The 123850-nt window shown below is 32.5% G+C and overlaps 14 protein-coding genes, 2 non-coding genes and 4 pseudogenes across 31 annotated transcripts; 7 read left to right on the forward strand and 13 right to left on the reverse strand.

Moving 5' to 3' along the window:
- Positions 1-9118: 9118 nt before the first annotated feature.
- On the reverse strand, positions 9119-9604 carry LOC149517657 (uncharacterized). The gene has a single exon (XM_089765093.1). The coding sequence runs from the start codon at positions 9602-9604 to the stop codon at positions 9119-9121; it is 486 nt and encodes a 161-aa protein (XP_089621219.1).
- Positions 9605-32338: 22734 nt separating this feature from the next.
- Positions 32339-40334, forward strand: LOC111278454 (mannosyl-oligosaccharide 1,2-alpha-mannosidase MNS3-like; annotated as a pseudogene).
- On the reverse strand, positions 39861-45064 carry LOC111278094 (potassium channel KAT1-like). Of its 2 annotated transcripts, XM_089764842.1 has the most exons (12): positions 44640-45064; positions 44366-44573; positions 44069-44284; positions 43805-43960; positions 43643-43700; positions 43231-43548; positions 42566-42805; positions 42254-42352; positions 42126-42158; positions 41851-42036; positions 41101-41773; positions 39861-40872 (listed from the first exon to the last, which is right to left on the reverse strand). In XM_089764842.1, exons 2-12 carry the CDS (start codon positions 44542-44544, stop codon positions 40730-40732), a joined length of 2301 nt encoding a protein of 766 aa, XP_089620968.1. In that variant the 5' UTR covers positions 44545-44573; positions 44640-45064; the 3' UTR covers positions 39861-40729. The 2 variants fall into 2 exon arrangements, with proteins under 2 accessions (XP_089620968.1, XP_089620967.1); XM_089764841.1 differs by having other exon boundaries at positions 44366-45064.
- Positions 45065-50651: 5587 nt separating this feature from the next.
- Positions 50652-56335, forward strand: LOC111278597 (protein BIIDXI-like). The gene is made up of 3 exons (XM_022865205.2): positions 50652-50874; positions 53915-54415; positions 55512-56335. The coding sequence occupies exons 1-3, from the start codon at positions 50787-50789 to the stop codon at positions 56102-56104; spliced, it is 1182 nt and encodes a 393-aa protein (XP_022720940.2). The 5' UTR covers positions 50652-50786; the 3' UTR covers positions 56105-56335.
- Positions 56336-57866: 1531 nt separating this feature from the next.
- On the forward strand, positions 57867-59755 carry LOC111278598 (large ribosomal subunit protein eL20-like). Its single transcript, XM_022865206.2, has 4 exons — positions 57867-57949; positions 58137-58252; positions 58368-58431; positions 59169-59755. Exons 1-4 carry the CDS (start codon positions 57935-57937, stop codon positions 59508-59510), a joined length of 537 nt encoding a protein of 178 aa, XP_022720941.1. The 5' UTR covers positions 57867-57934; the 3' UTR covers positions 59511-59755.
- Positions 59756-60402: 647 nt separating this feature from the next.
- On the forward strand, positions 60403-62371 carry LOC111278095 (uncharacterized protein At4g18257-like). The gene is made up of 3 exons (XM_022864554.2): positions 60403-60901; positions 61004-61327; positions 62059-62371. The coding sequence occupies exons 1-3, from the start codon at positions 60627-60629 to the stop codon at positions 62216-62218; spliced, it is 759 nt and encodes a 252-aa protein (XP_022720289.2). The 5' UTR covers positions 60403-60626; the 3' UTR covers positions 62219-62371.
- Positions 62372-63102: 731 nt separating this feature from the next.
- Positions 63103-63175, reverse strand: TRNAR-ACG (transfer RNA arginine (anticodon ACG)). Its single transcript has one exon. It is a non-coding gene; the product is annotated as a tRNA-Arg (tRNA).
- A 2591-nt stretch (positions 63176-65766) lies between these two features.
- On the reverse strand, positions 65767-69139 carry LOC111278599 (NAD(P)-binding Rossmann-fold superfamily protein). Its single transcript, XM_022865207.2, has 5 exons — positions 68960-69139; positions 68651-68863; positions 68111-68230; positions 66165-66437; positions 65767-66069 (listed from the first exon to the last, which is right to left on the reverse strand). Exons 1-5 carry the CDS (start codon positions 69083-69085, stop codon positions 65905-65907), a joined length of 897 nt encoding a protein of 298 aa, XP_022720942.2. The 5' UTR covers positions 69086-69139; the 3' UTR covers positions 65767-65904.
- Positions 69140-69685: 546 nt separating this feature from the next.
- LOC111278096 (DNA replication licensing factor MCM3-like) lies at positions 69686-75372 on the reverse strand. Its single transcript, XM_022864556.2, has 17 exons — positions 75190-75372; positions 74981-75078; positions 74659-74867; positions 74261-74391; positions 73943-74181; positions 73607-73843; positions 73257-73411; positions 72964-73172; positions 72707-72872; positions 72433-72635; positions 72104-72163; positions 71932-72021; positions 71521-71657; positions 71245-71319; positions 70943-71084; positions 70629-70726; positions 69686-70026 (listed from the first exon to the last, which is right to left on the reverse strand). The coding sequence occupies exons 1-16, from the start codon at positions 75253-75255 to the stop codon at positions 70667-70669; spliced, it is 2277 nt and encodes a 758-aa protein (XP_022720291.1). The 5' UTR covers positions 75256-75372; the 3' UTR covers positions 69686-70026; positions 70629-70666.
- A 114-nt stretch (positions 75373-75486) lies between these two features.
- Positions 75487-75559, forward strand: TRNAR-ACG (transfer RNA arginine (anticodon ACG)). Its single transcript has one exon. It is a non-coding gene; the product is annotated as a tRNA-Arg (tRNA).
- A 399-nt stretch (positions 75560-75958) lies between these two features.
- On the reverse strand, positions 75959-78899 carry LOC111278600 (3-oxoacyl-[acyl-carrier-protein] synthase I, chloroplastic-like; annotated as a pseudogene). Its single transcript, XR_016344109.1, has 5 exons — positions 78344-78899; positions 77965-78263; positions 77168-77382; positions 76775-76866; positions 75959-76383 (listed from the first exon to the last, which is right to left on the reverse strand). The product of XR_016344109.1 is annotated as a 3-oxoacyl-[acyl-carrier-protein] synthase I, chloroplastic-like (transcript).
- A 2658-nt stretch (positions 78900-81557) lies between these two features.
- LOC111278097 (high mobility group B protein 14-like) lies at positions 81558-84052 on the forward strand. Of its 5 annotated transcripts, none has more exons than XR_016344107.1 (6): positions 81558-81838; positions 82001-82213; positions 82639-82696; positions 82795-82948; positions 83596-83676; positions 83760-83901. XR_016344107.1 is itself a non-coding variant. In XM_022864557.2 (6 exons), the coding sequence occupies exons 1-6, from the start codon at positions 81750-81752 to the stop codon at positions 83808-83810; spliced, it is 537 nt and encodes a 178-aa protein (XP_022720292.1). In that variant the 5' UTR covers positions 81563-81749; the 3' UTR covers positions 83811-84052. The 5 variants fall into 5 exon arrangements, 3 of the variants coding, with proteins under 3 accessions (XP_022720292.1, XP_022720294.1, XP_022720293.1); XR_016344108.1 differs by having other exon boundaries at positions 81559-81838; positions 82019-82213; positions 83760-84052; XM_022864557.2 differs by having other exon boundaries at positions 81563-81838; positions 82795-82839; positions 83760-84052.
- Positions 84053-87498: 3446 nt separating this feature from the next.
- Positions 87499-88288, reverse strand: LOC149517658 (uncharacterized). The gene has a single exon (XM_089764843.1). The coding sequence runs from the start codon at positions 88044-88046 to the stop codon at positions 87822-87824; it is 225 nt and encodes a 74-aa protein (XP_089620969.1). The 5' UTR covers positions 88047-88288; the 3' UTR covers positions 87499-87821.
- Positions 88289-91338: 3050 nt separating this feature from the next.
- LOC111278601 (agamous-like MADS-box protein AGL29 pseudogene) lies at positions 91339-92149 on the reverse strand (annotated as a pseudogene). Its single transcript, XR_016344110.1, has one exon. The product of XR_016344110.1 is annotated as an agamous-like MADS-box protein AGL29 pseudogene (transcript).
- Positions 92150-94629: 2480 nt separating this feature from the next.
- Positions 94630-95189, reverse strand: LOC111278456 (agamous-like MADS-box protein AGL61; annotated as a pseudogene).
- Positions 95190-99107: 3918 nt separating this feature from the next.
- On the forward strand, positions 99108-106146 carry LOC111278098 (tobamovirus multiplication protein 1-like). Of its 8 annotated transcripts, none has more exons than XM_089764848.1 (14): positions 99118-99332; positions 99451-99582; positions 100951-101001; positions 101807-101909; positions 102022-102108; positions 102202-102253; positions 102629-102806; positions 102946-103041; positions 103297-103357; positions 103674-103738; positions 103906-103980; positions 104061-104136; positions 104920-105086; positions 105713-106146. In XM_089764848.1, exons 2-14 carry the CDS (start codon positions 99475-99477, stop codon positions 105734-105736), a joined length of 1143 nt encoding a protein of 380 aa, XP_089620974.1. In that variant the 5' UTR covers positions 99118-99332; positions 99451-99474; the 3' UTR covers positions 105737-106146. The 8 variants fall into 8 exon arrangements, with proteins under 8 accessions (XP_089620975.1, XP_089620974.1, XP_089620973.1 ...); XM_089764847.1 differs by having other exon boundaries at positions 99454-99582; XM_089764849.1 differs by having other exon boundaries at positions 99108-99582; positions 104929-105086.
- Positions 106147-107321: 1175 nt separating this feature from the next.
- LOC111278099 (transcription factor bHLH144-like) lies at positions 107322-109538 on the reverse strand. 2 transcript variants are annotated; one of them, XM_022864572.2, is made up of 3 exons: positions 109380-109538; positions 107680-108729; positions 107322-107540 (listed from the first exon to the last, which is right to left on the reverse strand). In XM_022864572.2, exon 2 carries the CDS (start codon positions 108418-108420, stop codon positions 107692-107694), a length of 729 nt encoding a protein of 242 aa, XP_022720307.1. In that variant the 5' UTR covers positions 108421-108729; positions 109380-109538; the 3' UTR covers positions 107322-107540; positions 107680-107691. The 2 variants fall into 2 exon arrangements, with proteins under 2 accessions (XP_022720307.1, XP_022720306.1); XM_022864571.2 differs by having other exon boundaries at positions 107322-108729.
- Positions 109539-110960: 1422 nt separating this feature from the next.
- Positions 110961-112421, reverse strand: LOC111278752 (glucan endo-1,3-beta-glucosidase 4-like). Its single transcript, XM_089764853.1, has 6 exons — positions 112237-112421; positions 111905-112139; positions 111773-111799; positions 111638-111666; positions 111327-111561; positions 110961-111246 (listed from the first exon to the last, which is right to left on the reverse strand). The coding sequence occupies exons 1-6, from the start codon at positions 112249-112251 to the stop codon at positions 111209-111211; spliced, it is 579 nt and encodes a 192-aa protein (XP_089620979.1). The 5' UTR covers positions 112252-112421; the 3' UTR covers positions 110961-111208.
- Positions 112422-112501: 80 nt separating this feature from the next.
- On the reverse strand, positions 112502-115544 carry LOC111278603 (putative purine permease 10). Its single transcript, XM_022865210.2, has 2 exons — positions 115286-115544; positions 112502-114263 (listed from the first exon to the last, which is right to left on the reverse strand). Exons 1-2 carry the CDS (start codon positions 115542-115544, stop codon positions 113152-113154), a joined length of 1371 nt encoding a protein of 456 aa, XP_022720945.2. The 3' UTR covers positions 112502-113151.
- Positions 115545-115628: 84 nt separating this feature from the next.
- Positions 115629-117814, reverse strand: LOC111278602 (putative purine permease 8). The gene is made up of 2 exons (XM_089764844.1): positions 117665-117814; positions 115629-117009 (listed from the first exon to the last, which is right to left on the reverse strand). The coding sequence occupies exons 1-2, from the start codon at positions 117699-117701 to the stop codon at positions 115895-115897; spliced, it is 1152 nt and encodes a 383-aa protein (XP_089620970.1). The 5' UTR covers positions 117702-117814; the 3' UTR covers positions 115629-115894.
- Positions 117815-123850: the final 6036 nt, after the last annotated feature.

Consider the following 123850-nt stretch of genomic DNA (forward strand, 5'->3'; position numbering starts at 1 on the left):
ATTATTCAAGGTGTTTTTGTTCAGGAACGCTTTGAATAATCTAAAAAAAAAATTGGAGGGGATTTTTAAAGGTATTTTTGCCTAAAAATGCATTGAATAACCACATTTAATTTTTTGTATGGGATTATTCAAGGTATTTTTTGCCAAAAAACGCCTTGAATAATCCAAAGAAAAATGGAAGGGGATGTAGACACCAATTTTTTTTTGGATTTTAGTTGAATCTTGTTTTAACATTCTTTTGGTCCATTGGGTTCTTAAACCCAAGTTCAATTTTGATTCAACTGGGCTTTAAGTTTGATTTTGATTCCGTTAGGCTTTAGGCCCAATTTGATTCAATCAGGCTTAAAACCCATTTCCTTTTTAAGCCCAAGGCCTGAAATTTTTTATTTTATTACCTTTTTATATTAATTTATTAATTAAAAATTAATAATATTAAAGAATTAAAAATTAATTATTAAAAAAAAAAGAAAACTAAAAGTAAGGGTTGGTGTACGACGCCGCTGTCGCCCGTCCAGCCCCTTGCCTAGTCCTATCAGGTCAGCCACCCTACAACCCACTTTACTCCTACATCTAGCCACCCCCTATAGCCGTCATTTACTCTACACCTCATCACCACCCAACCTCTTGTAAAGAACCAAGCTCTCTTCTCGGATAGACTTTTTGGACACATCTTTCACAACCAAAAGAACTTAAGTACCCACACCCAGAAACCCCAGCTCGACCTTGCCTCGATCCCCAACCTTCACACAACTACCTTCCCCAAACATCCCACAAAACCCTCACCCAACAGAAAATAACAAAAAATTTTTTTTTAAAATAAAACAACACAGTCCTCGCTGATTAAACGAGGAACCAACAGCTCCAAGCTATTTGCAAAGAACAACGAAAATATATCAGCTTTAGTTTTTATAAAAACAAAGAGAGAAAAAAAATTTTGAGCCTCGATTTACACCGATCGGGCTTGTTTTTAACAAAAAGAAGGTTAGATACAGGAAGAACGCATTAAAAAGAGCTTATGAGAGTATTTTTGGTGTTTTCTGACCATCGACGGCAACCACCAACGAAGATCGACACAGGGGCAAACGTGGCGGCGTAGGTGATCGAAGTCGGATGGCGGCAAAGCCTTTGGGGCTTTCTTTGGAGCTCTAGATTTTTTTTGGCTGAAAGGTTTGAAATGAACTAAAAAAAAAAATTTTGACTTTATATAAAAAATTTAAGCCCAAAACAACGTGGTTTTAGTCAACGGAGGTCCGTGCATGGACCCAGATCTGACCTCGGATTCGTGCAACCCGACCCGTTGACTCGTTCCTTAAACAGTTGTTGATCGATCCAATTGAATTGATTCGAACTAGATCGAACCGTAGATCAATCGTCTGAACCGTTGACTGAATTGTCGATCCGATCAGACCAGCGTTGATCAGACTGTTGACTGGTTCGGTTCAGGTTTTTTTTTACTTTATTTTATTTATTTTTTAAATTTTTGAATTTTTTATATTACTATTTTTGTTATTTTATTTTTTATTTTTTTATTTATGCATGATAAATTTTAAATTTTGTTAGAATAATTATTTGATTATTTTTTAATGGTAATAAAATGAAAATAAAGTAGGATAATAACTAAAAAAGTATTAAAAATGCAAAAATAATAATAGTAATAATCTAAAAAATAATAAGAATTGAATTAATAATTTTTTTTATTATTTTTCTTACCTAGATGTTAGAGAGAATAAAAACATAATTCTAAAAATAATTTCACCTAGATGTTGAGGAATTATTTTAAAAAATTTTAAAATTAAAAAGTATAAAAAGATAATAAATAATAAATTATTAATATTATTAATAATAAATTTTCATTAAAAGGTTGTTTTAAATAGTTTTTTTGAAAATCATAAAAATTGAACTTGCTCCGAAAATCTGCCTAGATGTTGAAGATTTTTAGAGATGTTCGTGTTTTTAAAAAAATTTTAAAAAAAATGAAACCCCAAACTTCTAAACCCTAAAAACAAAACTCTAAACCCTCTAAACCTTAAAAACAAAACCTTAAACCCTCCAAACCCTAAAAACTAAACTCTAAACACTCCAAACCCTAAAAACAAAACATAAACCTCAAAACCCTAAAATTAAACCCTAAACCCTCCAAACCCTAAAATTAAACCCTAAACCTCCAAATCCTAAAAACGAAACCTTAGACCCTCAAAACGCTAAAATCAAAACCCTAAAATCAAAACCCTAAATCTTCTAAACCTTAAAACCAAAGCCTCAAACTTCAAACCCTAAAATCAAAACCTCAAACCCTAAAATAAAAAACCTGACCCAAAAATGTAAAACTCGAAATCCTAACCCTAAAATCCAAAATCCCAAACCTTAAAAATCTAATACCTTAAAATCCAAAATTCTAAAAACCCTAAATTTGGTATGCATTCTCAAATCATTATAAAAAAATCATTCAAATTTTAAAACCTCTAACCAAGACCATCTCAAAATCCTAAGGACACGTGTGAAAATCTCACTTGAAGTAATTTATTTTTTAATGCCGCCTAAATGATAGGGTATTTAAGAAACTTTATTTCATTAAGTTTTTCATGCCTATTATTAACTCGCCTTAACAATGGGATTAAAACTTTAATAAAAAGATAATAGTAAATTGAGATCTTAAATATAAACAATCGCACCTAAGCTCTACCTAGATGTTGGAGAGTCAAGGTGATTTCATTATATTTAAGAATCTATTTTTTAAAAATTGCATTTATCATCTGGCATAATATTCATGGGCATACATGCATCACTATATTATTGTTGACGTTCATTTTGTATTTCTCTATCTTTAATTTGTATTTGTTACCTAACAATAGCATTATTTACTTTCTCTTATAAAATGTTTTACAAGACAAAAATATATATATATATATTTGAAGTTGTGATATTATAAAATAAAACAAAAATAACATTCTGAAGAAAATAATTTTTGATATTCTATCTAGATGTTGGAGAGTCATCAACAATTATCTTTCATAAAGAGTGTTTTTTTTTATTTTAAAAAATATTGTGTTAAATCTTAAGCGAAAAAAGTTATTTTAAATTCTACCTAGATGTTGGAAAATTTTAAGATAATTCTTTAACTTAAAGATTTCTTCAATATTCCTAAAAAAGAATTTTAACCAAAATTTATTTTTTTAAAGTGAAGGGCAGTAGTGTTAAATTTCAAATTAAAACTATTTTTATCCAATATCGAAAATAGTGCATCATTAAATGGTACCAATTTATGGGCATTGTAGGGGTGCTAATCTCTCTTCACATGTAATCGACTCTTGAGCCTAACTTGATTTTTCGTATATCAAAATTTATTTTTTTGATAAACTTTAAACTAACTTTTATAGTTTTATTAAAAAGATAAATTTTTGGGTGATCAATCACATCCTAACAAAGATTGGTGGTGATTGCCCTTTTATTTTTCTCGATTTTAAAATACTTTACATCTAATGGTCTAAAAATCGTTACGACAGGGGATTATTCAAGGCGTTAAATGTCTTTAATAATCACACTTTCCCATTGCTAAATTTTTCTTAAATTTTAAACTCATGAGACCCCATTTTTGCTTTTTTTACCCTTACTTATTTCTTCCATTTTTGCTTATTTTGGGTTGCTTTCTTCTCATTTTTTGCCTAAGTTTCAGTCATTTGTGATCAATTTTCATTTTTTTTCTTTTCATTTTTGCAAATTTCAAGTTAGCTTTCTTATATTTTGAGTCAAATCTCTAAACTTCATGTTTGATTTTTTAGGTCAAATTCCTAAACTTTTTGTCTGATTTGTTGCATTTTTACTACCGTTCTAGCTCCATTGATAAATACTATTTCAACATTGATAATTTTCAATGCTTGGTCATTCTTTTTCTTTTTTTACCTATTTATTTCGTTATTGCAGTTCTTAGTTTAGTTTTGTTTGGTTGGTGAGAAAAATTCAAGATAGAATAGAAGATGAAAGAAATAAGATTTTTCTCTGAAAATCTTGAAATTGAATATTCAATTTAGTTAGAAACATGAATGAAAATTTTGATTTAGTTTTTTTTTCAACATAATATTTTTGAAATTACTGAAAAATTATCACTTGTTAACATGAATTTATTAATTTATTCAAGATATCCTTAGGAAATTATTCTAAATAGTCTATTATGTTTTTTTTTATCTCATATTGGCATTTGTTTTGTTTGTTTTTTTCGATTATGGTATTTGATAAAATGACTTAATCTTGCTAAAAAAAATTTATTGTGCATGAAAATCATTAATAACAGAAGACAAATAACTAAAAAAAGACATTTATAGTCATTTATGAATACTATAAGGTAAAGTATTTGTCACATACTTAATCTTCCTCTATTATATTGTAGGTTTCTAGATATATGAATATTCGATTAAAATTTGTATAAATTTTTTGTTTATGTTATCTCTGTTTCTTTTTTGCATTGTTTAAAAAATATGATATCATTACATAACACGTAATAAGTTCTTTTTTTTATATTGTAATAGGTTATCTCTGATATCATCTTGTTATTATTTTTTATTTAATACTTAGTGTAAACACCCACATTCTGAATCTCAGTGAGCTTCAGATAAAGTTAATAAAAATAAAAATAAAATAAAAATTAAGTTTTAGTCCTGATAAAACTCTAGGATTAGTAGGTCAAATTTTGAAACTTTGATAAAAAAAAAGGATTTCATTTTTAAAACAAGGATAAATAGATAAAAGGATTGGGGTTTTTTTTAAACAAAAAGAAGATTTTGATTTTTGAATCCTCATTTAATCTTGTGAACCAACCTTATATAAACTCTCTAGCAATCACAAGAAAGGGGATAGACAAAATAGGAGAGAATCAAAAAAATTTTTTTTTAAAGAAGATTATAGCTTTCTGAAGAAGGTTTCTCGGGATTTATTGTTTTGATTGGAGGATTAGGTTTTTTTTTGGAATTTTTTTGTATTTTTTTGAGAATTTTTTGGAAATTCCACAATCAAGTTGAATTATTTGGTGTAATTTAAAATTTTCAACGAGTTTTCCTATTGCATTCCTAGTTTTCGACAGACTATTTCCAAAATTCAAAGGTTAGCCCCAGATACTAATGAGTTTTTCAGCAATGTTCGACAAAAAATGATGATAAAAAATTACTTAGAATGAGAAATAATAGAGGTAGAGAGAGATAAAGGAAACGTCTGAAAAAAAATTCTTACCTTTTTATACAGGTGTGAAATGATGCTGTTTTAGACTTTAAAAATGGGAAGGATATGTGTGTGTGTTTTTTTTTAGGTCTGACCCAACCCACAGCGCCTCGACCCGCTTACTTGCTTCACTTAAACTTTGTTGAGCCACTGAGCTGAGTCACACACCAAGTCGCTCCAACCGTGTCCGTCTCTGAAGCCAAGCTCCATTCGAGCCTAGCCAAGCTGTGCCAAAGTTTCATTTTTTTTGCTTAATTATTCTATTTATCCATTTATTTATTTATTTACTTATTTATTTATCATTATTATTTTTTTGCTTATTTATTTGTTGGTCAAATTGATATAATTTATTTATTTAATTTGTGATTGAACATTCTTTAAATTTCCAATGATTTTTTAAAATGACAAAAAAAGTTTTTTTAAGGAAAAATTGAAAGTATCAATTTTCATTGAAAAAAAAATTTTCAAAAATGTTTTAAGAAAAAGTTGAAAATATTAATTTTTCCTAAAAATGAAATTTTCAAAAATGTTTTAAAGAAAAGTTGAAAGTATCAATTTCCCTTGAAAACGAAAATTTTAAAAATGTTTTAAGGAAAAATTAAAAGTATCAATTTTTCTTGAAAAGAAAATTTTCAAAAATGTTTTAAGGAAAAGTTGAAGATATCAACTTTATTTGAAAACAAAAATTTCAAAAAAGTTTTAAGGAAAAGTTGAAAATATCAATTTTCTTTGAAAATGAAAATTTCAAAAATATTTTAAGAAAAAGTTGAAACTATCAATTTTCCATAAAAACGAAAATTTCAAAAATGTTTTAAAGAAAAGTTGAAAATATCAATTTTTCTTGAAAATAAAATTTTCAAAAATTCTTTATGAAAAGTTGAAAGTATCAATTTTTCTTAAAAAATGAGAACTTAAAAAAAATGTCTTTTTAAGGAAAAGTTGAAAGTATCAAATTTTCTTAAAAATAAAAAACAAAAAAAAAAGTTTTTCTTTAGAAAAATTGAAAGTATCAATTTTTCTTGAACAAAGGCATTGATCTTTTAAAAATAAAATAGAAAAAGAAATCTCAAGAAAAGGTTGAAGTATTAATTTTTTTTAAATAATTCGACAACGGAGCCCTTACATGAAAAACAATAGTTTTCTTGTATACTCTTGACGTGAGAAATTTTTTTTATTTTTTTGTCAAAAGTATTGGAGTCAATTAAGAATAATTTCTAATAATTAATTAATTAATAAGATTTTTAAGGCTCAATGGAGAAAATAAAATTAAGCTGATACCATCTTTTGATGGGTGTTATTGGGGTGCTATAACCTTCCTCACACGTACTCGTACTCTCGAACTTATTTTTGATTTCGTAAATATTGAATTTATCTTTTAAAGATATCTAAGTCAAATTTAAGATTTCTCTTTAAAAAATGACAGAATTAGTTAGGTGACTAATCGCATCTAAATAAAAAAGATTGGTGGCGATTACTTAAATCAATGTCAACAATAAGTCAACGGATCTAGACATTATGACATTTAGTATAATTACGTATGTTACAGTTTGTTTTCATTTAATTTAATTATATAATTTTGGTCTAATAATGTAGCAAGTACAAAATAAATAAGAGTTGGATGCAAAGTCAATATTAAGTTAGTAGGTTTTTTAGCACACTAGTGATCAAGGTAGAAAAAAATCTTTCATTAAATGGTAGTGTTTCAAATCTATACAGTCATCAATTCGATACATTGTAGATTTTTTGTTAGTGTATTAAAATAATTTGAATGTTATTGCATGTATTAAACTTTATGTTCCATCTATATTAGAACAAATTATGTGTTTATAATATTCAGTTTATAAATTTAAAATCGTTTTTATTTTTGTAATATTTTTATTTAATGATAATAATCAATATTAAAAAAATAAATTTTTTAATTTAGCGGCATTTGTCTCCAAAAACACTGTTAAATACCAAAATATAGTGGCATTTTTTTTTATAAATATCTTTAAATTTAGTGACATTTTTTTACTATAAATGTCATTATTTTTTTCGATATAAATATAGACGATATTTTTAATGACGTTTTTGGCAAATGTCACTAATTTTTTAATAATATTTATAAACATTGTTAAATGTAAAAAAAATGTTATTAAAAATCTAATCCTCAGTGAATTAAACGTAATAAAGATAAAGAATTTGAAAATTTTTAAATTTCGATGGCAAAAACTTCTCTACATGGGTGAGGGAACTACAGTTTCCATGGGCCAAGAGACGTAGAAGTACTTAATAACAAGCTGAAGTTGTCCTTGGTTTAAATTTCCAAGGAATTGATAATTAGGTCAAGATGACCAAACCGCCTGCAAACGATGATTTCTAGGCTTTACCACCGAGTTAGGTTAAAGTAAAAGTTTGGCGACACAATATGTAGTTAATATATTTGTATTATATTTATTTTTTATTAGATATGTATAAAATATAAAAATTATTATTTTATGATTTATGTTGATATATTTAATATAAAATATTTATTTTTTATTTTTTATTTCTATCGTTATATATACAATTTTAATTAAAATTTTAAATTATATTTTTTCCTATTATTTTCACATCATTTCATCTTGTTGGATTTAAAATTATCATGTATACAAGAGACCTTTTGTTGGCATACACAAATAAATAGACAAAAGCAAGCGTAAACCAGCTCGTTGATTTGGATGAAGCTATTGGTTATTTCTCACAGTTATAGAAGAACAAATGACAACAGATCATTAAAAGAATAAACATTCTAGCTTCATAAACAAGTTGATTTGTTCCTTCAAAGAAAAACCTTTACTGGACAATTAGAAAAAAGAGGACCTGAAATATCAGTACTGCTATTCTATGGCATACAATTCTCTGGCTGGGTTGATTTATACGAGTTCAACCGCAATAGCTAGGAATAGAAACCCATATTTTCCACTTCATGCATGGAGTACACGCTACGATAAAGCTCCGTCCATGAGACATGAGCCCTGCAAACGATGCAAATTCACATGCCTTCTTCCAATTTTATTTCTCGGCTTATATATGAAAAAAAAAAAATACTTCCATATCAAAGCAACAAAACATGTTGGCCGTAGAATTGAGATATCTTGACCGCAGGTAGCCATTAATGATGGCTATTGTCTATAGGTTTTCTAGAGTTCAAGCTGAATTTGACAAATGAAACATTCAAAGTCAAAAGGGTAAATTTTTTTTTCTTTTTGCCCAAAAAAAGCACTCGAAAGTCGGATGTCTTCCTACAACTAGCATTTTGTTTTTCTATATTTGGATTTGTAGGCATTTGAACCCAACCCACATTTCTCAAGAGTTGAGTTCCAATATCAGTCATATAATTTTTACCAAAAGCCTTCTCACTTCCAAAATGTAAACAAAGCGAATTCATTACTACTGCTTTATGTCTTAAATCACACATTTTTTTTCAGAATAATAATATATTAAAGCAAAGATCCAAAAAGATGAAGCATATATTCTGATACTCATATCAAGAAAATAATCAACCAAGTAATGCAAACAAAAAGAATCCCTAGATATTATACAGTACAGTAACTGTATATAATCCCTGAAGGGAACAGAATAAATTCTGATCCACACCTTCGGCCTGCAACAGCATCATATAGCCTGTAAAAGGTTTTACAATGAATACAGAGTCAATATTAGGAATAGGATTTGCTTAAATCAGATATCTCTTTACTATTTCCACTCTTATTATATTGATCCCTCATTCCAAGATCGGTATATTGTTTTCATTGTTCAAGACTTCAAAGAAAAGGGAAAAAAGGGAAAAGAAGATGAAGAAAGATTCAAAAACAAAATCCACTTGGACTAACCATGCATTTTTAATATGTTGAGTTTCAGATTAAACATCTTGACCAGTTACCAAGCTTTAGGGTTTTGCAGCAGTAGTAAAGAGGCGGCAGAAAAGGGTATGCGCAACTGAAGAGTCGGGCTTGCCATTTTGGCATGGAGATGAACCCGAAGGAGGGACAAAACCCTTTGGAAGCATGACAGAGAAAGGCCTGGTTCCGAAGCTGTTCTTGTTGATCTTTCTTCGTTTCATCGTCTTCCCCTTTCCCTTCTTGTCGAATTCTGGCTTGTTCAAGAAGAAGGGTGTAGCGTTCTTGATGCGCAACATTTGGTACGCCGTAGCTGGTAGGTTGGCATTAGGTTCAGTATTAATCTTGGGTAGGATTTCATTGCACGAACCAGGGCAAGAAGAGGAGACAAGGAGGAAGGCGAAAAGGATGAGAAGAAAAGCGAAGAAATGCTTCAAGGTTTGATTATTGAAACCCATGAGAGCAGAGAGTTTGCCTTCTGATGCATTTGCATTTGATGACGGAAGGGAATTAGAGAGTTTTGAGGAAGGTTTCATGAATCATGATAAATAAATATTAGTAGGAGTCAAGGAGTGTAGCCTTTATATTTGGTAGTAAGTCCAATAAATAATAGAATCTGGGCTCCGATTTCTATTTGCCTAACCCGGATTAAAGCCATGATTAATTGATTATGGTATAATATAATAATATTTTGAAGTTGGACCTTGGTACTTAAGACCAATATTAATTATCGGTTAAAAACTTATAAAATATATAATGTTAATATAGAATTATTTAAGAGCTTAATTAAGTAAGCAGATCCATCTTCCGATTTTAGATTTTTTGAAAACTTTTTTAATTATCCTTATATTCATTAAAAAAAATCTAGATCCCACTTATAATTTCAACAATTTCATGATAATGATAAGCAATGGTAATAATCAAAGAAGTTATAGTGAATTCATAATTTAATTAAATTCATTCATATAATGACTTTACAAAATTATATTAAATAACTTTAAAATTCAAGATCTAGTATCTGCCATTTATTTCTTTATTGTTAACTTACAATTCTTTTATAAAAAAATATAGTGATTTTCTACAAACTAATATACAATATTGCTTTATATTTATATATATGAGTTAAATTGAATTTATGTGATCAACTGGATATACTGAATAATTTTTTTACAATGTAATACATCCCTATTCATATAAATAGTATAAATAGTAATTGTCCTGTTACAAAAAAAATTCATTGACCAATACATTTGGATAAACGTTATTTCTAAAAATGAAAAATACTATACTTAATTAATTACTTGTACTCATTACGCTAAATTCAAGTTCTATCTAAATTCTAATGAGAATTTTATTTTTTTTAGTGGTGCTAGCCGTTAAAAGACTTTGACATTGTAGTCAGCTGCTTCTAACGTTACTTTGTACGGACATCAAACGTGCCAACAGGTCGACAAACTCTCTCTCTCGGGAATAGGGTTGAGAATTCAATCCAAAATAGACTGATTCTAACTCGATCTAATATGATCGATTTTTTATTTTTGTTTTAAATTAAGTTTCGAATTGTTAGAAATTTTTTGAAAAGAGTTAAAGATTAAATTTTAGATAAATTTATTTCGATCATATATATAAAATATTTTTTATTATTTATTTAATTTTATATATTTAAAAATAATATTTTATTAATTTTGAATAAATTATAATTATATATACATACAACTTAAATAAAATCTAATATATCTAGTATAATATATATTATATAATAACATACATAAATAAGTTTGTCACATAAAAATTTATGTGGACAATTCATTTACATGACACATAAAATAATTTTTTTAAAAAATAAGATAATTTTTTAATTACAAATTAAATAATTTTAAATTTATTCAAATATCAAAATTATTCAAATTATAAATAAAAATCAAATTAATTTAGATATATATATTATAAAATTAAAAATATGAAATATGAAATTTATTTTTTAAAAAATAATTTTAGTTGCTTACCAAATAACTTTATTTAAAAAATTATTTAATTATAAAAATCTTTCAAATATTTTTAAAAATTATAAAGATTAAGTTTATCCAAATCTTTCAATAATATTTTTTATTTTGATTTAAAAAATTATCTTTTTAAAAAATTTACGTAAAACATTAAAAATTTAAGCAATTTTTTGTAAGATTTTAAAAATTCAAAAAACATTTATCTTAAATATTTAAATAATAAGATTATCAAAATGGTTATATTTATTTGAACTCTAATTATGAAATTTATATTTAAAATAAATGTAAAAAATTTAATATTATCTTTATAACTTATTATATCTATTTTAAAATTTAAAAATTATCTATTTAATCTTAATTGACACTAAAAAATTCTTCTATAAATTTAAGACTACAAATGTAATGTGTTATACATCAATTTTTTTTAGTAACTTTTTTTAAGGTATTATATTACTATTACAATTTTTTTTGTTCATAAATGTTTTTCAAGATATATTTTATTATTATTACAGTTTCATTCTTATGAAAAATAACTTTTTTCAATTTATTTTTTCTCTTTTCACATATTTTTTAACATTTTTTATATTTTATATAATAATTTAGTCAAAATTACTAAAGTAAAAATGTGTTAATACTTTTTTTATTTAAGACTACAAATGTAATATATTATACATCAATTTTTTTTTAGTAACTTTTTTAAGGTACATTCTATTACTATTACAATTTTTTTTTTTTATAAAATTTTTCTAAGATATATTTTATTATTATAGTTTAATTATTATGAAAAATAATTTTTTAATTTATTTTTTATTTTTTCACATATTTTCTAACATTTTCATATTTTATATAATAATTTAGTCAAAATTATTAAAGTGAAAGTGTGTTAATATTTTTTTATTTTTTAATATATCATTCAATAATATATATTTTTATCTTTTAAAAAAGATATAATTTATTTTTATTTGATATAATTTTGCAAGTATATAATTATTATTGTAAACAAAAATATCCAAAAGAAAGACTTAAATTTTTTTTATTTTCAAAAAATTTATTTTTTAACTATAAGTCAATATATATATAATTTATATATATTATGAATTTTAAATATAATTTTAAAAATAAACTAATTTATATATATTTATATTAAATAAATAAAATTATTCCGTATATCATATAAATTATAATTTAATTAAATATAAAAATATAATATTTTAATATTAAATCGAATCAAATTCAAATATTTAATATTTAAAATTAAATCATATTCGCGTCAAAGGCAAACTCATCCACACCTAACTGATTACCGTCTCCCTGTTGCCTTAAAACGCACGACGATCGTCCATGGACTTATATAAATATAATAAAATCCACCAACATTTTGCTTTCTCAGAAGTGCGAGGGGTTCCCCACGCTGAAAATAAAATTTCCCTCGCTTTCTCGCGCTGGCTCTTGCAGGTTTTTTGCCCGATGAATTCCCGATCTACTTGTCGGGAAAAGAACCCTGCGTGAACTGTTAAATTATTTAGAAAGGAATAAACAGATCATAGTTTTCGAGCATGTCGAAATCGCTTCCTTATTCCATGAAAGATGTTCACTACGATAACGCCAAGTTCCGTCACCGATCTTTTCTTCGAGGTATTAGATATTTAGATCTCCCTGCCTTTTTCCTCTTCAATTGTTTTCTACTTCCGTGGATTTGGCTCTTAATCCATCTTGTTCCTTTCGCTTTTGATTTTCCTGAATTTTAATTTTCGGTTTCTTTTTTTTTTTTTTGGGAGATGAATAGTAATGTATTCTTTTTAAATTGAAATTGCTTTACAGGAAGCTAATGACAAATTATTTCGTTATCATTGCAGATCTGTATTTTTATGTAATTTGAACGTGAACGAAAGCGATTAGTGTGAGTTCAGGAGGGAAATTAGAGAACAGAAAATCAAAGAAATTCTAAATCATTTGAGAAATCTTAAGGAGTCTGATTTAAGTCCTCTCAAGCTTGATACCGCACAAAGCGCCACGAGCTTTAAGATTTATCTTTTGGTTAGAGTAATGTAATTTAAAACTTCATTGTGTGGTGCGTGTCATGATATATAGATTTAAAAATACATAACTAAATTTAATAAATAGAGTCATCATCAATTTTTTTAATTAAGTATGATTGATCACCTAATGAATCTATCATTTTAAGGAACTCTTAAGCTTTACTAAGAGTTTTGAAAAAAATAAATTCTGATATACTAATCAGAACAAGGTTTGAAAGTTTAGTTACATATGAAAAATATTATAACACCCTTATATGTCCATCCAAATGATGGTATCATTTTAAATTATCCTAAAGTTTTGATTCTAATAGTTTTAAGTTTTAATGTTTAAATATTAAAAATAATTCTTAAAATTTTCCATCAATCAATAGAATTCTTAAAAATATTTCTTCATCTTAAGAGTATTTAAGAATCCTATTTGTTTTTTTAAATATGTTCCGTCGTCGAAAAAAATTTTAATCAATTTTTTTTATTTTTTTATTTTTTAAAAAATATATCTAATTATTTCACAATTTATGCTAAATTAGAAATATATTCTTTTTTTTAATTTTTAAAATTTTTACCATCTGGACCTATTTAGAATTTTTTTTAATTTATAAAATTTTCATTATTTGAGTTAATTTAGAAATTTTTTTTGTCTTTGAAAAAAAAATAATATGACAATTATTTTCTTGAAATTTCATTTAAACTCTTCCACTATTTGAAATAAATTTAAAAAAATTTCTCAGCTAGAGTTTTTTTTTAAGAATTTACTATTTGAAATTTCTAAGAATATTATTATTGGATAATTATCAAATATTTTTAACAAAAAATTTTTATTTTAACTTATTATTTTTCTCTTTTTTGTTTGAAAATAAATATTAATTATTGTTATTGAAATTTTATCTAAATTATTTCACCATTTGGGACAAATTTAGAAAAAAATTTCTCACATAAAAAATTTATAAAAATTTACCATTTGAAATTTTTAAAAATTTCATTATTGGATAATTAGTATTTATTCTCAAAAAATATTTTTTTTATTTTTTATTTTTTATTTTTCTTAAAATTTAATCATGCAAAAAATACTAATAAATAAATAAACAAAAACAAAAATAAAAAATACTAAACACGGCTTGGCTCAACAACTAAAAGGCTTAGCTGTAAACACAAAGAGTGGCTCGAAGATGCAGCTTGAATGCTCGACTTAGCTTGGCTCGGCTGAAGGTTTGGCTAGGACGTGGGTCGACAGAACGGGTTAGCGCTTAGTCAAGTTCCCTGAATGGAAACGTCCAGATTTTGGTGGGTGCTTAAGGCGAAAATGGTGTCGTTTTGGAAAGGTATAAATAAGCCAAAAATCTCTTTTTCTTTAGATTTTCTCTGCTCCTTATCTCTCTTCTTCCCTTTTCTCTCCCTCTTTCTCTAAACCCGAAGAACTTTGATTGAATTTTTGCTAGATTCTGAAAAATCTCATCGAAATCTAGGTTAATTCGTCTGAAGTTCGCTAAAACATTCAAACTTCATTGAAATCTTCAACTGGATTCTGAAAAATTTGTCAAAAAATTCAAACGTCATAAAAAAATTCATCGAAAATTGGAAAAAGTCGTTGGAATATGGGAATTTTCTAGAATTTTTTTTAAAAAAAATCTTCAAATTTTTTTTTTATTTTGCTGATCTTTCTGCCTTTTATCGTATATTTTTTCTACCTTGTTGTGTGTATTTTTCCCTTTGCTTTTCTATATCTGATTTATTATGTGTTAAGGCTTGATTAGGGTCTGTATTAATAGGGTTTTGATCTAAAGAACCCTATGTCAACAGAATTTTGATTTTCTTTTTTAATTCCTACTTCAATTCTGATAACAACCTCAGAGAAACAATCCTAAATAGATCCAACCTCTTTTAAAGTTTTCTTGATTTTTTATTTTTTTAATTAACAAAAATAAGTAGAACTCTAGACAGATTGGGTTGTCTATAGCTGCCCCTCTTTGCACATTTTTTATGAAATAAGAATTATGCAAAGACGTAGATAACCCAATCAAGAATCAACACATTTTTTTTTTTTTTAAGCAAATTCAAACTTCTTGAAAACTTTTTTAAACGGAGGCTCAATGACTTTGAAAAATTAAATAAAACTTCTCTAAACAAAGGCTCAACAACTTTGAAAAATAAATAAAGCTCATCTAAGTAGAGCCTTAACGACTTTGAAAAAATAAATAAAGCTCCTATAAACAGAGGCTTAATGACTTTGAAAAATAAATAAAGCTCTTTTAAGCAGAGACTCGATGACTTTGGAAAATAAATAGGGTTTTTCTAAACAAAGCTCAACAACTTTGAAAAATAAATAAAGCCTTTCCAAGCAGAGATTCGACAACTTTGGAAAAATAAATAGGGCTCATCTAAGTAAAGGCTCAATAACTTTAAAAAATAAATAAGGCTCCTCTAAGCAGAAGCTCAACAACTTTGAAAAATAAATAATGCTCTTCTAAATAGATGCTTAACGACTTTGAAAAGTAAACAAAGCTCCTCAACAAATATGTCCAAAGGTCTTATGGATCATCAGAAGAAATCATAAGAGACTATGCCCAAAGGTCTTACAAATCATTCCTAAAACTGAAAATTGCTCATTTAAGCAAAGGCTTCGCAACTTTTATAATTGTTTTTCTTGAAATGTCTTTTTTCAAGGATCAAGATCTTATCTCAGAGGTCTTTTTTTTTTCAAACGATAATCTAAAAATCTTTCATTGAAAAGTCTTCATATTTGTCTTCTCTATGGGGATTTTGAAATATCCCTGCTTCATGCACTAGGCATTTTCACATACAATGCATGCTATTTACTAAACATTTAGAAATACAATGCATGCTATGCCAATGTTGATTAATTAATTTCTCTTCAATTGTGGTATTCAAATTTCTCAAACTATTTTCTTGGGTCCCGAACCCTTTAATCTTCAGGTACTAAGACCAAATTGATGTAATTCTCAATCATCCATTTCATTTAACTTCCATCTTCTCTTTTTAAAGAAATCTTTTTCCAAATTCAATGTCCTCATCAAGAATTGAACATTTCATATTTGCCTTTATCATTCTCAACCTTTTCAAGGTAATATAGAAATCTTTCATGTTATTATTCATTTATCAATCATTATTTTAATTTCAAAAAGTAAAAATGTAATCACACATTTCTTCCATTGCAAGGTAGTAAAGAGAAAAGAGTTGGAATGGCTTAGAAATAATTAAAAAAAGAGAAACACAAAGAATGTAGTGAAATATCTCTTTTAAAAAAATGGTAGCACAACTCTGGCTATTAAATAGTGTGAAAAGGAAAGAGAGTTACAAAGATAAGTATAAGGTAACAATGCCCAAAATAAATAATCAGATAATCATGATAACATATCTTGAAATTTTTTTTGAAAAACTCAACCACCTGATGCACTTAGCAACTTAGAGCTCATCAGAACATGCTAGCCTCCATCCTAATGAATTTTTAAATTCAATGTTGTATTCTCCTTATCTAAGCCATTTTTTCATGTTTTTAACTTAGATAAATCTCCTTTGAGTCAAACCACCTTTTTAGGGTTTTCGATTTGGATTTTTTTATTTTTTTTCTTTTTTTTAAGCATAATATTTTTTCACAACATCAAAATTTATAGGATGGGGTAAATCATCTCTATCTATCTCAGCTAATATCAATGCTCTATCTGAGAAAACTTGTTTTATTACATATGGTCCTTCTCAATTTGGAGTCTACTTTCTTCTATTATTATGCTAGCTTAAGAGAATTTTTTTCAAAACCAACTCCCCTTTTTAGAAGCAACGAGACCAAACTTTTTTATCATGAGCCCTTATCATTATTCTCTGATATAGCTAATCATGGCATAGCGCTGTCCATCTTTTCTTTCGATGAAATTCAACTACTCATAACGTTCTAGAATCCATTTAGCCTCTTCTAATCTAATTGTTTTTTAGAACCTTTAAGGATGAGATTTTCACTTTTACTGGTAGTAAGCTTCCATCCTATAAACAAAAAAAAATGGGTTGCCCCAGTAGAGGTACGCATTGATATCCGATAAACATGCTACACAAATAGCAACTTCTTATGCTAGTCTTTATAGGCTCGGTCATCTTTTTAAAATTTTTTTTTATATTCTTATTTATCGCCTCGACTACCTTATTCATTTTTGAACGGTATGGTGTCAAATTATGATGTTTGATCTTATACTAAGCACATATTTCTTGTATCATCTTACTATTCAGATTATTTACATTATCTAAAATTATTCTTTTTGAAAGTTCATATTTATAAATGATCTTTTTTTTTTGAATTTGTAGGCTACAGATAATGTCATACTTCCAAATGAAACTATTTTCGCCCATTTTGTGAAATAATCTATCATCACAAAAATGAACCTATGCCCATTGAAGCCTTTTGGGTAATAAGACCAATGACATTCATGTCTCACATAGAAAATGGTCAAGGTAGTGACAAAACATGTAAAGCAGTCAAAGGAACATGGATTTTATCAATATAGATATAGCATTTGTGACATTTTGTAGCATAGTTAATGTAGTCACCCTCCATTGTTAAACAATAGTATCTTACTCTCATGATCTGTCTTGCCATCATATGCCTATTTATATGTGTCCCACATATTTCATCATGCACCTCCTTAATAATTTTTCTAGCTTCAGCTGCATTATGCATCTTAATAATACTTAATTATAGCTCATTTTATACAAGACATCTCCATTTAGAAAGAAAGTCATAGTTAATCTCCTGATAACACTTTTATCATTTTTACTTGTTTGATCCGAGTATTATTGATTCTTAATATACTACAAGATATCATAATATCACAGTTTTCCATCTTTTTCATCTTCTACATTAGAACAATAAACTGATATATCCTTAACATCTAGTCTGATGGGTTGAATGTCAGTGTTATCATTAATTCATACTATTACTACAAAGTAGCTAAGGCATCAACAATTAGATTCTTTTCACGAGGTAAATGCTCAAATTGAATATCTTCAAACTACTTAATCAACTTTAAGATATACTTATGATATGGAATGAGTTTCAAACCTCTCATCTCTTATTCTTTTTTCAACTAATATATAACTAGAGTTGAGTCTCCGAACAATTCTAACTTTTTTATCTATAACAGCTTGTAAATCCATGACACAAGCCTCATGTTCATCAATGTTATTTGTGTAATTGAAATTCAACCTCACCATTATAGAATAGTATTGTTATTCTTGAGAGATCAAAATTGCTCCAATTTCATGTCCCAAGACTTGGCCGCTCTATCAAAATATATTTTCTAATATTTCTCTTCATGCACTTCCTTCTCTAAGTGAAAAATAGCCAATAAATTTTCATCAAAAAATTCTAACCTCATTGGCTCATAGTCTTCAGCAACACAATCTATAAGAAATTCAGCTATAACACTTTCTTTAATGCCTTTTGGCTTATATATATGATATCATACTTTGAGAATATTGCTTACCGTCTAGCAATTCTGTCAAACAAAAAAAGCTTCTCGAAGATATATTTGATTGGATGTAATTTTACTATAAGCTAAATGGTATGATAGTGCATGTATTGTCTGAGTCTTTTGGTAGTCCAAGCTAATGCACAATATATTTTCTCTAAAGAAGAATGCTTGGACTCATATTTCATAAACTTCTTACTCAGATAGTAAATAGCTCTCTCTTTTAAGCTAGACTCATCTTGTTGTCCCAACACACATCTTACTGAATTTTCATATACTGTCAGGTATAAAATCAAAGATTTTCTTAGAACAAGTAGCACCAACATCGAAGGATTAGACAAATAATGCTTAATTTTATCAAAAGCTTCTTAGCACTCGTCATTCTATTCTTCAAGATTATTTTTGTGAAGAAGCTTAAAAATAGGATCACATTTGTAGGTAAACTAAAAAATGAATTGAGAAATATAGTTCAATCTACTTAGAAAACTTCAAACTTTTTTTAGTGTGCTTGAAGGCAACAAATTCTAAATAGCTCGTATTTTGTCAAGATCAACTTCAATCCCTCTTTTACTGACAACAAAGCTTAGCAACTTTCTTGACTTTACCCTAAAGGTACATTTTATCGAGTTCAACTTGAGTTAAAATTTTTTCAATCTTTCAAACAACTTTCTAAGGTTGGTGACATGATCTTTGTAATAACGTCTAGATCCGGAGATCTATCGCTAGACATTGACTTTAGGGAGTCGCCACCAATCTTTTTTGTCTAGGTGCGATTGGCCACCTAAGGAATCTGTCCTTCCAGGGAACACCTAAGTTTAAGGGTCCCTAGAAGAATAGGTTCAGGTCTGCTGACCAGAACAGGGTTCGAGAGTTCGGTTACATGTGAGGAAGGTTATAGCACCCTCACAACGCCCATCAAAAGATGGTACCAGCTTGAATTTGTGTTATCCAAAAGCCTTAAAATTTTACCAAGTAGTTAGTTGTTGAAAATTATTCTCAATTGACTCTAATACTTTTAGCAGAAAATTGAGAAAATTCCCTCACCTCAGGAGTATGCAAGAAAACTACTGTTTCACTTACAGAGGCTCCGTCGTCGGATTATTTAAAGAAAAAAACAAAATCAAAATTAAGATAGAAAGGAAAGAAAGAATGATTTTTTTTTGTAGGGAAAATTGATACTTTCAACTTTTCCCTAAAAATATTTTTTGGAAATTTCGATTTTCAAGGAAAATTGATACTTTCAACTTTTCCCCAAAAACCCTTTTTTTGAAAATTTATTTCTAAGGAAAATTGATACTTTCAACTTTTCCCCAAAAATATTTTTTTTTTTTGAAATTTTGATTTTTAAGGAAAATTGATACTTTCAACTTTTCCCCAAAAATATATTTTTTTTGGAAATTTATTTTTCTTTTAAGGAAAATTGATACTTTCAACTTTTCCCTAAAAATATTTTTTTTCGAAATTTATTTCTGAGGAAAATTGATAGTTTCAACTTTTCTCCAAAAATATTTTTTTTTTGAAATTTATTTCTGAGGAAAATTGATACTTTCAACTTTTCCCCAAAAATATTTTTTGAAAATTTATTTCTAAGGAAAATTGATACTTTCAACTTTTCCCTAAAAATATATTTTTTTTTGGAATTTTTTATTTTTATTTAAAGAAAATAAAATAATAAAAAATAAATAAAAAGAATATTACATAAACCTAATCTAATAAATAAAAATTAAAATAAACAAAGAAATAAATAAAATAAAAAAATTCAAAGAAAGAAAAAAAAAAAAAAAAAAAAACCTGGAGCGGCTCGGATCGCGGCTCGGCTCGGCTCGGCTCAAGGCAGGAAAACGGCTCGGGGGGGAGAGGCTTGGCGGCTTGGCTCGGCTCGGCTCGGCTCGGAGGGGGCTGGCACGAGCGGGTCAGAAAGCGGGTCGACGCCCGGGTCGGGTCGGGTTGCGGCAAAACGCGCGGATCCTCTGGGTTACTTAAGGCCAAAACGACGTCATTTTGGGAGGGTATAAAAGGCACCTTCCTCCGTTTTTCGGCAGAACGCTCCTCCCCCTCTCTCTCTCTTCTTCCTTTTTCTCTCCCTTCTCTCTAGAAATCGAAGAACACCGGTGCCGGATTCTGGAAATTTTCACCGGAATCTGGAAATTTCACCTGAAGTTGGCCGGAAAGTAGCCGGTTTCTGGGATTCTTCACCGAAAACTGGGCAGGTTGCCGAAAACTTCAATGTTGGCCGGAATTTTCGTCGGAAAATTCAAACTTCGCCGGAATTTTCGCCGGAATCTGGAAATTTCCCAGAAATTTCCAGAAAAAATTTTCGCCAAAAATTTCTAAAAAATTTTTCTCACTCCCAGAACACTCCTAAACTTTTTCTAACTTCCTATACGCCTCCTTTTCTCTCAAATCAGTAGCTTTGCTTACTGTTTTCTGTGTGTCTTGCATTCTGTTCCAGAGTCCCTTTTATAGGGATTGATCAGGAGTTCCTGATCAATCCCAATTCCTCCTTGGACGGGAATTCAATCTTTGAATCCCACTGGACTCTTCTGATTGAATTCTCATTTCCAATGGGATTCTTCAGCCTTCAATCTCAGCCTTCCAAAATCAAAATCAAATAAAATAAAAAACTAGATAATTAGAGAAGATAAATCAGCAGATATTATAAGATAAATAATAATAAAAAAATATATCAGATATATAATTAGATAAGTAAAAATACAAAAATGAATAAAATAAAAAAGATAAAAATATATATATATACATAAATAATAAAATACACATAAATACTAACAATAAATAAATAAATAAATATACATATATTAATACATAATAATAATAAATAATACAATACATAAAATACAAAAGAAGAAGAAAAGAAGAAAAAAAAATACAAGATAAAATTGAATTGGGTTTACCCATTTGGGCCAGGCCCAATTGATCTGGGCCGGACCCAATTGGGTGTCTACAGCTGCCCCTCTTTGCACATTTTCTGTGAAACAGAAATTGCGCAAAGACGTAGACACCCAATCAAGACTCAATTCAACATTTTTTGGTTTTTTTGTTTTTTTTTTTTTATTTTTTTGTTTTTTTGGTTTTTTTGTTTTTTTTGTTTTGTTTTTTTTTTTTTTTTTTACCAAAGCTCCTCTAAACAGAGGCACCACAACTTTTGAAAAGTAAATTGCTCCTCTAAACAGAGGCAACGAACTTGGAAAAGTAAATTGCTCCTCTAAACAGAGGTACCACGACTTTGGAAAAGTAAATTGCTCCTCTAAACAGAGGTACCACGACTTTGGAAAAGTAAATTGCTCCTCTAAACAGAGGCACCACGACTTTGAAAAGTAAATTGCTCCTCTAAACAGAGGCACCACGACTTTGGAAAGTAAATTGCTCCTCTAAACAGAGGCAACGAACTTTGAAAAAGTAAATTGCTCCTCTAAACAGAGGCACCACGACTTTGGAAAGTAAATTGCTCCTCTCAACAGAGGCACCACGACTTTGGGAAAAGTAAATTGCTCCTCTAAACAGAGGCAACAAACTTTGAAAAGTAAATTGCTCCTCTCAACAGAGGTACCACGACTTTGGAAAAGTAAATTGCTCCTCTCAACAGAGGTACAACGACTTTGGAAAAATAAATTGCTCCTCTAAACAGAGGCAACGAACTTTGAAAAGTAAATTGCTCCTCTAAACAGAGGCACCACGACTTTGGAAAGTAAATACTCCTAGACAATCATGTCCGAAGGAGTTGAAAGTTGTGTTTGAAGGGATTTCAGGAGATTATGCCCAAAGGTCTTATAAATCAACCCTGATACCAAGAGACATCCTATTTCAAGGATTAGGAACTTACCTGACAAGTTTCTTCTCAAACTTGCAAAGTCTTTTCATATCTGTCTTTTCCATGTGGGATGTTGGAACACCCCTGCTTCTTGAATTTGTACACTATACTTTCCTGAAAGTAGTGTATGCTATGTAAATGCATATGAATTTCAATGCATGCTATGCAAATGTTGGCCAATTAATTCCTGTTCAATGTATGGTACTCAAGTTTCTCAAGCTCTTTTCTTAGGCATCAAGCCCTTTGATTCCTCAAAGATTCAATGGCACTGTTCTTCTAAGATCGAACCAGTGTAGCTCTTAATTGTCTCTTTCGCTCAGATTCTTCCTTGTTCTGTTTTTCAATACTTTGGAATAAGCTTCATCAATCGATCATCACTTGACCATCATTCAATGAATTTCTCAGCAATAACAAATTTTCAAAACAAGTTTCATCCACCATCACTGGGTCATTACTCATAGGTGTCTCAGTATTAACCTTTCCAAAACAGATTTTGTCTTCATCATTCAATCACAACTTGTAAGTCATATCGACCAATTCATCCTCGTACTCATCACTTGATTGTATCACTGCCCCATTTCTTCATTTGATCACATCATATATCCTTCTAAATCATCTCCTCTAGGTTTCTACCATTTCTTCATTTTGTCTCCACCATCATCTTAGATTTCTTTTCAAATGAATGCAAGACTCTTTTAAGCACATATTCATTCATTCATTATCATTTCAAATCCTGACAAATACAATGCAATCAAGCATTTTCTCAATTCATTCTAGGGGTGAAACAATAAGAGAACACAAGGTGAATTATGGTGAAGATAATCAATGATCTGTTTTGGTACAAAGCAAATGGGAAAGGAAATGAATTGGATACATGTCATTGGGATGGATGGTATGTCCAAATGATGAATATTCAGACAATTCTCAACATTAGTCTAGGATTCTTTTTCAAAAACTCATTCCATTTACAGTTGAAGTCAACTTGAGCTTGGTGAACTTTGCCCCAGTCTTTGAGGGATCTTTAGAAGTCTTTGATCTTCCATTCATGCGAGCCATTTGACTTGGATATTTTTCTATCAAAATCACCCTTTCAGGTTTTCAATTTGAATCTTTTTTTTTTCATTTTCTCATTTTTTTCTTCTTTCTTTCTCTTTTTTTTCCTTTTTTTCTTTTTTTTTTTCCATCATTTTTCATCCAGTGTTGATATCTTTCATGTAGCATGATTTCATTGCTTCATCATGAGCATATCTTTGCTCAACCTATGATCATTCAAGTTGGGTATTCACACTTGATCTAAATGGACTTTTCAAGGCTGTAATGTAGGCCAAGGTGAAGGGTCAAAAAAATGGATATAATAGGCTCAAAACATATATTAAAAAGGTTCAAAACCAAAAGATCATTTGATACGACTTGGTATTTTGCCCCACATCATTTCACTGCTTTTTTCTCACACAAAAGATCTCATTACTTTGTCCCAAATCATGTGTGGCATTTATTTTTTTTTTGCTTTTCTTTCTTTTTTCATCTTTGAGACCTTTTGTGGTGTTTTTTTTTTTTTTTTTTTTTTCAAAATTTACCCTTCAGTGTAGAGGGTGATCCTTGGTTGGGGTTCTTCAAAAAAAAAAAAAATGATAAGCTCAAAGGGGTAACAATAAATGGTTTTTCAAATGGTAAAAAAAAGATGGCCCTTTTTCATCTCAATTGTGAATACCTTTCTTGAACATCATCTATTGAACAGAGCTCATGAACTTGTATAAAATATTGCACACCTTCAAGATATATCTCTTTCATCTCCGGTGATGGCTTACCCTCTTTATTTTCGCTCAAATCATCTCCTCTGTGAATGAGTTCTCAAAATTAAATTTCAGAATTATTGTTATCATTGTCTAAATATTCATCATCTGAAATTTAAGAATGGGAGTGTGAAGTTATGGAAGGTAACAAGGCATGGAATAATGGTAAAGTGAAAGAGAAAAATGTAATGAAATGCATTGACTTACTTTTATTAAAATGATAACAAGTGAAGTCATATTGCAAAAAAAAAAATCTAACATTTTTGAAAAGAAATCCCAAAATGACAGAAGAAACCTTCAACCAGCCTTATCTCCATTGACATCTTGCCCCTCAATTCATTGTGAATCTCCGGATCCTTTCTGTTCTTGACTTTCGCTCAGTACACTAACATTAGGTGCTGTTGCTTTTCCTTGATCAAAACTTACCATTCCATCATTGATCAACCGTTGCACCTTATACTTTAAAGCAGTGCAATTTTCAGTAGAATGGCCAGTAATTCCATAATGATAGTCACAACGGGCTGTAGGATCATACCACTTTGGATAGGGTGGTTTAAGTGGTTCCACATGGCAGGGGGCAATCAAATGGCTATTATAGAGTTCTCGATATAACTCTGTATAAGTCATAGGGATTGGATCAAATACAGGTTTTTCTCGAGTAGTCCGTTGTTCTCGTGAGCCACTTGTTGGGTTAGTAGGACGAATTTGGGTTCTTGCAGGAGCTTGAATGTTGAGGCGGTAAGTGGATGAATAAGATGGTTGTGAAGCTAGCTGGTATGGGTAGGATGATGTATTATTCACAGCAGGATAGTATGGAGAGTAACCTTGGGATGGATAGGGTTGATAACCCCTGAATTGTTGTCTATCAAAGCTCACAGCTTGAGCTTCAGCTTCTTTCTTTTCTGATGTCTTCTTGGTTTCTCTTCCTCTCAACTTGCCATTTTTTATGGCACTTTCAATAATTTCTCCAGAGATTACCATGTCAGCAAAATTCTTTGTTGCATTTCCTATCATCTTTTCATAATAGGGAGGCTTTAAAGTGCTAACAAACAGCACTGTGGTTTCTTTCTCTGTCAGTGGAGGTTGTACCTGTGAAGCTATATCCCTACATCTCTGGGCGTATTCTTTAAAAGACTCATTTGACTTTTTTTCCATATTTTGTAAAGATAAACGATCAGGGGCCAAATCGATGATGTGTCGATATTGGCTGATGAAGTCATGAGCCATATCGCTCCAGGAGTGAATGTGGGTTTTATCCAACTGAACATACCACCTGGCAGCAGAACCAGTAAGACTATCTTGGAAGACATGCATCAAGAGTTTTTCATCATGTGCATGAGCTGCCATCTTCCTGCAATACATGGTGATGTGGGTTTTGGGGCACTTTGTACCGTCATATTTTTCAAATTTTGGTACTTTGAACTTATAGGGAATAACCACATCAGGGACTAGGCAGAGCCCAGCAGCATCAACTGACCCATAAAAGCTAAATCCTTCCACAGCTCTTAGCATTTGCTCTAACATGCTAATCTTAGAACTTTCTTCAGCTTCCACCTTCATTTTTTCCTTTTCCTTCTCTTTTAAGTCATCTAGATCAGGAATTAGATCTGCTGCCTTTTCAGTGAAGACAGGATTTACATAACTGTTATACTACCCTGGGTTGAAAACTGATGGCATTCCAGGATATGGGGGAACCTCTTGAGCAGGCTGGGCCTGAGGTGGGCCAAAACCTGGAGGGTACAAAGGGTCAGCCACATCTTGCTGGCTTGTATTTCCTTCAACTCTTTTTCCTTTATTCATGTTATTAAGAGCCTCCAGAATCTTGCTTAGCTCACTTTCAATCTTCTCTTGTGATTTTTCTAGCTTTTCAAATCTATGAGAACTTTCCTCCTCCATTTGCCTTGCTCTGGATCTTGTGTTGTATGGATGAGCAGGGTTTTCGCTAGATGGAGCTATCCTCGGACCTTGAGTACCATACTTATGATTAGAAATGTTATGCTGTGCCTTATGTATAAAATGTACATTTTTCTGAATGAAATCTAGTATGAAATGGATGCAAATGATTGTGTTAAAACATGGTCATGAAAATAATACAGATGCATACAATCAGACAAACAACATAGTTAGTTCCATGGATGAAATGAAAGTGATGTTGATGCGTAATGTCATATATGATAAATATAATACACAAAGTTAAATAATCAAAATGATTAGACAAACACTTTTTTTGTGTCCTAATTTCAGGGTATATCTATCATTGGGTAGAAAGGGTTCTATCCTAGGTTTAGGCACTCTTAAGGTTCACTATATGTGGTTTAAGGTCAAAGTCTAAAGGTTTCCAAATTGTTCCTTACATCATTGTCCATCACAGACTAGTAAGGCACCCTAATCCTCACCCATTACAGGCTACAAGCGGAAAAAGTTCAATTTGAGTGGGAGTATTTCGCTAGCCACTGCGGAGGTATTAGACCTCACGAAAGCAATAGGTACTTTACTCCCTCCTAGAGGGACGGAGCTCGGGTGTAGAGCTCATGTTATGCACATGCACATGAATGACATAATTAACAAAGTAAATAAAATATGAATGAATAACAACACATATATACAGAATGGTTCAATTTTATTAGGCTTTTGGATAACACAAATTATTTGCTGGCCTGACTCTCAAAGTCCCCAGTGGAGTCGCCAAGCTGTAATAACGTCTAGATCCGGGGATCTATCGCTAGACATTGACTTTAGGGAGTCGCCACCAATCTTTTTTGTCTAGGTGCGATTGGCCACCTAAAGAATCTGTCCTTCCAGGGAACACCTAAGTTTAAGGGTCCCTAGAAGAATAGGTTCAGGTCTGCTGACCAGAACAGGGTTCGGGAGTTCGGTTACGTGTGAGGAAGGTTATAGCACCCTCACAACGCCCATCAAAAGATGGTACCAGCTTGAATTTGTGTTATCCAAAAGCCTTAAAATTTTACCAAGTAGTTAGTTGTTGAAAATTATTCTCAATTGACTCTAATACTTTTAGCAGAAAATTGAGAAAATTCCCTCACCTCAGGAGTATGCAAGAAAACTACTGTTTCACTTACAGAGGCTCCGTCGTCGGATTATTTAAAGAAAAAAACAAAATCAAAATTAAGATAGAAATGAAGGAAAGAATGATTTTTTTTTTGTAGGGAAAATTGATACTTTCAACTTTTCCCTAAAAATATTTGTTGGAAATTTTGATTTTCAAGGAAAACTGATACTTTCAACTTTTCCTCAAAAACCCTTTTTTTGAAAATTTATTTCTAAGGAAAATTGATACTTTCAACTTTTCCCCAAAAATATTTTTTTTTTTTGAAATTTTGATTTTTAAGGAAAATTGATACTTTCAACTTTTCCCCAAAAATATATTTTTTTTGGAAATTTATTTTTCTTTTAAGGAAAATTGATACTTTCAACTTTTCCCTAAAAATATTTTTTTTCGAAATTTATTTCTGAGGAAAATTGATAGTTTCAACTTTTCTCCAAAAATATTTTTTTTTTGAAATTTATTTCTGAGGAAAATTAATACTTTCAACTTTTCCCCAAAAATATTTTTTGAAAATTTATTTCTAAGGAAAATTGATACTTTCAACTTTTCCCTAAAAATATATTTTTTTTTGGAATTTTTTATTTTTATTTAAAGAAAATAAAATAATAAAAAATAAATAAAAAGAATATTACATAAACCTAATCTAATAAATAAAAATTAAAATAAACAAAGAAATAAATAAAATAAAAAAATTCAAAGAAAGAAAGAAAAAAAAAAAAAAAAAAAAACCTGGAGCGGCTTGGATCGCGGCTCGGCTCAAGGCAGGAAAACGGCTCGGGGGGGAGCGGCTTGGCGACTTGGCTCGGCTCGGCTCGGCTCGGAGGGGGCTGGCACGAGCGAGTCAGAAAGCGGGTCGACGCCCGGGTCGAGTCGGGTTGCGGCAAAACGCGCGGATCCTCTGGGTTACTTAAGGCCAAAACGACGTCGTTTTGGGAGGGTATAAAAGGCACCTTCCTCTGTTTTTCGGCAGAACGCTCCTCCCCCTCTCTCTCTCTTCTTCCTTTTTCTCTCCCTTCTCTCTAGAAACCGAAGAACACCGGTGCCGGATTCTGGAAATTTTCACCGGAATCTGGAAATTTCACCGGAAGTTGGCCGGAAAGTAGCCGGTTTCTGGGATTCTTCACCGGAAACTTCAATGTTGGCAGGAATTTTCACCGGAAAATTCAAACTTCGCCGGAATTTTCGTCGGAATCTGGAAATTTCCCAGAAATTTCCAGAAAAAATTTTCGCCAAAAATTTCTAAAAAATTTTTCTCACTCCCAGAACACTCCTAAACTTTTTCTAACTTCCTATACGCCTCCTTTTCTCTCAAATCAGTAGCTTTGCTTACTGTTTTCTGTGTGTCTTGCATTCTGTTCCAGAGTCCCTTTTATAGGGATTGATCAGGAGTTCCTGATCAATCCCAATTCCTCCTTGGACGGGAATTCAATCTTTGAATCCCACTGGACTCTTCTGATTGAATTCTCATTTCCAATGGGATTCTTCAGCCTTCAATCTCAGCCTTCCAAAATCAAAATCAAATAAAATAAAAAACTAGATAATTAGAGAAGATAAATCAGCAGATATTATAAGATAAATAATAATAAAAAAATATATCAGATATATAATTAGATAAGTAAAAATACAAAAATGAATAAAATAAAAAAGATAAAAATATATATATATATACATAAATAATAAAATACACATAAATACTAACAAAAAATAAATAAATAAATATACATATATTAATACATAATAATAATAAATAATACAATACATAAAATACAAAAGAAGAAGAAAAGAAGAAAAAAAAATACAAGATAAAATTGAATTGGGCTTACCCATTTGGGCCAGGCCCAATTGATCTGGGCCGGACCCAATTGGGTGTCTACAATCTTTATTTTTACAAGATTTAGCAATTATATCATCCACATACACCTCAATCTTTTTATGCATCATGTCATGAAAGAGTGTCATCATAGCTCTTTGATAGGTTGCTCCAACATTCTTTAAACTAAAAGGCATAACTTTGTCACAAAATGTCCCTCATATGATTATGAAAATAGTCTTTTTCATGTCATCTTAAGCTATTTTTATTTGGTTTTACCCTAAGAACCCATCCATAAAGGAAACTATAAAATGGTTGGCCGTATAGTCCACCAGTGTGTCAATATGAAGCAAAAAAAAAGTTATATTTTGGGCTAGCCCTATTCAAGTTACGGTAATCTACACATATTTGCACCTTTTCATCTTTCTTAGGGACTGGTACTATGTTGGCTACCCATTTTGGATACTTGACCACTTGCAAAAAACTTGCATCAAACTACTTCTTCACCTCTTTTTTAATCTTTAGTAACATTTTAGGCTTCATTCATTTTAGTTTTTGTTGAACTGATTTACATTTTAGCTTCAGGGGTAATTTATGTTTTATTATTTTCATGCTAAGCCTAGACATATCCTAATAAGACCAAGCCAATACATCCATGAATTCTCGAAGCAAATATTCCAATCTTTACTTATCTCTTGATGAAAGTGAAGTATCAATTCTAACATTTTTTTATTCTCCTCATCTCCTAAGTTCACCAATTTAGTTGTCTTTTGATGAAGCTCAATTGAGTTATTTTCTTGCTCAATTAATCTTATTAGGTCCGAAGTGATAACATATTCTTCATAATCATCTTCATTATCAAGTTCATCAGCGTTAATCGATTTTTAAAAATTAACCCTTTGATCGTTATCATGATTATCTTTCTATTCATTTAAGGACCTAAAATTGAATGAAATAGGATATGTTGACAATATGTGTTCAAAAAATAAAAAAAATAAAAGCACTAGAAGAAATGAATAAAAATGCATCTGTTCTAATTTTTATTAAAATAATAATAGATAAATGGCCCAGGCACAACAGATCATCCCAATGCTTTTGGGTATAAGCTATTGGGATATACAATTATATTGAATCGATCCTAATAATAGCAGGCATTTCGATGATGCTCTACTTGTTTAACTCATAATCTAGCGGATAAAGATGTACCCACATTTTTTGCTCATACCGATTTTCATTTCCAATTGCATAAATAGATAACTCAGCAAAGGCCTTCTCTATGCTCAGTCTAAAATCTTTTTCTGCATCTGGGAACATGAATCTTTTAGGCCTAAAGGTATCATAGAAGTGCGGGATGACCATTAATCTTGCCATCTTTTCTTCTCTCTTAGTTGCTTATCTTCTTTTTATCTTCTATTCTTTTGTTTGATAGCCTAAGTCTAGCCCCTAATTATTGTCGATTATCATTGGGAATTTTTTTATCCCTTGTAAATATTTTTTCTAGTCCTACTCTAGGATACTAACCCTTATTAATAATCTGACTCACCATTATCTTTAAAAATTATTGGCTTGTAGGTCCTTCACCCACAAAGTTAACCAGTTCAAAAAATTGATAAGAATATTCTAGCACATCTTTAACAACCCTCACATATGGGGTATTCAATGGCTGAGTCACCAACATATCTTCTTTTCTAAACACTATTACTAATCGACCTTTTACATTAAACTTGATCTTTTGGTGTAGGATAGAGGGAATAGCACCTACCATATGAATCAATGACCTTTCCAATAGGTAACTATAAGATGAAAAAATATCTATCACCTGAAATTTTACATTAAATATGCATGGCCCAATTTATAAGAGCATCTCTATATCTCTCATAACTTCACGTTTGGTCACATCGAAAGCTCGGATGACCATATGGCTACTCTTCATGTATGAGTAATCAACAAGTAGCCTTGTCAAAGTTGACATAGGCATGACATTAATAGCAAAACCATTGTCGATGAGGATCTTGGCTATAACATGGCTTTTACACTTAACAGTGATAGGCATAGCCTTGGTGCTACCTTTTTCTTCTGAAAGAATCTCATCATCACTGAATACAATATAATCCGACATTACCAAATTTTTAGCCAAGCAATTCACATACTCAACAGACATATTATGTGTCACATACACCTGGTTTAACACCTTTATTAAGGCATTTTGGTGTGGTTCAAATTTTAATAACAGTGATAACAATGAGATTCGTACTGATCTCTTATTTAATTATTCAATCACTGAGTATTTATTGTGCTTTATTAGCTTTAAGAATTCACATGCCTTTTTTTTTATACCACCTTTTGACATTATTCTTTATATACCACTTTCAGGTTATTTTATTCTTCTCTTACTTTGGCCTTTTTTTTTCTTAGCCTTCTTCAGCATTCTAGAGTATAGCATCTTTCACTTTGGGTGATGCCCCCTATACTAGTTATGTTAGCAGTTTTAGACTTAGGTGCATTCTCTTCTTATCATTGGACTACCATATCATAGCTATATTTTCATGACATAGCTTTATTATTCTTGTAAGGAAATGGAGTAGGGACCTTAAAAGTTACTGGCCTGAGGATGAACTTTTCTACAATCGACTTTGGTTTCTTCCCATAATAAATTGTTATCAATCTTGAAAATAATTCCGATGGCTTGTTGGTCATAAACACTTCAAAATTTTTTGAAACTTTTCTTTTTTTATAAAGCTCAATATAGTAAGAATCTATGAGCTTTTGAACTTTCTGATGAAATTATTCATAGATTTTGATAAAGTAGTCTGATGCCCTATTATGATATTTATAATTGCTATCTGACACATAGTTTTCATGATAATTGAGTAGACTCACTGGCTGTATCATGTCAACTTTATACAAAACATCAAATAGTTGACTAAGAGGTATCTTGATCTCTTTCACCTTTTTTTTATATGACGCTCTTGATCATCACTTAGAGCATTCACATTGCGATTAGACAAAGGATTACCACCAACATTAGGTGTAGTTACCCTTTATGTATTAAAGTTTATCATTTCATCTTTAATCAATTGCTGAACCTTATGTTTTAGAGTAATGTAATTTTTCATGGAATGACTAGCAATTTTATAATAGTAGTCACAATAAGCGATAGAATTATATCACTTGGGATAGGATGGCTTGAGTGGCTCCAGATGGTTAGAGGCAATCAAATGATTATTGTAAAACTCTCGATATAACTCCGTATAAGTTATGGAGACTAAATCAAATATGAGTTTTTCTCAAGTAATTCGTTATTCCTATGAACCACCTATTAGGCTAGCAAGGCAGGTCTGAAGTCTTGTATGAGGTTGAGTATTAGGATTGTATATAACAGTTTAAAGTTTGAAAGTCGACTGATAGGTCAGAGGGTAAGATGGCTATAGAGTATGTTGATATGGGTAGGATGAAGCATTATTCACTGCAGGGTAATATAGGGAGTAAGTTTGTGGTGGATAAGATTGATAACCCCCAAATTATTGTCTATCAAAGCTCAAAGCTTGAGCTTTAATCTATTTTTTCTTTAAGGCTTTCTTAATGGAAACTTTTCTTTTTTTTTAATTTACCATTCTTAATGGCATTCTCAATGATTTTTCTTGAGATCACCATGTCGGTGAAATTTTTTATTACATTCTCTATTATCTTTTCATAATAGAGAGATTTTAAAGTGCTGACAAATAACACTCTAGTCTCTTTCTTAGTTAGAAAAGGCTATACTTGAGTAGCTATGTCTCTCTACCTCTGAGCATACTCTTTGATTGATTCAGTTACCTTTTTTTCTATATTCTATAAGGAAAGACAATCAAAAGCTAAATCTATTATATGCCAGCATTGACTAATAAAGTCACAAGCCATAATACTCCAAGACTAGATGTGGGTTCTATCTAGTTGGACATACCACCTAGCAACATAGCTAGTAAAGCTATCTTGAAATACATGCATTAACAACTTCTCATTATTGGCATAAACAACCCTCTTTCAGCAATACATAGTGTTATGGGTCTTTGGGCACTTTGTACCATCATACTTCTCGAATTTTGAAACCTTGAACTTTAAAGGAATAACGGCATTTAGGACTAAATAAGGTCTAACAGCATCTACAAAATCATAAAAACCAATTATTTCCATTGTTAATAACCTTTCTTCTAATATATTCATCTTTCTATCAACTATTAAATTCTCTAATAACTCATCCCTTTTTGGATTTAATTTTTTCTTTTCTTTTGGATCATCCAAATTAGAGACCTAGATTGGTTTCACTACCTTCTCAATAAAGATAGAATTCATAACTCTGGTACTGCCCGAGATTTAAAGATGATGGTATTCTGGGATATGTATACCCTACACGATCTGTGAACTACTGTGGTGGTAGATCTTATGTGGATTGGGCTTAATGTGGCTCAAAACTAAGAGGGTATAAAAGGTTAGCCACATCTTGTATTGGATGGTCTTGCAAGCTAGTATTTTTTTTTTACACTTTTTCCCTTATTTAATTTATTCAAGGATTACAGAATCTTACTCAACTCCCCTTTAAGCTTTTTTCAGGCCTTCTCTATCCTCTCGAGATGATTAAAATTTTCTTATTCCATTTGCCTAGCTTGGGCTCTTGTATTGTATTGGTGAATTAATTGTGTTGGGTTCTTACTTGGTGTAATTATCCTTGAATCTTGAGTACTACTATTGTATTAAAAATGCTATGGTTTATGTTGTATGTATGTAATATACTTAGTATATTTCTATAGATGCATGTATGAGATCTGATATGTGACAAATATTTCCTATATAAAAATGATGCAAATGCATAATGTTAAATATGACAAAGAAAATGATGCATGACATGATAATACAAATACACAAAGTCAAACAAATAAAATGGTTAGATTACAAACTGTTCCTTCTTATGTCTTAACTTCGGGTTACATCTATCAATGAATAAAAAAGGCTCTATCTTAAGAATGGCCTATTCAGTGTAGATTATATATAGGGTTAGGTCATTTTGACCACTAAAAGTTTTCAAATTATTCCTTACATCATTGTCCATCACAAACTAGTAAGATATTTTAATCCTCACCCATCACAAGCTACCAACTTAAAGAATTCAATTTGAGTAAGAGTATTTTGCTAGCTATTATAGAGATTATCGTCTCATAAGAGTATAGGTACTTTACTCCCTTCTAAGAGAGACGAAGCCTAGATGTAGAGCTCATGTAATGTAAATGCATGTGATAGTGTGTTTGAAGGAACATATAGGTTTTCAAACTCCATAAATAATATAAAAGATAAAAAAAATTAGTAATCAAATGATTTAATCATTACACTTTAAAACCATTAACAGGATAAGATAAATTTAAAATTGTTATGGCCTGACTTTCTATAGTGGTCTCTAGTGGAGTCGTTAAATTGTCATAACATATAGATCTGAAAATCTATAGCTAGACTTAACAAATTGAGTTACCACCAATCTTTTTTAACTAAGTATGATTGGTCACGTAATGAATCTATTTTTTTAAAAAGCTTTTAAGCTTGACTAAAGGTACTTAAAAGAATATATTCTAATCTACTAATCAGAATAGGGTTCAAAAGTTTGGTTACATATGAGGAAGGTTATAGTACCCCCACATGCCCATTCTAAGGATGATACTATTTTAAATTATCCTAAAGTCTTGATTATAATGGTTATAAGTTTTAAAGTTTAAATATTGAAAATAATTCTTGAGATTCTCTATCAATCTGATAGAATTCTTTAAAATATTTTCTCACTTTAAGAGTATTCAAGAATCCAATTTGTTTTCTTAAAGAGGCACCGTCGTAAAAAAATGTTTAATTAAATTTTTATTTCTTTTGAAAATATATCTAATTATTTTATTATTTGGGCCAAATTATAAATATATTTTTCTTTTTTTAATTTTTAAAAATTTCACCATTTGGATGAATTTAGAAATTTTTTTAATTTCTAAATTTTTTATCATTTGGGTGAATTTAGATTTTTTTTTGTCTTTAGAAAAAAAATAATATGGCAATTATTTTCTTGAAATTTCATTTAAACTCTTCCACCATTTAGGATAAATTTAAATAAATTCCTCACCTATAGATTTCTTAAGAATTTACCATTTAAAACTTTTAAGAATTTAATCATTGAATAATTATCAAATATTTTCAACCAAAAATTTTTATTTTAACTTATTATTATTTTTTTCTTTTTTTATTGGAAAATAAATATTAATTACTGTTATTAAAATTTTATCTAAATTATTTCACAATTTGGGATAAATTTAGAAAAAATTTCTCACCTAGGAAATTTATAAAAATTTACCTTTTGAAATTTCTAAAAATTTCATTATTGGATAATTAGTATTTATTTTCAAAAAATATTTTATTTTTATTTTTTAAAATTTAATCATGCAAAAAATACTAATAAATAAATAAATAAACAAAAAAAAATAAAAAATGACTCGACTCAACGACTAAAAGGCTTTGCTATAGACATAGAAAGCGGCTTGAGACGAGGCTTGGAGGCTCAACTCGACAGAAAGATTTGGCTGGGACGCAATTTGATAAAATAGGTTGGTGCTCGGGTCAAGTTACTCGAATGGAAAGGTGTGGATCTTGAGGGATGCTTAAGGCGAAAACAGTGTTGTTTTGGTAAGGTATAAATAAGCCAAAAATCTCTTTTTCTTCAGATTTTCTCTACTCCGTCTCTCTTTTTCCCTTTTCTCTCTCTCTTTCTCTAAATCCGAAGAACTTCAGTTGACTTTTCGTCAAATTTTAGAAAATTTTGTCGGAATCTAGGTTGGTTCATCGGAAGTTTTTCAAAAATTCAAATTTTACAGGAATCTTCAACGGATTTTAAAAAACATGTTGAAAATTCAAACATCCCTGGAATCTTGGGATTTCCCAGATTTTTTGTAGAAAAAAATCTTCAAATTTTTTTTTTGATTTTGCTAATCTCCTTTCCTTCTGCCGTGTATTTTTTCTACTTTCTTGTGTGTATTTTTCTCTTTGCTTTTTTGTCTTTGATTTGTTGTGTGATGAGGCTTGATTAGGGTTTGTATTTATAGGGTTCTAATCCAAAGAACCCTATATCAACAGGATTTTGATTTCCCTTTTTAATTCCCACTTCAATTATGATAACAACCCCAAAGAAACAATCCTAAATAGATCCAACCTCCTTAAAGTTTTCTTAATTTTTTATTTTTATTATTTATTTTTTTAATTAATAGAAATAAGTAGAACCCTAGGCAGATTGGAGTGTCTACAATGCGTGCTGCATATTAAGTTTTACAAATTCATTTTTCACATCACTAATTAATTGCTTGATGTATGAAATCTCATTTTAATTTGGTGTTTGGAGCATAACTAATTGTTATACTTATTCCTAGTCAGTTTTAACAGTTAACCACTGACAGCCTATTTACTGAATTGCCTGATGTGCTCATGGTGGAAAAAAATGGCTAAAATTTCTAACTAGATTGCTAAATATTTGGCAGTCTTAGCTTATTTCTTTCATTTTCAAGTAGTCTGCATTAGCTTCCTCCTCGATTATCGCTGGATGAAAAAGTTACTTATGGTAATTTTACTGGTAAATCAAGCGAGCCTAATGTTGAAGAAAAATGGAATGCTAGGCAAGAAAATGTAAAGGAGTCTTTAACTCACGCATGGTCCGGCTATAAACAGTTCGCAATGGGTTAAGATGAGCTTATGCCACTGAGCCGGCATGAGTTGATGGACTTGGAGGTCTAGGTGCTACAGTTGTAGACGCTCTTGATACTGCCATGATAATAGTTCTAGATGAAGTTGTTTCTGAAGTAGCCTCGTGGATGGAATCGCACCTTTTAGAAAGGATTAGTCAGAAAGGGGAAGTTAATTTATTTGAAACCACAATGTGTTTTGGGTGGTCTATTGAGTGCATATCATTTAAGTTGGTGGGGGGGGGCGGGGGGCAAGGCCTGATCTCAGCACACAAGGGGCCAAAACCCACTATTTATCTAGCCATTGCAAGGAACTTGGCTGATCGTCTGCTATCTGCTTTTACTTCCTGTCCAACTGCCATTCCTTTCAGTGATGTCATGCTACGTGATTCCTCAACTTGTCCAGCTCCTGATCGACTGAGTAGTACTTTAGAAGTTTCCACTTTACAGCTTGAGTTCAATTACCTCAGTGCAATTTCTGGTGATCCAAAGTATAGTACAGAAGGGATGAAGGTTTTAGCGCATTTGAAAACTCTGCCGAAGGTGGAAAGACTAGTACCTATATACATCAGGTGTGTTTCTTTCACTTCAAATATGCCACACTAGCCATCATTATTACTTTAAATGGCCACGTATTTCTTTTTTTCATTTTAGGATTTTCTAGCCTGCCGAGTTTAGGTTGATGGAAATTTTCTTTTGCTTGGATAACTGACTTTAGTCATCAAACACAGTAGAAAACAATGTCATAACTAGGTTTTTCATTTATATCAATGGAATTTTTTTTCTTCTGTTACCTTTTTTGGATGGCCGAAACATGTGGATTTCTTTGTTTCTTGTTTCTTTCTCTGCCTTTATTGTTTTCTTTTTCCTGTTGCATTTTTTCTTCAATTGTTTTAAATTTTAGATTGACCATCAGCAAGCTAAGGTTATCTACAGATTTCCTGTTTGGCTAAAGCAGTGTGATGGCTTGCGCTCTTTTTGAATTTAGATATGCTTGTCATTTACTTGACCTAACCGGTAGATATGGAATAAAGTTTGAATACTTTGGTATTGTCGTTGGCTGGATGTGACATTAGACCCAGGGCAATGACAACGTGACATAGTAGATTGTTTGAAATAATTTTCATCTTTTAGTTATATGGTAGAAGTTCTTTTTGCTTATTGACTTAGTGTAGCTTAGTAACAATTTGTTTTACTGGGAGATCTTTTCCTAGTGATTGAATTGGTCTCATGTGTTCACAATCTACTCTGTGATGGAGACGAAACAGTTTTTTAGGCTACGTGTGCACAACTTATCATTGCACGGGTAGAAAGAAGAATTCTTTGTTAGCTGCAAATGATTTACAAGATCATGTAAGAAGAGGTGGCTTGATATTTTCCCTTTTTGTAATTGTGTTATTTCTTTTATGACTTCCAAAAATGTGATCAATGAGAATCTTTTAAGACTGTTCAATTATAAATCTTAACTTCCAAAATGATTGATTGATGTCAATATGCTTTATCTGCCATTTACATCGTTTTATACTTATCATCATTGTCATCATCATGATAATTATTTATTTATGATTATCTAGTCCTGATATCACCTTCCTACTAAGTTTAGCCCTCATTCTGGTGAGTATTTTTTTATTCTCTTTATCATCTTACCATGAAATGCAGCCCTTATTCTGGTGAATTTAGTGGAGAAAATATTAGACTGGGATCTAAAGGTGATAGCTATTATGAGTGCCTAATTAAAGTGTGGCTACAGCAATGAGCTATTCAGGGTGGTGATTTCACATGTCTATATGATATGAGGGGTGTTAGACGCTTGTTTGGAAATCAGCCAAATGAACTGGTTTTTGCGAGGGAATTGCCTTATGGATCCAGGGGAGCTTTTAGTGCAAAAATGGAGCGCCTGGCATGTGGTGCTCTCTTAATCCTTGAGTTTTAAGGAATACCCAGCTAAATGGAAATTTTTAATTCTTTATTTTAGGTGATAGATGTTAAATTTTCCCTCATCCTGCCTTCCTACTATTGATAGAGTTAGAATCTTTTTCAGGTTAAGCTACCACGTGCTGTGTTTCTAGGACATAAGGTCTAGGCTTGTAAACTTGAGAATATGGTGTCACTTTTTTCTTTTGTTCCTCATTTTCTTGAAAGAAGCGTGTATTATTGTGTTAAGCAAACCAGGACTTTAGTCTCCACACATCCAATATTATGAAATTCATACTAAATGTTCCTTAGATACCTAAATATGAAGCCCACTCTTTGAATTTTCTTTGGGTCTATCCTATGGGTTCAACAAGGGGTTTCCTTCTTCCTTCCGATAAACCTTCAATCGCCGGGGAAGGCGAAGTTTTATTCTCTTTCCTTGGCATCAAAACTTATTGGCTTTCCATCAAAACTACGCTATTAGCTCACACCTCCAAAGCAGTATACTGTAGATTGGAGGTTTTTTCTTTTCAAAACTATCGTGCTGACTAGTGCTAGGAAACAGTTAGTAAGTGGAAGAGTTCTTCCCACCACAGCGTTTCTAATATAATACAGCTGTAGTTGTTCATGTACATGAATGCGTAAGTTACATTTCTGTATTAATTATTGACTTTCGTGAAAACATCCTTCATTGATGTGAAAGTAATTTTACTGTACTTACCAGGTGTGTTTTTTTGCGTGGTACTCTTGCTCTTGGTGCTACTAAAGGTGTCATAAAGGAGAAAGCTATGAAGGACAACCTTCTTACATTTGAAGACCTGGAAAACTTGAAACTTGCAGAAGATTTAGCCAAGACATGTTTTGAGATGTATTCAGTAACTTTCACTGGTCTGGCTCCTGAAATTGCATACTTCCATACTAAAGATAGTTGTTTTCGGTTAACTAGTTTCTTGAAAACAGTATCGGATCGACTTAATTTTCGTGTGCACCGAAATGATTCATATTTGCTTATTCATTTATATAAGACCACTCTTTTTTTGCATATTGTATAATTATGATAGGTAATGATCTGCTGACTTGATTGGATTGAAACAGGAATATTTTGAAGGTGGTCTTGACGGTGGAAATAAGAGTTCAGAATATGTAAATGACATAATAATCAAACATGCTGACCGTCACAATTTGTTGCTTCATGAAACTGTTGAATCCTTGTTTGTATTGCATTGTATCGCATTACTTGAACCAAACTTATACTCTTTTAGTTCTTTTGTTTCTAGTCTCTCTTTCCTATTATTTAATTTCTATGTCTACCAATGCACATGTGTGGAACCCTTTTTTTTTTTTTCTAATACACTGCATTGCAGATATTGTGAATGGGGTTGGCACATCTTTGAGTCATTTGAGAAATACACAAAGGTGGATTCCGGCGGATACACTTCCTTAGATGATGTCACCTTCTCAAAGAAGAGACAACATGGAGACTTTTTTCCTTGGTGTAAACGTTGAAGTATTTATACTTGCTCTTTGGGGATAGCTCTGTTATACCACTGGATGTCTCTTGGCCTGGGCACATAGTACATTTGTCTTTAACATTGTTTGGTAGATAATCTTGTTCTGAGGGCAGTCCGTGCCTACTTGCCCAGGACCCCGGTTTACCAAAGGCGGTGGCTTAACTTTACATGTGTTCAACTCATCAATGGATTGATCTGCACTTAGACGCTTATGTTGGTATTTACTTGGCCCACCAAATCATGACAGGATTGTCACATGTATTTGTTCTGATAGACATTTTTTTAGGTTGTGTGGCTGGGGTTTTGCCCACCAAAATAGTGAGTGAGATATGACCATATGTGATGGACCACTCTGATTTAACAGTATAATTTCAATTTTGACTCCCAAATCAACTGATGCTGTTATATTTTTGTTATTATTTTATTATCGTTGGCATTCCCTAAAGGTTACAAACTGTCTGCATCTATTCATGACTGCCCTTTTAGTTTCATCAGGTCAGACTTATATCTACATTTTCACCTTCATCTTGAAGGAGAAACAGATCGTCACCATCTCGAATGACATGTATATCATCTATTTCTGCATTCTCAGCATTAACGACTTTTATGAATGGGTAGCCTCCAAACTTTTCCCCTGCAGTTTCACAAGGTTATAGAATGAGAAATGAATAGAGCAAAAGCAGGTAATCATACTAAAGTGGCTTTCTGGTTCCTGTTCTTGGTTTAAAAGTCCCTTTATCGTTTTTTTCTTTTTTCTTTGTTTTAATCTATTTGGATTCTAGTCACATTTGAAGTTGATTTATAATTGTTTTCCCCATATGTTCAGGTTTATTTTCAAGTGCTTTTTTCTGGTCAGACTTACCAGCCATTCTGAGCAGCTCTTGTATTGAATCAGGTAGGAGTATCAACTTTCCATGTTGTCTACTTGATGTACTGCTGCTGCACTGGAACTGCATGTGAATAGTAACTCTTTTCTTAGTCGGTAGTATTTCCTCTCTATAACTGAGTGAATTGAAGAAATTTTGGGCCCCACTTCTATGTTTGATCTGACTATTCTGCGGTTCATCTGCTGTTTCTGTCCCGATAATGTCTATCCTATGTTCATCTAATTTTCTTTTGTTTTCATAACTCAGTAAGAGCTCATGTATGCTCTCGTTTCCCCGCTGTTCTGCCAATGCTTTTGGCATTCTTCCTCTTACATCTGGCTTATTTACACTTCCTCCTCTTTCGAGCAAAACCTTGACCATTTCAATATGCCCCTTGCAAACAGCATCATGGAGAGCTGTTTGGCCATCCTCTGTTGTTGAATTTCCATTCATTGGAAATCTACCTGTTTGACTCTTCTCTATAGCCTCTGATCCCAACAAATCTACGTCTATTGCTTCTTTCGTAGATGTATTTCTCTGTGGTTGATCTTCAAATCCTGCATCCAAACAACTTCCTTTCATTGCTCCTCCCCCAAGCCATTTATTGCATGTCAAACCCGGATCTATATTGTGCTTGTTAAAGCTGTTGCTCTTAAGCCCGTTCAATTTCTGCAATAAAAAACCATCACTTCATGTTGTTTAATAAGTGTTCCATCACTACAGAAGTTGTCTAATATGATATTTACCATGTAAAGATTATGCATTATAACACATCCATCTTCCATATTTACTTGTATGGTGTTCATCAGTGAAGTTCCATTCAGTCGTAGTATTTGACAAAGCTCGGTGGTCCGAACCGTGTATGGCTGTGGCCTATAACATAGAACTGCAACCTCTCCAAACATATCCCCTGCAGCTACCTTTCCAATAACCTGTACATCACATACGGACATGTAAAATTTTTTGTACTGTTTTTACCATAAAGGAAAAATATTATAGATGTTAAAATAATATCTTATACCTGATCATGTCCATCTGCGTGGGAGATTAAGTTCTGCAATCAGGGATCAACCAGTCATCAAATTAATGTCAGAAATTGGTATTGTTTACTTTTTTTTGTTATGCAGACATCAAAATAAGCTTACTTACAACTTCTCCTGAGACAAGTATATAAAGATCTGTCGGGGCTTCATTCTGCAGGATGACATCTCCTTTGGGTGGGAAATACTCAGCATCCATTTCTGAAACCTTTAATGGAGTAGTAGTAAATTGCGTTAGCATCTTGTGAAAATGAAATTCGAAGAAAAAGTGATATATGTGTACCATTGCGCAATATACACCAAAATTTGTGGATCTCACCAGAGTTCTGGGCTTTTTATTTAAGATACTATTTTTGCCTTAAGGGAGAACAATGGATGAAGAATGATATGGAGAAATATAGTTAGACATGTGAAGTATTACCAACTGAAAGAGGAAGTCATGAGAAACTCCTTGGAAGAGATAGACTTTCTGCACAACGTGGAAGAAGAGATGCTGTGCAATGCTTGAGCGAATGGCTTTTGGCAAACTATTTAGGGTCTCTTGTTGCTTCAGTCCTTCTGTTTTGAATCTTAAGCATATGTGTGACAACATTTGATCTTGTATGCGGTGGGGCAACTGATTTCGTGTTGCAAAATCTGAAGTAGCTCTGACTATATCCCTCTGTAGCACCAAAAAGGTAAATGTTTCTTGTCATTAGCACTCCCAGGCTAGAGATGACATTCTTGTCAAATGAAAATACTGTTAAATCTGAAGAAGGGGCTGGAAGAATGTAATGCTCAAATCAGCTACTGCAAAAGACTGAGCATTCATATATGATTTTTGATGTCATACAATGGCAAGGAATCTTGACATTACCTTTAAGCTGGTTTTTACCTAGAAATTTTTCATACAAAATTGTCAAATTGTGGGGTAGATACAATGTCTTACAAAAATGAACTTTTTCTGCAACAATTGTGGGGTTATGCTAGAACTGTTGATTGTGATGGGTAATTCTTTTTGGTCCATGTAGAACTTATTTTCTATGTTTAGTTCTCCTGGCAGTTAATGATGATTTCAAACAGCTTGAAAGCCGCAAGGGAACTTACAAAATTACGGGTCCGGCTTGTCCAGTGAACTACCAGGTTTGTCATGTTCCCGATGAGGTAAGCTGTTAATCCCAAATTAAACAACATGTAAAAGATATCAAATAGCATCTCTCTTGGATTCTCAGCATGCAAGTCCCCATAACCAGTTGTAGTGAGTGTTGTAATGGACCAGTAAATTGAAGTTATATATCTATCCCAGACACTGTGCTCTTTGAAATTTGGGTATACTGCACCAATCCAGGTTCTTGAAGGATCAGGGTATCTATCTGCGATCAGATAGTTAAAGCATCCAGCACAATGTACTGCAAAAAGGGTCACCTGAAACCAATCCGAGAGGAAAATTATCCATTTTTCAAATACTGAGGCAGTATTTCTGATAGAAGTGAGACAAGAGGAAGTTTCAATGGCTTACAGAAATGAGCTTGGTGCATCGAGTCCAGAAGTAGTTGAACCGGATGTCTTTCTCTAGTCTGAAGGAAGGCAAACCTGTAAGTAAATATCGTGGTTCTCCCATTGTAACAGTCTAAGAATTTTGAAGAAAAGAAAAGGCATGGGTTTGAATCTGATTATAAACCTTGCAAACAGGGAGCTGACTCGTCTCAGGCGCCAGAGCCTGAGCATGTTGAGTAGCCTGAGCCCAAGTTCACTGCCATGATCTGTGAACATGGGGCTGAGGGACTGAAATGGAGCAGTGGAACAGACATCAAAGGCAAGCCAGGTAGATATGTACCTAGATGTTGGATGGATCATATGAAGAAAGCTCATTAACTGTTGCTCGAATAGTATATAAAATAGTTGAAAAGGCCTTTGTGATCAAATGCTGCAAAATCTTATTTACCTGATGGCAATCTTCTTGGGATCATCAACAAGGAGATAAGATTGGCTATCGAGATATGCAACAAAGAAGGTAAGAATGATGTCGATAGCAAAAAAGCCATTGACAATGTTGTCAACAATGAAAACTGCATCTTGCTTGTAAGTTAGGAATGCAAACTCGAATGGACAGATCCAGGCAGAGTAAATGACTAGAACAACCAGCCACATCTCCCAGGCCCTGTAATAAGGAATAGGACATAAGGAGAAGTTTTGATAAATTGAAAGAAGTATTTGAGTAAACCATTGCCATGGTCATCACCTATAATTAGGGTTGAAAGGGGAAATTATGTATCTATGTATCTTGGTCTCCTGGTTAATTCTGGCCCCAAGTGATGGAAGGAGATCACTTGAGAAGAAACTGCCATGAATGGCACTGACCATTTGAAATTTATCAATACAGAACCGTTGGAAGAAGTTTTTGGTACAGGAAAATGACATCTTAGTTGTTTGAATCCTGGAGGCTACACCTACAATAGAGGTTGTTAAACTTCCGGCTGGGTTAAGTGTCAAAGAAATGGTTATATATAGCGAACCTGTGAAGAGGGACACGGGTTTAGTTTCCTTTTTATAACCTTAATGTCAATTTGCTCCTGATATGTTTGAAATGAATGTACAAGCTTGAGCAACTGATACATCAATATGAGTGGAAGTGAAAGTGAGAAAAGGCTGAGGCAGATTTTGCATCTTGTTTGGACAAGAATAATAAACAAGGATCAAGAAAAGCATGTCAAGACGAAGGAGAATGACTGCAAAAATGGAAAGCACTGTAAGTGGGAGACATGGGAGTGCAGCAATGCAGTTGCCATTTGCAGCGATGAAAATTCGGAGGGAAAGAAAATGATAGGAGAGAAAGAGAGTGAGAGAGAGAGAGAGAGAGAGATGCGAATGAATGAAGGTAATGGCAACAGTAATGGTGCTTCTGCTGGTGAAATGGTGCAGCTGGCGGTAATGGGAGCTCAGCAAATAATGTGAAGGTGCGTATAATATATAGACAAGGCTTTTTTGCCAGGACGGATTTTAGTGAAAATTGTTTTGGTGTTCACTTTACAATCCAGAGAATGACCAGACTGCCGTAGAAGAATGGTGGAGGATGTTTTCATTTATGGATGCTACGTGTTCCAATCAAATCTTTGCTTACAGGTATGAAACTATTTTTGCTAAACATCTCCAAAAAAAATCCGATTTCAATACCATCCCCCACTTCTCCTTCCTAGTAAAAGCTGAAGTTTATTTTTTTCACGCAATCATAACCTTAAGCTTGAAAATGCATTCCCGCCTTATAATCCAACTTCCCCAACCCCTTCCTCTCTCTCTCTTATATGCTTTGACCCTTTTTTCTCTCCAGCTTCAGCCAACGCATTATCATTATCTAAATTTTTTTGCCGACCTCTTTTTTTTTTTTTTTCTGTGTTTGATCATTTGATGATAATTTGCATCTTTGCTTCTTCTATCTAAATTCTGATATTTATCAAATAGAAGAATTTTCTGCCTACTTCTCGGATTCATTTTTGCGTGATCGTCTTTAATGATTGCATTTGACGCCAGTCAACTGCGGAAGAAGTGTCAAAATTTTGTTAGGCTTAAAAGAAAAGCAGAGCCGAAAAGTGGTGAAAGAAAGATTCTCTAAGTGGTGAAAGAAAGATTCTCTCTTTATGGTCAAGGAACTGGCAGATCCAACCAACTCATTAAAGCCCACTTTCGCAGAATTGGAGAGGGAACTAAACCGACGTCGTTTGCACCTTCCTCTTCTTTTGGGTTTCCCAATAGAGGTTAGTGCTACTGACCCTCTTGCAAGTTTTACTGTTCTATTCTTTCTTCAATCCATTTACATTGCAAAAATAAAAATGCATGAACAATTCTCTTTACTGCGTGTTGGATGTTGGATAATAGATAATGTTTGATGAGTTCAAAATCAACCATGGATGACACATGGCTGACAAGGTCTGTCTCTAACTTAAGTGCATTTTGCTAAATAAATATCTTGGAGTGATTTAAGCAAAAGGCAAACTTATTAATATCTGAAAATCTATTAGAAATTGTGAGTGATAAAGGCGAATATAAATAAAGTAGAATTTTGCACTGTTTATGGCACGTGAGTTGGGGTTTAACGATTAATCAAAGCAATGGTCAATGGGATATTTTTTGTTAGTTCAACTGTTTTTCTCTTTTCTGTTTTTGAGTCCAGACTTTGCTTTCCATTTGCTTTTGCTTTGTTCCGCTATCTGCTCTCGAATCGAGTTGAGTTTGGTAGGGGCAACCCCATGAACCTCGTGAGAAAAATCCTATTACTCAGGGAGACTTGGATGACGTGGATGATTAAGCAGCCACTTGGAGAAAAGGTGTCGAGTCATGAAAAGGTAATAGTCTTTGTTTTTTTTTTTTTCTTTCATAAGAGGGGGAAAAACATATATAGGACAAAAAATGACAAGAGATTCGAAAAAGGATAGAAATTTATCTAGTTTCCCATCAAATACATATCACACGACATAGGACAAAACAAAGATTAGAGATTTGTGGTGGAAGTTAGGGTACAAATCAAAGTGTTAAAAACAACAAAAAAAAAATTCATGAAGACAGCTTATAGATAAACATCATTTACATTACAATTAAAATGTTTAAAAATAAATTAGAAAAAAGAATAAGTTGGTTATAAAGATAACAAATGGACAGTACAGTGTTCCTCTGTTTTGCTTAAAAGTATTTTGGCAGTAACAGGAAATTAATTAATTAATATCTTTTGAGAAAATCCCATAAAATTAAAAAAAAAAAAAAAACTACGAGAAAGGATCGTATTATTTCATATATATATTTTATTTAAATAATGTCATGTAATCACATTATTGAAAAAAATTAATTATTTATTACATATCACATGAATGATTCTATTGAAATAAAATATTTATAACACATTATTTAAAAAGGTTAATCATTTATGACACCTCATATTTGATGTCATTAAATATTTTTTTAATAAATTTATGCATTGAATGTGTAATAAATGATTATTTTTTTTAATAATGTGATTACGTGATATAATTTAAATTATATGAACTTATATTGATGTGGAGTAATGTATTATATAATTTTGTTTGGAAAATTAATGATAAAAAAATACCACCAAATCTGGTTCATGGACTCACGATATAAACCTAATTGCTTTCCAACAGCAACACCAAACTTCATGTGACTACTAAAAGTACCAATTTCAAACTGCTTTGTCACTTCATCTTTAAGTAGTTGTATGCCTCAATTACATGATTATTATTAGTCTTACAATCAATCTTACCTTTGAAAACAACTTAAAAACGAAAATTTTAAGTGAGAGTGAAAAGAAGGAAAGAAAGAAAGTTCTTGTGATCAAAGGAAGGCCACGGGGAAAGATTAAAGCAGTGGTCCTGTATTTAACAATGATCCAAGTATTAAATTATCCAAACCTTATAAAAATCTGTCTAACATGTGGCCCTTCATTAGAGGATAAAACTCACGTGAAATAAATTGATAGATTAATAGAGTTTAATATGAAAATTAGTAATATGTAAAAAAATTATTAAAAAAATATCTATAATTTAAATTTAATTAATATTTATTCAACAGTAAAAATTTTAGTAATATTTTTATTAAAAATATCTATTTAATAAATATATCAAAATTTATTAATTTTTTTTTAAAATTTTATACATTTGATCTATGTGATAAAATTTTTTAATTTATGGATTTTGATTTTCAATTTTAGTTTTTATTTATTCATTTTTAATAAAGAATTTTATGAATTTTACTTATAAAATTTCATGAAAGTTTTTCTCTTCATCAGGAGAGGGAAATTTGATATAAACTTTCTCTATGTGATTAAGGTCATATTTTAATCATCGTGTGGTGTGATATTTTCATTTGATCAATAAAATTGAATACTCTAAATTATTTTTTGTTGAATCATAAGCAAATTTGAATCCAAACAACAATAGATGGAATCGTGTTTCTCATTAGAATCTATAAGCGTTGTTGAATTCTAACAAATAACTCAAACAATGATGACCAGCTGGTTATAGACTTTGAAACGAAATCAAAGTACTGCTGACAATGGAAAGAAGAACATAGTCAGATTCTAGTCTTGGGAAATTAATGGTTTCATTGTTCGAGTCTGACTATGTTCTTTGGTTTTAGGGATAGATTAGTCGAATCAAGGACCATATGAAACTGACCCGAAAAGAATAAACTACACATTCCTTTGGTTTATCAAATTCTTTACGGCTTCAATATTAGAATATATTTCCACCAAGCAAAGACGATTACCGTCTAAAAATATGCTATTTAAAAGCACTAGAAGTACTAAGAGGGGTGATGTAACATATCTTGGTGTTGATGTAAATGAGAAGCAATTAATTAGATTTCTTTCTCGCTCTTTGTCAATTTGAATTTCTATTTCAAAGAATGTATAAAAATCCAACATATTAACAATTATCCATACATAAAAAGCTTATATCGAGTTTGAATTTAACTTAAATAGTTTGTTCATCTTTCTTGAAAAGTAAATTTTCTCAAGTTGTAATTAAATTTTTTAACACTTGCAAATTCTTTCTTATCAATTTTGATTTTCTTTGTAATATATATATATATATATATATGTATGTATGTATGTCATTTCCTCTTTACTGCATTTTAATTGATATGCTAAGATTTATGTAAATAAGCACACAAGTGGAGTTAACTATCAACCAACCCGAGGATAAAGATGTTATTTAAAAATTCAGGGAAAAAGATAAGAAAAAGAAAATGTCATCTAAAACACTTACTGATCGACCAACTTAATCAATCTTGAAAATCATTTGTTATTAGTTCATGCAATCATTAAAGTGCATTAATGCAAAATAGGCTCTATATATGAAAATTCTCCATTTCAATGACAATTGCTTTTACTTGCTAATCGCAATGTTAAAGGGATTGATCTTTGTTCAGCATTAGTTCTTCATAATTCTAGTAATGTTTGAAATTAAAAGTAATCGTAGCTCCTTCTCTCCTAGCTGGATAGTCTACTTCCTGACTTGATGGTTCTTAAAAAATACTACATAAGGAGAACTTTAGGGTTTCTCAATCGAAAATTTTGAATGCAAATAGTGAATAAATGAGACGCTAAACATGGGTTTGGTTGTGTTTGGCATGCCTTTTTGGAGTTTGCTAAGATCCTTAGCTTTGTTTTCGAGGCCTTTATTTTTTTTTAATTCAAAGGAGGAACGAAAAAAAAAAAGAAAAAACGAGATTAGAATTTACGCCTACATGGTTTTTTCAAAGCCTCTTAATTACTAAACCAAAAGTGGAAAGTGCTGCTAAGCTTTCATCTGCCCGGCTCTCTATGCCTGTGTAGTTATATTTTTTTTGAAAGGCCTGTTCTTTATAATTCCTTGGGCAAGACTTTGGATTAGGCAATTTAACGTCATGCGCCGAAAGCTTGAAGTGATTTGGTCTTCTGTAAACTTAATATGAACTCAAATACGAGCATATGTCAGACCTGTTCACCAGCTCCTTGCCAAACCCGACCTACGACTTTGACTTGTAAATTAGCCTATTCCTTTCCAAGGCCCCGCTTAAGATTTGGAGATGTCAAACGGGTCCCTACCCCCTTCACACTTCTATATATGGTACGCATTGAAGATATAATTACTTGATTAAAGCCTCAACGCTTCAGTTTCTGTGTCATGCATTTTCCCTTGATATTGCAATGCAAGAGTATCTGAAAACTAATACAAAACAAAAAAGCTAGATTGTATGCTAACAACGAAACATATAATTTATAATTATCATAATATAATTAATTATTTATAATTTAATATTATATAAAATTTATAAAAAATATATATAGAACTTATATTTTTAAGCAGTGAATTCTTATATAATATTTTATTATGATTAACTAATTATAAAATTATAATTAAAATACTCTGGCTACCAATATTAGCTTCTTCAAACAAAACTTTGATCCTACCTAACAAAAATAGTGTCCGTTGGATTTAAATCTTGAAATCAAACTTTTTTTTTTAATTTAATTCTTTTATTTTTATAGATTATTTTAATAAAATTTTTAATATATTTAAATAAATTTATACATAAAATAATTATTTTTATTTTATAAAAATTTAAAAAATATATAAATTAATAAAAATATAAAATTCAACTCGATTTTATTTTTTTAAAATTTTTTTACATTTTAATCCAAAATTTAATTTAAATTTAATATTTAAATCAAATAAAAAATTAATTCAAACGAAATCAAACATTAAAATTTCAATTTTATTTTAAATTTTTCAATATTTTTTTCATCCTTACTCGAACACACCGAGTTAAACTCTCTATTATTCGTGGTGGCTGGTGGGAAATAAGCAGCACACAAGGTGAACCTTTTTCTTTTATTCTTCAAATCAAAATATTAGAAAAAAAGTTCCCCTTTCTGTCAAGTTAATCACGCTCAAACACTGTAAGTGCTTAACTCGAAAAGATAGTACAAAAGACGATATAGTACTGGAATCTTAAGATAAAAGGACACTGCCTGGCCTGCCTCCCTGCCCTCACTCATCAAAACAGAGTAAGCAAATAAAAAAAAAAGAGGCAACTCCAAAAAGAGAGAGAGAGAGAGAGAGAGACTGCAAGCCTTTGTCAAAGAAGAGAAAGAAGGATACTAGGCCAAGAAGATGGCTGAGAGCTCCGCAAGAAGGAAATGGGTCTTCCTTGTTATGCTTATCTTTGCTCATTTCTCCACTATAACACTAGCTGAAGATGGTATGTACTATCTCTTTCCTCCATTCTCCATCTGCATATATTATTTTCTCTGTTCTTTCTTTGTCAAACTTAGCTACTTACAAAAACTTCATTTCTCTTTCTTCAATCTTTTCGAGTTCTTACATTGCTTCTGGATCATGGGTTTTTGTTATGTTCTGAGATCTGTTCATTACATTAGCTACATTTACTTTGGTAAAACTGTTATATGATGTAGGAGATTTGGATGGTTATTCCGCTTTTATGTTTTTGACATAACAGTTATTATTACAAGTAGCATTAGATTTTACTTAACTGGTTTTTTTTTTTTTTGAAGAAATGCTTAACATGTTTAGTTCTTCCATTCTTTGTCATTCCTCGAAATAGCGATTAAAAGGCTCACGATTTTTATACTACCAGACCACATTTTTAATGCCATATATTTCAGTGACGATTCCATTCAGTTTCCTGTAAATCTTCTTCTTCGATTACTTTTTATTTTCTTCGATAAAGCCATTAAATCACCGCCAGAACTTGTCTACTTTCAGTAAAGAGTGAGCTTTAGTTATGCTCCAATGGAGCCACTATAGGGGTTTTGTCCCTTAATAACTTTGCACAACTCAAGTTGATTTGATTTTTATTTTAGAAGTCTAAACGTGGGCCTTAAATGTGTCCAAAGGACTTAGATCTTTTCTTTCTTTTTCTTTTCTAAATTCAAAGTGTGTAATGATCAGTGAGTGACTGTTCATAATTTGAAACAGGCTTTTTGCCTCTGTCCCACAATAATTTGAGTGATTCCTGGAAACCGTTTCCCACTAAGCATGGAAGCATGCTACTACTCTAAAATGCTTATTATTTCTTAGAAGATTCCATCAATTTTTTAAAGTGAGGAAGCTTTAAATAGAAAGACAGCACCATAATTAATTCGATGGATTAGATGAATTCGTTTCCCAGTCATTGTCGCCTACATTATCGGTCGACCTTGTGGGGTTCTAACATTTTGCACGAGCCATAGGTGGTCAATTGGGCGAAAGCTATAGTATTTACCCATGCCAAAGTAGTGACTGCTACTAGCTAAAGTTTAAGCCCAAGCTGGATGGCTTGGAAGTTATTAGTGCCACCCAACCACATTAGAACTGATAGGTTCATTCGAACATTGGTATGAACTGTTAGGATCATATCAAACGTACATCTTATCGTTATTATTTTTTAAATTATTGAATATGATATATTTTATTTAATTCAAGAATCGAGCCACTTATTTATTTTTAGATTTTTTTAAAGATTGACAAGGGCATCAGAGGAAATTAAAGAAAGAGAAAAAGGAGCTTGGCAATGTCAAAAAGTGAGAGGTGTTGATGGGTATAAGACTGTAAGATAGTAGAATAGAAGAGAATAAGGAGTTTGACAAATGGGTCTTTAAGGTTTCTTTTTCCCCTTATTTTAAGGTGAGTGAAATGATCAAAAAGGGTCATATTCCCGCCAAATATCTATTCTTTTTTATCTTAATTTTAAAAAACGACAAGGGTTCTTTCCGCAAATCCTTGTCTTCGTAGTGCATCACCCAAATTTCCAGCTCATCCCATCAAAGATTCACAGTCACAGCGAAGACACACTTCACTTGGCCAAAACCCAAAAAAAAGGGCACACATTTCTACCATTTTTTATTAACTTTAGTTTGATTGATCAAAGTAGAGAGGAATAGAGGTGACAAAATGAAGGGCTGAAATGATGGGTAGGGCCCACACGGTTACCTCAGGCCTATAGTTCAAGTTGGGTGGGACCAGTCTCACGGCCTTCTCATATCAACACCTATTTTTTGTCCCTATTCGGAAACGATAGCTTTGATTTTGTTTGCAGCTTGTTCCTTGCGAGTTTGTTGGCAGCGGTATTACTCTCTTCATTTTTTTTTTTTTCGTGACGAAATTTCGTCGTTTTATCAGGGCATGAACTCTCCTCCCACTTTGAGACTGAGCAACAAAGATAAGCTTATCCAAGGACTTGTTCTCTTCCTATTAGCTTTTTGGTTGCCTTACATTGCGTAAATGTAGATTCAGCTACACGTTTTAAATAACCCTAGGATTTCATTTTTAATTGAGTACTAATATATTAGCAGTATATGTTATACCCACGTCTTCGTGTATCATACACAAATATATATATATATATGGGTGTGTAAATTAAAAATTCTATTATTGATGAATGACATAATTTTTTATATATGAAAGAAATTGAAGCTTAGAAATAAAAGAAATGGATATAAATATTAAGATTTAAAATTTAAATTTGTTTAATATTTTATTTTTGATAATTGTGTTATCAAAATTTGAATATTAATTATTGAAATTAAAAGTTTAATATTATACAAATAGATCATGTGTTAGGAGGTAGATTTGGTGATTGATGTATTTATGCTAGGTAAAATATTAAAAATCATTTATATGTTTTGTTTTTTATACTAAAATTATGTTTTATAATTTTTATTGATATAAAATATAAAATATTTTTTTATTGTATTAAATTCATTGATAATTATAATTAAAATTTTAAATCACATTATATTTATATTTTATATTCGTATCAAATTTATGATATATCATTATATTATATTTTAAATTATTAATTTTATCTATCAATAAATATATTAATTATTACTTTTAAGGATCATTATATACGTCAGTTAAATCAAATTTTAAAATACAATGAAATAATTTTTTTTGTATATTATTTTTTATTTTTCAATTTAGATATGGCAAGATCTTTATGGGCCAACAAGGGTCTACTAACCATCAAAACACTTTTGGTGACAATGAAGTGTATCTGCTAATGTGCTGTACTTATTTTCTGAATTTATTTTTGTTGTCAACCGAATGCGCACATGTACGGTTAGGCACGCTTGCCTTGGTAGTAATAATTCGTGGGAGCAAAATTTTTTCATATTTGTGCAATAAATACTAAAAACATGTGAAAAGAATTCAACTAATGTTAAACGAAAAAAAATGTTACATCTATTTTTGCCGGTACAATTAGATTTGAATTTCCCAATGTCGCAATTATTTTGTAGGACTGGTAGCAAATGGAGATTTCGAGACTCTACCGTCTAATGGCTTACCAAGCGAGGCAATATCGGATGGGCACGCCGAGGTCCCCAGCTGGAGAACCAACGGCAAGGTGGAGCTGGTATCGTCCGGGGAAAAAGTTAGCGGCGGGATGATCCTCATCGTGCCCCGAGGGAGGCACGCCGTTAGATTGGGCAACGACGCGGAGATCAGCCAGGAACTGACGGTTGAGAAAGGGTCCACGTACGCAGTTACTTTCAGTGCGGCCCGCACGTGCGCTCAGCTGGAATCATTGAACGTGTCCGTGCCACCTGCATCGCATATGGTAGACCTCCAGACATTGTACAATGTGCAAGGATGGGACCCCTACTCGATTTCTTTCGAGGCGGAGGAGGATAAAGTGCGGTTGATTTTTAGGAACCCGGGCATGGAAGATGACCCAGAATGTGGCCCCATTATTGATGATATTGCCATAAAAAATCTTGTTACTCCTGACAAACTCAAAGGTAAAAAAGAAAAAAAAAACCAACAAATTTCCTTTTCTTTTTTTTCTTTTTTCTTTTTAATCTTGACTTTTGTTTATTTTTCATTTCCATTCACGTTTTACCTCTGGGCATGCGTGATTTCTGTGGGTCCATTAGACATGTGAATCTTATACTTATCGTATGGAGGGGTTAGTCTCAAAATTGTCGGCTTGGGTTGGGGTCCATTGTTTGTCTAAGTGAGGTAACGAGAAATTCAAAGGTCATTGGACAATGAAAATGGTAGAAAAAAAGTAGGGGATATTAGCCTAAGTTCTCAGTTTGAAGGGAGATCTGGATCCCATTCCTGGACACGAAAATGGTGGATCCAACCCCGGAAAATTCTATCAGCTTGGAATTGTCCTGGTTTTCTTTCTTAGCTAGAAGTAGATGAGCCAAGGTATACAGCTCCCCTGAATAGGAATAGGAGCAAAATGCAAAACAAAAAAATGATGAATAGGGTTAGGTCAGGCCATTACATAGCAGTAGCATAGTAGTCCTTAGGAAACTTGGTTCTACCAGACAGCTGCATTGAAATAATAAGACTGCTGTCAACGCGGCTACCAACTTTTGTGCGAATAAGGGATCATCAATAAATTAAAGCTATACCCAATGGTAGACATTTGTGAAATTAAAGCCTATTTTCCTTTCGTCTTTGTCACGTGGTGGTTGCTAGAAAGTAGGTATACGTTGCTCATATTCGAGATGTCCAATTAAATGTGGTCACACTGTTCTACACGCATATGTTTAATCTTGTGTACTTTTTCTTACTGTACATTTGATGCATGTGTTGGGAAAAATGAAAGTTTGGAGATCCTTTTCATGATTGATTGTTCATTAAACACAATTCTTGCTTGGACTACATTGACAAATCCCAACAATGATATTTCAGCAATTTTTTCAAGGTAGCGGGGTTTGGGTTCAAGAACATATGTTAAATTTATAATCCTCGCACTAGTGTGCTATGGGAAACGCCATTTGCTTTGTATTTTCTATGTCTCGAAGAACCAGAATGAATGGTCTGAGGAATGTTTTTTTCATGTCGTTGATTGGGTTCTCTTTGCTGCTGTGTTTTCTTCAGACAATGCAGTAGTTAACAGTGGCTTTGAGTTTGGCCCTTGGATGTTCCAAAATGTATCTCTTGGTGTCCTGCTTCCAACCAACCTTGACGAAGAGACATCACCGGTACCAGGATGGATGGTCGAATCAATCAGGGCGGTTCGATACATTGACTCCAACCATTATGCAGTCCCAGAAGGCAAACGTGCCGTGGAGTTAGTCTCAGGCAAGGAAGGCATCATTTCTCAAATGGTCGAAACCACACCAGACAAACTATACAGCTTGACCTTTTCTTTGGGCCATGCTAGGGACAAATGCAAGGAACCACTAGCTGTTATGGCCTTGGCAGGAGATCAGGCTCAAAATTTTCACTACACGCCTGACTCTAACTCCACCTTCCAAGTTGCTAGTGTCAACTTCACAGCCAAGGCCGAGAGAACACGTATCGCCTTCTACAGTGTGTATTATAATACAAGAACCGATGACATGAGCTCACTGTGTGGTCCGGTGGTGGACGATGTTCGGGTGTGGTTTTCAGGGTCCAGTAGAAATGAGGTCCGGGCATTATTAGGGCTTGGACTTGCTTTTTGGGCGTACCTTCTGGTTTTGGTTTAGAGTTGGATAACTTTGTTATAATGGTCATGTTATGCGTTCTATATATGTGCAAGGTTTTCATTTTAAGGCATGGTAATTGCTATTAGAGGCAAAAATATCCCAAGTTTCTATTGTATGGTATCTTCTTTCTGATGAGATCGGTGCATTAGTGCTGTTACAATAGCATTTTTTTTCTTTCTTTCTTTGTGAGTTTTGCTTTGAGAAATGAGAATGGATTAAGTTGCATTTCCAGATTTTTCTTTGGATTAAAGCAAAGTTAACCCATAGATTTCCTAGAATCCGATGCTTTTATACCACAAGAAACGTAGAACTAGCAGTTCATCGTCCTCCCCCAATAAAAAGATCTCTGTCACTTTCATGATCCTACACCAGGATTAAATAATTTTATATCCTTAATTGTGGCTTCGAAATCAATGTAATGATTGAACAAATGCGATATTTGTGTCACGTTGCTTAAAACTCTTAAGTTCAATCAAATACTTAGGAAAGAAGGGATTTGCCTGTTATGGTACTGGCGTTCCACAAGTTGTTCATTGTCATCTATGAACACTGACATAGTACTAATATCTACACAGCTTTCCTTTTGGCTGCTTTGTTGTCTCGTCTAGACAAGACCCTTGTGCTTCAGTGTCTTGTTTGTCTCTTTTGTCTTTTTTTTTTTTGTCGAAAAGATTTTTCAACATCATGTTTTTTCATGGCTAATCGCTCAATGATGTAAATTTGTTGTTTCCGGGAATCTGTAGTTTTGTATGTTTCATAACATGTGTAAGAAGGTTTTCATCTGTTAAGCTTGGCTTTTCAAAAATTCAATTACCAGCAGTCCTACTGACGTACATAATGTTGTTTACACTTTTACTTGTTGAGGCAATGGAATCTATGATTGATGTGCTCACTACCCTTTGAAACCCAGTACTAATTTGGCAGATACCAGCACTTGGTGCACCTTGTTGCGTCGGACACCTCTTTAATAGATGCTGACACTTGGTACGGCATGTGCACCGTGACCCTCCCACCCAAACCACTTGTCTGCCCCTTGATGTGCTCACTACCCTTTGAAACCGAGTACTAATTTCTACATGTTAATATTTGATACATATTTTCACTGGTTTGTGCATGCATCACGAATCTCGACTGCTCATTTCTGTTTTATTCTTTTGGAAATATGATAGTAGATGCTTCTTCATTTTGCGAGAAGCGAGGATCAATGTCTTCATTGTTCCTTTCTGGTGCTCTCCAATCTAATTGTACAGTCCGATATCACTATGATTGCTGTTACCTTTGGTGTGAGTGACAAAGCGAGCTCATGCCTGGTACTGTAAGCATGGACTATATATGGAAGCTGTACCAGTATGTTCGTGAAAAATCCTAGAACTATTGCTTTTTGTAATTTGCAAAAATTTGTTAAGAACTCTTGCTTTATACATTAAAGCCAACTTAATGAATTATTGAATTCCGCTTGTAAAATTAAAAAATTTTATTTGGTAATGTATCAAAATGAATACCATTACATTATTGAGTTAAAATTATATTGATTTTGGGCCAAAAACTATCTATTATTAACTTGATTTTGGGCCAAAATGAAAAAATACAATTCACCATTGGGCTTACATCAATATAAGAACCAAAGCTTAATCATCTAATTTTGGGCTGAGATATAGAGTTTTCCTCGACCCGGGGTGCATATTAACCGAACCGCCCTAGGGTTTTGACCTGTAGAAAGAGCTAGTACTATATAAGCGAAAGAAAGCCCTACTTTACTCTTCTCCTACATTGAGCGGACGAGTGGGAGAGAGGGCCGAGAAAGTCTTCAGATATTCTCTTTCCTCAGAAATGGTTAATTTCAGGGTAAGTTGTCAACGTTTCTCTTTTCTCAGATCTCCCCAGCTACCCTCTCGATTTCCATTTTGTAACTTCAAAGTTCTACGATTTATGAATCGTCGTAGCAACCATAGGGAGCAGCAATGCTTTGAACTGTGATTGAACTAATATCAGAAAAAAAAAATTTTGATATTGGTTTTGTTTATGGTTGCAGTTTCACCAGTACCAGGTTGTTGGGAGGGCTCTCCCAACGGAGAACGATGAGCACCCCAAGATTTACAGGATGAAGCTTTGGGCCACCAATGAGGTTCGGGCCAAGTCCAAGTTCTGGTTAGTGATTATTTTCATTGCTATCTTTGAATTTTTGGGCCTTTAATTTAATTCCCTTTTGATTGAAGTTGTTGAGGGTTTCTGACTTTTGTGTTTGTCCTTGAATATTCATCAGGTACTTCTTGAGGAAGCTGAAGAAGGTTAAGAAGAGCAATGGTCAAGTCCTTGCCATCAATGAGGTATGTGCGCAGTGTTTTCCATATGATGGTTCACTCTGTATGAAGCAATTTATTATGGGATGATATGTTGAAATGTGAATAGGAGAAGTGTCCTTTTGGTTGTATGTTTAAATATTCTTGTTAGAGCTAGGCTTTTGTTGATTAGTGACTGAAACTATTTAGTTTAACTCGCCAAAGTTTAGATTTTGTCTGTGCAATTTGGATGGGAATTTGTGTTTTATCAGCTACAGTCTTTAAATTTGTCCTGAGGCTGAAATTAGATAGGAAAGAAACACCTAAATCTTAAAGCTTTCATGCCGGTTGTGTTTGCACTTCAAGGATTTCATACATCTTGAATATCAAATTTCTGGTCTTTGATAGAAAAGCAATTTTGATAGCATGTTCATCCCTGTTTTGTGATTGCTATTGCATTGAATAATTGATTTGGTCACATTTTTTTTTTTTTGGGACTACTTATTTAAGATTTTGAACTCAAAAGCAGTTCATGGACCCTAAATTGCTTTGAAATCTTTGATAACAATATGCTGTCAATTGTAACCTTGTTGTCATCTAGTGGCACTTTTCTTTGCTTGTTGATCACAATTCATTTACTATCTGTATGGTGGCTTCTACTTCTAAAAATAAAAATTTAATAGTGATTGCATATTGATTATATGATACACCAAAAGGAATTTGATTTCTGATATATTCTTTGATTTTCTTTTCAATTCACTTTGTCTAAATTAAATTCTCTGCAGATTTTTGAGAAGAATCCAACCAAGATCAAGAATTATGGTATTTGGCTTCGCTATCAAAGCCGTACTGGCTATCACAATATGTACAAGGAATACCGTGACACTACTCTGAATGGAGCTGTTGAACAGATGTACAACGAGATGGCTTCTCGCCACAGAGTCAGGTTCCCCTGCATTCAGATTATCAAGACTGCGACCATCCCAGCTAAGCTATGCAAGAGGGACAGCACCAAGCAGTTCCACAACTCCAAAATCAAGTTCCCATTGGTGTTCAAGAAGGTGAGGCCACCTACCAGGAAGCTGAAGACAACCTACAAGGCGTCAAGGCCCAACTTGTTTATGTAATTTCTCTAATTTAATAGAGGAGAGAGTTAAAGGTGGTTCTTGTTCTGAAATTTTTGTTACTGAACGTCTTATCAGTTTGCTGATCGGATATTGTTTTCATTTGAGACGCCTAGGCTATCAGACAGGTTGAACTTGGTTTGTTTGGGTTTCAACATCTTATTTTGTTTACATGTAAAAGTTGCTATGGTATGCGATTGTCATTTCACTCTCGTATAAATTACAGTTTAATGTTTCTTATAATCAAATAGCCCCACAATATTATTGCATATTAAAACAAATTGTTCTCATCTAATTATTCCTCTTGGAGTCATTTTTCAAATTATGCATAGTCTAATCAAGTTCTTTCTTTGTCACTGCAAACTTCCCAGTTCCCTGGTCTCCAAACTGAAAATCTTGGGGTTCTACTGTTTCACTGTTTTTATTCACGGAAGCACAAAATGAGTGCAATATCTATGATTTAATATTTGATATATTGTGAGTGTAAAATTTTGATTATACATGCGGTGTTAAAAGGGTGATTATGTATATTTTTAAAAAAATTTAAAAAATGTGATATATGTCGTTTTTTTAATTTTATTTGTGTAATTAAAATTTTACACTGAGCATATATTAAATATTAATTAAATATCTATTTGTTAAGTGAAATCTGATGCATATCTGAATATTATATACTGCATCTGCGGTATTTCATCCTTCCAAATTGAGTTAAATTTATGTTGCTTGTTCTTCACTTTGAAGAGGGTTACTTTAAAAAAAAAAGAAAAATGAAGGGTAGGAGAATAAATAGTTGGGGTCAAAATAGAATTTTAAAAATGTATAGGCAAGAAAAAAAATCTGGGAGGGATTCACCGCGTACGAATTCTATAAACCTGCGTGCCATTCACGCGTCGGTGTTTTCTACTGAAATTATAAACCACCCGACCCGGGATTATTCTTGGGTGGACAATTCGATTTCTTTACAGCTTTGGGGATTTTGATTTTTTGAAGGAGGCAACTTTACCAATTGCAGCAGAAATTTTCTTCCTTATACAAATCATTTGGTTTTGTAATCCAAAGAGATTTCAGGTAATAGCGTAGAACATAGAGACATAGGGATATCTGAATTGTAGAAAAAAAATGGGAGAGGAAGAGAGAAAGAAGAGGGTGGTGGTGGAGTCGCTAGGATGGCTGACGGAATCCTCCATCATGCCCAAGAAACACCGCAACATCGAAGGCGTCGGTGCCTCCTCCATCCTGGAACTCAAAGCCCAACTCTACAAATCCCAGGAAGAATCCAAGAAATCCAAGGAATTAAACGGTTCCGATATCGAGTACCACCGTGCCAAGAAAAAGATCGCCCGTCACGATGCCTTCTCCGTCAAGAATTCCGGCGTCGACGCTCGTGCCCTCAAGTATATTTATTTCCCCTTCTTTTTATTATCACTTTGTTAACCTAATTTCGAAAATTAGAGAATTTTCCTTTTAGGGTCTCTCAATTTGGTGTTTGATTATAGGGACAAGCTTGAGCTGAAAGCGGTTAATGATGGATCAGTCAGCTACGCGGCATTGGAGAAGAAGGCTGAGTTATACGATAAGTTAGTGAGAGGAGAGTTATCGGATGAGGAAGACAAGGAGAAGTATTGTGTTGACTTTTTCAGGAAGGGTGTTGACCAGGAGGAATCCCAGCGGCCGCAAGTTGATCATGCTTCGGACAATTTACAAGCTGGAGATGAAGACGGTGACAGTGATGATGGTCCTGCTTCGTTTAACATGAAATTTGTAGGGCCGGGAAGAACGGCTGGGATCATAGACAATGATGAGCATAAGCGTTTTGTAAGGTGAGTTTTCTAGTTTTTGGTTAATGTTATGACTTATGACACAGTTTAGGTGAAATGTTTGATGGATTTTACAATTTCAGACGTATTTTTCTCTTATGACAGTTTTGATATTTGCTTATGGCTTTGCTTTGTTCATTTGAGGTGCAACTGATAGGTTGGGCTTGAGATTTAACCACTTATGTGTAATGAAGCAATCTCCTAGTAGGAAGATGTTTTAGTTTCATCCCTTTTCATCATTAGCCTTCATTTCACTTATGGGATTCATTGTGGGGTGCTTATGGATTTGAGCTAAAAGACTGTATAAAAATAAAATAAGAATGATGTTCAAATTTACCGTAGGTATGATTGGCGAAATTTTGGAAAAGGTGCTATAAATTAGAGTTGATACCCTTTTTTTTAATTCATTGCTACAACCAATAGTTGGCTGGCTGTTTTCATCTTTTTTATTTTTGATGACTTAATTGCCTGATGAAGTGGCTTAATGTATATTCTAGTCACTAGACCATGGATTCCACAGTATAAATATGGTAATCTATGACATTATTTACTGAAGGTACTGAAGATTGAAAGTAGTTACTGGAAATTTGAACTTTAAAGTTAAAACTAAAAATGTTTTCTGATTGCCAGTTTATGCTTTCACAAGGTTATGTTTTGTAACATTTTGATATAGATGTTTTAGTCATGAAACTAAAACCAAAGGCCTTAATTATTTAATTGCTGGTTATTCACAGGGAAGTTCATGAAGAAGCAAATCAAGCAAGGGAAAAGGTGTCTGAGCTTAAATTAAGAAGGCAAGAGCAAGCAGTTGCTCGTCGGGAGAAACTTAGGCAGGCCTATCTTCGGAAACAACTTGAGAAGCTGAAGTCTGCATCAAAAACAGAACAGACTTGATTGGGGAGAGCTGGAAAGGGGATCAGTGCATTATTTTATTAGCAAGGGTCAGGCTCTAAGCATGAGTGGCTGCTTTATTTCTGAGCACAAGCATATGATAGACTTTGTCATTTCTTCTATATGCAATGAAAAAAGATGGAATTTGGTTGAGCACTCTTTCTGAAAGACCCTTTTTTATTGTTTACTAACTTCTATTGATTTCCTCTTTTGCACATAATAATTTTTAAGATACAAATCATCTCACTAGTTTGCTCATTAGAATAAGATTATTCGCTGGTTTTATCATCATTCTTCTCGAAGATATGACCATTGTAGTTGCACCATCCTTGTTTATCTTTCCAATTTGGTTGAGGTAGACTTCGCTGTCAAAATTCACTTCAAGCTTTTGCCTGTCTAGTTTTGCAGCATTGGCATGGAAAATCAGTACGAGTCCCTTTTGCTAGTATACGGAATATGTTTTTTGCCAATGAACATGCTTTAGGACTATCAATCTGAGGTTTTCATTCATCCTTAGACAGAAAATAGAAACAGATGCGACTCCTCAAGGGATCGAACTCAGAATCTCTGATTCCGGAGACCGGCGCCGTATCGCCTAGTAGCTATGAAGGGCTCAATGTATCTTCTCTTTTCTTTAAACCATTGTGCCTTGGAGCCATCTTTTTTCATTAAACCATTAGGCCATCGAGTCTTGGATGCCTTAGTAACCGTCAAGGGATCAAGGCATCTTCTCTTTTCATTAAAGTGTTAAAAAAGTATAGAAAATCCTCTTTTCATTAAATTGTTAAGAGAGTGCCTTTTCATTAAAGTGTTCAAAAAGTATAGAAAAAGCCTCTTTTCATTAAATTGTTAAAAAAGTATAGAAAAACTTAAGCTAATTTAATAAACGACTCCGCTGGGGATCGAACCCAGAATCTCTGGTTCCGTAGACCAGCGCCTTATCCATTGGGCCACGGAGTCATTTGTGGGACACTTTTTTATTGTTTATCATTACTAATTAAAATAAATTAATTCATACGAAAGCTAGCAAAAAGTAAAAAAAAAAAAAAAATTGCATTTTCCCCATGAAAAATTAAAATTAAAAAATATCACAATTGTATATAAAAATCTGATAATAAAAATTTTTGACGATGTAAAAAATGGCAAGCTATTTTTTGGGGGAAAAGAGAGAAAATCTAACTCCGTTTCTTTTACGGCCATTAAAAATGAAGTTACACATAGCAATGTCATATCTTATGTTCCATGATCCCAAAGCTCAACGTTAATGACACTAACTTTTAACTATTCATTATTCAACCTTTGAATATCTCCACAAACAGAAAGATAACTTTCAAGGAACTAATCTTTTTACTAGAAGGAAAAAACATAAAAGACAACTGTACTACTAAACAACAAGCCTAAACTTGACACACGTCTTCCATGCACCATCCATGACAAAAAACATCAACCACCGTCACTGCCACTACTCACCCTCGTTTCCGCCGCCCCCGGTCCCAAGCGCCAGTTCCATCTTTCTTTCAACCATCTCTTCCTCCTCCACCTCCTTCATGCTAAGCGACAAGGACTCCCTCCTCATCAAGAACCTCCCTGTCGGCGGAACCCATAAGTTAAGCAACCCTTGAGGCCTACCCGAACTCCTCCAGACCTGCACCGTCAAGCACTGGATGGGGTTATCAACTGGCTCCGAATTATCCCCTCCTTTCAAGACATCGCACAGCAAAACTCTTGCACTCCCTACAGGCTTCTCCCTCACGTGACCATGCGCGTATATGTCAACGTTCAGAGCCGCCAACACATCGTTCTCAGGCAGCTTTGCGTGGAACTTCACCTTCATCACTTCGTTCCATGTGGGGTTGGTCCCTCCATGCTCGTCCAGGTGGGTTTTCGCCACGTGGTCTTTCTCCACATAGACAACCGCGTATGCTTTCATTTTGGTCAAGTGCTTCACGTTCTTGAGGTCTTGAGCTGAGATTATGAGAACTTCGATCTCTCTTAGTTGATCTTCCGGACGTTGGAACTTTTTCCGGCAATCCGACCTGTTGTTCATCATGTAGAATGTAGATAGTTTCTTGGTAACAAGGTTTTGCTGAGCAAACAAACCTTCTAAACCAATTTATCCTAGTCATAGTTGGGCTCTCAATCCAGTTTTATGTCCCAAAAAACCCAAATTTTGTGGATTCTTTTGGTGAGATTTTATTTCAACCAGATCAAACTCTTGCCTTTCGCTTCATAATTTGGACCTCAAATGTTTCTAAAATTGATCTATTTGGACTTTGGCCCAATATAAAGTAGGCTTAGAAAATTTTATATGGTTCTCGATTAGAAAAAAATGACGGGAAAATTATCCAGCTGTTGCTTCTAACTGCTGAAGTGTATTCTGCTCCCAAAAGCTGGAAATTTTCATATAATACGAATTCAAGATTTAATTTAATTAATTTATATTTTTTCCGTCTCAAAATAATTGTTCTTTATTGATTTTTTTAGTCAAAGTAATTCAACTTTGATCTTATTTTTTGAAATATAATATCAAATTAAAATTTTAAAAAATATATGTTTTAAAAAATTTAAAATCAAAGTTTACAAATTTTATTTTTAAAACTTTTTTAAAGTTTATTATTTTATTAAAAATAATGATCAAATTTGAGTTAATTTGACCAAAAAAATCAATAAGGGACAATAATTTTGAGATAAAGAGAGTATTAACTTAACTTTAAAATATAATATTTAATAAGTTTGAGATTTAAATTTTATTATTTGTAATTTATTTTTTATTCAAATTATGGTTTCTTTTATAAAAAAATATTGATACAAGGAGATGGGAATTAGCAAAAACTTCCATGGAATTAATGACTAAATATTTAAATCAATTCCCTTTTCATGATTTTAAATAATGTGTAATGTGCCGTTATATAGTCAGTCCAGGCTGGTAATAGAGTTTAAAAGAGTGAGAGAGGAAAAAGAAAAAGAATTAGCTGACAACACACTGCCTTGAAATGATTTTGTTCGTGATTAAACCAACAAAACATAGCTGGCAAATACTTGATTATTAGCATAATCTTTCCCCATAAAAGCATTTGAAATCTATCCATTTCATTCAAGCTCAAAAGACTCACTTCAATTGCTTCCCTCACTTTGTTCCCAAGATCGTGCTTGTTTAGCTGAGTTGGTCATCAGAAATGGAGGGCAGCAAAATGACGATTTTGATTGCCTACATCACTGTTCTTGCTGTTTTTGCCACCGGCGCCACAGCTGCGAGGGAAGATCAAGGAGCGATTCCACCGTCCCCAATGGAAGGTGCTGGAGTAGCTTTGGGTGTTCCTGCTGTACTTGCTGCCGTAGCTTCCGTAGTTGGATGGTTCTTTTGAATAATTTAATTACTTCTTACCAACTGCGTTGTATTTGCTTTACTTTTATGTTACCAGATTTCTTGACATATTGCAAATCTGGAAATCTGCTGAAAATGGAATTGGTAAATCCCAGGATATAGCATTAGCACTGATCTTAGTGCTGCAAAGCTTGCTCCACTGTCAAAACTATAATACACAACAATATTTCCATGATAATGGTATATATTGATCTTTCAAATTATCTGAGGAAAAAGAAGGTAAATATACAAGGGTGACACAATGAAGACAATAAACAAGAGGCAATTCAGTTAAACAAATAACCGCAAAAGGCGAGCATCAATGTCATTTTTGCTCTATGGAACCAAAAAGATCCTTGTAAGAACGATTAGGAGCATCTGTGCGAGAAACAATCTCCACAACTTTGAAAGATGACTCCGGATGGAATAAGGACTCAACGGCAACTTCTGCAACTTGATCTCTGGATATGGTACCTTCATAAAGGGTATCCTAAAGAAAGAAAGTAAAGCCAATGTTACCCTACATGAGCAAAGATGAAAAACTATTGAAAACAAAAACAGAAATCGCTAGGGATTCATCATTACCTCTGGCTCCATGACAACATTTCCTGTCGGCGGCTCATTTCTCAACCCACCAGGCCTTATGATTGTGTAGTTAATACCAGATTTCCTGATGTATTGTTCAGCCTGAAGTTTTGCTATCAGGGTGAGTCCAAAAACATTGAGAAAAACATAAGCTGGATTAAAAAGCTGTCCCATTGCTGCTCCGTTGACTAAAATAGAGCTGATAAGAATGAATCTGTTCACGCCAAGTTTTCGGCATGCTTCAACAAGGTTTACTGTGCCAAAATTATCAACCTGCACGACATAATGAAACTTAGAGTTAATTACAATTTTGGCATCCGAAATTTGCGAAAATGTACAAATTGATACCTAAAGAAATAAAATATCCAATTTGCATCATAAACTTTCAAATAATATACAATTTGCACTTGGAACTTTCAAATTATGTACCATATTAACCTAAACTCTAATTCTATTAACCGTATTAGCTTATATATGCAGCATTTGACAAATATTATCAAACTATGTGTTCACCGCACACACTATCAATACCTTTTTTTCAATATAAATTAAAATATATATTTTTACCTTAACCGTAAAAATTATCTAGGATTGGTCAATAATTTTTTGTCACGTGACATCCACATGAAGATTTTTACAAAATTTAACACTTTTATTTAATAAATAACATTCATATAACAAAATTATATTGATTAAATACCATATAGACAAGTTAAGTTAATAATATTAGAATTTGGATTAAAATGATACATTATTTAAAAGTTCCGAGTGCAAATTATACATTTCATTTTTTTAGGTACCAATTTATACATTTCCCTAATGTTTAGATACTAAAAGTGTAATTAACTCTAAAACTTAAATAATCAAAACTGCTGAATGGTGACAGCACGAAATTTGCATTCATACAACTTTAAGACTATCAAGCAATAACAGCATATGAATTATTTATAGCCTTTCAATGAAAAAAAGAGGAAACACGAATTGCGCGACTAATGGGGACAATCAAACGGCAAAACATGATAGAATCATAACCAAGCACTGACTAAGTTTCTATATACATGAAATCAACTTAAAATGATCAACAGAATACAACATTACAAATAAATGATCCTTTGTCTTCTAAATGCATACAGCATACTCATGCTTAGACAAGATCATGCTAGCAGAATACAAATAAATGATCAACAACAAAGCATTTTCACACATTGTCTGACCATCATTAGGAAATAAGCATGAGCACCTGTTTTTCTAAGGTAGATAGCTATGTTACGATTCCACTGAGCCAGGTTAATCTATACCCTGGAAAATGGTATTGCAATTAAAAGTAAAATCAGGCATCTGCTGCTTAATTGCTGAAGAAAATCAGGCTAAGGGGTTAATTGGCATCAACATCTAAAGAGGTGAGTACTTCTGTACATTAAGTAAATCATATGAAAAATGTATATACAGTTATTATTCAAGTTGATCACAGATGTTATCAACATATGATTGTCTACCATAACAACCAACAAACAAAAAATTGACAACAAGGCCATTGTCGTCAGACAGAATCATTACGCAACTCCATTTTAAAGCTTAAAATTTGAAAAAGAAAACAGAAAGAAAGCACCAGGAAAGGGCAATGCCAAACCTATGCTATGCCTCTGCTGAACCTCTCGGAAAGCAGACAGCAAAATGTACTGACCATCGAGATGCACCACCACATTTGAAAACGACACACCACATCATATCATAAACCCAAAATAATCTCAAAAAAACAAGAATCCCATGACGAAAACATAATAGACATTGTTAATACATTGTTATTCTAGATTAGCAGAAATTAAATCAACATCGTGATAGAAAAAGTTGGAATATAAATGAAATGAAAAAACCTTATCCAAAAAAAAAAAAAAAGAGATAGAGAGAGAATAGCATATACTCTCACTAGAGTAGAAGGATCTGACCTTCCATGGAGCAAACAAGTCCCATCCAGGCCGAAATCCTGTAGCACATATCACAGCTTCTGAATCATCACCAATAGCTTCTGCTAGCTTTGCAGATCCCTCTGTGACATCTGCTTGCACCTGCAAAACCAGATACCCACATTTTGATAACCAAATAAAACCTAATACGCTAATATAATGCACAGAACCAACAGAAACCAATTAAACAATTAGAGTACACTTTCTCTTTGCAATTCTAACACACGCCACCAAAATAATCTTAAACATAGAATCTATAGACACCCAATTTCTCTCAGGCAACGAAGAACAAGCATGTTTTTCTTTGTCAGAACTGGAGACTTTTTGATTTCTAAGTAAATTTTAATTTACATTGTATATGCTTATACTTTCTGCACAGTCTTAGTTAGTTCTTGTACATTATTCTTTGTAGCAGGTTAAAACCCTGCGTTCTTGGATAATTAAAAATTTACCATTTATCCAAAAAAAAAAGTATAGACACCCAATTGAACTTTCAGTTTAAGACCAGGAAAAGGAACTAACAATTTGAAGAGCTGGGTTGTCCTTTGAAAGCAAAGTTTTGGCCTTGTCCAAATCACGAACCCCAGCCTTGACAGAAAAACCCTTTGCAAGAAGCTGCTCAACAACCCTTTTCCCAGTATTTCCCGAAGCTCCTGCCACAAATATTTTTTTCTTTTCATTCACATTTGTCTCTCTGCTTTCAGCAACCTCCTCTGTTATTTCACTTCCTTGCATCTAACAAAGCCACAGACAAAGAGCCAAAAGCAAATTCAGCATGAAAACACAAACCAAAAGAGAAAAAGAGGAATTTTGTCTTACTTTAACGGTTACCTTAGTGGAATTTAGAGGCCTGGTTCTGCTGGTAGAGAAGGGAAACGAAGGAAAATATTTGGGGATGGAGAGAGGGCAATGGTGGAGATGTGAAAAAGGAGAGTTTCGGAGAATAAGAGTGGCCATACATAGGTTTGGTGAGCAGAAAATTATACAACAGGCCACCCTTGCCACAAGTTTCCTTTCTTCTCTTGCTTAGTTGGAAGAAAGTTCTAGTTCTGCCATCTGGCACGCTATTTTGTTTCTCAAAAAAAAATTTTATATGAGTAATCTATTTTTTTTAATTTTTTTTTCATTATTTTTCTTTTTCTTCGCACCCTTACAATTCTATTTATTTATTTTAAAAAATAATAATTTAATTTTTTTAGTTGAGGCTGCTATGATTAAATTCTAATCCTAAAGTTAAATTTCCTACACACTATTAACATTTACACGATTATTTTACTCTTGTTACTCCAAGACTGTAATTTCTTTTTATGAGATACATACCGTATAAAAATTACAATTAAAAGTTTAAAACATATAATTTTTAATATACGTCAAATAATATATTCAAGAAAAAAAAAAAAAAAGGTGAATTGCAGAATATAAAACCACAATATAACTAATATTTGTAAAGCAAAAAAGCGTACAAAGTCACATTTCATATAAAAATAAAGCGTGAGAAAGACCATATCATTCAGCAATCGCTTATTAAAATAAGAGAATTTGAGGAAAAAAAATAGATTTTGATCAACTTAAGTTATAATTAACTCAAATTTTCATTGCAGCATTAGCTAATTATCAGATGTCGAGATGATTCTGAACTTTCTACATCTTCACTTGTAAAAGCGACAGGTGATGTCAAATTCTAATGCATATATAGTAAAAGCTAATTCAAAGCAATTCTCAGTTCACTTGTCAACAACAGTCATCGTTCTTTTAAGACTCAAGCTTAAAATAAATCAGAGTTCTTCAAATCAAGACTTCCATGCCAGATCATATTTCCTCTTTTCCACCAGAATACATTGTCCCTTCACCTTATATTCATTGCCTTAAGGTTGTTGCCATGTATGACTGCCTGCATTCTGTTAAAAGGAAAGCAAGTTTTACATATGTTAATATAATAAATTATAGATGAAAAGAAGTAAAAAAGTTTAAAAAAAAAAAAAAAAAACTTCAGAACAAAAATTTGATAATTATCTCAATTCTTATCGTTTTATTGCAATCAATTAAATACTCGAATATTTCATCAATTGAATCCTTATTATACGAAAATTGATTAACCATTAACATATATTTCCGTCAAATAGAAGACTCAATTGATATAAAAATAAATATTCAAAGATTCAACTGATCCAAAATAAAAAATTTGAGCTCAACTAAAAACTTAGATTCATTATCAATTTTTTATTCGAAGGCTTTTTTTATCCTTTTGTCAGAAAAAAAAAAAAGCTATCCTAGTAAGTTTACAGTCATCAGTAAACTGATCGAAGACGAGGGCTGGTCCAACGTCCAAGCATCACTCAACTTTGTATAAACACATGGGCAAATTCCACAAGAATTTGAAGAGATGAAGACACATCAAAACTTGCATATGCAAAGGAATTGATTGCGCTAGAGCATGGTGAACCAGATACATTCCCAGTCCCACAATGCTGAGATTGCATGAAAGAAAGTAGCTCCGTACCTGGTTAGTTTGGTCAAATCCAGGTCTTCTGTTAAATCTCATACTATCATATGCACTGTATCGCCAGCTATCATCAATATATTATCATCTTGCAGTTTCTGACATTTGTGAAAAAAGTGGTTGTTAATACATAGCCTTTCTATATTTTGGTTAGTTGGAATAAAAAACATGTAAACTGGTAGCGTGAACCACAAGTAGATATGAGTTTCAAAATGTTACACCAAATAAGATGGGAAAAATGAAGTGTCATCCATCACTTAGAATATAAAAAATTCATATCAATATTCCCATCCACAACCATATATCAACATTACCTCTAATATAGAGATGATCTCTGCCCTAGAGTAACGGACATCTGCTCTGCTGTTGACGACATCCTCTACTTCTGCAATTGATATAGTATCCTTGTGGTTCGCTCGCATATGCTGACCAAATATAGCTTTAAATGCTTCTATTCTGCAACCATGAACAAGGTGATACAAAAAAGAATTTAAAATGAAACTGAGAAGCAATAGAGTAGAGCTGATTTTGAGGGAAAAAAACGTGCTAACTCTGTAATTGAAGTGTTTATCAGATCTCGTCCCCCCAAAAATTAAGTATTTATTAGGACTCTGACCTTTCAAGAGAATCAGTGGCAGTGGGCTGCTGGGCTGTTGGAGGATCATCTACTTCCATAGCATCTGTAGTTGGGCTAGCAAAAGAAGAGAAGGTCAACCACATCAGGAAAAATTATGATCCTTAAACAATTTTCAGATAAAATTTATAAAGTGAAAAGCAAGTTATCTACATTATAAAGATAATTGAATTGCTTATGAGAAATATTTATTTGTAAAATTGTAAGGAACATGCATTTGTAAAATCTCATTCTTTTTAAGGCTTATCACATGCTCACCCTTGACGATCAGCTCTGCGTTTTCTCGCTTCTTCTCTGTGCCTTTCTTGTTCACGCTCCTCCATCTCTGTCAATTCTTTATGATAAATAGCAAAATTTAGAACTTTCAGAGCAGCTTCAACATCAATTTTGGTAACCTGCCATGATAAACATCATGCAATAGAATTATGAATAAAACGCATAAACCCAAATGCATATAAGAGGAAATATAAGCCATAAGCAAGGGCCGAACATGCAATTCAAAGACATACAAACATGAAATCACCAGATTAGTTTTGGTCACAGTTGACCCCAAAGATTAAAGATTGAATTTAAAGATTAATAAAAGCAAGTTTTGGGAAAAAAATCTATAATTAACATGGGAAACCCAAGTATTACAGGAAATGGCTTCTTTTTTGAGGAAAAGGTTACCTTTCTGCTTAACTTCAATTTTGCATGAGCAGTTGACAGTCGAATTATGGTTTCCAAGGTTCTAGCTGTGATTGGAAGGGTTCCGCCAGTCTACAAATACCAATCACAGTATTAGAATTATCAGTTGAGGTAAGTATATTTAGGTGCTTCTTGGCTGGTTAGAAGAGCAAACCTTTGCATTCGAACTGGCATTTCTGAGCTCTGCATAGGTTGTTGCAATGTGTTCTGAAGCCTGCAGGTGAGAACATTTTAGAGTACGCCCTGGGTGAGTAAGTTACATGTGTTTCCATTACAGGTAAGTTAAATATGGTAGTAGAGACATGTTAACAGGTAATGAATGTTTCTGTTAGAGAAGATATTGCAGAATTACCATGCATATTTTTTGTATTGATCAAAGCAGAGGAAAGAAACAGAAGAAAGCAATCAATTCAAATGACAGGATAATATAAATGGATTACTGAATAAATAAACACACACATATAGTAAAAGAATAATCACAACCTCATCAGTCAGCTCAGGCTGAATTCTGTGCTTCGCATAATGAATATACTTTTTGAGGAACTTTATGGTAAGAGTATCACGCTTCCGACCTCTTTCTGCTTTTCTCCCATGTAGCATTCGGTTATACTTGACAAAAACAGATGAGTCAGCATCAGCTTCATCTTCTCTTCCATATCTTGAACTTCCATCAAGAGCTACCTCGCCTACATTATAATTATCTTAGTAGGTACATGTGCCACCAGTCTTTAAGCACACAAGCAAACTCTTTGCCTACCTCCATCAATAGCAGAGCGAAACCGGTGCATTCTCAAAACATGCTCAGAGATTTGACGATCAATATCAGCATCCATTTGATCCAAGACAATAAACAGTAAATCAAAACGAGAAAGCAAAGAGTCTGGAAGTCCAATGTTCTTCGTTGGAGTCAATGAACGATCATACTGCATATTCAACCAACAACTGGTATAAACTCAAGACTTACAACCTTGCTAGTGGAGTGACAGTGCATCCTAGCAACCAATATACACTCACCGTTCCATATATGGGATTTGCAGCAGCGACTACACTGCATCGAGCATTCAATGATGCATGGATTCCAGCTTTGGCAATAGTTACAGTTTGCTGTTCCATGACTTCATGTATCGCAACACGATCTTGATCATTCATCTTGTCAAACTCATCAATGCAGACAACACCTCTATCACCAAGGACCATTGCACCTGCTTCCAGTCTTTTTTCTCCTGATCACAGAGATATTAATTACCTCAAAAACACCAAAAATAAGACCATAGGCTGAAATGCTAGAATCAATTGAAATGCTTTACCTGTTTCTTGGTCAGAGGTGACAGCAGCTGTCAAACCAACACCAGAAGAACCTCGACCAGTGGTTGAAATAGCCAAGGGAGCAATGTTCATGATTGCTCTTAAAAGTTGGGATTTTGCTACAGATGGATCTCCAACCATCATCATGTTAATGTCCCTAAAAAAGTGCAAGAATTTGCTTATGTTAAGACTTAAAACTCTACCTAATTCAAAGCATAGTTGTATAGACTGCATAAAGCATAAAATGAAAAGAAACAAGATGCAGCACAAAGAAAGGAATTACAATCAGTAGGGCCATGATCTATCAGATGCATAACTACAAAGACAATTAAATAATAAGGGTACAACTAACCCTCGTAAATGAGTTCCATTCTTCAAATTCTTTTCCACTCCACCAAGCATCAGTAAAACAACAGCTTTCTTTATCCATGAATGCCCATATATAGAAGGTGCAAGGGAGTTACCAAGCAGGTCAAACGTATCATCTCTCTCTGCTATCTTTTTAATATTTTTCAGGTCCTCAGGACTGTAGATTGGTGCATTGGCCTCTTTGTTGAGCAGAGAGACATTATTACCTATAAGAACGGTCCTACATTGCAAAATTGCTCATTCAGGATTGTAAATAGAAAAGACCAAACTACAAGGAGGATTAAGAATTACTTTCAATGATGCACTACATAAGAAATACCTGAATACACCATTCACACTACCCTTGCTTTTTCCTGGAAGAGCTTTATATATCCCTACAATAGCCACACGATCTCCAGGCTTGCATGAATCAACCAGGTCATCCTCAACTATGACATCCACAGTTCGTGGAAGCTGACCAGGTGCAGCATTTTCAGGTACTTCTTGAATTGATAAGGTCTGGTGATCTTTGTATTGGCACAACCCAAATTCAGTCACCAATAAGTTGCCATTTTCATCCTGAAAAAATATTCCCCACGAGACATGCTTAATCCAGTAGCCATATTGATACTATGAGATCTATAACAGTGGAAATTACCCTAGTAGGATACACAGACCCAGTCGGCAAACCATTGTTGGAGGTGATGTCCCTATATTCCCGAACGGTGAAGCTTTCAGTGGCAGGACAAAAGTGAACACTTTTAACAACCTTTGGTCTTACCAGAGAACCTAGATGGATATGGGTATACAAAGCAGATCACCACACAGTAAAAGCATTGATGGGGAAAATTCCAAACCATATAACTAGGGTCGCAAACATAATCTATATATAGCATATAAAAGTGCCCAAAAGCATTAGGGATTTTCAATTCCCAAAATAACAATTTTTCAAAGCAATGTGCCCTCTTTTACAAAACCCAAAATTCAATTTCTACAATGTTTCAATAATTTAATTATACTTAAAATTAGAAAGAAAATTTGAGGGAAAAGACGTACATTTGGTGACAATGCCCACGACGCAGACCATGGAGCCAATGAATTCGGAGAGGAGCTCTCTGGGTGTAACGCGACGAGAAACAAAAGGGCCTTCAAATCCCACATGAAGCATTTCTCCTTCTTTCAAATACTTTGGGTCAATACTTCGAGCAGCTTCCGTTACCGCATCGCAAAATGGCTGTATATATTCACCCGGATTCTTCAGAATCCTAAAACTCAGAACAATAAGAAACAAAAACCCTAATAAGTTTAATTCAACCAACGCTCAGAATGGAAAGAAAAAAATAAGGGAAGAGAAAAAGAGAGACGAGGGGGAGAGTACCTAGGAGCCAAGTTGTTAAAAGAGTGGAGATCGGAGATGTTGACGATGAGGCGGCGGCGTTTGTGATTTATCATAGCCTTGATTTCATCTTGGTAAATCTGAGCAATTAAACGAATAAAATTTAAAAATATGGATAAAATTATTGCTAGGAATAATTTTTTTTTAAAGAAAGGAAATGGATAAAGTTTGGATAGATGAAGGAAAATTACATCTTGAGACAGGAATTGGCTGATATCTTTCTTCCGATCTGAATAATCTTGAGCTCCCAACTCCATTTTTTTCTCTCCCTTTTCTTTTCTTCCCGATTCTACACTGCACTTTAAGAAGAAAACTAAACGCTTTTGCAGTCAGCCCCTGTTTTCCTTTAATTTCTTCAGCCCTACCAGGGAGCTCGTCGTTTTGGCGGGAGCAAGTGAGCGGATGAGTCCGTTTTGGCGGGAATTGAGCTAACATAGATTCACATTCACATATAGATAATAATATTTTGCAAAACATTGATATGAAATGACTCCATGGCCCAATGGATAAGGCGCTGGTCTACGGAACCAGAGATTCTGGGTTCGATCCCCAGTGGAGTCGGGTTATTTTTTTATAAAATTATCAAAATATTGATCCCAGTAGAGTTGTTCGGTCTTTTTTTTTTGCACTTTTCTTAATTTTTTTATAAAATTATCAGATTTTTTGAAAACTTATAAGATTGGACTTCCATGAAACCCACTTGAGATGATATTGACTTAAAACATCCCGAAATCGAGTCTTTTACCAGAGTTAATGGTTTGTGTATTTATATAAAATATATATATATATATTTTATATCATATTGTTATTATATTATATTTTAAATTATTAAATTTATCTTCCACCGATTAACAGTGACATAATTCAAAAAGTCAGAACTCAGACCAGAAAAAATCACACCTTGCTGATTAGCGTCGTAACAACAGTAGTTTAAAGGAAAAAGAAAATTTGAGTCCACAATTTTTAGGCTAGTAAGAATTCCACTCAAAATGGGTCAAGAAAAAGTTACGAGTTTGAAGCAGCCTATATAATGGATAAATGGCGGAATCTCATACGAGCTAAGATCTATCTTTCCCTAACAAAATGCAGAATAAGTGACGTGACTTTCATGGCTTGAAGGCAGAAAATGCCACAACAGCGTTGTGTCCACCAAATCTGAAAGAATTCGAAATTGCTGAATCATAAAGGGCTCAGTTAGAACTATGGCTTCTGGTCCAAACCAACTGAAATTAAGTAGAGAGGAGAAAGGCTTGAAGAAATTGCAATAGGAACTTGTCATGTCGCATGAGAGGGATAGGAGTCTTACCAACATTAACCTCATGCTGCTGCTTTTCATTGGCAACAGTGTCAAACGTAACTGAAAGCTTTGGATTCTGCATTTAGATCTACAGAGGTACATATAATAGAAAATTATCTATTTGATCCAGACCATGATTGTTGGGATTGGGAGGTTTTTGAAGATGAAGGAGAGGAAAAACAAAATGAATTTTAAAAAATCGCAAGAACCAAGATGTTCTATTTTGAAGGGGAATCTCAAAAGGAGGAATCATAAAAAGGTTTTTGTTAACCAAAAAGGAGTGAATGAATAAAACTAAAAATTTTAAAATGAAAATCAAATATGTGAGACTTGGGAGAAAGTTTGAAGAAAAAGTAGAGATGGGAAATTATTAAAAAGAAAATTAAAAACCATGCATGAACAAAACTCAACAATATCTTAAGTTAGTTTAATACATTTCACAGAGCAAACATGGTATTAAACAAGCAACTAGCACGTACAAATTGATTTATGGTGGGATGCAACCATCCTGTGGTAATGGCCTTCACAGTGGCAATGGCTTCTAAACCACCTGCTGCACCCAGGCAATGCCCTACCATAGACAGAAACAAGAAGCAAAGCAATCAGCCAATAGCAAGAGAGCAACATCACGGTATGGTCACCTCAAATTTTGCAAAATTTGAGGAAATGATTAGTTAACCAGATGCATATTTCGAGGAGACTCAACTCAAAGACTGCCGTTAAGTTCACCATAAAACAGAGAAGTCATTGGTGCTATTGAATATATTTAAAAAAAAAAATGCTTCCACAGGTGTCAGAAAACTTAGAAGGAAACAACATAACATGGGAAATGAGAAAGATCTAGAAACCAGAACAAACTGGATTACTCCTACCATATATAAAGGGAATTCGGTGAAAAAGCAGAAAGAATCACCCCCTCAGGGGACACAGCGGCATCTTCAAGGCTTCTCAAAATGCATGAAGACACCCCAAGACCATCAGATCTTGGATCAGTCATATGAGAAGCATCACAATCAACAGCTCCACCTAAGTACTCAGCAATAATTGGTGCACCTATTTTCATTGCATGTTCCAAGGTCTCCATTACCTGATAACCAAAAGAAATAATTCATCATAAAAGGCTAGTGCATTTCCCCCTTCATTAAGATCAGTCAGTTGAATATAACCATATAGCCAACTAAGTAACAATCAAACCGAGAATCTTTGTGCGAAAACACCAATCCGTTAACTCAAGACCGAGTCTCATTAACCAAGTTTTCAATGTGATAAAAGAGAGCAAAGTATGCAAGTATAACTGGAAATCTTTTCCTCAATTACCCGGTGAGCATTTATACTTCAACTCCGCCAAACGCCACAATAATATGTGACAAACTTCACATAAATAGTGAGTTAGGCTTCTGCATCAAACAACATACTCCAAGGACAAAGATTTTGATATTACAAAGGAACGGTTAGTATCTCATACACACACACACACATACACACACCATACCAGGTTCCCTCACAGTTATACCTCGAAGCTTGGGCAAAATGCCTACATTACTAACAACGGTATCAATATAACCAATGGAGACAAAACAAGACGCTGACCAGAAATAGACAAAATATCAACCAACAAGAAGCTAAATGACGCATATATAGGATTAGCATGTAATGAATGCTAACTTACCAATACTCCAACACCTTCACCCATTACAAAGCCATTTCGATCTTTGTTCCATGGCCTAGAAGCAGTTTGAGGATCATCATTTCTTTGAGACAATGCCCTACAGGCGACAAAACTCCTCAACCCAATAGGAATAATTGCAGCTTCAGTTCCACCAGTAATCATCAATTCAGCCTTACATCGATGGATGTCGTTGGCAGCAGCAGAGAAGCAAGTAGCACAAGTAGTTGAAATTGAATAATTGGGACCCATGAAACCAAGAGCAATAGCAAGCAGCAACGAGCAACAGGAAGCATCAGGGTCTGTAGAATTAAGCTACGTTAGCTAAGGTTCAAAAGATTCATGCAAATAAACAAACAACTCTTTCTTGTAAATATCGCGCATTGCCAAAGCCAGTAAAGGAATAATCTTCGGTTAAGCAAAACAGTTCAATTAACAAAACCCACCAACCAAAAACCATTAAAAAGAACCACCTTAGATAACTGATCACCCCCGAGATCAGCATCTTCCAGCGCCTTCTTGCCCGCGACAATGCAGTACGTCAAGCAATCGTCAAGTCGCCTATCGTTCTTTCCATCAGTGTACCCTTCAAAAGTGAACCCCCGGATCTGATCCGCGAACCAGGTTGGAAAGTTGGAAGCGTCGAACCTGTCGATGGGTCCGATCCCACTCTCCCCAGCCAACAATTTATCATAGTAAGCATCGACGTTATTCCCAAAAACGGAGACCAACCCCATACCCATGACAACAATCCATTTTTTGGGGTCCTTCTCGCGCTTGGGAGCAGAAACGATGGGAGATGAAGCGGTGATGGAAGAGAATCCCTTGAATGGCCTGGGCGGGAGTCTTGATACATTGGGAAAATGGGGATTGGGGTTGGGTTTTTGGAGAGGGTTTAGAGGGGAAGCTCGAAAGGATGGGGCTTGAAGAGCTTGCATGGTTGACATGGGAAGCTAAAGGCGATGATAATAAAACGATTAAAAAAAAAAAAGACCTTTACTAAAGTATGATTTTGATCAAAATACTGAAAAATATCAATTAAAAATGGGTGACAAACAAACAAGAATAGAATAAAAATAATATCAAAGAAAAAAATTCATCTTAGTAAAATAAACAACAAAATCACAAAAACAATATAAATATTAAAGGAAAATTGAATACTAAAAAAAAATATCACATATTATTAATAGACTTAAAATATATATATTTTTTAATTAAAAAAAAAAAACTAATCATAAGGTATTTGAATATTGAAAAAAAAAAAGATACGTGCAATTTTAAATTTAGATAAAATATTTGTTGTTTTTTTATATATTTATGGTAAAAAATCAATAACTTAATTTTTTTTGAATTTAACTATTTTAATTATAAATTAATTACTTGGTTAATGAATGTTTTGTCATATATTATTAGGATGTGTAATGCACAAGATAATGATATTATATAATAAGATAATATTATGAATAAAATTAAACTAAATAATGTATTTTATCTTGTGTTTAATATGTGTAAAAATTATAATATGATAATTTATTAATTGATCAAAATTATATTTTTTCAAAATTTTTGTAATTTAAATTATTAATATAATTTTTAAATGTATAATAAGACGTGTAAATTTAATATAATAAATTACAAATAACCCTCTTCACTTTGAGAGAATTTAATTTTTCTATACAGTGATGATTAATCCTCTTTATAAATTTATTTTTTTTTCTTTATATACAAATCAAATATAATAGAAAACGATTATTATCCTTTCATATTCATCATTCTATGCATTTATCTTCTTATTAAGGTGATGTGATCTAACCCCATACCAAAATTTCAATTCATTATCTATATAAAAATAGTTTTCCATCTATTTTATTCTAAATTATTTTCTTAAGAAATTTTACAAATAATTACCATTGGTCTATATACATTATAAGACATATGAAATGTTAAAAAAAATATTGTAATGCAAATAAAATATATCTATAAGTATTATATGTTATTATGGACATATGGTCTCATTTAACTTATTAAATAAAGTTTTTTATAACACTTTATTTAATTTTATACATTGGAAAATAATTTAAAGTTAAAGTGAGAGTTGATTATATATTTATTGTATATGCGAAATTATAACAATATACATATTTCTTGCATGCATTTTGTTTTATTAATTACTACACAAAAATCGATTGATTTAAGATGAAAATATTAAAAACATATATTACAAATCGAATAATATGAATGCAATATATCAACGATTTAATAACATATAGTAATAATAATAATAACAACAACAACAACAACAACAACAACAATAATAATAATAAAATATAATATAATATAATATAATTAATTAATTAATGAAGTCCATAATTTGAAAATTATTTTATAATGTATTTACATAGTTTAAATACAAGATAAAAAATATATACATATTTTATATAAAAGTGCTCAGGTTAATATTAAATAAGATTTTAATTTTTAATTTTTTTCAATAATTTTATCTCATTTAAATGAATATAAAGATTATAAATTATTTAACATAAAATATTTGGATAAATCTAATTTTTTAAAATTTAAAATATTTTAAAATTTTAAATAATAAAATCATTAAGTAGGCAACTACGATTAAAAAATTATTCAACATGTCAAAATTTTAAATTATCCATATAAGATTACAAGTATGTAACATCATCAGGTAATCATGTATCTTATAATATAATTATATATAATTATTTAAATATAATATTTAATAAATTTTAAATATAAATCTAAGTACTTATAATTTTTATTTTATTTTTAAATTACGACTTTTTTTTGTAAAAAAAAAAAAAACAAATTTGGTGATTAAATGTTAAAAACCAATATTGTACTCAAGATAACAACCATCATTGAAGATATTTATTGGATATACTAAAAAGAAAAATAAATTTTATATTGGTTATTGTACATAAACAAATATTTATATAACTTTCATCTAAATTCTCACATACCACCATATAAGAATCTAAATATCATTTAACCACTCATAAAGTCCAAATAACACATTTTTTTTACATGGCTTTTCACGAGGAAATTGCATCATGAAGTCGTAATGTTTTCACAATATTTAAATTTTATTCACAATCCTTTGATTTATTATAAGTTTATTCAACTATCAACAATAGAATATAAACGAAATCTATCATGTTTATATCCATTTAAGCGTTATATATGTCATTATGTGGTACATTTTGTCAATATTCTAACTTTATAAATTTAAAATATTATAAATGAAAATTTTAAATTTGTAAAATTTTAAAATTTTAAATTTATGAATGAAAATAAAATGTTATAAAATAATTTACTAACTAACAATGCAATTTATTCCATGATTTATATATGAAGCCTAAGCAAGTTTCATTTTTTTTCCTTTTCAAAAAAAAAAAAAAATCAAAATTTGAGAAAATCATGAGTAATTTGCTCAAATAAAGGAAAAAAAAGGCCGAAACCAATGGGCTTATGATGTAGTAATTGGGCCTGTTGTAGGGTTAAAAAAAGACCAAGTGTTACTATTAATGAAGCCCATAATTTAACTCTGAGGGCTCGTAATTTATTTTAACCACTCAGATTCACGCGACGAAGTCCAAATTCCAACTTGAGCCGACTGGAAACGGGTGAGTGGTGGTGCGAGAAGCGGCGTGAACTTAGCAAAGCAGAAGCTCTCGGTCCCGGTCTCCGTAGCGGTCGTGGTATCCTTCTTCCGCCTGCCTGAGCGCTACAGACTTAAAAACTAACCCAAAGAAAAAAAAATGGCAAAGAAAGCTACAAAGTCGAGAAAATCTCGCTCATCTTCAACCACCGCTGCCTCTGCCTATAATCCATCAACACCCTCCAATGAGTATTTCTCTCTTTGCTTCCTGCTTTATAGTATTTGTTCCTATTCATCTCAGTTTTCTTTGCTATGCTGAAAAAAAATAGAAATCTGCAAAACAAAATTAGCTTTTTTTGTTTGTTATTTTTGTATGCTTTGTTAGTGAGGACTTTTTGGGGTTAATGATAGATTCTGTTGCTTGGAAAGAAAACCTGATAGGAAAATGGTGTTAAGGGTAAAATCAAGTGAGAAAATGAAGAGGTCAGCTCAACAGAGTGTTGTTAGCGAGAGAGAAAAGAGACCCAAGTCGAAATCAAGACCCAAATCGAAGCAGAAGAAGAAGAAGACAAAAATTGATGCTAAAATGCCCAAGAAACCCCCAACTGCTTTCTTTTACTTCTTGTGAGTTTTTCTTATGTATCGTCTGTGTTCATAAATTTGGTTAACTTTTTTGTTGATAATAACATTTCTCTTATGCCTGCAGTTTCCTATGCTATGTATTTTTGTATTTGTTTCTTTATTCTTTTGGCCAAACTTGGAAGATTTTCGTTGTTGTGTTGAGTTAAAGTCGATTTTCATATTTCTTGGCTGTCTTCAAATGCAAAATCTAAGTTGGCTTTTTAGGCTTACCAATGGATTCTGAACTTAATACTTCATGGGGCCTTGGATGTCCTAGGTTCAATTGTATGTAGAAAAAACATATATTCTGAATGGTGAGCATGGGAGCTTTTATCAAAGGATCTTGCCTGCTAGTTTTATTGAAGAAAGTGACCGTCCTCTTGTGATGGACACAAATCTAACCGAGTTTTCATTATCTTATACTCAAGGGAGGATTTTCGTAAGGAATTTCAAGAGCAGAATCCAGATATCAAGTCAATGCGAGATGTATGTTATGGTTTGAAAACACAAATCTTAATTTAGCCAATGAATATCTCTCTCTTTCTAACATATATGTTAACGAATCCTGTGATAAATTGTTTCAGATTGGAAAGGCATGTGGTGAGAAGTGGAAGCTGATGACATATGAGGTTGTGCCTTGTAATCTTGAATTGGCTCTCTTTATTGCTCATGAATCCATATAATTGACATAAGCTATTTTTGGTTTGCCTGCAATATGAATTGTTCCACGCTCAGCATGTAAGTCAAATCTGGCTTTTCTCTATGACGTTGGAAAACAATAGCACTTGCAGTTATGATAACTTATATCAACCTTTTATGAATATGTTTGTAAGAGTTAATTGGTGGAGACATGTTTATTTGAGTCAGAGAATAAAGCAGTTTTAGTAATAATGTTTTGTCTTGTGCTAGTCGGAATCTTAGGCCATTAATCCATTATCATGGGTGGCGTTGGCTTGTCAAAGCATACTTAAGTTTACTTTAAACACAATGTGAACCACGTTCATGATCTGCTCATAGCATTATTTGCTTAAAGATGAAGAAATAGTTTTGATATCCTACTGCACCATACTTTTAAGATTTGCACATTGTTGCTTGGTGGTAAAATTGTTCCAATTTTTGTTGTTGCCGCTACTCTTGAAGAATTTCCTTAACCTAGCTAGGGGTGCATAAGTTAGTTAGAGCATGTATAGAGATAATGTCGCAATCAATATTAGTGCATGGCTAGGACGCCAATGATATTGAGGGTTGACAGTTCATATTCCCGATTTGAATTGGAAGAAAATAAAATATTACGTTTAAATAGAAAATAAAGGACTTTATAGATGAAATTGAGAAACAATTGTCAGGGTTGTCTAACTTTTAAATTTCAAATTTGCCTTTGATAGGAAAAAGTTAAATATTATGATATCGCAACCGAGAAACGAGCAGAGTTTGATAGAGCCATGGCAGAATATATTAGAAGAAAGGTAAACTTGATAGAGGTTTTCAGTTATATTTTATCTCTGCAATAGATAAGCAGTAATTATCTTGCTCAAAATTTTCATGGCAGGAAAGTGGTGAAGATCAAGAAACTGAAGATGACTCAGAGTTTGATGAATAATCCTTAGGATTGTGTTTTACCAGGATATTCATTGAATAATAGATGTAGTGGTTATGACTTACGAGATGTATATTATTGCATTGAGTACTTTCATCCCTGTGTCATTCTTGTGTAAATTACTGCTTGTGCGGGCTTCATAGTTCATCTGACTATTGCTTAAGTAAATATTCATGTATGTGTCTTGGACATGAAACTTGGTGTCTTATTATGGTGATATTTTTCATCAATCGATGCTTCATCCATTATGCTATTGTTCAAGTAAATATTCATGTATCTATTATTAAATGAAGTTAGAGTACTCGAAAATGTCTCGTGGCCTAGTTCTGTTGAACTCTACGTTGGTTTTTGCTTGATGTTTGGGTTTGCAATTGTTATGAATCCAGGGAAGAATGGCTTTGAAACAATGCACGTTTGTTGAATTGTTGCTTCTTTGTGTATTTTTTTTCTTAAGACACATTTATGTGTCATATGAACATACAATTAACTTCAAATATAACTGTAAGCTAACACGGTTCTAAATGCAGTCCTTTTTATGATCTTGGTTTTTATATTTGCTTTTCTATAATGCTATTGTTTTATCTGGTGATTTACCATAATTACATTTCCTTCTCTCATTTTTATAGTTGACATCTTTTTTAGATGATCACATCAGCATCTTCTGGTTATAATAAGGACATTATGGATGGCTGGATATGGGTTGCTTCTCTTGGGGCCATCACAGCATCTTTGGTTTAACTTATTGTCAAAATCTTTGCCCAAACGAGATATGCTGACGACCTTAAAGAAAATGTTCACGGGGGCAGACAGCTGAAGCCACGTTGTCTCTGTCAAAATTCTGTAACCCCGAGATAATCTGTGGAGGATATATAAAATTTTGAGTCAAATTACATATTATTAAACAACAAGACAGAAAAGAAATGCATAAAAAACAAGTTGTTCTTTGAATTACCTTGAGACTCTTCGTTCATGGAAGTCTTTCAGCACTGCTTCTCTATTACTTGATAGAAGTCCTTTTTTTAGTAGTTATACTTGTACTTCTTCTGAGAGATGCATAAGGTTTTGAAGGGAGAAAGTCACCAAGAAAACGGTTTCTGCTGTGTTTCAAAGCAGTGTTAGAAGATGGAGAAACTTTCACTCATATTGAAGAATGCACGTTTCACTCTTTTCCCATATCCAAGTAACTGGCAGCTTTGTAGTTTTTAAGCTGCTTCCAGCAGATATTTTTGGTTGCTGTACTTCCGGTTTTTGTGGGATATTCCACTATCTTTGACTCTGGTATAAATGGGGGGCTATTGGGCACAAAATCTGGGCCTAAAATGCCCAACCCATGTGAGGCAATGTTCGGAAGATACGATTCGAATTGCGTAACAGGGAAGAGTAAATCTACCTTCAGGTATTCTACCAAATTCAACCATATCTAACACACGGAGTCAGAGATACAACCAAAAAAATAAAATAAAATAAAATCCAACCAAACCATCCAGTAAAAACCAGACAAGAGGAAAGTATTCTTACACTTCCTTGTTGTTAGAACCTACTGTACAACTGTTCATTGATTCTGGAAATAGCTAAGGCATTGCAGATTTGGTTGGGACACCAAGGATGTCTTGTATACGCAAGGGACGACAATGGATTTTGGGAGTTGGCAGCTATCAATGGCAAGTAATATTATCCTAGGGATGCATACTGAGGCAGAAAAGCAGGATCGATGATGATAGCAATCATGATTAACAGGGTGATCTTTTCTTTTTCTTTCCTGTTATAGATTAAAAGTAAATTGTTTCCAGTTATGATAAGATTTATGGTACAATGCTTGATTCATAGGACACTTAAAAATTAGGAAAACTGATAGTAGTGTCTCTTTTAACTGCGGGATCATGTCTTTAACTTTGCTCCCAGCTCCTTCGAAACTTTTTTTGTACCTAAAAGTTAGGACGAGGGGAGGGTAGGGAGGATTTTAGGTCTCATAAAATATTTCTATTGAATTTATAGATCATTTATCAAGGAAGACTATTGATTATAAAATTTGAAGTTAAAAAAAAAATTCAAATATGACCAACTCAATCAAAACCAATCAACATTTCCAAATTCTTTATTGAAAATTCATTGTCATCTTTACGGATGGTTCATACTTCAAATTAGTACTATTATATATATGTGTAATATTATTGGGATTATAGAAAAATGACTTACATTGAATTTCTTCTCTCTTGCTAGATAAATTGCTTTACAAATTTTAGGACTCTAATGGATAAAAATTATTAGTGTTAGGAAGGGCTGCCTGCATCTAAAATCTTAAGTTCAGATCAGAGTATTAGGTTTTCTTCAGGGCTAAGGTATAAGGATCATGAAGTATCCAACTCTTAGCTGGCTTGGTGTTGGACTACCTCATTTTGCGATTGCTATTACATTTTGTGATCATGTCATAAAATTATTTGACCTATCTAGCTATTTTTCTTAAAGATCATAATTGACTAGGGAAGAAAGAATCGTGTAAATGCGAGGAAATTGTAAGTCGCTGAGCTGTTTGTATAATATTTATTATTCGTCGTACGGTTTAAACTGGTTACTAGGCAATAGCTAGTACCCTTTAGAGATTTGAGCAGGTGGCTTCACCTTTACGTGTTCAAAACAATCATCAGCGAAGACAAAGCCGGGCGACGATGATCTCATCATACTGTACTAGGAGAGATTGGAGCTCAAACTCAAGGTAACGTGTGAAGTTGAAGAAATGGAATGCATTAGGTTTGCCGTATCGGTCATATTTTCAAATAAAAAAACAATGAAATAAAACCCGTTCAAGTCCAAATCAATGACGAAATTCAGGCTTAGCTGTAAGCTTGTAACCTGAGACAAGAAATTTACATCTGGAAGAGAGAATGCAACTATCAATCGTTAACCTTACATTTTTATGGGTACTATTGGACATATCTGGAACAAACAGGGGAGGAACAAAAACACAAACCAGTTATGACTGCTAAATGATAAGGGTGTCACATTGTTTCTGCAGTTGTTTATCGGAGAAACTACTATTTGAAGGGCCAAGCGGCCCAATTGGAACTTTAATGAGTTTCTTGGGGCCTGGTAATTACTGGGTTAGGTCTTAACAATTAAGCTTGAACACAGCCAGTTTTGCCAGTCATTCACTGAACCACGGTGTTGGCAATTCCATTGGCAATAATTGATGCCAGTTGCACGTGCAAGGGGTTTTTCGTGCTGTATCTATATTTTTCCATAAGGTTCTGCAAACTTCAAAAATCAAATGTATCAGAATCCTAAAGAATCAAATGTATCAGACCTGAGGATGGTCCCAAGAATCCTAAAGGCTCAACCAAATGAGAGTAGTTGGTTCTGCTCCTAGGCTTGTCTTGCCTTTGTTTTTTTGTCGTTTCTTTTGTTAAATTTGGTTGGTATCGTCTTGGTTCTGCTCCAAGAACCAAAAGATTCCTGTCCTGCATAACGCTGCTACTCAGAAGTCATAACCTGGTGAATGGGGCAACTCTAACCTTTAAACATTACACAGCAAGTAGCAAAATTCCTCACATTTTCCTTGGTTCGAAATTGAAAGTGGCTCAAATCAATCTTGTACAAATACCAGATAAGACTAGTCCTTCTCTTTTTATCAATGAGGAAAATCAAACTCATGAAAAAGAACAAGTAGAAAGGAGGAAAATAAAACAAAACAAGATTCTCAAACAGAAGTTAATTTGATTAACCATTAACTTTATACATCAAGAAAGTCCTGCTTTAACCAAAAAAACTTCCCCCACAAAGACTGAAGTTACCAAGTTAGCTTTTCTTTCCCTACTTTTCCAGTTTTCCACCATCCTTTCCAACAAGTCTGGGAATTTAAAGATTCCATAATAGTGAAAAGTAATTTCTTCTCAATGAAAACCACCATGCAATCACTTTCCCTCTCATAACCCAGGTCAGAACTCACAATTCTGAATATTATTACACCCCAAAAGGAGAGAAAAAAAAAGATACATACTACATTCACACATTCAATTGTCAAAAGTGACAACCACAACAAAGATAGAAGAAACAGAGAGTAGCCACCAAGAAAATAGCCTCTAAAACCGACGCAATCCTGAAAAGTACATCGTCAATGAAAGAAAGATGAATATTTAGCTTCTTCCACTTGAAAGCAGACCCCAAAAACTTCCACCTCCATAACTCCTTCTTTATCAGCCTCTTGAACAACACCCACCTCTTCGTCCTACCCATAACTTTCATTTTTAGTTTGTCTTCTCTGGGCCTTGGCCTTTAATTGGAGAAGAAGACGAGTTGGAGAGGTAGTTATATATCGGAGAGGAAAAGTTCAGTTTCTTAAGAAACAAGGATAAAAGGAATAGTGGGGACTGGGGTGACAGGGTTAGCATTGGTGAGTCAAAATCAGAAATGGGAACATGGTGTGGGTCCTGGGAAAGTTGGAATTTTCGAGTTTTTCAAGAAACCGTCCCTTGGCGATGATAGTGCGGGAGAAGGTCAACAAATTTATAATTAATTAGTACTGGGAAACTGGGATGGAATGTTTGGGCCACCAGTCCACGCTCCATCGCCAGATGGGAAGAAACTGAGAAACCAACCGTGCGCGTTGAATCTATCTTTCAAGTAGAAGGTTTTTTCTCCGTAGATACGTATATTTGCATTATATAAAATATTAATAATTTGTATATGTATATTATATTTTATATAAAAATTATATATTATAATTTATATTAATATAAAAATATAAAATATATATTTTTAATTTTTTAAAATTTATTTATAATTTTTATTAAAATTTTAAATTAATAATTTATATATTTTTATTTATATTATTTGTATATCATATCATTCTATTTCGATAAGATTGATAAAGCGTTACTTTCCTTCCGTTTTGTTGTAGACAGACTTATAGTAGTATTGGCTGATTATTTGGACTTTGACGTCAAATACATACGGCTGATCATGGCCCCTCTCCCTATTTTGAAAATTATGACCAATTCTTGGCTAAAGTTCAACAAAAACATATTCCTTTTTTTTTTTTATTGAAATATCAATAACTTAGTACAACTGTCTGATTACATTTTTTTATTATGAAAAAAAAATTTAAAACTTAATTCTTTGAAGAGAATGTATGCATTTATTATTAGATAAATTATTAAATTAAATCATGTTAGATGCATTAATTTGATAATTATACAATTTACTTTAATTTTTTGTATAAATAAGATCAGAGCTTAAAAAATTAAAAAAAAAAAGTGTTGGAAAACAAAATTTTAGCTTTATAAAAATTAACCTTTTAAAAAAATTAAGTGAACTATTTAAATTAAATTCTAAATTCAATTTACAAATCTTTTGAGCTATTAGATTCTTCTTCTTTTTTCATAAAACAACCATACAGGAAAGTATAATCACGACAACGATAAAGAACCAATGATGCCAAAGAATCAATTCGTTTCAGTTTCATATTGTAGCTGCCTTACTGGAATTCTATCTCATTCTAGTCATTCTAAGTGAAAATGTTATAGAATCAAATAAAATTATCTGACGTGTCATTTTTTTGTATAAAATTTTAAAAAAGTCGAAGAATAATGAAGAAAAAAGAAAAAAAAATTATGCCATTTGACAATCATAACTATTTCTAGTTATGAAAAGGAACTTCCCCACATTCTATTCAAATTGGCAGCACTGATACATACATATATATATATATATATATATATATACACTTAAAAAGGAGTTAATGCATGATACTTTAATGATTCTTTAAGAACGATGCTTGAATTTGAGACTGACCTTTTGAGTTGGAAAAAAAAAATACTGCTTCATCTTTTCAAAATTGCTCTTGCTTATGATTTTTTTTCTTGTTTTGACAAAGCCATCGCTTTTGTTAATAGTGGAAGTAAAACGTCAACAGTTTTAAATTAAAAAAGTGCAGCACTCAATCGAATCTTTGCCGGTGGAAACCATCAAAAAGCATAATCCTTTGTCTAGGTTTCTGTCACTTAATTTGATTGTTACATATGATAATACAAATAGTCTTTAATAATATTAATAAATAAAGCTTCATTTGAATGATCAGTGAAGATAATTTTCATTGTGTCATCATGTAATTTTAAAAATTAAGCCTTCAAATGAAGCATAAATGAATTAGTTACTGTTTTGTAATTGGATTAGCGTGTAAAGTTCAAGAACTTCTGCAAAAGGAAATAAAGGTTTCAATCTTAAATTTTTTTTTTATATATATATTTCATACTTGGTCGGTTTAAATATATATTTTCTTTCAAAGATTTAGGAATAATCGTTTTATTTTCTTTTCATGGTCGGTTTAAATATATATTTTCTTTCAAAGGTTTAATCTTTTTGTTTCCTTTTTATATTTTGCCATGTATCAAGCATAATACAGATTCTCCAACTAATTCATTTTGATGCACCTTTATAATTTACAGTGCATTGTTTCAAAAATCAGCTAATGAAGGCATAATGTAAATATATACATTCAACACGGGAAACATCTGCTTCTATATATTTAGTTTCAGAGTAACAGGAATTGGTGAGAATATGTCATTGGTTTTTGCATATATATATATATATATTTCAAATGTCTATAAAGAAAAAATTTATATGAAGGTTTTAAAGTGAAATTTGTGAATTTTTTTTAAAAAATGACTTAATAAAAATTTTAATAAACAATTTAAATCGATAGATTAATAAAATTTAATGTAAAAATCAATAATATATAAAAAAATTATTAAAAATGTTGTTTATAATTTAAATTTAATAGATGGTAAAAATTTTGTCAATATTTTTATTAAAAATATATCAAAATTTTTTCAAAATTTACACACTTACAAGTTAACAGTTTTGATTTTTTATTTTAATTTAATTATTTTTAGTTAAAAATTTCATGAATTTCATTTTAAAAACTTTATCTAAGTTTTTATCGTGTAAACATATTCCATTTACGAATTTAAAGCTAATCAGTAGCAAACGCTTCCAACCAAATTTAGAAAGATACATGGAGTTCGGTTGTATTTTTGGGAATATTCAATTGTGTTCAAGACCAACTACGATCCCCCCAATGTTACTAAATAAAGTCCTATGACTGAAACTTTTTATAAATCATGAAAAAGGAAATGACTTTGGAGAATGTATTTGGACAAGATAAGAATCAAAATATATAAAAAATATAGCAAAAATTGATAATTAATTGAAGATAATTAAAAGAAAAAAATTATATATACTCATCTAATGCATGCATTTCACACACTTACATCAAATATAAATTTTTAAAATTTTATTATAGTCCATAAAAATTTTAATACTTTTCATTAAGATGTTAATTATAAGAAAGAATATATATATGTGAATGTATCATTTAAATATACTATTTTAGTGCATGAACCTAGCACTGTACTAATTAAAAATATCTAATTACTCTAGTACGTATGAACATGAATACAAATTATATATGCAATTAGATATTTGCTAACATTATTACTAAATAAAGCCATGACAGAAATCATTAGCTGATCTAAAATTTGGGAAATTTGGATCAATTCTATTCAAGAACAAACCATAATACATTTTTTAGCAACTTTGACTACTTAATTTTTCACGATCAGCAACTTTGACAGGATTGGTTGATAGGAGCAGCAAAGAAGACGATGCCTCAATCTCACTAACCCGCAGTTTCAGATTCTCACGAAGCTTCTCCATTGATTGCTTCATCTCCAAAAGCTCATGCATGTTGAGTTCGTTGATGGGTTTTCCGTACTCGTGTTTTCCAATTGCCTTGATCGCCTTATCAACCATATCTCCTTGCTTCTTTTCTGCCTGTAGCTGCTTGAGAAGGCCATTAAGCTGCTGTCCAAGCTTTTCAACTTGGCTTTCCTGCTGACACTCTACCTGGCCAGGAATAGAAACTTTTGGTTTCGCGTCCTGATATAGAAACCGCTGCGCCACTGCCTCAACGCTTGGATGGCCAAACGAGAAGGGCTTGCCTCCAGGGGAGAAAACAACGATGGCAACTTGAGCACCGCAAAGGATAGCAAGCTCGTTCGCCTTCTTGAACAGCCCTGATCGGCGCTTGGAGAAAGTAACCTGCCTCGAGCTGCTATTCTTCACTATTTCCATCTCAATTTTTCTCCGACCCATGTTTTTTTCACAAATTTTTTTGAAATATGGCTTTGCTCTTGAGATAGATCAGCCTTTATAAGAACAAACTAATGAAAATTGAAAGGTTTTTGTGGGTTGGAAATGTTTCTAATATTTGATACTACCATAAATCGTTCATTATTTCCATGTATAATTATTTTTCCTAACATGGAAATATCAGATTTTAGAAAGCAATTCAATTTGAGTTAATTTTTATGGATTCTCCTTCTTTTAAAACATATCAAGGTATTGTTTTGTGGGTGGTAATAAGGCCATTTGGGGTACTGCTTTCCATTATTTTCTTGAATTAATTCAGTCATTTAGTTCTAAAAGAAAAGAAATTTGTGCTCACATTCTCTTCTCTTTTATAACTTGCTAATAAGAAGAACACAACATTTGAACTCAACCTTGTTCTAATTTAGCAAAATACCATTTGGCACTGCTTATATGTACTGATGTACACTTTATCAATCTTTGTCTCATGAATTGACAGAGAGATTAAGGTTGAAAGAATTTTAAAAAGGTTAAGAATTAAATTGGCACAATTGATAGCAAAACAACTTGCTATAATATGATTTACTATATTTTGTTGGAACATTTTCAAAATAATAAATTACATGAATTGCATGTGATAGTAAAAAGTTATTTTTTTTTAATTGATAAAATTATTTACTAAAGAGTTATGTTTTATAAACAGTTGTGTTTATACAAATAAGCATATTTATTGAGAATTATGTCTGGACAAAATAACTTCTATTTAATTATAAATAGAAAATTTCTGATTTTCGAAAGATAAAAGATAAAATTATGAAATAAAAATATTTTGCTCACAAAACAAAAGCTAGAAAAGCCCCCACTAGCTTTTTTATAACCAAATCATATAATTATATTTTTATGCCGATGGAAGTTCAATGGATTAATTTTGTCAACACAAAATCTAGTCTATCATTGTGTTTCATTATATTTTTGAGGTTTATCACCATAGACTTTTTTGTATACAAATTAATCTAGTGAGAATGAATAAAACTTTAAAAAAAGTGACATCATTACATGCTTTGAAATCTTTCCTTAATTTATCATATTTTTCTTAACCCCAGTTCTAATATATTTGTCATGTAAATCTATTTAGGAAACATAAATTGCCATGGATGGAGAAGTGATTGGGCCATTGGGTGGCTTTACTTGTCCTGGTACAATCATCTTAAAATAAAGTGTCAAAGGGAAACCTACCAAATCCTTCATTCTTCTGGCCACCCAATTTTTAAGATTTTGGAATTGAAGTTATCATCCTTCATTCATCAAAATATTCTCATGTAGAATAAATTAAGAGCTTGAGCAATTTGGACAATGAATAAAATATTAATGATCGGTATGTGCTTAATCTTGGTTTAAGTTAAAACCAATAAGAACATATGAACTTCTAACCTTTATTAATCTTATATTTGCATCGTTTTCCATGATTCTTGTTGTCATATAATGTTACGCAATGGAATCAAATATCAGGAAAAACCCAAATTTCAGGTTAAATCTTGCTCTGGAGCTTTTGGTAAGAAAAAAGGCTCAGATTTCGGTTTCTCAAAATAAGTAAATCACAGCTTTTATCTGAACATAATAATTTCTGGAATTTTGGCACTCTTTAGAAGGACTAACTGGAAATTGAATGAATGGGAAAATAGAGAAGAAAAAGTGAAGGAAATATACGCTTCAAATGAAGTTATATTCTTACCATTAATTTATTCAATTCCATTCCCAAGGGAGTGTAATATTAAGACTTAAGAGTTACATTAATGCAGTTAGCAGTGATAAGGAAACTTTTTCATCACCATAAATTTGACAAAAGCAACCTGTTACTATGAAATATTGTCAATGAGTCATATGAAGTGTGAAAATTTATAGAAGGGACATATATATATATATATTTATATATTCCAACGATAAATTCCATACAGTATAATTAGTTTCTTAAAGACAGGCGTGTCTGTTAAGGACCGCCATTAATCATTAAGTGAAAACTAGCTAGATAATATTTCATTGCAGGGCAATCTTCAAGAAATTTCATTAATTTTGGTTGTCTGGCTGCAAAACTTGATCTGGAAACTTGAAAGGAAAAGAGCAGATTCCTTTGTAATATATTCTCCTGTTTCCTTAATATGAAAATATTTTAAGGTTATCCTAAAACTGAAGGGTGTTGTAGCAGCATATGAATGGCTGAGTCACCAATGTAAGTAACGCTCAAGGTTGAGCTCAAATGTTTACTTAGCATAAAAGTTTTCTCTCATGCAGTAACAGCGATAGGAATGGATAAAAGACTTCACTAATCACCAGTTTATTGAAAAATATTTAAGCTGATAATGGGATACATAACTGAAATAGCCCTAGGCAGACAGGAAACTGTAACTGGTTTTAGACTTGCTGTTAGTTGGCTATATGAACATGATCATGTATGTCTTAGCACTCCTGAAATTCACAAGCCTAAGATCAATATGAAAAAGATAAATAACAACTAACAAGGTGAACTTTATTTTTTGGATAAGTAAAAGATTTTACTAAGCAGCAGGCAAAAAATCCTGCTTCAGGAGCAAGGTAGACTTTATTATTACTCAAGATAGTTTGAGTTGTTCGTAACTGCTGGTGACCATGGCCGTACCTAAGAGGAAAGACATGAGGAACTTCCTCATTTGCATTGGTAGTAAATGGATTGGTCAACTGAGCCGGATCCATTGGAGCAAGCAGTGAAGAAGTGGCTCCAACACTTCTTATTCATATTGCTATAGAGATTGTTGCGAAGATCCTCAAAATGAGTATACAGTTCTTGGAGTTCCTTCTGGTTAAGTTGATCAATGGGAGTTTCCCACCAGCCATGAGTTTCTTTCTCAATTGTCAGCTGATCAATCGCCTTTGCTGTCTCTTTCGCTGCATCCAGTTGGCTAAGTACCTCATTTAACTGCTGGCTTAGCTGATTGATTCTTCCCTTTCGAAGAGCCTCCACAAGAGGGTTAGTGTTGTCATTTGGAGCGGGATTTTCGTGCAGAAAGCCGTTAGCAACAGATTCAATAGAGGGGTGGCCAAATGAAAAGGGCTTACCTGCCGGTGAGAAGACTATAAACCAATCTCAGCGCCACATAATGCAGCTAGTTCACTTGCTTTCTTGTAGATCCTTGATCTGCATTTTGAGAATGATATCAACCTGTCAACCTCCAGCCTGCCCTTAGTTTTCTTGCCAGAGCCTGACATTGCTAAAAAAATCCGACCGAAGAAACAGAAAAGAAGGTTAAAAGGGAATGTTATATTAGATGCTTTGGAATGAAGGTCTTGTTTGTTGGGGATGCATATATATAGGACAGGAAACTCAAGAAATTGAATGCAATTAGCCCTTTAAGTTGTCTCCTTTCTGTCATTGCCTCTCTTAGCGTATGAAGAACAAATGTCTCCATTGGCACTATGAATTCTCACTTTAGTATGTTTAATATTATTCATTTGTCGCACATACTTATTAAAGTGTCTAATTAGTGATTAACTGTGCTTAATCAGGCTATGGTAGTATGATGTATCTGTTTCAGCAATCGATAACATCCATTCGATGTTAGCCATCCATGATCGTGTTAACATTAAGAGTCCAGTATCCAATCGGGAGGTAGATATGTTTTTTAAATTCTTTACTTACAAATCTTGACTCATTGATTGTGTTTGTTAGGGCTCGATCATTGCCGAATAATGTGCTAAGATAGATGTGATCGGTAGTGCATGTTGCACTGTATTACCACCCGTCTAGTATATGTTTAGTTGTGCAAAATTTTAATTTGATAGAATTAGGAGCATGCTTTGCCAGTGGGGAAGGCTCATTAATAGTCATCTCCAAGGTGAACTAATCAAGGGCTGTCTTTGATTTCAGGAAAGATGGAAACAAATTAATTAACTAAAAGAGGACAGTCATATGTTACAGCAAATATGCCACAAGTAGCAAAATATTTATGATATCATGGTGCATTCTAAGTCAGTTATATGTTGAAAAGTAATAGCACTGAAAATTGATAATGTCACTCAGTAAATTTAGAGGCTTACCCAGGAATAACTGATTAAATGAGGGGAAAATGGATGAAAAAGAGGGAGGACTTCAAAAGAAATCAAGAAAAAATACACCATGCACATAGCAGAAGTCAGGCTCTATCATGACCTGCTTCCACCAATCCAATATGATGATGCTATCAATATGAAAGAAACCTGCTTTGCATCTCTACTTAGTTTTCCCATGAAGGAGTGCAATCTTTGGCAGCAGAGTTATATAGGATACTAAAGGTGAAGGCAGTCAATTGTTCTAATAATTCAACTTCTATTGTTAATGCAATTTGCAGTACTAATGACAGGTTCTTGGATGCAAACATTGTGTTGAAGTTCTTTTTATATCTATCATAAGGCCCTTATAGAATTACAAAGAAATTGTAAAACAGAACTATTAGTAAATGAAAAGATGAACACCATAACTCTCCACAGAACAGGGTTAGCATTTTCCATGTGCAAAAACCAAGAACAATGAAGAAAGATGGTGCATCAATTTTTTTTTAAATCAGTGGTTAGTTCATTGCCTGCTTTCATGGAGTTCATCGGTTGGAGCAATAAGAATGAGGGCTTGAGTGGTTATTGATGATTATACTTCATGGATTTCTTCCTGGAGCTATTGCATGTTCATTGGCTCTATAGGAATGCAAGTGAACTTGATTGTTCTATTCAGAATTAACATTCGGGTCATAGACTTAAAAGTTTTCCCATGAAGCCACAGACAAGTCCATAGGCCACGAAACTGTAGAGTTTATTTCGGCTTTGCAGCCCAAAGTCCAGAACTCCCCACCTAATATATCAACACTCCTCTTCTTAATATGGTATTTTACACTTTTATTGACTGCTTTATTACTAGTACTATATAATTGTCTGTAGAATATAGAATCTTTTCCAAGAATAAACCCATGATTTATGAATTGAGTTGTGCTCTTTCCATAGGATGCTTGACCATCCAACCACTTCAACATATACATTTTCGTGTAAAAATTATTAATGTAGAGCTTCTGATGAAAAATTAGAGCTAGAGATATGGCCAATGATTGAAAACCTTTGTTTCCCCATTATACATGTATTATATATAAGCATGCAATGGGATACAAAATTTTTCAGAACTGAGAAAATAAACACCCTTTTAAGGTTATTTTCAACCAGACAATAACACTTTCATGAAGATGGCATGCATGCATGAGGGCTAATTCCAAATAAGCCAAATAAATCATAGGCTAATCAGAAAGCAAAGGCTTTATCTTAATTTCTGAAGGATGAAGTATAACATTAGGAGTCTGCGCTGCCAATGTCTGAGAGTTTCTTAAAAATTACAAAGAGAAGATGCCAAAAAGTGAAATATATAATCAGAAAACCAAACAAAAGGCTTATGAAATAAACCCTTTTTTTTAATACAGTGAAATATGCATGTGATGAAATGAACAATCAAATTGGAATTGACTAACAACAGTCAATAGAAAATTCACTAAGCTAAACCTGACATGAACCTTTTGTCCTCTACTTGTATTCTTTGTCTTTTGGGATAGAAATTCTTTTTCTGGCTTTTGGGTACATTTCCCTTGCCTAAAAAAACAAGTGGAACGTGTTTTGGTGATGATGATGATGATAAGAAAATGACACCCTAAAACTCATTGATGACTAAATTTGTAGCTTTAACCCCAAACAGTTTGGAGGATAAAAGCTGTATTAATTGATTTTGCATCTGAATTTAGATGAAGAAGGTTTTGAATTCAGACCTATTATTTGCATGTATGTTATAGCCCATTGGTTGTTATTCTTGAAGCTTCACTGCATTTGCATATTTTGATGGAATGTCTTATGCTTAATTTTTTTGGAGGAAATCATCATGAGAGACAAACAGTGGGATAAGATTAATGTCAAATTCCATAGCCAAGGCTGTCTTTGGGCATGCATGGTTCGGAACTTGAAATTGATTGAAGCTCTTGTAATTCTCAACATACAGTTTGTTTTCTTCATGTATCCAACTAAAACAGAAATTCAAGTAAATAAACGGGAAAAAGGCTAGTTTCTTTCGGCCAATCCTATTGAATCTGACAGCTCAAGTTCCCCCAGATATGGAAGAAGAATGGAAATTTGTTGGTGGAACAACTTATTTTGGTCATGGACCATTTCTGTTCCAACCATTTTGGGTATTTGGATAATATTATATATATTAATAAAAAATAATTATTTTCTCCCAAAAAAAATGTTTATAATTTAGAATCATTTTAAAAAAAATAAATATAAAAATTTATAATTATATATAATTTTTTTGAAAAAAATTACCTCCCATCAAATGCATAATTATATATATATATATATATATATACGAGTTTATGGAGGGAGCTTTAAGCTTCTGCGGAACCTTCCGCTTTTTATTCTTTTAACATTTAAATAATTTTTAATCTTCAGAGCCTTGCTTTTTTATTCTTTAATATTTAAATAATTTTTAATACAAATTTGTAAAGGCGAAAAAATGTCAACCAATTGAATTTGGACACATGTCAAGCAAAAATTTATTGATGAAGACTTCTGGGATAGTAATAAATGTCAAATTTCCTTCTTACCATATTCACTCCTTATTCAAATTTCATTCAGTAGAAAGAATGACACAAAACAATAGGCAATAAATTTACATTAATTTGTCATTAATTTCGATTCATTTAGGTCAACAATTTCAAGTGAATCTTTATTTCATTGCACACATTAAAACAAAACTTTATATTTTCAAAATTATAAATTAATAAAAGAATAAAAAAATTCTAATTAGTACTAATATTAAAAAAAGAAAGTATATTATACTAATAAAAAAATAATTATTTTTTGCCAAAAAAATCTCGTGATTATTTTAAATATAAAAATATAATATAATATAATATAAAAATATAAAAATTTAGTAAAAATAAAAATATATTTTATATTAAACATTTTAACATAAATTATAACACAATTATTTTTATATTATATATATTTAACACAAAATATAAACAAAACAAATAAACAAATTACAAAATACAAATATCACAAATAAATTATCAAATTCAATTAAAATATATAAAAATATCATTTTTAGGGCCGAAGTCAAAGTAAAAAAGATTTCAGAATCTTTATATTTTCTCAGTCTCGAAAACTCTGGAAAGCCACCGCCTATTCGTTGTGTGATTGTTTTTTTTTAAAACAGATTTCAATTAAAAATTCTCAGTATTTATGTTTTTTTTTCATGAAAAAAAAAAATCATACATAGCAGCCAAATCACTGAATCAGTAACAAAAGAAACAAAGAGATCGTAAAAGATAAAAAAAAAAAAAATTTCAGGTGTATACTTATTTGTTTAAAGAGCTAGAGTCGGCTCTTTTGTTCTCTTTATTATTTTTGAGAGACAGTAGAGAGAATAATAGATAAATATATAGTTTTTTTGTTTTGTTTTGTAAAGCAGGGAGAAAGGATAGATAGCTAAATGTTTGAAGAAAAGGAAAAGTTTTGTAGTTTTCCACCACAACTAGTTGGAGTAAACGCGGGTCTTGCTTGCTTTGATGGCATTACTGCTATTATTGCTTTTTCTCAGGTTTTTTTTTTTTTTTTCTGATTTTTTGTTAAAAGTTTGATCGTTTTAGATGTTTAGTGAGTTTTTTGTTTAATGAGTTTTTGATTGATGGGTAATTTGTAATATCGGGGAAATAAGTATAACAATGAGTTTTAGGATTGTTCTATGTGAGTTTTCCATTCAGCATATTTTGATTATATTTGTTTTTTCTTCATTTTTGAAAAAAGAACATTGATAATTTGATGGAATGATAGTTGGTTTTTCAAGGTTATTTTTCATAGATCGACTATAATGTTGTGTTTAATCCTTCAATTTACATTTCTTGCTAATACAATTGATATTCATGTTGGGAAAGTAATTCAAGACAATTTACATTATCTATTTAAGAATGGATTAGTACAGCCTGGCTGCTGAACTTAATTGTTGGCTCTGTTAAGGACCCAAATGTTAGCTGGTTGAATAGGGAGAGTTTTAGATTCAATAAATAGAGTGTCTGCTGTCATGCTTACTAAATCATATGCTAAGTGCCATTTTTATATTTATGGCTAAAAGGGTATATAATGATGAATTTTGCTTACCCCAACATAAATTTAAGAAAATTCTCCATATTCATGTTTTAATCAGTATGTAACAGAAATCTACTGATATGACGGAATATATATTCAATTTTTGGTTGACTGGATGCCAAGGTGTCTTTGCTCTTTCCGTGAAACCAGGACAGATCTACAAATTTGGTGCAATAGTTTGCTTGTTGATCGTTATTTCTCTTTCAGTTGATAATTGAGAACAATTCAATGTTTGTAGTTAATTCAACTCCTCCTTTTCTCTTCCAACTGTGTTTGTTACCGAAACACAGTGTTGGTTTGAGCTTCTGTAATCTTGACTTCCTTCCTATTCTCATGACATGTACAAAATCTGCTGTTTTTACATTGCTTTATATTTATGTAGCTTGTTATATATTGAGTACCGTATTGTGGTTATAAAAAATTAATTTATCATTCTGCACTTGCTTAGCTGCACTATGACCTAATATAATTTCTTTTTTGGCTTTTCATACAGCTGATCCCAGAGTTATGGGATATAAGGCTTAGTTTGTTGTTGTTGTTGTACTTGTTAAGCTGGTGTTGGATTGTGATATTGGCTTTATGCGAATCAAAGCAATGAAATTTACACACGTACACAACATGCATAGTGGCTAGGTTTATGCAAATGTGCTGATAGATGTATCCATCTTTTTGTAGACACTAACACCCAGGATAATATTGTTCATCAAAATTCATTAGTGTGATGCTATTGATAATTATGGAGAGATTATTTTGTTTTTTTATTTATTTTTTTTTCTGGTTTGTTGTTTGTAATGACTATTTAATCTCATCACTTTGTGGCCAGCTAGCACGGATTCATTCAAGGAATTCACAGCTAGGATGTACTCGCCAAAAAGTAAGTGCTATGTTGCCTTCTTTAACTTTTTAGTTGAATTTAAAGATTTCTATTTGAATGTACTAATTCATAGGTTAGTTAGTTTAACGCAATGTCATCAGACCAGCTGGTCGAGTGGGGACTTGCACCTTGATCTGATCTATGTGAGTCATCTGACCGCTTAAAGCAGAACCTGGTGATATTGTCTGAACATGAAGGAATTTTGGTGACTCTTCTGACTCTGCTTGAAGTTGGAGAAACGGGTAGGTTAAAATTAAGTTGCAGCTAGAGCATGCATCAGTTTTAAAAAGCTTGCAGGAGAAACCTATTTGACCACCATTCCCAGAATCCAAGGACATCCAACTTTTTCACAAGTGTCTTCCTTTTATATACACTTCTTGCAAGTATCAGAAGAATTTCTACACTCACGTTGGACTGCCGTACTTTTTTTAATCTTATAAGTTTGTACCTAGTGAGGAAAGCGCGATAAAACATAAAAAAACTTGCATTAAGTTGTTTAGTGGTGCTTTGGAAACTAAGAACCTTAATAGAGGAACAATGCAGTTAAATCATTAACTTATTATTAGGCCCTTGTACTGGAACGATTAGGAAACATGCGGCACCATTGTGGAATCAGTAGAATGGGAGAGAAAGAGATGATCAATTGTATCTATGGAGGCAGAAGATAGTCTTTTGGGTTGAAGTCAAGTCAATGTTTAGTAAGGTCCATGCATTAGTGCACATATAACTGAAAGATGTATGAATATGATTTATGTTAAAGCTTTTTTTCTCTTTCTCTTTTTTTCTTTTCCAATTCATGGTACAGCTATGTTACATGAATTTCTATTTCCAAGTGTATTGGCATGTTCTTGAACCAAATGAATGTCAATTACAGGTTTTTCATTTACTGATTGGGTCTGCTAATGCCGGTAAGAATTTGTATTTTATACTTGCATCAACCTTTTGGCCTTATACACCTAGCTTGATTTAAATCACATCTCTGATTCAAACTGAATTGTCCAATTCTCATATATCTGGCAGGTTACTTCGTTTATTTTGTGTTGACTGTCATTGCTGCATGCAGAGGGTGGCTATGCTGGTCATACTCTTGTGGTTTTATAGCCATGGGTATGTATAGATGCTCGTAGTTGGACTCCACTTCTTTCTTTCATTGCAGCAGATTAGTTTAAGTATTAATTAGTGCAAATATGTGTGTTGCAGCCTTCCCCGGTATTCTCTTCTTTGCTACATTTCTTCTACTTTTGTCGTTCTGGTATGTTTTCCCTTTAACCAATTTATTTACAATGTGCTTTCTAAGAATTGGAGATATTTGTAAGAATCAAGATATTTACTTTTCATTTTGGTCTAATAAAAGAAAAAGAAAAAGAAAAAGGAAAACGGAGATCAACATTAATGGCTGACTCTAGATCATCATGTCTTAATCAATCAAAAGATAGGAGAGCTTTCTTTCTTTTTTTTTTTTTTTTTTCAGGATCATCCAATGCAATGGTACTGAAGCTTAGTGTTTTCATAAATCAGGATAATATCCTTTGCTAGTTTTAGTTACTTTTAAGTTTTCATATTTTCTGTGTGAAAATTACTGTTTCCTTCAGCTATACCCCATGTCTCTCTGGTGGATTTTTTATAGGGTCGACCTTTGCCACCAGGCGGATGATGAAGAGGAAGAGGATGACGAACAGGGCTTTCTAGAAACTTTACTACAAAATTCATTGAATAGACCAAGGTCATCAATCGCAGATAATCGCAGAATATGTTATCCTTTCCGTTTAATTCATGTCGGAAGCCGTCAAAAAATAGTGATTCTGGTATACCGATATAGTTTATTCTTTTGTTAGTTATCATGTTTTTATGTATATTTGGAATGTTTCTGTAATAATTTCCCGTTGTGTCTTTTTGCACAACCTAACGTTTATGAACCAATTAATTCTGTTTTTCTCTGACCAGGTTACTGTTCTTGTATTTCTTTTTATGATGACATTTTCTGTGCTAATTTGGATTGGGATGGAAGAGAATCCTATTGAATCTTCAACTATGGCTCGGGTATGAACATCTAACAAGCTACTATTTTGTCTCAACTATAATTGTTTTCTTAGAGTACCATCTGTTTCAAGTCTCTGATTGTCAGAAAGAAGATTATGGTGGACTTAGGGTTTACAAATTTTCCTTTAATTTATTGGTTGGAAAATGACAAAAGACAATGTTGAAATCTTCTGTTTTTTTTGGAGTTTCTTTGTGTTCTTTTATTTCTTTTATTACTAATGGAGCCATGAAGTACTGACTGTCTATCTTATGCAGGTGTATGTAGATCTTTTTGCTGCAGCAGTGCTATTGTTAGGTGGAGCATTAGCATACTATGGTAAAACTAGCAATTTATAAGGGGTTTTTCTTTTTCTTTTTCATAATTTTACTTCTTCTTTTCACATTGTTTGAAGATATTGTCCTTATTGTGACAAAAGTGTCTAATATCAGGCTAACCAGACATTACTGTTCCTTATCATTTATGAACCAAAAACTAGAAGTCACAATTGTTAGCCTCCCATCCATAGTTTCTAATAGCGAGCATGTGTAGATTACTTTCTTGATCGGTACCAGAGCCTGAATAACATTAATTAGAGAAGTATATTGCCTTGGTACTCATGTTTCTATGTGTTTCTTTTGTTTCTCACACTCAGGGCTCCAATTATGCCAAAAAATGAGGAATGTTAGATCTGAAAGAGCTTCATCTGAGATCCAGAAGGTATTATTATACTATTCTTTATGATTTCTTGTCATTTTGGTATCAAGTTAGATAGCCTATTCTTTGGCCTTTATGTTTACAGTTGATGCATTTATCTTTGTTTAAAAATCCAGTGGCTTTATAGTTATTTTACTTCAGTGCCTTAGTTTTTTCATGATGTTGTGTAGGTTGCAGGTTTGACCATTGTATCTGTTCTATGTTTCACATTAAGTGCTTTTGTGGCTTTTTTCACTGATATTCCGGTACACAACTTTCTACTGATTGTTTGTTCTATGTTTTAGTTTCTAGCTTCATAAATTTAATTGTGTTTTCATAATTGCAGGTGCTTTATTACTGGCATGAACTACACATAGAGGGAGTTTATACTTCTCTTTTACTGATTTCATATTATTTTATAGGTACTTGATTCAAGTTTTCTCCTAAGTTTCCAAATTTGCTCCAAATGAACTAAGTAAAGGCTTTTGATTGTCAATTTATTGTATTACTAGTCTACTTTGCAGACCAGTTTTTAGGACATGGTGTATCCACAATATTTTTACCATTGATCCATGTCTAGCATTAATTCTGTCTTAGAAATATTTCATCTGTATTTTGCTCTTTAAAATATTCAACCTTATCTGGCAATTTGCAGTTATAGAGAACAAGTTTGTAGAACGTAAATTTGATGGCTATAAGAACGTTATCCATCTATACTTGGATATAGAAATTGTATGAGAAATCAGGATATATCCAAGGAAAAAGGAGTTTTAAAACCTGGCAGATAAACTTTATATCTCAACAGAATGACTTGGGTGATCTGGCAGGTTGGCATGGTTAGAGTTTCCAATTGAGCTTGTTGCACCAAAGTACAAAACACTATGGTATTAGACAATGTGAAACCTGTTGTCCATCTGCACTTGTTGGACTGAGGAATAATTTTCATGTGAAGGTGGCAAACTTTTTGTTGCATCCATATTATCATTAAAATATGCAGCTAGCTGAAGTTATGGATGAAATGGTGAATTGGTAATTGCCATGGTTATGCCCTGTTGACAGCAGAACTGAAACAAGGCTATTAATGGCAATAGTGAAAGATATAAACTTTGCAGTCTTATTTCTTTATGCTCCTTGCCTTGCTGCCTTATGGTAAAAGGAGGTCATATTGTCGAGTTTATGATGTGATATTCATATTGCTTTTCTAGGTTCTTCAGTGCCCTCAGCTTTTGTATTGTGGGTCATGAGAGAGTTACCACCCGGTTCAATAGCTAACATGCAAGAAGAATCAACGACGGTAACTTTCATTACTGATAGTTCAGCTGAAATCCACCATCCTCAGAGCTGGACTATGGCAGCAAGCTCACAGAATCAGGTTCACATCCCTTTGCCTCATTTGTCTATAGATTCAGTTTATTTTCAGAATTTGCTCATTCATACATATATCTGTTCTCAGTGTCAGCCTGATCTTTAAAATTTCACTTGTTTATGAGATGTGGTCTTTCTATTATAACCTGTCTGCATGGGGAATTTCTTTGCATAATATTATCTTTATATCAGATATACCTCAGAGAATCGTCTGGTCTTGTCAGGTATTGGTACAAAAAATTGCTCAATTGCTAATGCTTTCATTGGTAGCTGAGACTTAAGAATGATTTTTTGCGCTGATGCATGTTTAAAAATGTAAACATTGGATAGTGTCTGGTGTTCTTTAGGTTCTGAAAAACATCATTCCTCTAATTTCTATACCACAATAAGTAATTAACAAGGCCAGTTTAAAAATGATATATGGGCCGTGGTTCTTTTGTCTTTACGATGTGCCTCCTTAGTTGAAGTTAATCTTGTATGCAGTTGTTTGTTATCTCATGAACTGCTGCATCTTTCTTGTTTGGTATTATTTTTTGCACTGCTACAGCTCCCTTACTTGCTTCAAAGATGCTCATTAAGAAGGTTGTAGGAGATATAGAAAGACCTTCAGTGACTTGATCTTTGTTAGCGCAGGTATCAAGAGGCAGTCCCATATAATTCATATATAAATTCATGTGCTTATCTTCTCAAGTGGGCAACGTGAGTTGGAAATTGGAACAATCGGATCAAATAAGAGTTTGGATTGCTCACTGAGCAGCGATCAAAAGGTTAAAATTGCTGACTTTGCAGGGCAGTGGAAATGCAGCCGTACGGTTGCCATTGCCATGTTTTTGAAATTTGGAGCCTGTAAATAGCAACGGACTGCTAGCTGCTTTTTGTTCATTCGGTCTTTCAACCTTTTCTTCCCACAGTTGTCCAATTGTAACGACATTTGATATGCCTCTTTAGTTTCACCACACTCATAGGTATTGTTTTATTGATAGATAAATTAAAGCCATTATTGTTGATCAAGGGTGGTCATATGTGCCCGAGTCAATACTTGGAAAGTATCTCATTTTTCCATTTTTCATCGTTAAATTGCTTGAAACCAATCAAATTAAGTTAGTTGGCAAATGGGTTTGACATGCCTCTTTAGTCTTCACCACACTCGTAGGTATTGTCTCCTTGATAGATAAATTAAAGCTGTTTCCTTGATAGATAAATTAAAGCCATTAATGTTGATCAAGAGTGGTCAAATGTGCTCGAGTCAATACTTGAATGTATCTCATTTTTCCATTTTCCATCGTTAAATTGGTTGAAAACAATCAAATTAAGTTCGTTGGCAAATGGACAAAGGCACTGAAATTAAGTTAGTTGGCAAATGGGCAATGGCACTGATGTTGCTTTTATGCATCAACTGCTGAAAATAGCCAGCCTTTTCCCTAGAAGGTAGCCTCACAAAGAGTCAACTGTGGGCTACGAAATTTATAGGCAAGTATTAAGCTAAACCCACCCCTGGCATTTGACATAAGGCGTGCATTGTTGGAATCCAATTTGCCTGTGGGTGGCCAATTCTGATAGGCCATCCCCTGAATCTTTGCTGTCCTCCCTTTAGTTTTGTAGGCTAATGCTTCATCCTATTGTTTATTCAAGTCGTAGAGGAAAGACTTCCCTCTAGTTTCGACATGATTTAGCTCTCTACTTCCATAAACATATGATATAATAAGGAAAACTTTGAATCCTGAAAACTCATTTACAAGTCGAAAGTGCTGGAGAAGGAAATCCAACTTGACCAAAGTTGATGCAAAGCAATGGGTCCAACAGACGCACAAAACTTGGCACGAGTTAGAAAACAATAAAAGGTCGTGGTAGCGTGCTACTAACACCACAATCTACTGCCTCGAGCAGGGATTGTGGGCCAAAAAAAAAAAAGCACCATGCATGCATGACGATGAGCTCTCACGTCCCTAAAATATCAGCACATAAAAAAGGGGATATTTTGTGTAAAGGAATCAAGACCGACAGATTTGTGCAACTCGCGCTCAGATACTGATAACAATATATATACAAACTGGATCAGTCACCACATAATGTATTGACAGCATGTCTCTAGAATTCCGACAAATTAATTCCCCGAGTATTGTGTCAAGGGGGAAAAACCCCACGAGAATATAAAAAGAAACAAAAAAAAGGACACCAAACAAACAAAGTCAGCAGTCTGAGTAAGTGGTGCTCACCAAAGGTGATCAGTGCTTATCCGGGATTTAACAAGTACTTATAATATTTATTCAACAACAGGAAGTTTTATATTAACATTCAAAGCAGCTACTTGTGCCATAAAGATAATGGCAACTAGAAACTTAGTAGCCATATTACACAGCCAAACTCCATCTCAACTTCTCTCCATCTTAGAGAACGATGAATGAGGTCCAAAAGTTTCAACAGCAATTTGTGCGCTGGCACATAATTAATACGTGCATAACTGGAAATTACAACAAAAACATTAATGCTAAATACCTGTCTCCTTGTCTCTGAACTGTAAGCCATCAGAGAGAGACCAGTGAAGGAAGGGTACACAACAAAGAGTAAACTTAAATTCTAGAAGGTAAGAAAACCATTACCATGATAAGGGTTCAATCTCCATTCTTGAAATTCCCAACTCCAAGCTTCTTTACTTCAACCTTCAGAGACTTGAGGTACCTAACAGCTTCATCAATAACAGCTACAGTACCCATCTGATCAGCACCTGGAATAATTCCCCTTAAAACCTTCACCATTTTCTTCATTTTCAGTCGCTTAGTTTCAGGGTCACAACTGCCACCACTACCATAGGACTTCAGAGTAGAAGAGCATGACCTGTTCTTTCTTGGTTTTGAACCGTAAGAAGAGGGAGAATCAGAGTTGATTTCATAATTTCCGTAAGTCCGTGCTGTGCTAACCTCTTCCTCATCATAGTCTTCCTGTTCTTCCTCTTCTGAGCTGAGTAGCGCATCAATATCATCTGAATCCTCTTTCAGAGAAGATGATGTTTCTTTTTCCACATCATTAACATCTTTTCTCTCATTATTGCCATTGAAGTAAGTTGCAAAAACATTTAATCCATGACCATTAAACTTGTTTGCAATAGCAGGATTGAACATGATCTGATTTCTATGGTCAGTCCGATTGAAAATAATGAAATTCTCGGGACAAACCTCTGAGGGTTGAAACTCAATGCCAAGGAGGGGTGGCAATGGCTTAGAACATGGAGGTAAAACTGTAGCAAAAGCAGAAGTAACTGGGATGTGCATGTAATTATCACCCACTTGATCTGCAAGCGTGGGCACTGCTTTTGGGGGGTAAAATTGATGGTCACTCTGCATTGAATTTTCTTCTAAATCAAGAAGTTCACAATAAAAGATTGCTTCTAGGCTTTGAACTTGCTAATATTCAACTTTTAAGTAGCGAAAAGGCTTATAACTATAATATACTATTGACTAAACTAGTGGATCACCATCACAACATGACAGCTGCCTATCCCAAATTTACCGTCAACACAACCAGATGTTTCATTCTGTCACAACCTTATGTATAACACAACCAAATGGCAGACTCTCCCAGGTCCCAGTTTCCAAGAACTTTGTAATACTAGACTACGTAACAGGTTTAAGCAACTGACGAAAATACTCAGCCTGCAATAGCAAATAGGAAGTCATTATAACCATAAAAACACATAAAGAGAAATATGTCCAGCCAAAAACAAAAAGATACTTTATCCACTGTTTATGGATTACTCAACGAAATTAATAGAATCTTCAGTCATGCTTGATGTTATCAAATAACTTTTACAATTCTATTTCATAGGGAAGCCCATTAAAATGGTCAAAAGTTTAGGCGTTTTCTACATGACCAGATTCGTTGTGCTCACAACTAACAGAAAATCCAGAACAGCAAATAGAAATGAAAAAGATCAATGATAAATGCCTTGCATCACTCAAATTTACATATAACTTCTTTCTCTTCAACTATAATAACCGTAAATATACACATATGCCCACACTAATGTCCTTCGTCTCCATGCATGTTATAGTGCATTTGCATGTGGCATTAACAAGACAGACTTTTATAATCAGCCAACTGACAAACTAAACTCGAAATCAAGAGGCATATTCAACCTAATACAATCATGCTACAGCAAAATTAGCAATAAAACCATAACTGACATGGAAAATGGATTTACTTAATATAATCTTTCATGCATTTCCAAGGACACAATCATATAGTATAACACGATAGAATAACAACACGCAGAATTCGAAACAGGTAAGCAAAACAAATTTACCTGACAAACTTGGACTAATTGATAGTATGCAATAACACCAACGCTCATTTTAATCTTCCCAACTTCCTTAACTGCTCGATATCTCTTTATGGTTACTGCAATGTACATTCTCACACTTCCAACCAAAATTTTTCAATCGCCAACAACACTAAATTGAATGAATTGAATCCCTTCCAAATTCAGTTGAAATTCACCTACAGCGATAGATTAATGAAATAACAATCAGACAGATCCACATTAAAATTTAAATTTCTTTTTTTTATTATGCAAATTTATAAGGCAAGCAAATAATCATCATCTGAATTAAAACAAATGGAATTAAAATTCATACAAGTTTTAGATTTACAAAACTTACCAAAAACAAATAAAAATTACACTATGAAACGAAAGAAAACCACCAAGTGCACACAATTCACGAAATACCGCGGCATTTTGTTTATCTTCCACTCAACCCCGAAATGATTATTGAAAAATAAATCGAAGCTTCTTCACTGCAAAAAAAAAAAAAGAAAAACTAATTAAAAATCGAAATAGCAACTAAATCAAATAAAAATACTTACATAAAATGAACCAAAGGATCTTTAATAAAAAAGAAATGAGCTAAACAAAAGGATCAATAATAATTCAAGCTCGGCGGAACTAAAAATAAAAAAAAAAAAGAAGGAATTTCTATTTCCTAGCAGGTATAAAGCACTTCATTTATAAAAAATCATAAAATTTTCTCATTTTTAGGGGAAAAACATGATTAATCTAGCTAAAAAAGGAAAATAAGATTAAAATGATAATACTTACAAAATAAATGATCAACGCAAAAAAGACGTAAATAAATCGAAGGATTTGAAGCAGCCAAAACAAGAGACGAAGAAAAATACGGAAAACTGGTCTGACAAAAAAAACCCTAGATTTGCGCTGAAGAAAGTTGCAGCGTCGATCAAGAAGTGAAGTTGGGTGAAATACTGAAATTTTTGGTGTGAGCAATTAATTTTCTTTTTTTTTTTCTCAGGGATTTTTTATTCGGATTTGTGCAGTTCGCAGTCAAACGGGGTAAGATTTGAGCCGTTGGATTCGAAGCATTACCGTGTACTGCGGAAGGGAAAGTGACCGTTGGATGCACGCGTGACAGGGAGGAAGGAGTGGGGCTCACGAGGTTTGACGATTTTTGCGTATCGTGGAATCGACTCTTCTTGTCCTCCGGCATTTACCTTTTGGTTTAGCCTTTTTCTTTTTTTCAATAATCCTTTTATTATTATTATTATTATTATTATTATTATAATGCCATTTGATTTAATAATTTGTTATTTATATCGTTTTTATTTAAAAATTAATGTTATAATTCATATTAATAGAAAATATAAAAATATATTTTTTATTAAATTTATTTATAATTTTAGTTATAATTTTAAATGTGTCACTTTGATTTATTTTATTTTATTTTTATGTTGTATAATTATATTATATTTTAAATTGTTAAATTCGGGTAAAAATATACATCCATTTGGGTTAAATCCATTTCTCAAAAAGAATGAGCACGTGAAGCTACATTATGGTCTTAGTGGACAACAACATTCGTGTTTGCTGGCTTTAATTCACTAAAAGGACTTGGCATATATATATGAAACAAAAGTTCATCAAATAAAGTTTGTATTTTGATTATAAAAAAAAAAAAACAAAAAACAAAATTCGAGTCACAAGAACCAAACAATGCTCAAATTATTAAAAGGGAAAACTGGAATTTGCAGGATTCTTCTCGTTGATCTAGAGGCGATGGAAAGAACATGAAGTTTTCCTACTTTATTGTCGAAACAACATTGAAAGTTCATTGTAGTTTTTCACTGATTTGAGCATTGGTAGGAGCAGTTACCATAACCTGCACAACAGTCCAATATTCAAGCTCAAAACAAAGCTATTAAACAATTAAAACTCCGAAAGGAAAACGTGCTAATTTACTTGGATCATTTGAGACAAGGAGGCCAGTCTCCCTGAAGTCACAGCTCGATTTCTTTCTGCCTGTAGTCTGGTAGTAAAGATTCATGGCGAACGAGGCATGGTTAATGAGGGTGGTTGGATAGAAGCATACACCACCAAAATGAGTCGGACTGCAGTCCACCTGGTTGCAGGCAAAGTTAATGTTCTGCTGCAGCAGGTCATCAACTGTTCCAGGCTTTGCCACGCACCAAGTTCCCTGCAACCCCACAATCATTAGATGCCAAGTTCAGCTAAACTAGTTAATGAATTGACACGTTGTTGCCTCAAATTACCGATGGTTCTTGCTCTGCTAGACCTCCACCTGCAAAAGGGTCGTCAGCATCAGCATCATCATCATCATTGATTAAATAGATTTTAGGTAAATGGAATCAGAATATCAGATTACAAAGCTAATCATAATTACGTACCGCTATGGAAAGTGCAGTTACCATAACCTGAAAAATTGGTATAAACAAGAAAGTGGTGTAAATTTACCATAAAATTAACCATTTGAAGGGTCTTGTATAGGAACTCAAATTGTATACTCGAGTGGCACTTACTTGGATCAGTCAAGGAAACTAGACCAGAGTTTCGGAAATCACAATGAGCAAGGTGCCTACCATTAGCTTGGTAGTACAAGTTCATAACAAATGAGGCATGGTGCAATTGAGTATCTGGCTCGAAGCATGGACCGTTAGGTTGTATCAAACGACAATCTAATTGACTGCAAGCGTATTCAATGTTTGCAGCCAGTACGGAACCGCTGGATAATGGATTTGCAATGCACCAAGTCTTCTGCAACATCGTGGAATTGTAAACAAATAAGTAAAATCCAATCAAAATGTTGAGGTAAAAGATAGTAACACATGAAATATTTTGTTCAAGAATTTACTTGTCCATTAGCCATCTTTAGAGAACCTCCTGCGTAAAATTTACATTGAACAAAGTGCAAGCTTAGTTCTACTCCCCCACACCAAATAAAAGAATACTTACAAGAAGAAAAAAAAAAGGGTACAAGAATAACCGGAAGTTACCTGAATACAAGAACGGAAACAGAACAAAGAGGGTGAAAATGGGCAGGGAAAGAATTGGTTTATTAGCCATTTTGATGGTGTGATATGATGATGGAAAGTGAATTAAGAGATAGCAGAGTTCAAATTTAGGGAGCACAGTTCAATTTGGATACTATAACTGAGTTTTATTTTCAATTCCAATAGCTGTGTTTAAAAAGCATTCTCATGCTCGTAATAACATAAAAGTGGTGTGAATATTGCATGCAGCCCTAGCAAAATCATTTCTCAACAGATTGAGGGGTTAGGTAATGCTCAATTTTCATGTTTATGGGTTCACTTTGTAACAAGAATCACCTACACATTCCTTGTACCAAAATTTTCAAAAAAATGGATGCATTCTGGTTTGATCAATATTGTTTGACGATCACTAAACTCTTCAAGGGCCAGAAACAACCAAAACAAATGAATTTATTTGAAACATTTGATCTATTAAATGTTTATGGCCAATAATTCTTCTCCTATACCAACTAGCATGGTCTAGCTTGGTGCCTTAGTTAAGCCTTATTATCATAATACTTCAAGCCTGGCCATTTTGGATGACACTAAAATCGAAACAGAGAATACATACACAGTACCAAATTTTATGTACCTTGTAGTTTGCTAGTGCTATTTTGGAGATTCGTACCTATGACTTTACATGGAGAAGGAAGAAGAAAGATTACTTTTGGGGTTGTATTTCTTGTTTTAAGGAAAATTACATTCTCATATAGAACTGTGGAAGCCCAACTTATCCATTAACTAGCCTCTTCAAGTAATGGACTCTTTGAAAATTCACTGCTGCTTCTATATTCACTCTTGGAGCTTTTATTATCAAGATAACATTGATAGACGTATGACACAAAGCCCCATAGAGCCAATACCATGGCAATTGCCTTTATTGCATCCATTTTGTCATTGAAAAAGATCACAGCTAGAATTGGAATAACAGGCAAACCCAAGACACTTATGGCATTGGAGAAGAGAGAAGACACTTCGAAAATCAATCCTATTGCGCCAACAATAAAAAACTGTGAAGCTATAGCTGTCTCAATCAGGGTCATTGCATAGGAAAATTTACCCAGTTTAAACTCCTCCATTTCTCTTGACAAACCTTTCCATTCTCCACTGGTGAAAAGTCCCACGATAGCAGAAGAAGTGGCAACCAATGACTGATATATAGCCATTTCAAAGACCTTTGCATGTGTTTCTCCTTTAAGAAGCTTTTTGAAGGAGAGTTGTGTCAGAGAAAGCATCAAACCATACCCAGCAGATGCACCAATAGTGCATAGGAATCCGATTGCATATTGTCCTTTAGAGACTTCATTGTGGCTTGCTGGATCAGTTTGAAAAATCAGGAGGGTGGAGGATAAGGTTAGTAGAACTAGTGAATTGACTATAAAAGGAGTGAACTTTTGTGAATGAAGGAAGAACGAGAAGAGAGCATTGAAGGCCAATTGGGATGCACAAATGAGGGAAAAAGTTGATACTGGAAGGTGTAAGAGTCCAATGGAATACATCAAGCTGTATGCAGCCAGGCAAATACCAAAAGAGAAATAGATTAATGCCAGCATTAAGGCCGATGGCTGCTGTATTTGCCCATTTTTGGTGCAACTTTTAGGTGGTGCAAGGCAATAACAAGGAATAAGGATCGGGAAGCCTGCAAGTTGCGCAAGTGTAGCTACCCATATGCTCTTCCCACCTTTATCATAGTATAGGCGTCCCAAGAGTGTGGATGCTGACTGACCAAAGATTACGAAGAACCCATACATGATGATACACATCCACCACTTATAGTTTCTGGGTTCAGTGCTTGTCAGTTTCATGCTATTCAGATACTGAGGTGTGTTTTCTTCCTTGGCTTCTTGAACTGTTAGAAAACATTAGCATAATTGTTACGAAAGGAATCATTACTCATCTGTCAAATGAGTTGTGTTGTATTACACTGAACTTTTAAGTATAAGAATCTCTGCCATTGAGTTTCCCTGCCTAGCGTAAAAGGTGAAGAAAGAGCCATGGTTTGATGATATGCATCCTTGTTGAATACATGTGAAGCGGATATTGGGGAGGCTTTAAGCAGTTAATGGTCAAGATTAATTAAATATTTGAAATTGCAAATTTTTTATGGTTCTAATTTGTTTTCTTAATCTTGATTCGAAACACCATGAATTTTTTTTAAGATTTGCAAATTAAAAATATAACTTTCATGGATAATAACGAGTAAGAAAATGATTTTAACAACATTATTTTTTAGCTATTTGTTTATTTCTAATCAAATATGATATTGCTAGAAACTTTGAAAAATAAATAAATTATAAAATGTAAGTAATAAAAGTGATAATCAAATGAAATTCTAGTTAATCTTGTTGCATTATTTCTTGGCAAGAAGTTTAGCGGAAATTTTTGGCTTTTTATAAGAGAGGTTATTAGAACATAAGATTTAAATTTGAATTCAAAATATATTAATTATATTAAATATCATATAAACAAATTTATAATGACTGTTTTTCGTCAAAGTTTAAAATGGGGAATTTAGTTGATGAGAAGTAAACAAGGATTTTAGTAGTGGAATTTTATGCTGAACCTTTTTTTTTTAAAGAATTTTTTTTTTCTGAAGAATAAAAGAGTCTGTTACTGAAATTATCTACAAAGACTACAATCAATTCCAAGGACAGGAGATTCTTGCTTTGTTTTTGAGACCTAAAACCATAGGGCTAGAGCCTGGAGATTAGACCAGAGGGCTGGTTTGGTTGCTATAATTTGACAACGAAAATAAAGAAAATAATTGTCTTGGTAAATAATAATACAAAATAAAAAAGAAGAAAAATGTTAACTGTAAAATGGGATTTTGTAGTTTGCTTCTCTGCATGTGTATGTAGCGAGCTGACTTACCACTGATGTGGAGTTGCAGTTCTTGAGGTTTTCCCATATCAAATGATGAAGCAGTTTGAAAAGCAGCCAACCAGCCAGGACCCCAGGAGGATATACAGCATCCAGTTGTGGATGGCAATGCAAGTTCTCTGATTGCCCTGAAAGAATAGAATCCTCTTCTATCCACATGAAGCACGATTGTTTGTAACAACATAAATGGGATTGATGATGATGATGGGTAAATGTCCATCGAATTTGTGCAGAAATGAATCATGTGCATTTTTTAATTTGATGGGTCTGGTGGGGACTGAGCAAGACATGAATATTTTTGCATGAATTACATTCAATTTTTGAAGATTATGGCTGCACCAGGAATATCTTTATCAAGTTCAATTAGTCTGCAATCAATAATTACACACATTGTTTGCAATATTTGCATCTTCAACAACAGGAAAATCATATACCTTGTCCAAGGCATCAGTCAAGATCGTCCAATTTATTGCCTTGATTTTGACCAGTTTATTCTCTTTTGTACATATTATTATCTTACAGGCTGGTAAGAACTGGCAGTAAACTGGCACCATTGTTTTCTTTGCTACAAATCTTTGATGCACCATCAAGCTCATCTCTTCAACCAGAGGAAGCTTTTAAAGCTTCATTATTGACATTAATGTTTTTGACTTCAGTCTCAGATTCATGGCTATCAAGATAATGCTGGTAGGCATATGAAAGAAAGCCCCAGAGAGCCAAAACCATGGCAACTACCTTTAAACAATCCATTTTGTCACCGAAAAAGATGACAGCTAGAATCGGAACCACAGGCAACCCGAGAACACTTACGGCGTTGGAGAACAGAGAAGACACCTCAAAAATCAGTGCTGTGATTCCAATATTTGTTCCCTGCAAGAAGATAGATATCCATAATAAAGTCATTATATATGATACCTTTCCTAGTTCAAATTCTTCCATTTCTCCCTTTATACGTTTCCATTCTCCACTAGCAAAAAGTCCCACCAGGATTGTAGTTGCTGCCACTAGTGACTGATAGATGATCATATCCATGACTGCTGAAAATGTCTCCTTTTTTATAACCTTCCGAAAGCAGAGCTGTGTCAAAGAAAGCACAAATCCGTTCACAGCAGCAGCACCAATAGTGCATATGCATCCGATTGCATACTTTTCTCTTGAGACTCCACTGGGAATTGAAGAGTCTCCTTGAGACACAAGGAGGATGGAAGAGATGGTGAGAAGGATCAGGGAATTGACTATGAAAGGAGTAAACTTTTGTGAATTGAAAAAATAGGAGAAGAAAGCATTGAAAGCTAACTGGGTTGCACAAATGAGGGAAAACGTAGACACAGGAAGGTTCCGCAATCCAGTCGAGTAAAGAAAGCAGTATGCTGCTACAAGTAGGCCGATGGTGACATAAACTGATATAAGAATAATGGTGGATGGTGGTCTTGTGGTAATACTCGTTGCAGTTGAATTTTTGAGTGGTGAGAAACAATAGTAAAGAATGAGAATTGGGAAGCCTGCCAGTTGCGTAAGTGTTGCCAACCATTGGCTCTTTCCACCTTTTTCATAGTATAGTCTTCCCAACATTGTAGCAATTGTCTGGCCAGAAAGCACAAAGATTGAATACAAAACCATCCGTAGCCACTTCTTATAGTTTTTGGGTCTAGGCTCAATTGATTGATTTGACCCCCTTATATTTTCCTTCAGTTTGGCTTCTTCAGTCTCCTGAACTGGTAAAAAAACATACACCAAGAATTGACTTAGGGAGCATCAATCAATGTTTCTGATGAACTGGATTTTCTCTGAAACACTTGAATCTGTGACATGTTATATGATTATCTCTTTTTCTGCATGAATTAACTAAAACCGTGTATAGGTTTGATTAAAACCAAAAACTATGCTTTGTGTTTGACATATTAACATAAACTGTGACGTGATAATTTTAATGTTTTAAAAATATACAAATAAAAATACACAAATTATCAAATTCAAATAAAACTTTCTATATTTTTATTCTTGTAACAGATAGGATATCAGAGTATACAAAGCAATATGGACTTTCAGATAAATTGTATGAGTTCCAGAAAAAGGTATTAAACTCTGTCATCTAATGATAAATGGAATTACCAAAAATTCTGAGTAACAAATGATCTAGTTTGTTATTGCACCTTGATTATGTTCTTGGGAACAGCTTTAGGTCTATTTTACAGTAATAGTAACTACTAGAGATGGATTTATCTGCTACCTGTACTTACTGAGACATAGGAACTCAAAAGTTTCTGTCACTACTCATTTCCTATAGCCTAGTTCAGTTATAGAACTAAAGAAGCAAAAGGAAAAAAAATGAAGAAATTGCTTCTATTAATACTTATGACGCTAGCTAACCTGTGATTGAGTGTTGCAGTAGCTCAGCTTCTCCCATGTCAAAGACAAAGAAGTTCTTCAAAGAACAAGTTGTGAGGAAAAGAAGAGCAAAAGAGATGCTATATAGACTTTGCACTCGAGTGACAATTGACCCATGTAAATATATGGTTTGTCATTTGAACGTAAATGAGGAATCAACCCTGCAGACAGAATTTGTCATTCAGAAACTCCTTTTCAAGATAAGACAGCAACCTCCATGTCTCTTTTTTTCTTTTTGGCAAAGCCAACAAGCCCAAAGGAATTGGTTCCCGGAAAGGATGCGGTGGTAACCCTTAAACTAATAGACATGCATTATAATATCGTCCATACAACATATTTTGCAAGTCATTAAGTAATTATTTATGTGATATCCTCACTTTTTTTCCTTTATTTTCTTTTCTTTTAGCCTAAACGGTCAATTTAGCTCATTTCATTAAAAGAAAAATCAAAGGAAGGGAAAAAGGAAAGAACCCAAGAAAAAATTTTCATTTTTTAATTTTCTCTCTCCCTCTACTCCACGACTTCTCTGCCTTTCATAAACCCTGTTTTCTTTTTCCATTGTCATTCGTGAATTTTAAGAATTTGATGTTTCTTGAATCAAATATTTGTAATATTTATGGTAAGTTAATGTTAAAATAAGCACAATATAAAATTTTCAAACACAAGTAAATGTGTTTCTGCCGGATTGTACCTATTAATCTTGTTACATGTGCACACTGTCTTTAATATTGCTTGTTGATTTATGAGAGCTTTTAAATTCATTTATCTTAACTGAAGTGGATGATGGTTCATTGCATTGCTTCATATCAACAAACTGGAGCTAAGATGATATTACCTTTTGAAAGAGTTTTTCCAACAGTAATTTCATATCAAGACAACTGTCACCTTCATTTTTGTTTCACATGATTATCATTAATGTGATATTTCTTGGGACAAGAAGATATTTTTGGAATTTGAGATTAGCTTTATACTTTTGTTATTTATTCATAGATGTAGTTCTGTTAAGTTTGTATAAAATTATTTTGCAAAGATCATCATTATTTTATTCGCATATTTTTTTTTATAAGACTATCTTTGTCCTATTTGTATTTTAGAGTTTTTTATTCACACTTCACATTAAATTACTTTATGCTGATGCTCGATTGTTTTAGTACTGTTATTTGGATTCTGAAAGTGCTGGAATACTTGCATCTTTTCGTTGAGACTAATTTAATTTTCATTTGGGTATTATGCTCAAACTTTGACAAGAAGTAAAGCATATCATTTTAATACATTTATTGGTGCTATTAAATAGTAAATCCCTAGAAAGAATATTGGATTGATGGGTTTTTGCATGAAAGAATGCTGAGATAAACAGATCTTATGGCACCAAATTTGAGATTTGGAATGCAGACATCCTTAACGCGGTCAATATCTGAAGCTAAATCTCCATCACCATGCATGGATAAAATGATCAACAGCAAAAGCAGAATAATTTTAGAAGCTTTTTTTCCCTTCTTTTATTGATCATATGAGTTTAATACGGATTCAAGCACATAAACCTTGAGTTTAATAATGATTCAAATGATGGTAGTTTAGAACGTGGTGCATCTCACATTGGATAGAAAGATTTAATTATTGATGAGTAAAATTAATTTTTATATTAATTTTATTCATATTTTAAATAATTATATTTGAATAGAAATAATTATTATAAGATAAATGATCATAACTATTTGAATATAAATATATTATTATTAACAAAGATCATGATTATACAAAAAGTTATAACCATTTAAATAGAAGTTTATGTTTATTCATTCATTATAAATAAATCTTTTAATATAACAATTTACACTACTTCTGATTAAAAAGTTTGAAGCTTTGTTGTATCTTAAAGGTATAAGTGTTCTTCGTGCCTCAAAGCCAAAATTATTTTCTAATTATTTTTTTCTTTTATTTATTTTTTTCTAACAATTTAAAGACAATTATGAGAAATTTATATTTCGCATAAGGAAAATATAAGGAAAAGAAATTGTCATGATTTAGAGATCAATATTACAGGAGGCTTAAGGCGTCAAAGGATTAATATTTCCATGGACCAAAGTGTTAATTTTCAAAAGATCTTCATTAGAGGTATGTATTTTATTTTTTGCATAACTATTGGTAAAAAGATTGACTGAATAAGATAAAGACGTTAAAAAGATTAATTTCATTATCTGTAAAGTCAAATCACAATATGCAAAATATTGATTACATTGTATAAGTTTATGCATATACTGAAATTAGCTCCATAATTAGGTTTAATGAATTGTATTATATCTATTTGAAAATCAATGCTTATAAAGACTGAAATGAAAAATAGCCTGAAAATATAAAAAAGAAAGATATCCATTAATCTGCGCCAAAAAAAATTATGACTTGTTATAAACTAACAAATTAAATTGGGTTCTAATAAAATAATCGATTGTTTAATTGTCATGTCTTGATTATATATAGAACAGGTAAATTATCTATGGTTTCTATAAAAATAATCAAAAATAGGTAAAGGCATTTATTATGAAAAATTAGATGTAAATGAAAAATATATGCAGAAAATAAAATTTGGCTATAAAATTAGTTTTATTTTTAAATTATGGCACCAAAATTGAGATAATAAGTTGAGTTTAGCAATTTGTATGATTCTATCTTTGTTGGTCATTTATAAATCAAAGGTTGATTTTTTTTTTTTTTGTAAATTTATTATTGGTTTAAATTTTGACTAGTGTTCAAATTTCATGAAAACTAATTAAAATTAAATTGATGTATGTGAATAATTATTAAGATATGGTGTTTCATGGATTAATTAATAATTATTAAGATATGGCGTTTAATAGATTAATTGTTGGATAATAAATCAAATAATTGTTATTATCATAAACATGAGCAGTTTGACATATATTTTTCTTGTTAGGTGTATTACACTAAAATTGATTTTACAAAATAAAATTTTATTGTGAACAATCATAAAGTAAAAATCATAAATAGCCATTAAAGAGTTAATCAATAGTTATGTAAAAGCATTATTGCTTTTTGTAAATGAGATGCTGATTAAAAGAAAAGGCATGTCATTAAAAATATATTGAAGTATTTGTCAGTTACTAGCATTAGCATTTTGATGGATGTTCATCAATGCCTAATTAGCCAAGTTTATAAATTAGAAAAGAACATGCAAATTCAATGTTCCAAATGCACCAATACATGCATGTATTTAATTTCATTTTGTGATGGCATGAAGAACATTGGTACAATTTACCATATATTACAAAAATGAATTGAATGGGATGAAATTTTTTTATATACATATAAGAAAGATATGAACTATAGAGATATAATGTTATCATCCAATTAATACATTATTGGTTAAAGACAATGAAGCTATTTTTACTTATTGTACTTGGAAAATGACCTTTTGTAGGCTGTTAAAATAAAAAGTGGACAAGTTTTCAAAGTTTTCAATAGTTTTATGACAATGGCAAGGATGTGATTAGTTATACACCATACGTATAAGCTTAGACAATAATATTAGTTTGTGAAAGCTATAAGCCTTGGAATTAGCCAATCAATAATTTAACCAATGCAAAATCATCATGAATTTTTGCATAAAATATGAGCTAAACTCATATTATAATTATTGTTTATACTAATTTATGAAAATGATTCTTTGGATTCATGTTTCATCACTTACGTTAATATGGTGATCTAGATATGAACATATTGATCACAAAAAAATTATGAAGGTATTTAAAATTAGAGTTAAAATATACTATAGACTTTTATTGTACATAGGCATATTGGTCCTATGAGTAAAGTCCGAATTTATTATATATTCGAAAATGTTATGACCAATTAAAAGTGGTAAATAACAAAGATATATAAGCTGCATAATGGTAGAGAAATAAAGTTCTCATAAAATGTTGAAATCAAGTTTAGAGGTTTCAATAGTCATGAACTTGAAATTAGCCATTAGGCAATTAATATATGCATTAGAAACTCATGATAACATTTGAGATAGTTAGTTTTCACTAAAAGCCATCACTATAAATAAGATAACTTCAATAGTCAAATCTATATGATTTGTAGGTATGATGTGAATTATTATGGTTAGCTTAGAATAACCATAAGCCAAAATTGATGCCACAATCTTGATCACATTGTGATAATTTTTGTTATGTATATGATTTAATTCATGGATTGTACAAATGATTTATCATCTATGGTTTTATATAGTGAAAATTTCAAAGCACATTTACTTTGAAATCTATGAGTGAATAAAAGATCTTGTCAATATGAAAACTTTTATAATAGCAAAAGGAATGTTATTTGATCCATTTGGGTGATGGAAAAGATTTTGTACATGGTAATATATATATATAATATATATATTAATAGTATCCATGATAAAATAGACTCATATAAGTATTTATGAATTGACATAAAAGGTCTTAAAAAGAGATTGTAGAAGCATGATTATATTTGAAATATGTTTATTGATGTAAACTCTTATATTTAGTTAAAATATAAAAGTATTGTAACTTTTATGAAAAAAATTAAGATATAGAATATTTGTTAGTTATCTTTTACTAAGGGTGAATTTGGAGACCTCCTATTTAAAAAAAAAAAAACCACCAAGTAGTGAAAAGATAAATAAAATGTTAACTTAATTAAGCATATATGATATCTTGATAATTGAATAAGACATTTTTTAATAAAAGAATGCATACTTACACATGGTGGGGGTGATAAGAATCAAAAGAAATAAAAATTATCATAATAGTATTGTAAGATTTTAATATAATTTTATGAGTAAATTATACAAGCTAATAAGTTTAGATACTTATTAAAGTAAAGTCATAAAAAGCCTTTAAAAAATCTTAAAATGACTAAAATAATTTAATTTATTCATTGAATTTATTCAATTGTACTAGAAGTATAATTGTGTTAAAAATGTATAAAAGTATGAAAATAGAATGGTTGAAATTTTAAAAAATAGAGTTGTGGTTACAACCAAAACCAACTATTTCTTAAAATGAGGAGAATGAGACAACAATGTTTGGAGCATATAAATTATATGCAAAATAAAAAGTTTGGACATATTAGGCCGAAGTAATTATATTAAAGATTCAATCTCAAGTATGAATAATTAACATAAAAGAAAATTGAATTCTAAGATATTTGATTACTAGTACTACAAGTAGAATGGATTTAAACCCTTATTATTAAACACCAATAATGAGAACCCAACTTTGAATCAATAACCTCTAATTACAATGTTTAATGAGTAAAAACAAGTTATTGTTATGTGTCTGTTAAGCATTAATAAAATACATTCAAATTAGAAACTAGCGTGATCTATTGCGTGGAGAGGATGAATTTTTATACTCTTAATGGAGTTTTAAATATCTAAAGCAATGAAGACATAATGGAAACTTTACCTATATAAACATAGAAGTGGTGCTGCTTCAACAAGAAAAATTGAGATCTCTCTTGTAAATGTTTATGAATAGGATAATCATATAGTCATAATAGTGCTAAAAACGGTTATAAACATCTGATAGAAAAATAAATAAGTATTATGTGTGTTATATCTTCAATTCTAACACTAGGAGTTGAGGTTTTTCTACGAACATCATCAACTTCGTTAGAATTTTAAGATATATATGCTAATTGAAGCTTTAAATCATGAGATATCTTATTGTATTCATAATATTTATTTGTATGAAAGGTTAATGATTAAGCACCAACATTCCAAACTAGTGGAGGATTGTTGGGAGTTTAGAATGTGGTGTATTTCATGTTGGATAGAAAGATTTAATTATTGATGAGTAAAGTTAATTTTTATATTAATTTTATTCAAATTTTAAATAATTATGTTTGAACAGAAATAATTATCATAAGTCAAATAGTTATAATTATTTAAATATAAATAGATTATTATTTATAAAGCTCGTGATTATATAAAATATTATAATTATTTAAATAAAAGTTTATGTCTATTCATTCATTATAAATAAATCTTTCAGTATAACCATTTTCATTACTTTTAATTGAAGAGTTTGAGGATTTGTTATATTTTAAAAATATAATTGCCTTTAAAAAAGTGTTCTTCACGTCTCAAAGCCAAAATTTTTTTCTATTTTTTCTCTTCTT

Source organism: Durio zibethinus, chromosome 8 (genome assembly GCF_047325235.1).
Source record: "Durio zibethinus cultivar Kanyao isolate XHJ-2024 chromosome 8, ASM4732523v1, whole genome shotgun sequence".
NCBI lineage: Eukaryota > Viridiplantae > Streptophyta > Magnoliopsida > Malvales > Malvaceae > Durio > Durio zibethinus.

What these genes read in the sequence shown, in the direction of transcription:
- LOC149517657 (XM_089765093.1), bottom strand. Translation starts at nt 9,604, where the DNA reads ATGAAACCTTCCTCAAAACTCTCTAATTCCCTTCCGTCATCAAATGCA.
- LOC111278094 (XM_089764842.1), bottom strand. Translation starts at nt 44,544, where the DNA reads ATGTCATTTTCCTGTACCAAAAACTTCTTCCAACGGTTCTGTATTGAT. An exon ending in CCTTTCAACCCTAATTATAG is followed by an intron (nt 44,285 to 44,365) that starts GTGATGACCATG and finishes TCCTTATTACAG; the next exon opens with GGCCTGGGAGATGTGGCTGG. An exon ending in ATGACTTCCTCTTTCAGTTG is followed by an intron (nt 42,353 to 42,565) that starts GTAATACTTCAC and finishes ACTCCATTAAAG; the next exon opens with GTTTCAGAAATGGATGCTGA.
- LOC111278597 (XM_022865205.2), top strand. Translation starts at nt 50,787, where the DNA reads ATGGCTGAGAGCTCCGCAAGAAGGAAATGGGTCTTCCTTGTTATGCTT. An exon ending in TATAACACTAGCTGAAGATG is followed by an intron (nt 50,875 to 53,914) that starts GTATGTACTATC and finishes ATTATTTTGTAG; the next exon opens with GACTGGTAGCAAATGGAGAT. An exon ending in TACTCCTGACAAACTCAAAG is followed by an intron (nt 54,416 to 55,511) that starts GTAAAAAAGAAA and finishes TGTTTTCTTCAG; the next exon opens with ACAATGCAGTAGTTAACAGT.
- LOC111278598 (XM_022865206.2), top strand. An exon ending in CGGGCCAAGTCCAAGTTCTG is followed by an intron (nt 58,253 to 58,367) that starts GTTAGTGATTAT and finishes AATATTCATCAG; the next exon opens with GTACTTCTTGAGGAAGCTGA. An exon ending in AAGTCCTTGCCATCAATGAG is followed by an intron (nt 58,432 to 59,168) that starts GTATGTGCGCAG and finishes AATTCTCTGCAG; the next exon opens with ATTTTTGAGAAGAATCCAAC.
- LOC111278095 (XM_022864554.2), top strand. Translation starts at nt 60,627, where the DNA reads ATGGGAGAGGAAGAGAGAAAGAAGAGGGTGGTGGTGGAGTCGCTAGGA. An exon ending in GTCGACGCTCGTGCCCTCAA is followed by an intron (nt 60,902 to 61,003) that starts GTATATTTATTT and finishes GTTTGATTATAG; the next exon opens with GGACAAGCTTGAGCTGAAAG. An exon ending in GAGCATAAGCGTTTTGTAAG is followed by an intron (nt 61,328 to 62,058) that starts GTGAGTTTTCTA and finishes GGTTATTCACAG; the next exon opens with GGAAGTTCATGAAGAAGCAA.
- LOC111278599 (XM_022865207.2), bottom strand. Translation starts at nt 69,085, where the DNA reads ATGGCCACTCTTATTCTCCGAAACTCTCCTTTTTCACATCTCCACCAT. An exon ending in GGCCTCTAAATTCCACTAAG is followed by an intron (nt 68,864 to 68,959) that starts GTAACCGTTAAA and finishes TGGCTTTGTTAG; the next exon opens with ATGCAAGGAAGTGAAATAAC. An exon ending in ATGTTGTCATGGAGCCAGAG is followed by an intron (nt 66,070 to 66,164) that starts GTAATGATGAAT and finishes TTCTTTCTTTAG; the next exon opens with GATACCCTTTATGAAGGTAC.
- LOC111278096 (XM_022864556.2), bottom strand. Translation starts at nt 75,255, where the DNA reads ATGGAGTTGGGAGCTCAAGATTATTCAGATCGGAAGAAAGATATCAGC. An exon ending in TCGCTCTGCTATTGATGGAG is followed by an intron (nt 72,636 to 72,706) that starts GTAGGCAAAGAG and finishes ATTATAATGTAG; the next exon opens with GCGAGGTAGCTCTTGATGGA. An exon ending in AGATCATCTCTATATTAGAG is followed by an intron (nt 70,727 to 70,942) that starts GTAATGTTGATA and finishes CACAAATGTCAG; the next exon opens with AAACTGCAAGATGATAATAT.
- LOC111278097 (XM_022864557.2), top strand. Translation starts at nt 81,750, where the DNA reads ATGGCAAAGAAAGCTACAAAGTCGAGAAAATCTCGCTCATCTTCAACC. An exon ending in ACTGCTTTCTTTTACTTCTT is followed by an intron (nt 82,214 to 82,638) that starts GTGAGTTTTTCT and finishes CTTATACTCAAG; the next exon opens with GGAGGATTTTCGTAAGGAAT. An exon ending in CAGAATATATTAGAAGAAAG is followed by an intron (nt 83,677 to 83,759) that starts GTAAACTTGATA and finishes TTTTCATGGCAG; the next exon opens with GAAAGTGGTGAAGATCAAGA.
- LOC149517658 (XM_089764843.1), bottom strand. Translation starts at nt 88,046, where the DNA reads ATGAAAGTTATGGGTAGGACGAAGAGGTGGGTGTTGTTCAAGAGGCTG.
- LOC111278098 (XM_089764846.1), top strand. Translation starts at nt 99,475, where the DNA reads ATGTTTGAAGAAAAGGAAAAGTTTTGTAGTTTTCCACCACAACTAGTT. An exon ending in TGGAGCATTAGCATACTATG is followed by an intron (nt 103,358 to 103,673) that starts GTAAAACTAGCA and finishes TCTCACACTCAG; the next exon opens with GGCTCCAATTATGCCAAAAA. An exon ending in CTTTTTTCACTGATATTCCG is followed by an intron (nt 103,981 to 104,060) that starts GTACACAACTTT and finishes TCATAATTGCAG; the next exon opens with GTGCTTTATTACTGGCATGA.
- LOC111278099 (XM_022864572.2), bottom strand. Translation starts at nt 108,420, where the DNA reads ATGCAGAGTGACCATCAATTTTACCCCCCAAAAGCAGTGCCCACGCTT.
- LOC111278752 (XM_089764853.1), bottom strand. An exon ending in AGTTTCCTTGACTGATCCAA is followed by an intron (nt 111,800 to 111,904) that starts GTAAGTGCCACT and finishes CCAATTTTTCAG; the next exon opens with GTTATGGTAACTGCACTTTC. An exon ending in TAACTGCACTTTCCATAGCG is followed by an intron (nt 111,667 to 111,772) that starts GTACGTAATTAT and finishes ACCCTTTTGCAG; the next exon opens with GTGGAGGTCTAGCAGAGCAA.
- LOC111278603 (XM_022865210.2), bottom strand. Translation starts at nt 115,544, where the DNA reads ATGCACATGATTCATTTCTGCACAAATTCGATGGACATTTACCCATCA. An exon ending in ACTGCAACTCCACATCAGTG is followed by an intron (nt 114,264 to 115,285) that starts GTAAGTCAGCTC and finishes GTTTTCTAACAG; the next exon opens with TTCAAGAAGCCAAGGAAGAA.
- LOC111278602 (XM_089764844.1), bottom strand. Translation starts at nt 117,701, where the DNA reads ATGGGAGAAGCTGAGCTACTGCAACACTCAATCACAG. An exon ending in ACTGCAACACTCAATCACAG is followed by an intron (nt 117,010 to 117,664) that starts GTTAGCTAGCGT and finishes TTTTTTTACCAG; the next exon opens with TTCAGGAGACTGAAGAAGCC.